This window comes from Halichoeres trimaculatus, unplaced genomic scaffold (assembly GCF_033239565.1).
Source record: "Halichoeres trimaculatus isolate MK-OKI-2021-1 unplaced genomic scaffold, fHalTri1.1 fHalTri1_scaffold_1, whole genome shotgun sequence".
NCBI lineage: Eukaryota > Metazoa > Chordata > Actinopteri > Labriformes > Labridae > Halichoeres > Halichoeres trimaculatus.
This window is the reverse complement of record NW_027437179.1, coordinates 21,400,714-21,544,892: the sequence shown is the minus strand read 5'-3', so window position 1 is coordinate 21,544,892 and position 144,179 is coordinate 21,400,714. Positions and strand designations below refer to the sequence as shown.

Here is a 144,179-nt window from a genome sequence, read left to right as displayed (position 1 = left end):
TAGTAAGATCGCTTTCACTATAGGCCCATAAAAGCTTTGTGGTTTGTCATGGCTGTTATCTTTGGTTTGGTCAGCGTGTCCTTCAGGCAGCGCCCTTTAAACGAGTCTTGTCAATGTGTGCCCTTTTTTCCTTAACTCATCTTCTTATACTTGTCTTTGGTGGTGACTGGTCAGTCATTTATCACAAATTATATTTTTTGTGTTTCCCAAATAAATTAAAAGCAAAGCTTATATTTAAAACTTTGTCCATGTAGCCCATCCATAATAATAATAATAATAATAATAATAATAATAATAATAATAATAAACATAATAATAATACTTTTGCAACAATCCTTACATAATTAGACTGCTAACAGAATTTAATATTGCTTTATTGCAAGAGGGCAGGTGGTTGATATGTTTCAGTATCTGTTAACCTGGATGCCCCTGATGTTTCTTTTTAAAATTCAGAAACAACTATTTGTCATTGAGTTTGACCAATAAGAGTGAAGTTTTTAATACTTGATAAGAAATATAAGAACAGGTAATAAAAAAACATTAATTGCCTTAAATTTTGTACAAACCAGTTTCACCCTTTGGAAAAGAATTAACTTAACACCTCAGAAAACCCTTTGACTGTCTACAACCATGAATAAGTGTGAAATGTTTATCAACTGCGGCACATGGAAATAAAACTTCAACGAATTGTGAGAAGTAATGAAATACTTATTGAAATGTTCTCTGGAGTGATATTTCCAGAGCTCAGACCAGTGAATCTCTCTGAATAAGACGTTTAAATGAGTCCACCTGAATTATACCAGGGCCTGGCAGACTGATGATGATGATGATTGTGATGGATGGATGGTAAATGTAGGAAGGATCCCACATTAACATGAACATTTTCTCTCAAGAGCAAAAACTGAGCAGACGAGCTGTAATTTAGGTAATTTTGCTCCACGCTTCACCCTTTTCTTTAATGACAATAATTGTCTCCGGGAAACATCTGTAGGTTGTTTCATCTCTTCCTCCCTTGTTTTTCTTCTTTTGTCTGATCTTGTCCTCTTCTCTTGTCTCTTATTTTTACACAACCTCATCCTTATCCTCCTTTCTACTCAGTTTTTCTCTTGATGCCCAAAACTCCTCATTACATCCTCTTCTTCATTCTACACTAGACGAAAAAAAAAATTACAGCCACATCTGATTAGCTCACCACTACATTTTTCTTATGTCTTAACTCCTCTCCCTGCCCAGTGTGGTGCTCCTCAATCAGCAGGGGTGTTTAGGCTGAGTGAAAATCAGCTGAAACTTGTACTCACCCCAATGATTTCTCCAGTCGACTGGCTGGTGATCCAACAATCTCTCCAAGAGTACAGAACGCCTGACCCAAGAAGTCCTGAAGGGAAGGAGACACAGCGGGAATAAAGGGACGAGATGGATAGATTTGCACAAGGAAAGAAAAAAAAATTAAGAACTTAATGGGGATTAATTAACTGGTGCTACTATCACTTGAGCATATGCTAACAAGGGACTTTTTCCTCTTTCCTCTCCACAGTGAGCATCCCAGAAATTGTCACATCTAGTTAATCGGAAAAACAAATCACTACAGTGCTTAAGTTTTGCACTTTACCAAAACTGAACCAAACAAGGATGAAGAGGAGAACACTGTAGCCTGCCAACACGGGGACAAACTTAGCTGCTTGTTGGATCCAGAATTTAAACATGTTCATGTCAGCAGGGTGCATTTTGTCGAGGGAAAAAAAAAATACGGAGAGGGGGGTCTGAAATCATGAATAACAATCTATCAAACAGGCCTTATTCTTTTTCAAACAGTTGAACATTCATCTTTTATTCAGACTAAAAAGACACAACAAATTAAATTTTCTGCGATGGCCTCATTAAGTTTCAGGACCATGGATAAGGGCAGATCATGCAAACATGGCAGAGGATTAGGGCAGCTCAATCAGACTGAAAAACATAAAACTCAATCAAGATTTCACATCATGTCAAAATAATTCAGCTAATTAGACTAGGTAAACAGTTTGCTCTGATGTTGGACTTCATGTGGCTTTTTTGGCTTTTATGTTGGCGCATCACCTACAGCATTTTGCCATTCTTTAATTCACGTCTCTTCTCAGCAGGAAACTATTGCACATCTGGCCCTTTTACAGAGATGAAGAGAAGATCAGTCGATGTTGACATGTTATTTCTGTTGCGCTTATCAGTGGGGATGTGGTTAATGGCACTAAATCCATGTTTGCACTCTACTGTTGACACGGGGGGCGTGGAGACAGCAGAAAACACTTTGCGAAGAAAGTCGCCACAGATTTTATGGTATTTATATTCTCGCAAATCTTTTTGGAAGCAAAGGCATGTTTGAAACCTCAGCCGCAAGAGATTTTTGAAAGGTAATAAGTTTGTCAGCCTAAAACACCATGCACATATCTCCATCTGATGGCTGGCTTGAGAGGTTTAGCACAGCACAAGCAACAACAGGGACCTTCACAAGTTTCAAGACTGCCGACAGTTTGAGCCAGGTGAAAGTTAGTGCCAGCAACAAATTGCACCCTGTATGTCAGTAGACGGCACTTCAGCAAATGTTACATTTATTTAATTTAAACATTTTTTAGAATGGGGTGCGACAAGTGTTGGACAAAGAGTAGGAACTCAAGTACATACTGCAGTATTTAAAGTAAGTAACTGTACTTAAGGAAGGATCAATGGCCCACAATACCAACTATGGTGAACTGCCAACTGTATCTACTGGGCTTTCAAAGATGATGATTGCTAATTTTGATTTTATACCATGCCAGCTTTATATAAACAAAATATATATATCACAAGGCTTTTAATGCACAGGTATTTTCAGGTTACCTCTGCTGACAATTCCTGATTCTGGTCTGTTACAACATTTAGTAAAACTTGGTCCAACAACCATCTGGCCAGGATGTGGAAATCGTATTTTCTATCAGATTATTTACATTGAGTTGAATTAAAACATGTGAGTGACATAAAAATAAATTGCAAGACTGCATTTGTTTTTTTAAATTTGAATCTTTTTTTCACTGGACCAGGACAGCAGTCGTTTGAGTAAAGCCTCTATGTTTGTCAGACCCTTCGATGGCGAAAAAAACAGTTCCACTATGTGAATTTTTGCTCTTCAAACCACACCTTCAGGCATGTTTTCTCCATTTTTTGCCCACAAAATAACTGGTCTTCTGCCATGACAATGGTTATAAAATGATACATGGTAAGCAATATAAAAAATGTTGTAATATCACATGAAATAGCTGTACACATTGAAGTGTTGGGCTACTTTAATGAGATGGCACAGCATGGTACAATCAAATGTGTAGTGAGTCCCAACTGGTCTCAATCCTCTGTCAGAAAATCCCACAAGAGTTTCTGTTAAGGTCCTGAAGTTCACGGTAAACTCATTTTTAGATCTCACTGAAGACAAATCCAAAAATATGGATATAGCATTTCACAGAGACTTGAAGCTCCTGTGAATTTTTTTCATTGGTTTGACTAGGTATGAAAAACACTGAAATTAACAGTGATGGCTTTCTGTGACCTAAAAAAAGCAAATATGATCAGCAGCATGAAAGACTAATTTACACTATATTTTTGTGCAAGTTACCACAAAAGAGGGTAAGACCATGTTTCACATTGTTTCCAGGGAGTGTAAAATTTAGCATAAATCTGTCAGATTGGGTAGGTCTTTTCTTCTAATGCTCTCCCTGCATTTGGCTTTTCATTCATGCATGCACATGGAAAGACAAGGGAGGTGTGCTTTCCACATCTCAAGCTTTAGCATTTTACATGTGGGAGGGCATGGAGCTCCAAGAACAGAGCCATGCTGCCAAGTTCAACTTTCTGCATGCGAGTAGCTAGTTCAGTTAATGAAAGCGAGCCTGGCAAAACAGAAAGCTGATCACAGAAGCTTTGAGTTATTGATTGGATTACAGTTGAGGCTAAAGTCTTGAAGGGGGGGGGGGGGGGGGGGGGGGGGGGGGGGGCTGTGATTAAGATATTGCAAAACCGGAGACACTGGCAGAGCGCACTAGCGCTGCGCGTAAGGACACGAGTTAGTTAGGTCCAGATAAATGTTTATTTTTCCGAAGACTTAATGCACTTAAAAAATATTTTATGTATCGTACTCTTAAACTGTGGTATTACTTTTTGATTTTAGTTCTTGTAGACAGAGAAAATAGCCTTTGAATTTGGTACCGTCTGTCCCTGTTAGCGTCTATTTCCTTGTCACCATCGATTAAAGTTTGTGTCTTACTGAGGGAGAGGAGACAACTTTCTACTGTATCTAATATCCTTAGTGGTCACATAGAGCTGATACAACCCCACTTCAAAAAAACTGAACTATCACTTTAAGGTAAACCTGTAATGGTTAACTGGTTAACTTACAGTTCAAATCTTTACAAAAGCAAGCATCCTCAGAGGTATGGTGTTTTTTTTTGTTGTTGTTGTTTTTTGAGGTAATTAACAACACAGTTTACCAAAGCCAATGTAACTAAATGAGACCAACCCCAACTGATGACTGATGACCTGTTGGGAACCACTGGTTTTATGGCGATGATAAGAGACAAGCTGTGAAGGATGTGTGTGGCTAAAGTTCTTTGAACAGAGGCAATTAACACTTTACAACAGTGTAGAGCTTTAATAAAAAGCCTTTTTGGAGACAGTGATATAGTTTCAGTCATTATAATGTCTTAACTAAAAATCTCAGTATATTGAAAAAATAATCAGGTCCATCAGACAGGACCCAAAAATCACAGTGTTTGGTTTCAACTATCTTTGAACTGATTACAGCAAGAATGTGTCTCCTTAACTTTGTCAGTGTCACAGAGGACACATTAAATAATTCAACACCAAGCTATCAAAAGGAACTTCAGTGAGTTTTTGCTGTAACCAAGCCCAACATTTCAATAAAAAGAGAGTAAACACTTTGTGATCTTCATTTTGTCTCAAAAACTTGCCAAAAGACATCATGACTGATTTTTTTTTTTTAAAAAGCGTGACTGTCGTGGGGTCATTTGAGATGATGAGGATGATTACGAACAGCACGGACAAACTGGGTTAACTCTTAGTTTGTCATTCTAATTAGTGACACCATCCTTCCTGCTGAGAAAAGGATCAATAATGTGAGACAGCAGCCATGCAGTGTCAAAGTTAGAGGGATGCTGGAACCTACATTGAGTTCTGCGGGCTTCCAGAAAAGTTGGGCAGCAGGAGCAACAACAGCATTGACAACAACAACAACAGCAACAATAGAGCACATCATATTCCTGAATGTCTTATTGTATACCTATAACTCTTAGTACTGATGTAAAGGAGACAGAAGAATGGACATGCTGGGAAGAGCCTAAACTTCCAATCACGCAGGTGAATTTAGAGCTACTGATGAAAAAATGCAAACCCTGTTCATCCAAATACATCAAATAATCAAAATGATTATTTTGAACACAATGCTTTCCATCACCATAGTTTCCAATATCATGGGTCAAAAAGTTTTGTTCTTATCAAATTAAACACAGAAACTAATGGATGAAAGCATTGTATAGTCAGAGCTGTGACTACATAGCAAGTTATTCCACAATACCTCTATCTGAAGTGACAACTAATAAGTACCACACTTATTTCACATGTTTATAACATGATAACAGTGAATATATAACCCCCCATTAGATTTACACCAAAGGACATTGGATCATATTTGTATTTGGAGAGCTTGGATCAGGCAATAAGAAGGGATTGCTTTATTTCATCAAGAATATCATGCACCAGGCAAACAAAACAAACAGAAAACACACCAACTTTGCAACCACTGAGACCACAGATAAAAATGTAAGGCCAATATAGAACCATTTGTTGCTGCATTTTTCATCAAGCGGGGTGAAGTTTCCCCCTTTTCAGATATTTGAGCAAACAATTTTGATCTTATCCTGAACTGGCCTCCATTTACCTGCAGTTCAAAATAAAAATACAAATACTCACATGTTTGGATAGGTCTGGGCTTTTGGAGTCCACATCGTATCTGAGAGCACAGAAAATTAAAGCAGTAATTTTACTTGACTCATTGCCATATCACTAAAGTGAACAAGAAAGAAACAGATCAAGAACACTTTTCCAGAATTGATTTTTAAGATATATATTTTTCTGAATTATAAAAAGACATAGCATTTCAAATGTTTTAAGAATGGAAATGCCATCAATTAGGGTGACACTGGCTACGGGATGATAAAGGATTCAAAGATATATTTCACCTAATAGAAATTATACTGTGTGGATTGGAGGGTTGGAAAGTGAGAACTCTGAATAAGCAATGGTCATTTAACATGTAAAATAAGAACAAAGCAAGATGAAAAGAGGACAGAATCTTTGAATCTTTCAGATGTTACCCTATGTGGGAGAGATTAATTGTAGAAGGGTTCAGCGAGACTGACATGATGATGACTGAAGGGCCTGGCCTGATTTACATCTGAATATAAAGCTATGAAGGTAAGGGTAATGCACAATACGTGATGTAACAAGCCTGAAAATTTGATCAAAGAATGGCTCTAGTTCACCTGGAAACAAATCAGACACAAATAGACAGTAATACATAATGAATGAAGCACAAGAATACAGTATGTTAATGATAGGAGGATGCAATATTACAGTGTTAGTGGGGGGCATTTGCTAAAAATGGATCATATTATGTATCACAGCCGAGGATAAAATCATCAGCTATGGTACAAGAACTGAATATATAGCTGTAAGATTTTAAAATGCAAATGCAGGCTATCATAAGAAAAGTGACAGATAGACCATTAAAATTATCTGTAATCATTGATCCTATTTGTGATATCTGGCTAAAGACCATCAAGTGTCAGAGCTAAATGTGTGCGCCACACAGTTAACACCCTCACCAGTTATTATCTATGGACAAGACATTCAAGTAATTGCAAGATTGCACTCAGCTCTTATTGGGTTGTTTTGATGCCTATTAAAGAAAAGGAATGCATTATAACTGAGTCTAGCAAAAAAAAAAAAAAAAAAGGAACATCATCTGATGATGATGAAATAACTAAGCCTCTGGGAGTGAACACCAGCCTCTCGTAGTTCCAGTGTATTCAGTGGTGAGCACAGAGTAACTCTCAAACAGCACTTCCCTTTCAAGGTGGTGAGAAAAACATCACACACCATCTCTTGGTTTAAAACACCACCTAAAGCAATTCCCAGTCACATTGTTCAACTCTAGATTGTGTTTTACACAGAGGCTTCACCTAAGATTAGTTCAAGGAGCTGAAGTTAATAATGGTTTGATTTCTAAAAGATCTCAACAGAATGACACAGATTTCTTAAAGCAAAAAAACTTTTTTTTTTCAGAATCAAGTTAACTTAACCCTCAAGTTGAAATTCTTGATGTAGAGCTGAGTGGTTTCTCCACTTTTACAGTATCTGTTTGTAGAAACACACTTAAGCTGGGATAATTTTGCTTTTCATTGAGACAGTTTCCCCCTCATACACTAACACCCACTGATGATTGTCAGTAAGTCCAGAAAAGGAAAAACAGACAGATAATGTAGTTAGTTTTCAGCATAATTCTTGTTTTTGGATCTAGTAGTAATATTCTTAGCATTAAGTTAGTTAGCATGAAGCGCTAAGGCTTGTGTAACCTTACAGCCAGTGTACTCAGGGTCATGCCAGTAACTGACCCTTTTCTGAAAACTTTTTTAGTCACATAATGCCTTTTGTTGATACCAGACTTCTTAACTGATAGTAGATGCAAAATTAAAATTACAGAATAGTCAGTTTCTAAAAACTGCAGCCATCAAATTCACAGTTAACAAAGGAAAAGGGAGAGGTTATGAAACATGTCATTGTTTAGTGAAGGAAAACTTAGTTCAAAAGAGAAGACAAAAACACCACAAAGTCAGTCACTCACAAGTCGAAGCGAAGGTTCTGTTTCTCCTCAAAAAAGTAGTCCAAAATGTACTTTCGAACAAAGTCAGGATTTAAGGTGTTGTCTATCACCTCTGTTCTTCCAAACTGCAGGGGGACAGAGACAAATGAAGTTCAAGGAGAGAGAAAGATTAAAGGAGAAACAGTGTTTACATTAAAAAAAACAGTTTCTGATCTTGCTTTTACCCTCTTTCTCAGATTTTTACTTGCTACATTTCTATGCATAGATAGACACATTACAGTCCCGATTAATGGATGCGCTTTCACACATTGCTGCTGTGCAGGATAAGCCAGAGGTGCATTTCCTGTTTCCTTGATCCTCGCTCCCCTCCTACATTAATTACAGAAGGATAACTCACTCATCAGCCCCACAGAGGGACAGAGGTAGAGGAAGAGGTGAGGAAAATTAGTAGAAATAGACAGAGACAAACAACATAGTGCATTTGGAGAGAAAACTAGTGGAAGAAAAATTACTGAAGAGGTTTGGAGAGTAGAGCGAAGATAAGGGGGCAAAACTGGGGTGGAGGGTTTGTACGTGATGAAGAGGAGGGTGAGAGGGAAAGCAAAAGAGTGGGAAGAGGGAGGAGAGGAGAAGCAGCAATTAAGACACTCCAATTAGTGTTATTTTCACTCTCAAAGAGCCAAACGCAGGGAAATGTGCCGGAAAAAGGCCTGGCAGAGGCCCAGCAACACCACTTGCTAAATACATTATGCAAAGATGAGTATGGGATTGAAATGTGAGAAACATTATGTACATTAATCATTTAAAGCACCTCTGGACTTCCCTTATTACATCCAATACTTCATGAAATAAATATTTTTGGAGTATTTGGTAATTTGTTTCTACAAATTTGACTCTGAAAATTGTGGCAAAGTTTGTTACCCCATGAGGAAGCAAAAGTGAAAAGAGATATGATTCTGAGTGATAAAAATAAAAGATTCAAGTAAAACTGGAAAAATTGGCTGAAACACTAAACAGAGAGTAAAACACAGTTTTATTTTGGGAACTTGTGTATTTGAGGTCTGACACTGTCTTGTGATTTATCTACAGTTTTTGTTTTATCAAAAAACTGACTTTTCCTTCCACTCTGGTTATTTACAATCCAGTCAGCATCTCACTACAAACACATACACCAAAATATATTAAATATAAATATAATCAAATATTAAATAAATATTCCATACTGTAAGCTCAGACAGATACCCATTTAATTTCACAAATTAATCTTCATCCAGATTCTTCATCGATTTTGTCTGAACTACTGAAGTGGTCACAGATTAATCTGTGACCGGAGTTAAAACTTAAATTGTATCCTGTGTTGTGTGTCTAGAGAGAAGATTTAAATTCTGCTCTTAAAGGCTGTTATCTTTAATCCATCAAAGCAACAAAAACTCTACAATTCAATCACTGTTTATCAGGAACCATTCACAATGTTGGTCCATAATGTGAGCAGCAGGTACTGTAGGAGGCTGCCTGAGTTTACCTCATCTTCCAGTCATTATTGTAAAACCAACAAATACAATGCGATGTGGGCATTTAGAAACAGACAAAATCTACACTTGTTTGTTGTTACACTATTATAAAAATGTGTATAACCTTCATTTTAAGGGTTTTTTTTCTCTGTGTGAACTTTCTGACTGTAAATCTAAATTTAGCTTCAAAAGAGAGCAAAGTGGAAGAAAGAATACAGCTGATAAATCTGTAAGCCACCAAGACTCTCATGGAGACCCTGAGGTTTCAATGAGCACATGTTAGCAAAGAGAAAGGTGTTGGTGAAGATGTGCTTTGTAATGTGATTTCCCTGCTGAGTGGAAGAGACAGTGCAGTGCTGCAGAGTTCATTAGATGCTGCTGGGCTGCTGCCGTCGGCTAATGAGAATCCGGCATGAAGTCCCTGACCCAAACCCTCGACATGAACCAACTCTGACACGCACAGATGCACACCAGCTCCCACACATACTGTACATGTTATAATTAAACTCCTCAGGCTACAGGAAACACCTATGTTCTATAATTCTATGATATGATGTGGTAGAATACCCACCCTGATTAGCTGTAAGGTATCCCATTCTTCCCGAGAATAGCACATCTATAACGCAGTTCTGGTAAAGCTCTCTGTTCATGGTCTTCAAATTAAAGAGCTGTCTAAGAATAAGCTTGTGTCTCAAAACATTTTTTCATAACCTCTGTTTACAGTTAATCAAACACACACACACAGATAAGTGCATGGACACATTTTTGAGAGCTATACATATCATTTTTGCTCAGATACTAAAACTTCCAAACTAAATTAACAGTTTTCTATTCATCATCATTATGTAAATGAGCAACTCATAGGAACAAGTAGGCCTCTGGGAATTCAAAACATGTGCCTCAACCACCATTGCATTAAATTTCTGCACTGCAGCCAGGAAAATAAGAATTCACTAATTGGCGTCTCGAAGATAATACAGTCTCTCTTTTGTAATGGTTGGCAACAGAGGTATAGACACTTTTTAAGATTTGGGATTTGTTCTTTTTTTATGATTCTTTTTTTAATTACATTTTGAACAGTTTAACATAAATCTTGGATGCAAGCCAAAAAGACCTGGAACATTTAATTTTCTGCGACGGCATACGTGGGGACATTTGCAAATTCTGAGACTGCACAGTTTGGGTCAGGTGAAAATAAGCCCCAACAGTGTAGGCTAAACATGTTAAAAAAAATAAAAAAAAAAAAAAAAAAAAAAAAAACACTGTCACAACCTGCCTGTTATTTCAATTGGTTTTAATTAGGAATGCACAATATTATCGGCACAATATCGGTATCGGCTGATAAAATCTTAAACAACACATTTATCGGTATCTGCAGATATGAAAATTTTTGCCGATAAGCACAGCCAATAAGGTGCTATTCAGTTAGGATTATTATTATTTTCCATCTGGAAAAATAAGCTCCTTAAATAAAATGTAGCACTTCATTTATTTGCACTGCAGAGCTCTGTGTCTGTCACCAGGTTCTTACAGTAGCTCTAAAATAATCAAATGCAACTTGGTTATGTTTAAAAATGCATTGTACATTTAAAGTTCACGTGATCTAAAGAAATTATTTTTCTGTATTTCAATACTGAATGTCCTGAGTTTGAAAAAATAATACATTTCTTATTTATGGTAAAATCAAATGTTTTTTGTCTTGTTTTATGTGTGTTTCTTAAACAAATAAGACCGTCACAATAAGAGTAACATATAAATTCCAGTACAGGATAGACTTAGCTTTCTTTACAGTGAAAAAAACAAACAAACTTGTGATAATCGATATCAGTATCGGCCAAAAGGGGTTTCGATATATCGGCATATCGGATATCGGCAAAAATCCAATATCGTGCATCCGTAGTTTTAATCCTTGACGGGGTCTTTTAGACCCCATCCAAACTAAGCTGAAGAAAGTCCCTTCCTTAGTTAGCTCTTCTTTACTTATGTCATCACCAACAGGGTTTGTGCCCCAGTCATTTAAAGTAGTGGTACTAAAGCCTCTTAAAAGCCTACTTTTGAGTAAGACCCCTCAGCTAACTACAGAACAATATCCAACCTCACCTTTACTTTGAAAATCATAGAGCAAGCAATGGCCAGACAGCTCTGCAGCCCTCTTTACAGCAACAGTCTTGTTTAGGAATTTCACCCAGGGTTTAGAGTCCACCATAGCACTGACACTGCTCTACTTACAGTAACCATTGATTGGCCGGCCCTCGAGCAGAAAACAAAAAAGTGCAGATAAAACTGGAAATATCTTTAAAACAAAAATTTAAAAAAAAAAAAAAACAATCCACTTACCCAGGAGAAAACACAGCAGTACATGATGTGTAGAAGAAAAGGTGAGAATATGAGACAAACTGATGAAGTACTGGAGAAACAGAGACTAAGACCTTGTACACACATAGCCGGGTATTTTCGAAAACCAATCACCCCGCCCCTATTCGTTTTTAAAAATACTTTCATCTGCAAATCTGCTGGTGAGTGCAGCTTGAAGCATGCCAAACCCATATTTTTTAGTGTTTTTTTAGATGTAATACCTGTGCCATCCAATCAGGATGAATCCCGTCATTCATCTGTGACGTTTGAGAAAACTGTTTCCCTACGGAGTTTTCCAATATCTTCACTTCAGCTGGGGTTTTCAGAAAACATTGTTTTTAGTGACATAAAACTGCACTTTTGTGTGGACACTGGCACCCATGTATAAAATTATACGTGGTTTCTCAAATACCCAGCTACATGTGGGCATGGCCTAAATAGACTCAGGTTGAATCAACATGTCTGAGACCAGACACAGGTGAAACTCATGAGGAGCAATCAAGACAGGGAAATGCATGGATAGGATGGATAGGATATAAAACTAAACAAGACTCAAAAGACACAAGAACCACAAAATAAAACAGGAAACACAAAAGACTTGACCAGGAAAAACACTGGTGGGCTGTGCACAACAGGGCTACTCACAATTTAGTGCAGTGAATTTAAGTCTGGTTGATTGCAAAGCTTAAATTTGATTAGAAACCTGATTGACTTCTTTTCTGTGAGGGTTCCCCATGCTCTCTAAAGTGCACATAGTCATATTTACCTGAAAATGGAAACCTTTTCAGTCATTATTCCTCATGTAAATGTGCTCATGAAAAGGAGAAATCACTCAGAGACACACTTACTGTAGGTGAGACAGAGGTGTTAAATAAAACCCCAGCAGAAGAGAGCAGTAACAGAACACATGTCTAATATTATCTTTTTGCTTCCTGTGTTCCAAACCTGACAAAATTTCATTTTCTTCTTCCCTGGAGCACACACAGACCACCTCTGGGGATTTGTGTCAGATGACTGTCCTGTAGTTCTCTGGGCAACATGGATTTCTGTTCCTTTCTGTTGCCATGTTCAGTAGACAGTAACACAGCAATGATATAATAAGCTTTGTGAGTCTAGCGTTCTCACCGTCAGAGGTATACGAAGGCCATGTGAATTAGTAAAGACAGTTCTATTTTGGCCCTGAGTGGAAAAGTGCAGTGGTGTGTTGAAGGATTAAAATATATAGTAGAATATCCAAAAGCCACAGGAATGGCAGAGAGATACGGATATTTTGGTTGTTGAAGGGAGAGAAATCAGCTAAACAATTTCTTCCTTGTGAGCAAATTTAGCTCTGTTCCATTTTTTTTTCTTGTGCTGCTGTGAAATCAGCTATACAGTCAAGGCTTTGGTTTCAGGGTGATGACACTGTTAGTATAGTTGGTTATGTGATGAGATCAACATTGGGCCCTTTCCAAAGATACTGGGAGTGATGTGCTGACAGTTTTTATAAAATAAATATGATAATATGATAAATAAAAAGGTTTGCTTTTATGTATGTTTGTAGTTCATGCAATACAGGTGCAGCCCTGTTGTGGCAGAGTTCTCTTCCTAGTCCGTTTCTTGTAATTTTTCATCACTTTTTCGTCATTTGTATGGTTTATTTGTTGGTCATGGACACTAAACCGGCTTTGTCTTTAGTGATACTTTTACTATTTTTGCTCCTTTGTTTGTCCTGGAGATCCTACATGTAACCATTGTTGCATTGTTTACATGTGAACTCAGCTGTTAGCAGCCTGTAACATGTCAATGCTAACTGGTGTAAGGCCTGATGTCTTCCCACAAGGTGAGGAGAAGGAGGTGAGGACGACGTGCTGGTTCTCAGGTGTGAGCTCAGAAGTGACGACATGGACCTGTCCTTCCATCCATCGTCATTGGAAGCATAAGATCTATCTCCAATAAGATGGACAAGCTAGCTGTGCTAACTCAGCAACAGAGAGAATACCAGAAGGTAGAGTAGCATCATGCTATTCACAGACATGGCTAACAGAGCTAACACCGTACATGAACATCACATTGGAAGAGCTTAACCTGCTGTGAGCAGACAGGATCTAGGAGACAGAGACTGAACAGACTGCTGAAGAAGCTCAGTCCTGGACCCTGTGGAGGTGGAGGCTGGCTGAACTGGAGAATGATGGACAAGCTGTCAGCATCTATTTTCTTATGGAGCTTTTTGCACTTTCTATACACTTTCTATACACTTTCTTACTTTTGTTTTCTTGATTGCTGCTGTGACTCCTCCTGAATTTCCCCTCAGGGGTAAATAAAAATATATTCTATTCTTTTCCATTCTATTTTACAAGGAATATCAGTCATTTAAATAAAAATCTCAATACTATTGCAGAAAAAAAAGAAATTCTCATCCATCATCCTAACACCGTGGCTGATCTGTATCATCCTCTCTCTGGAGAGTTTTAGCTGCTTGACTCGAGTGGCAGATATGCTCTGCCAAGATGCAAGACAAACAGAAAAAAAAACATCTTCTTTTGTCCCTGTAGCAACTGGCCTGCTTTGCTTCATAACACATATCTTTTTTTATGAAGTGGCTGTTTTAAATGTTTCAATGTTGTGAGAGTACATAATTTTACTTGACTGTTTGTCACTGCTGAGCGAAAAACAAACTTCCACTTGGGCCTTTTCATTCAACCTCAAGTGGATACTCAAGAAACTGCAGTTTTAAGCACTTGACACTGGCTTCATTTCTCAAGAAGGGAGCCACTCAGTTTGAGGGCCTGAATAAGTTGATCACTGACTGACAATGATCATTGACTGAAATTTGGTTGGTGCTGGTGTTTACAAAAGAGATGTCCACTGTGAACTTTCTTTAAACATATCTCTCGCCCACTCATTACCAGCATGCTTTAATGACACACAAGCATCAGTCTAATTTATAAACGTAGTCTCCATGACATCACCCATTTGTTCCTGATACAGAGCAATGAAGCCTTTGTCAGAGGACACCATGATGGAAATACTTACTCAAGAGGTGGGCTTTGAGCCACCTCACTAACAGCCACAGGGGGACAGACCTGTCAGCCTCGAGAGCTGCGCCTCTGATTGAACAATCTTGTGATCTTCTTCACTTTTTCTACCTTCTAAACCAGGGGTTCTCAAACTGTTTTAGATCAGGGACCCCTTCCAGGTGAGACATTTGTCTATGAACCCTGTAACGCCACATTATGTAATAATGCCCCAATATGCAATGATGTAATAAATTTTCACTTCATTGTGCAATGACGCTGCATTTTGTAATAATCTGCCACATCATGTTGTAAGGCCATCACTTATTATAAAACACAGGTCCCCGCATATAATAAGAACTTATTACATAATGTGTCTTGATAATAATAAAGTCTATTATATATTGTGCTCAAGAATATAATTACAAAATGCAGCAGTATATTACAAAATGTGGAGTTATTACATAATGAAGTGAAAATGAAAATTATATAATTACTTATTAGGGCATGATTACATAATGTGGCATCACAGACCCTCCCATCGTCATGTCATTTATAAGCTTAATATTAATACTATTTAATAATTCACTTTGTATTACTCTGCAGTCACAGAATTATGTTACATCTATACACTTTTTTTAATCTTTAAGTGAATGCCTGCTCATAGGATATTTTTCTTTTGAGATTTTTTTTATTTTCTTTTTTTCTTGCGCCCTATGAAGTGGTAGACATGTCACAAACAAATAAGAATTGATATCATGGGGGAAAAAAAAGAAAGAAAAAAATGAAATTGGGTGGGAGTATTGGGACTTCACTTTTAGAATTACCAACCATCTCAATCAGTGAGTTAGAAGAAAAAAAACGACTTAACTCTGGTTTTTTAGCACTTCCACATAAGGCCTCATATATTTACACTGGAGCTTGCTGCTTTCACACACTGCTGTTTTACCAATTTTTCCAGCCTTCCAGATAAATTTGGACACTGTTGTGCTTCAGTTTTCCTTTCCTGTTGCTTTACATCCACTGCTTACATGTTTAATTCTCAGCAGTACATTGATACGTTAGTGTGCAGGATGGCTAATCTCATTAACACTGTTTCTGTGCAATTGAAAAATCCACTTATTACTAAGAACTATATTTTTCGAAACTACGGTAATTCAGTCATTGATTTTTGTTGCCTGTATCAACTCACCATTGTCACTTAAAACTATCCATCCAAAGTCTGCCTACTGCAGCAGTTTAGTAATCCTGTCTCCATCACTCCATAACACGTCTCAACACTCTTACAAGAATTTATTTGTGTTTTTTATCTTAGAAAAAAAAGGTAAACTGACAGTGATGATGTGTCAAAGAAACATGACCCTCAAGTACATGGATATAGGAGGGATAGTCTTTCAACAGGCCTTCACACTTCACCGAACATACTATATTCTCAGGGGGATAAGAGAAAAACAGCCCAAGCATCAAATTTGACCCAGAAGCGTTTTCCCCTTTAAATCAAGAGTGAAAAGCTCTTCATTGAACAGGAGACTGAACAGTTGAAAAAGTGCAAAGATAATTTAGTTGAGTGATCTTGCAGAAATTATGAAGACGGTGAGCAGGAAGTCTTCCACGGAGAGCACCAACTTTAATGAAATGACAGACACTATGGAGGTGTGCCAGAGGGTCCTGTCAGAAAATGTTATTTTAAAATCTCCATGAGTCACCTGTTCAGCTGAGTGAGGTTTGTGGGTGTTCTCTTTCACAAAGCATCACCTGAAGCCTCCCCAACACCCACCACTTCCAAACAATGTGATTATTGTTGTGATGGTTTACCCCCGCTAGCAGTTAATTGCTCTAAATGCTCCTATTAAGGTACCAAAAAGAGGAAACTAGAAAAAAATTGAGTTTGACCTGAGAGTACACTAAAGTGAAACCCTCATTATATGAATTATTATCGGTGCAGCTGATGTGAGTCACAGCTTGTCTCGCACAGAGTGGTTGTGAAACTACGGAAGTAAGTGTGAGGGACAGTTTTAAGATGGGAATATCCTTACATATGTATGTATGCTTTTATTTGGCATGCATGTTTTCTCACAAACATTAAATATTCCCCCGCAGTACCTCTTCACAGTCGAATGAGAGCCCACACAGCCATCTGCTTTTAACGGGTAAACACACAAGCAAGACAGGGTCATCTGCCTGCATAAATACTTTCAAATTACATGCAGTTCGGTTGCATTATACATCCACATAGGACTGCTCTGCAAAAATAATCTCTGTGGCTACTTGGAGGCTTTGACACGTTGCACTGTGGGATGAGTGGGGATGTAAAATGAGGGGGTTGACATGAAAGACCACAACAGTGGTGTTCAGGAAATGTGTGCAAGAGGACGCATTTGTTCATTTGACAGGCGTAATCCTCCAGATATATACATATCTGAGTTTTAAAAGAGAGTTTATTTTGGCTCAACATCATACTCCAGTTCTCTCATGTCATTTCATGTTTTGTTTTCTTGTCATCTTCCTGCAGAATTACAGAATAAAAGCATGAACAGGTGAGTTGGTCAGATGAAAAGCAAAGAAATGGTATTTTGCTCCTAACCAAACAAGGTGTGGAATAAGCTGTCTTTAACGCATTCCCGCTGTGCCACTTGGTCACCATAGTGTCAGCGTATTGAGCATTAAATTGTCCAGGCTTTTCTTTGTTGGCTGAAGTGTCCAATTAGAGGATATTTCCGCAGTATTTTCAGACAACTGATGGCTGAACAGCTTTAATGAAGTGTAAAAGCCAACCACTACATGCCCACACAGAACAGGAATGTCTCAACTAGAGCCTTTGAGCACCTAGGCACACACTCATAAACACAACACAAACACACAGCAAGCCCTGTAAGAACTTAATTGGAGATACTGCCTTTTGTCTTATTTTGTGTGTTTCTGTGTGTGTTTGTAAAACTCACCTCCCTCCACTGTTTGGTTTCAACACCTTGCGTATAGAGCACGCACACTGTGAAGAAGTAGCAGAAAGAGATAAAATGTGAGGCATCAAGAGAAAGAGACAATCAGAGAAATGTAGGCAGATTCCAAATGGGAAATCAATGTGAAGGGTTTCAGCTCCAGTACAGTGAAGAAAGGGCCACAGTGCCCGAAAGATTTCCCCAGACACTAGGTAACAAAACCACAAAAACAGACACAAAACACAATAACCAGAGAAGAGACAAGGGGACAAAGATCTTGAGTGTTTTTGAGTTACTGAGTTTGCAGCCTGACAGAGGCACAGACACTTTTGTGCAGTATACTCACATGGATCTGACTTGGAGAATGTGTCTTTATCCAGCAGATTTCTGCAAAACAATTAAAAAGAGAAACAGTTGTTACTCAATGTCAGTTTTTTAATGTTGAAGTGGGGGCTCCTATTTAGCTCTGAAGTGGCTGATTCGAACCACTTTTTGTTGAAATATCTTTTTTCTATTCTGCGCTTGGCTTTTGTGTGAAATCACTTCAGAATGTAAGTGCTACATTAGACTGTCCAGGGTGACTAAGTGTTTCGGTAATTCTCTAGGAACATTTTTGTTGCATCATTTTTTTTCTCTCTCTCTCAATCTCTCTGGTCATTGATTGTAGACATGAAACAAGCAGAACTTTCCTCGGTTAAGTTTCCACCTCCTCCCTGGTAATTTTTTTTTATCCCCACACTTGGCATCAAAAACAACCCATAACAAATGGAAATAGCTCATGGCTATACAAAGAACACTGTAGGCGGCAGTGTAACTTTAAACTAATCATTCTAACACAAGAGGAAGACAAACCACGTCCCTACACATCCATTTTTTATAGAGACTTATGTTGCACCAATTCCTTCAGTTTGTCTGTCAAGTTACAAGTTGTGTGTTCTCATAAAGTGTCTGGCTCCAGGTGCTTTAAGGACAACTTCACACAAATAATCTAACTTCTGCTTCAAAGCCCTTCCATACCTGCAGTTCTTCAAACCAGTCTGCTGATTTCCATCTTAGGCTAAAGGTGAACAGGGTTTAATTCAATAACTTCGTTTAGTGTAAACACAAAACAAAAGTACACCTCAGAGAGGCAAACACTAATGTCAAAGTTTAATTTTCCATCTGGTGAGAAGTCTGTTATCCTCTGACGTCTCTCCACTGTTTTTCATCAAGTCAAAAGTCAAGCATCTGTCACCAGGAGATTTCAGAGCACTTCATGCTTCTTCCTTTCCTGACAAGTGGCACAGAAATGCAGATTTCTTTTCTGGGAGGACTTATCACCTGCCGGCAGTGCCAAAACTAAATGGTGTGCTCACTGTGACATTTCGGTGCTCTACTGGTGTGATCTGAACCCCAAACAGAATAAGAAGGAAGATGTGAAACATCCAACCCAAAGTATAGATAAGTGCAAGACGGCGATTCAAACAACCTGGGCTTTAAAAACACCTCAGCACTTCTACAGGTTTAGTCAAAATGGACAAATCTTGTTGGCATGCATTTTGCGAAAGCAACCTAACAAACTTGGACACTTTGGGTTCATGGCACACTGTATTTGTCATACATTTATTTTGTACTCAATTATTCTGGGCATATCACAAGAAATTTTAGGTTATTTTTTGTTTACTCTAAGCAGAGGTTCGTGTCAAGTTATGGTATGTTAAAAAAGAAACCAAATCTTGCTTGCTCATAAAAAGGGGTAGTACTTTTGAAGTTGTCCCAGCCTGGCAGATGAGTCAGAGAGTTGTCAATAAAGTAATATCAATGCCTACTTCTAAACCTAGGACCTGATCCGGTCAGTAAGAAAAAAGAGACCTCCTGTAACAAGTTAGTGCTGGAGCCTTTGGTTCAGTGCAGAATAGAAACATTAATCTACAGAACAGTTTATTCCCAAGTGGCCCTTATCAAAACATCCTGTCTACTTAAAATGTATTATTTTCTAATATCATTACTCTGTTGGGGTATTGATTTTGCTAAATTAGAGCACCATGATGACTACACAGTAAGGGTGCACTTTCAAAGCTATTCAAATCAATATACCAACTTGTTTCTGGTTTTAATCAATGAGTCTGCATGCTTCTTACTCTGTATGCATAGCAAGGAGATAATGGCATTGATAGGTTTTGTATGACTGCTGAATAAGAAAGCACATGGAAAAGACTGTTAATTGTCTCACTGCAAGCATAAATTATACAGCTACAATCTTATGCATGTGCACATCTGATCAGCATAATCTGCACACGCCCATATTCATTAATACATTCTCACCCCACAAATTCATGCTCATCTCTGCAGAAAATTGCTGGGTATGGCTTCTCAGACAATAGCTGCCTGATTAGCGACATGTGTGCATGTTTATTGGATGCTCTGCCCTCTAAACCCTCACTAAACCTTCACTACAATGGCACACAGTGTGTTTACTTGCTCTCCTCTGATTGAAATAAGTATTTGTCTGTCTCCTTACATTTGACTATTCATTAAACTTGTTCAGCCGCAGGGTTTTAGAGGGAGAAGTTGTTAAAAGATGCCAAACTGTAATTGATGTTTCTGGTTAACTATGAAAAGTAACAAGTTAAGGAACCCATTAAATGTGACAATTGATTCATGCCTGCAGCTGTAATTAACAACTAAGACTGTTAGTAGAAAATTACATGTGGGTGAAATCAAGGCAGAAAAAGTTCATTGTGAAGCAGGAAGACATACTTCTCCTCGTTTCTGTTACTCTTCACTAAAATTCCTTCTCTTTAATGGATGTCTTCCAAGATTCTCACCTATCTAAATGCTAATGTTTGTACAGAGTGCATGAGAAAGGCAATTTTCTCAACATCATTAAAAACAAATCTCTGAATTGAACATTAGTGATAAGGGGATCATCAGCTAAGAAAATGTGTAAGGAATCATTTCTACTGCTTTTCATTAATCATATTAATTATTTGATTACCATTCATATTCCAACACATACTCTCATATAGTTTTTAAGAACTTCATGCTTTAATCACATAAATCTATATCCTTTCTTTTCTGTTTAGGAATACATTATTCTGACACAGTATCAAACTGTGGTTGCCAGGCACATTACACAACTCCTATTCATGATCATACAGGCTTTGAAGTGTCATGAGAAAATTTGCGCCACAACTCATATTCTATGATGAACACCTCAAAACAAATGAAGATGCCCAGATCGGCAAATGAAGTGATAATATGAGTTAAAGGTTTTAGAATAAACAAGACAAACAAGCATTAAAAAGTCTAAAATCAATTAAATCACAGTTTCACAGGAGCCTGGCACAATTAACACAATGATTTACCATCCAAAATTAACCCAAGCTAACTAAAAATGTAACTCAAGTCATTTTTGTGCCTTAGTAAATGAAAATTCCCCTGCAATTGTTCACCACCAGCTTTTTAGTCTTTCTTGTGCATACCACTATCATGTATGACACAAAGGCTGACATGGTTTATGCCTGAGCCACAGTGTCAGGGACCAAGCAGTAAAGCACAAGACAAAAAAAGAAAATTAAATGTAGTACTCATAAGAATTCAGCCCATAAAAGAGGTCAACTTAATAAAATTCAACTCAAACTGAACTTAAGAGCTGGTTACCAAAACAAACAGACCTGACACAGTGAAACAGTGGGACTACATATACAGAGGATTGACCAAACCAGTTCAAACACAAGCGGAAAAACCTAATACATAACTAAACCAAGTAAACCTAAATCCCTTCGTGATATCAGAATACTTGGAGTCTTTAAATAAACTGGCTCCAGTGTGTTTTCTGCCCTTGGCCACACCTTTTGCCCCAGTCCAGGAAGTGCCCTCCACCAGCAGTCAGGTAACTCAAAGACGAAGAAAATATGATTAGTGCAACAGAAATGTGTCTAATCTTGCATTTTAAAAATGTGCACACTTAATTCAACAGGTGCCAGTTGTTCAAAGAACTTAATCTGGATCAAAATGATCTGGATTTGGAAATCCCATGTTATGCTTTGCCAGGATCAGGTAATCCGTCTTAGTTTTATGCCAATTTTTTAAAGCAACATTGGATTGGATAACCCCATCCAGATACACAGATTTCAGGAATACTAAATCCAGATTACCAGTTCTCTAAATGGGACAATATATCCCAATGTGGGCCACCAGCTCTGTTATGAAGAACAGGTAAGCCAAGATTCACTTTAAGTGTTTCTTATTCTGTGACAAAACACAAAAACAACAAAAACATCCACTTCTATTTATGATTTATTTTATGAGCCCTCATCTGAGCCACGACAAATAATAAACAAATAGTATATACTAACAAATACATGGGGGATATTTTGAAAATGTACTAAATTTTAAAAAAGGCTAAATGTCCAACGGTTAACAAAATAGAGAATTTGACAAATTTGAAAGTTTAACTACATTTTTTCCGGAAATCCACCTTGAAATCCTCCCCCCTGTTTGAATCTGGGTAATCCATTTTTTTTTTTTTTTTGGATCAAAGTGATCCAGACCCTACTGAAAAGTTTTGAACAACACAAACTAAGGGTTTGGTTCAGATTAAAAATGGAACTGGATTACGCAATCTAATCCAATTTTGAAATCCTTCTTTCCCTTTTTAACAATGCATTTTCAACATTTGATCCAATCTGATTACCAAAAATTGGATTACCTTCGAACTACTGGTAACTATAAGACAAAATGCTGAAATAAACTAATATCAAAGCAATGTAATGTGTTTGAGTGGTTCACTGCAAATGAAAAACAGTTTTGTTTAACAGCTGAGGTGTGAGGTGAGAGTGAAGCTGAGATTGCCCTTGTGTGGCCCTGGCCATCACACACAGTATAAGATCATTTTTATAAAGTCAACCTTCTCTTTCCACCAAGTGTTTGTGATAAACCCTCATCATGCTTGTTTGACCTTTTCGTAAAGGCAATCAGAGGTCACTGTGTACCTAACACCATTACCCATCATGTTTCCTATTCATCGCACACTCACTGCAGCGCACAAAGGCTCACAACTAAGGTGTTGGAGCCTGCTGGGTTCTCGGAGCTTTCTATTCTATTTTTCTCTCAGGTTTCTTTGGCCATAAATCTGTATTCTTTCATCACTCTTGATCTCATTTAATCTTTTCTCAGCTCCTGTTTCTTCCCATTTTCTTTATACATTTCAAGGACAAGATAACAAGACAATTACTGATAAAAGGAGACACAAAAATTATGAAATCTTGAAAAAGATTACAGAAGTAATACTTGCTGATGTTTGATTGTCAAAGTGTTTCCCTGCCAACTTTAAGCTGGTGAGCAAGGTTGTAATAGTTAACTAAAACGAAACTAGAAACAAAAACTAAAATTTAAAATACATTGCAGTTAACTCAAACTAATAAAAACTAGAAAAGAAAACAAAAACGATAAGTAAACTTAAACTGTATCTTGTGTTCACAAAACTAACTGAAACTAACTAAAATGATAGACAAAATTCCCTTAGTTATAGTTTTTGACAATATTAATAGCCTTTAGGATTTAAATTAATCCGACACATTTTCCCAACCAATTTTAGACAGTTTTAGGCAGTTGTCAGTGTCGCACAGCACCATCATAGCGACATATAGGGACGAGCTTGTTTACTGCACTGACTGGCTGTGTGCTGTGCTGCGACGAAACGTAGAGGAGCAATGAATTAAAACATTTATAATAGTCTAATTTCATGTGAGTCTGACTTTATTGTTACAGAGTCCAAGTTATTATTTATTGAAGCTCATATTATATTGTTTTTTTTATAATAAATGTTAATATTATTTTTATGTAATTTTTGTCAACATTATTTTATATAATTGATGCTTACATTTTTTTATACTAAGTTCATATTATTTTCATGTGTTTAAGGCAGCAGCCAACATTTCGGTATCAGCATTGACTGAGCAGTGAGCACTACGTTGGACTTGAAAATAAACAGTATGACAAAATATTTACTCTGACCTTTTTGAATCCTGTACCTGGTTAATAAGGTATGAAAAAACTAAAACTTAACAAAAACTAAACTAAAACTAAGCCTTGTTGCAAAAATCAAAACTAAATAAAAACTAGAATGCCTGCTCTAAAACGAATTAAAACTAAACTGTAATGGAAAATAAAATGTCAAAACTAACTAAAACTAAACTATAATGACAAATCCAAAACTAATATAACCTTGCTGGTGAGTCCAAGGTTTCAGGCAAGAGTGTCCTCCATTATATTTTGATCTAAGCTGAAAACAGAAGTCAACAGGCACAGCTACAGCAAGTGAATTAAATAAGCAAATTGGAGAGTACAGAGCAAATGACTAAAGAAGACATTTCATTAAATCAGAAACAGTGCTGAAAAACATACTGGAGAAGTAAACTTGGAATACTTACTTACTTTGTAATAAGTGAAAATTGTTTTGATGTTTTGTTTGGTGTCATATATAAGCCCTCCTCCAAGTATATTCAGCTTTTTTCACTTACCAAGACATCAGCCCTTCATAAGTACAGAACATGTTGCAGCTAGGCTAGCTCTGACTATTTGTCCTTTCCATAGTTTGAGTGTGATCCCAAAATGTAGGATTCAAGCAAAATTTCAGAGAAAGCAGAGGCTGAGTTGCAGAATTATTGGCAGATCCTACCTGTTTACAAGAGAACCAAAGCACTGTTCCTGTGTCATCTTACTGTAGAGCCTGCTTTACTTAAAAGAAATATGAATGGTCTGCTGTAGTGGAAGCATAGACTGTATTTAGAGCGAACAGCGTGGCTCCACCATTTACCATTGTACAGATTTGAAGCCAAAATACCCCCATCACAGGCGCTGCCATTGGCAGCAGTTGTCCAGCCAGAGTCTGCACTGTAGAGACTGTGAGGGATTCTGGGAGAATCTGAGTGGAGCCGAGAGACAAAAAAAGACATATATATATATATATATATATATATATATATATATATATATATATATATATATATATATATATATATATATATATATATATATATATATATATATATATATATATTTTTTTTTTTTTTTTTTTTTTTTTTTTTTCGAGAGCCTTATCACTTCTTGACTCTACCTCCTGACATATTTTACAATCCCCCAAGAAATACATGAGAACAGCAGCTGTCAATCATTGTTAAATGTGACATAGAACCTTGTTTTTTTACCTCTTATAACTAATGAAAATGGAACTCTTCAGAAAAAAAGAGGACATGAATACAAGGCAGCCAAATGATATCTTCGAATCACCACAGCTGAGACGATTATTGATTTTCTAATTTTCTAAGCACAACCACTCTGAACCAGTTGCACTTAAAACATCACAGCTAAGTTAACCTGAGTAATGTGTTTGATGTTGTAAAGTGAATGCTCAAATGTGCTCATGCTACTTTAAAGATATCAAATGTTCTCCTCCAACCTGTGCCCAAAGTTTGTAAAATCAAGTGCTGTTTGACACTGAGGAAGAAATAACCAGCTGCCAGTAAACGTATGATCCAAAGCTTGGTGATCATAGAGAAGTCTAATTTTAAAAGCAAACTTTTGATTTGTTTCAAAACTGCAACTTGGTTTCTTTCATAAAGAGGTAGATCCCGAGACAGGTTGCCATTTTCTCACTCAATGTGAAAATTACAATCTCATTTATAAGCAGATGCTGTGGGAGTTTGCCTGACCTTTCATGTTTTCTAATTATGTGTGCATTCCATCCAGATGAATCCAAACAGCCTATAGTCTGGTTAGAATTAACCAAATCCAGTGTGAATAAGTGTTGGCGACGGGCACTTACAATTTTCTTGTGTCAAGTCACAGAGACAATGTGTAAATGTCAGAGCGATCCTTAAAATACAGCCGACTGTACATCCTGTCAATGCTGGAGGAGCCAATTAAAGACACAGTTTGTGTGAGACATGTCATAGATTTGACAATTTTAATGCTACAAAATGTGAACTGGTTGAGCATCCAAAGATTGGGTATTTGCTATTTTTAACCTTGATTGAATACTTCTCTTTCACAATGGCTTGTTACTGTAATAATAGCACACTCGCCTCTTGTGATAGATGCTCAAGTAAAAATAAAATAACTATGCTCGTCATAGGAGGGAGTATAAGTGTTGTCTTAATGTTGAGGGGTGTTCAGAGAAAATTCATAAATTATAATCTAAGAAAAGTGCTTTAAAAGGCTCCCAGCTTTGGAGCAGGATATTTTTCTTTCAAACATACTTGCATTTAAACTCGCATTTTTTCTGAAAAAAAACTGTGTGTGTGTGTGTGTGTGTGTGTGTGTGTGTGTGTGTGTGTGTGTGTGTGTGTGTGTGTGTGTGTGTGTGTGTGTGTGTGTGCAGTGTAGATATAATCCTCCAAGCATGTGAGCATCCAACCAATTATTCCAGTATTTTCTGTTCCTTCCCCCCCTTCTTAATTTAGTTCCTGTTTTTCCAGCGCGCTGGTCCAAAATGAATCAGCCCGTATGTCATCCACCGCTGCCTCCTCTCTGTCTTTGTCAATTCCACCTCCCGGCTGTGGTTTATCCCTCTAATGGTCTCCCCATTATCAGTTAGGTTAAACATAGCCTCAAATTGCTTTCATCCCTGTGCTGCTGCTCTCCTCTTCAAACATGTTACTCAGCCACCATTTATTTATACTTCTTATTATGAGATGTAAACAGACGGCTTTTAATCACTCCATCCTAGATGACCACTACATGCCAGAGACCACTGGTTCAAACCTCAATAAACAATGGTTCAACTGTGTGTGGAAAACATTTCTGAACCTTCCAATAACCAAAGAAACCCATTTTGCACTTGATTATGCTGAACTGATGTGATAAAAATATTTTGTCAAGAGACAAAATTGTGCTTTTGTTGCAGCTAAGTGAATATATGTGTTATCTAGCACTTCAAACATTGTAACACTGCATGGGGCTAAATATGACTCCCATTCATATCTGACATCAGGGGTCTGCCAAAACATCTGACTGTGGTAGTTAATCTACGACTTGCATATATGTGCTAATGTTTACAAACATTTGTTACTTCTTTGACAACAGTCAAGGCCACTCAGAAAATGATGCATCAGGCTGTCAAAATACAGGTCACCCATGCTGAATTATTTATGGACTAAAGAGGATGTACTATCTCTTCAGAGTCACAGTCTAATGCAGGGGTAGGCAGCCTGGGGCACGGGTGCCATAGCTGGCACGTGAGGCTATTAACATTAGCACACAGAGAATATTACAGGGAAGCAGATGACAAAATAAATAAATAAATAAAAACTATTGCATTGTCTTCTTTGAAACACTTCCCAAGAAAATCAGCATATTATAGACGTTATGTCAAAATTTAGCAAATAACATCAAATAGTAGATTCAAATCATGACGTTGCAAGTGCTCAAATGTGACTTGCAAGTGTGTCGCTGCAACTCTCTTGGGAGGTCAGTCTGCTAGCTTGCAATCACATCTATTTTGTGGTTTTCTCATGGCAAACAAACCAAGTTCCAGTTGTTCTTTCCAACATAGTGTGACAAGTGCTGTCAAAGTGCCATACGTAGGACATCAATTGTGCAACTTTGTTGGGGACCAAACTAGAAACAGCGTTAGCACAGTATGCTAAACACATTTAAAACTTTCTATTAAAAACCAGGCAACCAGAAGAGAACCAGAAAACCATTCGCTGACAGGAAACAAATAGAGGGGACTTTCCTATCGACTGACGATGATTTAATGAAAGCAGCAAGTATTGACACTTTGGGCATGAGTGTATTTTAAAGTGGCACCAGTCATAGAAAAGGTTGCTTACTCCTGGTCTAATGTATTGACCCCTACTATACCCGGTTTAAAAACATTGACTTCAGTTCTACAAGATTCTTGTCTGGACTGGATGCAGAAACCCCAAAAACCACTGTCGCACCAAGTCAAAAATGAGCCTGCCTTTAAAGAAAAAAATGAATGTGTTTCCAGCCCAGTAGCAGAAAAAAAATGCCTCTTTGTCTTATCCAATCCAGACTGAAGCTAAGTTGAGTTCAGCATGATCAATATGGACCATCAGTGATGAGTGATAATCACTGATTGAGCTGTATTCATGAGGATCATTTCATGAGGATCATTTCTTTAAAGCTTGATTTGCTTACAGACACCAGCTGATCAGAGAAAGGGCAGAAAGTAGACAAATAAAAAGAGACAGCAACAAAGGAGATATTTCTTGTTTCCCGATGTGATCTTATAAGTAACATAACTGTGGTCAACATGAATTTCAACTCCCTTATTTAGACAAAACTTCAGCAGAAACTAAAATAAAGACGTCCAAAGTAAAGACTTCACTCACCAAATTACTGCTCTAGACAAAATTTCTGGATAAATTAATTGTGTGATTTGAGGGGAATCTCTCCACAAATACTTGTGTTTTGAAAAGCATTCAGGAAGTGCTTCCATATCATATTCCTTATGCCTGTGACATAAACAAACTGTAGCAGTAATTGAGATGGATGTACATGAGGATGACTTGTCTCTGCAGCCAACACAGCCAGCACACATCCCACCCGAAGCAGGCATTGGTCATCTAAAATAACTTTTCACTAGAGGCCTTCTTTAACACCATAATGCTGCTGGCTGCTGACATCTGTTTGAAATAACTGTTTCCATATCACTAGTTGGTCTAAAGTTTGAAATTGTTAAGGTTGTTAAATGCTTTCAAGATTAATCTAAATGTATCAAGTACAGCAGCAAACTGAGTTCATCAATTTTAACACTTTTAGTGTGAAGCAGTCATTGAATTGTGTAGATTACAATATGCTATCCTTATTTGTCGAGGGAGGTCTTCCTGTTGAGGTATTTTATTTTTTCTTTTGGGCCTGACTGTTGTAGAGCAGTTGTGGTTTGAGCCACATGGTCCTTTGGGAGTTTGGCTGGCATCTCTCAACAAAACACCACAGGTGAGGAATATAATCCTTTTATACTTTGGATCAAATAACCTTAACATGGTTTCTGTAGAGGATGATGGATGAGCGCCTTGCTACAATAGGAGCATTTTCTTTTTTTTCTATTAGAGAACGTATCCAAGTTTGATCCTGGACCATACGTTGCACAATAAACTCTTATTTCTGCGCACCTTTAAAAGTGAGGGTTTACATATTCATTAAGACAACACAACTCGGCTATAAATTAATGATAATTATAATAATAATAATGATAATTATGATAATAATTAATTGCACACAAAAATTGTGTGTGTGTGTGTGGGGGGGGGTCCATCTGAGTTATTAAGAATGAAAAGATATTTTTCTGCAGCCATTGAAAAACAACAGAGATTCAGAGCCATTGAATAACCTTAAGCCTCTACTCCCTGACAAGTACTTTTTGAATTGAGTTCTCTGCATCACAGACAAAACCAATTTCATGTCAGCTCATTTAATATCAAGTGCAGAATGATTGCAGTATGGAAAGAAAAAATAATATATAACAGCTTCTTTTTGTTTGTTTGTTGAACAGATTGTATAACTTGAAGGTCTGGATCACCTTGGTAAAAATACACCTCAAGCTGATCAGGTACATCCAGGCCAAGTTTCCTCATGTCAAACTAATGAAGTTCTTCACAACTTTATGGACTCTTGGCTGGCTGAACCTGTCTACTATAAGGGCTCTAATTTTACATACATCTTATAAGCCGGAAAAATGGCCTATATGTTCAGTATTGATATTGATCCGCCTCAGTAAGAAAAAAAAACACAAAAAGTAAGGCTGTGACTGGACAAACCCTGTACAAGTTACAGCCACAGACCTCAGTTTGAGATCCACCATTGACTTAATTGCAGCAGCAGATGTCAACTTGATATTGATATTTGCTGTTCTGACTCTAATGCAGTGAAAAGCAGGTTTTATAACTCAACTTTGTGTCTATCATTAAATCTGAATTCTGTTTGCAGAAGTTGTCAAAGAAACTTGCTTGACATGCGTCAATGGTTCTGATTAATCACGCTTCCCTCCCAGTCTTGCATCATGACTAGATTATACAGTAAGCAAACACTTTGTGATCCATTGTATACAACTTAAATGAAACACTCACACAGTGAGAGTTGACAACCCACCTCTCTCTCTCAGCGTACGCTGAGCCTCAGTGTTTCGTAGCCTTGAAGAGGCCTTGGTGTTGCCGTGGGGACAGTTCAACAAACCCTTAGATGCGAATCAATAAAAAAGCTTTGGAATCTATTAAATTCTGTCATAGCCCTTAAACAGGACTGAAACAATTGTGTTGACATTGTTTTAAAACCTTGGATCAATGGAAATACAAATCATCAGTTGGTTTACCTCAGTGGCAGAGAAAGAGCTCGGCCTTCAGCCAAGGCATCAATACTCCTCATATCCTCTCATTCACATTAATTGCAAGGTCAAAACAAGCCTATATTTGTTGATGTTAACCATAGCTCTAGCTATGATTTGAAAGCCAGCTGACACAGGACAGGTTTTATGTGAGAATTCATGGTGCTTTTAAGTTTAACAATAGTTGAGCAAGCCAACAATATGACACCCAAGGTGAAAGATGTCATTTTATTCAAGATACTCCCACTCACAACGGTACACATAAAACTAAACTTTATACAAACAATACATGTTTTGTCATAAAGTATAAGTTCCCAGATGTATGAAAGTGCCTAACATTCACAGACCTTCAATAAGTGTATACGAAGACATTTAACTAGCCAAAAGCTGCATTAACTAAAGTTTCTTTCACACCCTGCCAGTGAGGGCTCAACCAGACTGTTCTCATATCTCCATCAGCAGCATGAACCCTCATCAAAGTGATTCAGTTATTACCCCGGTTCAAGGGCAAACCCCACAGCATGTGCCTTACATTCCAATCCCAAGTCAACATCACTCCTGCCCAAAATCTGAAAGTCAAACTCATCCAAAATTTGAACTGATAAAGATGCTGATGAACAAATGTCATTTTAGAGATGTGTACTCGAATGAGCCAAGAAAATCGAACCCATTGCTAAAAATCTAACATGAGCAGAGGCTTTTGAAATAGACTGAAATAAATGTATTCAGTATATCAGACTGCAGAAATAAGTCTTAAATTCATTCCACTTGAACTCATTGTAAAAAATTCCCTATCCCTCCTTATGACACAGTTATCAGGAGTCATAGCTTCATAAAAGATATCTGTCATTTCCAGTCCCAAATCTGCAGAGGAGCAAAAGAATAACTTCAACATGTCACTAAGATAATTAAAAAGGATTCTTTTCAAAACCACATGTGAGTCAGCTTTAAATATGCCTCCAAGTACAGGAATAAACTTTTCACCAGGGCATCAAAACAAGCACCGCTGCTGCATTAAATATTTAAAATATGTCACCAGATTTGCATTAGGTGTTGCATAATCCATTTCAAAGGGATCAGGCAGTACTACAGGGGTTTCAAACTTACTTTGTGCAACACAACTTCCCGTATGTAAATGAGGTTATGAAAAGATCTGAGACACGCGGAGGCAGCAGAGGCAGGATTTTCGGTATGTATGTCTCTGTGCACAAGGGAATTTGTGAAATCAAGAGAGCACGAATGTAGGGGGGAAAAAATCAAATGTAGGCATGAAAAAAGAGGAGGGGCGGAAATGTGTGTCAGAGACAGTGTGTGATAGAGGGAGCTGGAAGGAGAGCAGAAAAATTTCGCTCCTCTGAGATCAGATCAGAGATAGATGGAGAGCGTAACAGAGATCCTCCTGTATGAGAAGAGGAAGCGAGAAGCCCCTTTTTAGACAAGCTTTATTCTCCGAGATCAGAAACAAACTGTGATAATTAGACAGCTTCTTTCCTCAAACCTGCAGAACATTCCCTCTTTTTTTCACCTTTAAAACGTGTTACAAAACATCTGAGCTGACAACATCCTTAACCTGGAATAGAGCACATGTCAGTGTAAAATAGGCTACAACTAAATGATGGCTTCTTGTGGACATGTTTCACCTTTTCAATTAATTTGATCATTAAAATTTCTCATCACTCTGCTGTTGGTACTTGATTCTGATAAAGCAAAACCCCATATTAATGTTGACTGATTCACAACTTTAATATGCAACATCAGGGATGGTCAAATCACACACATTATTTCAAATCAGTCCACAGTAAGCAGGCAGCACATTTCTCCTCTTCCTGTTGACATTGTGGCAAAAATTACTTTCCTATTAGATCTGACAAACAACAGCTAGGACAGTTTACCATACCTTCTGCTTTATCTGACAATGAAAAGAAGAAGAAACAGCTAGGACGATCAAGCACTGTGAGACAAGAAAACAGCATCAGTTTGTAAGAGATGAGGCAGAGAAAACTCAATCAGGTTTAAATAGCTGGTGTTAAGACGCCACCGTGAAAGAAAAATATGAAGTGTAATGTTTAATAATTTGGTCCTTATGTTGGCTGAAACAAATAGACCAATGCCATCAAGGTCATGCTCACCCTGTAAGATTCAGTTTCGAGTGTTTAAATACAGTAAAATGCCAAGTTTTGTGGAAGAAACTGTGCCTGTAGCCAACATATGCAACAAAACAAGGATTCTAACACAGTATTCCCTGGAAATCACAGCCCAACAAAAGACTGTGAGATGCATATGTGCAGTAAGGGCAAAAGCTCATGGAGGGTTTATTTTTCTGTTGAAGGAGGAGAGTTTGTGGGTGTGAAATGATTCTATACTGTATTCATACAGCCCAGGCTCTTAACTTAACCTTTGCTCGCACATACAATGCAGCAACTCAAGACAAGGGGAAGGATTTGTATCCCAACGTGTGTGTGTGTTTGTGTTTGTGTTTGTGTGTGTTGCTGTACCAAATAAGGAAACAAACCAGCTATTTATCACTTGCTGATTCACAGAGCAGATCATGCAAAGTACACCTGAGATAGATCTTCACAGATAGCTTAAGGTGCGCTGTGATTTAATACAGAGACAGAGAAAAAACCTTGACTTTTCTGAGGCATGAGGCAGACAGAGGAATTGAACAAAGCAGGACATTTATCAGTTGAAGAGATGGATGTTTTTTTCTATGACGGTTGTGGGGCGAAGAAAGCTACAGGAGAGAGAAAATGTTGGATTCAATGTCATTAGATGGATCCAAACACAACTCAGAGAAAATGGAAATATTGTCATGTTACTGTTAAGCCCCTTCACACTTTCACTAGTCTTTTCACCCTGACTTTATAAAGACTTTTTCCTAACAGCCCTAGAGTAAGCGGCCTGGGTGTAGTTGGGGTGAGCTGACCACTTGTTCCAGGTGAACGCAGCAGATGTCTAATAACAACAGCCTTGAAAATTCCCCATGAGCATGTCTGCAAGCTGATTATGCCATTCATACTGAGCGGAGAGCTCTGCTGAATAGTCTTTGGTACTCAATACCTTCTGCCTCAAGGTAGCACTGATAACACAAACTTACTATAACAGTTCAATGGAAGAATTTGGCTTTGTATATAATGACTTGAAATCAAGAGAAATTTTGTCAAGAAGTGGGGAGGGGAAACGAAGAAAGTGAATGCTCAGTGCACTAGGGTTCACACACTGTGTGTCAGTAGCCACGTTTACATGGACCCCAATATTCCGCTTGCATTCGGTTTATTTGCTCAAACGGAAAGAATTTAACCTTTGTATACACCTCATTCCGAAAGAAAAGTGCCAATCCGAATGGACATTTAATCTATTTCACAGGGGTGGAATATTCCTTTCCCCAAACCAATTGAGGTATCATGTGTCCACTCAAATGGAAAGTTGTCAGGGTGCGTTCTTTCAGCGCATGCTCAGATATGACGTAAGACGCAGCTGGAGACGTTCCTCAACTTTAAAAATGGTGGCGAGCCGTCAGCACTGGAGGAAAGTTTGTTTTTGATCCAAACTTTGAAAGAAATGAACATAATTTCAAGACTGGACGGACAACAAACTCGCAATACAGAGTATTGCAACACCGTGATAAACTAACTGTCGTCCCCCAGCTTTAATAAATCTCATGATGTTTACGTTTTTCTGCGCATGCCCCATTGACTATTCTGTTTGATTACAGTGGCGCATGTAGACCAGAGATTGGAATATTCCTTTCCATGTATACTATTGTTTTTGGAAAAGTCATTCAGAAAGATTACATTCAGGAAGACAAAAAACTCCTCATGTAACTGTGGCTAGTGAAAGAAATTAAAAATTATCTTAAACCGGCTCCAGATACTGTTCTGGTTTTGTCTGTTTTATAGCCTGTCCTTGACTCACAAAATATTTTTAAATTTATTTTGCTGAAAAAAGAGGGCCTAAAGTAGGACCTGCTTTCTTGAATCCTAAAGGCTTGATAAATCTGGAGCTTTCATCCTGCGATGACAATTCATCAAAAAAAAAAAAAAAATAGCTGAACACGGACAGTGTTTTCCCTGAGGCCATTTAAACCAGGATAAATTCTAGTACCAGGGCTGTCCTTACGCTCCTCAATGAAAGAAAAGTGTTTCCAGTGAGACCATGAAATACATGTTTAAAGGGAGCGTTTCTGCAAATGCAGGGTTAATGAGAGGAGAGGACAGAGAACAAGGTGAATGTAGATGTGAGCTTAGAGAGGAAAGATGGAATAGTAGCAAACAGATGGAGGAGGAAGAGAAGAGGCAATGTAGAGGAAGCACTAGAGACAAATGTGTAGGTGGAAGAATGAGGGTAATCTGTTTATAAGAGAGGGAGAAGGGTGTTGGGAGAAGCATTATGCAGCACTGTGTTACTAAAGCGGGGAAATGCATCGAAGAAGACATGCACAGGTCCTCCATCAGTGTCTCAACTAATCACTGAGTTATCATTTGTGTTTTCCTGTTATTTGAAAATGTTATCATTGTGCTGATACATAATCTAAGTGTGCACAAAGAATGATTAACAAACCCACATACTGCTACAAATGATGCACTTTAATCTGTTTCACCGTAATAACAAAATGAGCAGCAGAATCTCATTTAAATATCTCTCTCCATCTCTTCAATCATCTCCATCCATCTAAACTATAGTGCTGGCATAGCTTCACTTTCGGATCGATGGCAGAACCAGGCAGGATCGTTTTTCCCACCAGCTGCTGAATTATTCAGGCCAGGGCTTCCTCAAGGGAGAATCCTGCTCAGGCTGCCAGACACAGACACGGAGAGCAAGAAGCTTGGCAGGGAAGCTTGGGATCATCATAAAATTAAGAGCATAGATTGTTACACCTCCTGAGTCAACGCAGGTCAGAGAATGGACAACTTTGGAAATTGTAGCATATGGATGTACCGATCCAACTTATTAAGTCCCGATGCCAATACTGACACCTGGGGTGTCAGTATTGGCTGGTTCTGTTACTGATCTGATACAAGTATTGCTTAAATGTTTTCTGCCCCTTAAAATGAGGACAAGACTGAGAATTGTGCTTTGGCAACTTCAGGCTTTTCTAATTCAATAAACCAAAATAAAAACAGAAATACATTTAAACTGACTGTCCTATTATTTCATAGGATCTTAAACATGTTGTGAGTTGTTCTGTCAACACTAATAGTAGTACAACTTAACTGTAAACCTCAGCAGTGAATCGATGAGGAATCAAACCTTCACATACTTCAAGTTTTGAGTTTTTGGTGAAACAAGCGTGAAATACCTCCAAGCTGATAAATCATTGTGGGGATCTTCCCTAATGCCATTTTAGCTTTGCCTTACTATGTTTATAACGAAGCACACCTACATGGTTGTTGTAAAAACAGAATGTCAGAGGATTGTTTTCAATAGACCTTTCTTTTTCTCACCGATATCAGATCATAATCCTTAGGTCTATATCGAACTGATAGCCGATACCAGGATCTAATTGGTTAATCCGATAGACTGTAAAAAAAAATGGACATCCGCTTGCTCGGCTCGAAGTGAGGTCTCCACAAAAACTGCTCCCCCTGGTGGCTGGCTGCAGTACAGGCTAAAAAATCTGGCTCTCCTGCAACTTCAAACTTAAAAAAAAAATACTCCTTGTAGAAATGTTTCTCACGTCCGATTGTTGTGGTGATTTGAAGATATCATTTGGCTGTCTTGTATTCAAATCCTCTTTTTTCTGAAATGTTTTGTTTTCATTAGTTTTATGAGGTTAAAAACGAGGCTTTACATTAGGTTTAATGATGATTGGCAGCTGCTGTTCACGTGTGTTTTTTCTGGGGATTGTAAAACATGTCGGAAGGTAGAGTCAAGAAGTGATCACACTCTCGAAAGAAAAAAAATAATTATTATTTTTGTCACCCAGCTCCACTCAGATTCTCCCAGAACCCCTCATCGTCTCTACTGCGCAGACTCTGGCTGCAATTGCTGCCAATGGCTGTGCCTGAGACGGCGATATTTTGGCTTCAAAACCATACAATGATAAATGGCTGAGCCACACTGTCCACTCTATATTCAGTCTATGGTTTATCCTTTGTTAAGAGATTGATAAACTGGGCCATTGATCATTTATCTTACCTGCTAACAATTTACTGCGCGCTGAGGTAAGGGTTAAAAAGTCCATTTTTTCACAATACAGGTTTCAGATACCCTAACAAAAAGGTTTAGCTCATTTTCTTTGTGAAACAGAAAGAAGGTTTTTTTTTTTTTTACTTTACGAATCCCACCATCTGAAAGACTTAGAGCTCACTGCCTGAGAGAAAGCTGTAACAATGCAGACAAAAGTAAGATAAGAATGGAAACCAAAGTGAGTCTGCAAAAATAATATTCATGGAGTAAAAGTTTGGGAACTGCTGCAAAGTAGGTCAGTGCAAAATGTGTGGTTGTTTCAGTGAAGTGGGACAGTGAACAGAGAGAGGACCATGTTGTCAGATGACCCTCGTTTGCTACGAGAGAAGTTTGCTTTCAGGCCTTTCTGCCAGAAAACCCTTTGGGAAAGGTTCTAGTGACAAAGAGCAAAAAAGCCTGTGTGGAGCAAGTTGGGTTGAATGAATATGTCAAACACAAACCGGACTGTTGTTCAGCCAGTGAGTTATCATTTAACACACATCACAAGTCCCTCTGAAACCCAACTGTGTAGTTAAGTGCCAAGACTCTTAAGTCAGTGACAGTAATGTTTTAAATAGAAAGCTAAAGTTGTAAAATTGCACAACAGTGTATAAAGGTACTTGTGTTTGGGGAGGAAAAAAATAAGTTTAGTTGAGAAATAAACTATGATTTGTCCAAAGAATAGTCTGCACAAACAAATTCTGCATGAAAAAAGTCAGACTCTGTTGGCAAGCAATGCCATTTTCTCAGCTGTGTCCTGCTTTCTGTTTTTATTCAGAGCAGATCAAATTTGAGAAAATTTGTAAATTTGGAAAATAACTCTTGTGTTTGCCAGTAGGACTCAAAAACAACGACACAGCACAAAGAAGAAAGTCTTGGTACAAAGTCCTTTTCTGCTAACCTCTTGACACACCAAAAGCACAGAAAAATTGGCCATCGCTCTCATGCCAAATGTTGTCATCAGATGACAAAAACTGGATCCCCGGTGAAAGAGAACTAACTTAACAGTTTTTTTCTCTTTAAGGCTAACTTCTCATGTGTTATCTGTTAAGACATGCCCCTTTAACTCTTATAAAGCTTCACACAGTGAGGTGTTGAGCTAATTTCTAATATATCACCTAGCCGTAAATGGTGGTATTGGTAGACTTTCAAGCTTGGTATGTTGGCATTTCTAATCACCCCTTTCCATTTGTTTTTATTTGTAAACCAAAGTAAAAAACAGATTGAGATTTTTGTCCCCATGGATGCTCTTAATGAAACAGAAGGATTACAAAAGATGACTCATCATGTGGGGATCATAAATGTCTGGAGTAAACACCATAACACATACTCAGAAACTTGATGTCAAACTACATCAAAGCACAGGCACCCTGTGGTAATTTGAATCTGACTCTGTGAAATTTGTAAACCTGTTTGTGGGGCTAGAAGAGCTAAGTCAGCGTGTTGCATCTTCAGGGGACCATGAACATCAATTATTTCAGTAAAATCTATCCAAAAACTGTTGCTGAGTCAAAACTTTAACAAACATGATGGTCCAGATACAAAACTGACAGATCCTTTATTTAAACCTCAAAACAACAAAGACAGACTAACTAAAGACTGTAGTGGTGTCAAAATAAACTGAAATATATAAGATAAAGCCAAATGACTGTTGATAAATTTAGGAAGCCCAAGCTGTATATTTTAGGTCCAATGTCAGTATCAGGGTTGTGAAGCAGCACTCAGATGTTCGGTGAGCTTACAGAGAAATGTTTGTACAGCTTTAGTTACAGTCATTTGTTTGAATTAAGATTCTCAACAATAACTGTCCTGAAGCATCGTAAACGCAATCACATCTTTATGAAAGCAGCCAGGGGAACAACTTAGGCCTGCGAGATACGCACACACATACACACACACACACAAGTGTGTTCTCCCATAATCAAATCCAGTTACCTCACCCACACACTTCACACTGCTCCCTCAAACAGCACAGTACAGTTTCCCCCAAATCCCCTAAATCAATCCATACCTCCCACTTCAACATCATCTATCATTGAGGCTTACTTTTGAATGCTGAGGATTATAACACTGACAGCTTTCGACCCATTTTCCACAAAGCAAAAATTACAGTGTGTATTTAATTGAATGTTCTCTGGTTAGTGTTACCACTCTATATTTAAAGGGACATTTCCAGGGTTTTTAAGTGGGTTTGTATGAGTAACTCCAGGGGGTGTGTGTGCTATGTAATTTAGCTAATTTTGAGAAAATACTTACCGGACTATTATCTCAGTTTAAATGGGTCGTGAGGAGTTTGAATGTGATCTTGAAAAAGGCTCCTTTCTAGATATATGCCTGACTGTAATCCCCACTTTAGACAGAAAAAGGACAGAAGAGCAGAAGAAAGATAAATGGGGGAGTGATACAGCCCAAGCTAAAGGCTAACTAGCCTTAAGCTTGGGCTGTATCACACCACAACACAGGGACTAAGCTGTTTGTGATATTGTTCATTCCAACCCACATGCAGCAGTTATTCTGCAGTGGTCTGTTCAAACCTGAGAATTTATCAATAAAATGAAGAGTGAGGTTTACATTAGTTCTGCTTGGTAGATGACTGGCAGGACAAAGCTAACCAGGATTTACTAACGTTACACATTGCGGACATGTCTTAGAGCACCGGCTGCCAGCTGTGCTTAATACAGATGGCAGATGGTAAAAGTACAGTGTTTACTTGTCACGTTGGCCTACAGATACATCTGAACACAGGGCTGCTGATGTCCCTAAAGTATAGCCGGCTGCTACAACGTTTGCTTGATGTCACGTTTCAAACAGTAACACTATGTAACTGTACTGATAAATACCTTACCTCAGCGTGTTGTTACAGTAAAAAGTTGTCTTTAACAAAAAAAAAATGTTTCAGTCCCATCTACATTTAATTCCACAACACACACGCCTCGCTCAAAGTAATTTACGACAGTGTGTGTAAGATTCCAGGCCAGAAGGTGGCGAGGGAGTGCAGTTAAAAACAGATCCTCCTCATAGCATCTTTAAGTACACACTCTGCTCAGATTTTCTTCAGGACTTGAATTTAACATGAGAGAGGCTGGACTGTATAATACATGGATGGGTTCTCCATGACATCAGCCATCTGTTCCTGCTTCTGCAGAGTTTTGAAGCCTGCGGTCAGTGGCAGCCATATAGTAAATGTGAAACTCAACTGACTTCACTACTGTGAGGTTGAGGGACAGGCTTTCAGGCTCCTCACTGACAGCTACAGGCTGCCTGTCTGTCAGTCAGGTTAGCTGTGCCTCTGACTGGGCAAACTTTGAATCGTAATATCTTTTAAACTTAGAAAAATACTTTTAAAAAAGTCACCTGTGTGCCAATAAAGGAACGAGCCTTTTGGATTCAAGTCACCTGTGTGCCAGGTTTCAAATATGACTTTTTTTTTTTTTTTTGCATTTTTAATTGATGTATTCCTACACTCCACAACCCCTTAAGCCAGTCTCAAGTGGACACTCAACAGAAAGCAGTTTCTACTACTTCCACAGTAGTTTAGTAGCTCAAACCATGAAATGACTTTCAGGGACAGGGGTGGATGTTTTTTTGAGGTTTTGATATATTAGAGAACTTGCTTTGACTTGAAAAAGTATTACAGATCATGACCAAATCAGTGTTTGAAGGTCTGCTCTTCTTTATATGAAGCAGTCAATCATACAAGATGTGGACTGTAACCAATGATATTTAGGGATACGATGATGACTGGGTCTGCCCACTTTCTGCAAAAAAAGGTGAAAGTTTTGTATGCAATGTTAGCTGCTAAGGAAAAGAATGAGCTGAAGTAACACACTCACAGCCACAAATGTGTCTGCCAGTTAATCTCGGGCATTTGGTTTGTCATGTAAAACTAGGATGCAAAAATGCCAAATTTCACAAGATATCACGTACCTAATAAATCTGATTAAACAGCAGTTCACTGCAGGAAGAGGAGTATGGCTGTGTTTCACCTGCAAATAAACAGGCTTCCTGATGGAGTGTACAATTAAACTGAGATGATTGTTTGGGTATTAGTCTCTCAAACTGGCTCAATTCACAACCCCATCTGCAGAGAACAGTAGCCTAGCTTGTTGTTTCTCATTGAAAGAGCAGAGCTGATGGGCATTGCTGTGGATCATACAATTACCGTTGGCATGTAATACATATTCATATTCATACTACCTCCCTTCAAAAATGACTAAAATTATCCCTAGAGGTTCCACCAGCACTGCATGCAAGTAACTTGCAACTCGCTCATCATCTCAAATGTACCTGATCTAAACAGTGTTTTTGACAAACCATACTATCGTCAGACCCACCCCAATGAACTTATCATGTTTCAGCTTAAAAGCAGTACCCTGTGTCTGCTTGAATGCCTCTCACCACAAAACAGCTCTCATGATTTGGTCAAATTGGACTCTTGTTGAGGTGAAGTGCATTGTTTCTGCTTATCAGCTTCATCAGATGCACAGTGAGAAGATTTCCTGTCAGCTCCAAAACTAGAGGCCACATACCTGCAGCAAGCTGGGCTCATTAGCTGAAGCAGATATGCCCCCTAATTTTAGTCACCGCACACTCAAATTAGCATCACCATGTCAGGCATGACGCAATTTTTGGAATACACCACCAGAATCATGACATTTATGATAAGGTGCAACATGTACAGACAAATGTGTTGAATTCTTTGGGATCAGCCATAAAATATAAGTATCCAATCCCCCGTGTTCCTAGCTGTCCCTGGCATGTCGTTTAAAATAAATTAGATCATTGTATTTGATGAGGGTTCATCACTTTCAGTGGATGGGGTCCCATTGAGGATGGAAAAGGCTCATCTTTCTAATAACCAGGTGATAGTAGCTGTCCGCAGCTGTGACTCACTTTCCTCAATAGCTCTGACTGAGAGCTATTAAGCTCCCATTACTCCATCACATATGCCGAGGACAGATGCTTCTAATGCTGCACAATGGGTGCAAGTCATGCTGCTTAATGGCTGCTCGTGCACCTGCCTTGTTTACCAGAAGGTTTTGAGGCTTAGAGTTTAGTGTGTTGGATTTTCAAATGAGTTTTTTTCATAGAGCAGGGTGGGCTTGTCTAAATTTGACTTTGAAAACTAACATTAATTTGAAGATAAAAATTCTGAGTGCATTTTAAACACCACTCTCCAACTCCACTCTTCTCCAGCCCCTTAAAACAGATACACATGAAATCATTGCCAGTATTTGTCAGCAAGGATCTAAAATGTAAGGCTGATGTGAGCTCTTGTGCATCTTCAAACATCAAACAGGTCCTTTTGTGCTGATGACGTGTCAGTCTCTTCTAAAGATTGCGTTTATTTGTGGCGAGCTCTGTGATGTGTTTTGCCAATGGAGATGTGGCCTCTTAACTGAGTTTGGTTTGTCAGGAGCTCACAATGAAAAGCTAGATGAATCTAATTACACCATGAAATGATAAGACTCATGAGAGACTGGTGGATATCCCTCAGCCTGGAATAATTTTGATAAAATGCTAATCAAGGGGCTGAGACAAGGAAAGATACAGACTCCAGTCAGATGTTTTGTAATGGCTTATTCAATTAGAAGTACAATTAAGGTAACTCGTGTCTCCATGCAAGCAGACCAAGCAATTATGTTTACTAACCGATTCTTCATCTGAGGGAGGCTTAAGGAATAAAGTTGCTTGTTTGAGTGTGTCTGACAAGTAAAATAAGAAGTTTTATGAGAATTATTGTTGTTGAAATTAGCTAAAAATGAAGCCTCTATTTAACTTACCCATCAGACTCATCAAAAACAAAAGAACAAATGCTATTTCGTGGAGCTATTAACCAAGAAAGGCACACTAGCCACATTGAATGTCAAGCCCTGGTTGTAGTCAAGTGGGCTTTGGGATTGGTTATGCATTGAATGTAGTCCATAAGCACTTTTGGTACAAATACACAGGACATGAACACTGGACTTTTAAGGTTTTGTTATGTAACCTGACCCTCCACCCTAACTGCTTGGCAGGCGGTCTATCCAAACCACTGATAACTTGGAGAAAAGGCCATGGTACTTATTTTTAGTTATTTTGACACAAAGCAATGTTGAGTTTGTTTGAGAGGCACTCCATTTCCACAGTCCTTCACTGACAAATCTGACTTCATCTTCCTGTGACTCCTTTCTACTCTCTCCAGTCAGCAGGCGAGCCTTTCAACCAGAGAGCACAGATCAAAAGCTGTGTTTCAGCCTCACAGCCACCAAAGCCAGCATGACAGTGTACCATCATCAACCCGCATGGAGAGCGCTCCCCTTTTTCCTTTGGACCGAACATCTCTGATGCTTAGCCGGCGTATACCGCAGCCTCAACGAGCCTTGTTTCTTATCCAAGGATAATTTCTTCCTTAGGTGTATGAGGGCTGAAAGTTTCAAGCTTGTGTGTGGAGGGAAGAATTTGACGGCTGAAGGAATGAGACAGTTAACTCTCAGCCGCAGAGCTGGCAGAGCTGATTATAGTCATTCCTGTGTTAAGACGCTGACAACTGAACAGTGCTGCTGTCAGGGCTGGAGGGGATTATTGGATGTTGGATGACGGATAAAAATCAGCCTCTTTATAGTATCATGGTAATGAGAAAAGAATAAAATTTGGATTTAATAGAAAAGGTGATGAAATTTTCTTTTTATTCTAATGAAAAAAGCAGGTAAAGAAAAATATAGCTTGAAAGTGGGATGCAAGCCCTTGACGTGCACACATTCATAACCTTTCTGCAGCCTACAGTCCACTGTATTGATTCACTGAAAGCATTAGTCACTGTCTGTCCATCAGTGTATAACAGCTACACAAAAGAAGGTGTTTAAAATGGCAAGTAGTCGCATTTAAAGGTGAAAGATAGTGAATGGAACTCAGAAATTATGGTTGATGTCCTCGGTGTACTCAAGCGAAGCCTCACTGAGTATGAGAATTGTTTGGCCCCGCTGGGTAAAGGGGAGAGGGAGCGTTTTGTTGCAAAGACATTCAAGTATCTCTTGTTTGGAAACTGCACCAGACAAACAGGCACACAATAAGCTCTCTGAATATCAGTGCTAAAGACAGAATAAAGCTGTTGTTGTAAGCAGAAACAGCATCAATAATGCATATTTAATCATCTCTGCGTCAAAGCTTCATAGAGCCTTTTAAATGTCTCCCAAATGAGCTGCTTGCTGTTTTAAAGCAAGTCTTAAAACATCCACAAGTGACCACACAGCTGTCTATTCGTTATGTGCAAAACAGTAGAGGTGGAAGAGAAAAGGTTGTGAGCTGCTATCGCCAGGTTTTGTGTAATGGCCCTCAGGGGGCTGCAGGACTGTGCAGGAGATGGTTGGAATCAGAGAAAGGCAGACCAGCAGAGTCATCAGTATTGCAGGTGTTCGAGTGGACTGCTCTGTGGCGACACTCCAGTTTAATAACAGCTCAAACAGAGTGCACCTCGAGGAAGGAAAAGGGACAAGATTCATGTGGCCTCAACCAGAAAAATAATTCAACATGTGAAATCCACATTCAAAATTGAATGCATAAATTACACTCAGATGTGTTTCTAGCTGTGTGTGTGTGTGTGTGTGTGTGTGTGTGTGTGTGTGTGTGTGTGTGTGTGTGTGTGTGTGTGTGTGTGTGTGTGTGTGTGTGTGTGTGTGTGTGTGTGACTTAGCCAGATAGAGGTGGCGGTTGTGTTGCACTCTATGGTTGTGCAAAGCTCCAAGTCAATGTGAAATGTCTATATCATTTTGTCAATACGGATGCCATTATCAATTCTGCTCATCAATCTGATTCTTTATCGATTCCATTATCAATTCCTGTTGTGAAGTTTCTTGGTACAAAAAGTAGCTTTATAGATTTTCTGTTTCAACAACATTTAATTAAGTTTATACTGTAAGTGAATGAAATGTAATTGGTCCCTGAGTCTGGATATTTCTGGGCATAATTATACAGAAACAGGTAAAAATTGCACACAGTGTGATGTTGATGTACTGTGTTGTAATATATGAATAATTCAAGTGGGCCATCTAGTGTCTCAAAGTGGTTATAGCAGTGGTTTAAGTTGTTTGGAAGCTTTCTGTAGCTATGGAGTCAGCAATGAGCCTTTCAATTGCCTGTTAGCTCTTGACATTTGGAATTCTCAGTATTTTTTACAAAGAGTTGATGTGATATGTTTCTGTGATGAAAGTTGAAATTCTATTCTGAAGCTGAAGTTATACTGATCAGTGTTTCCCATTAATTAATGCGGCCCGCCACAGTCTCATTTGGCCCCGCCACAGTCTCATATGGAGACAAAAATACGATCCGTCACTCTGTCAGACCATTACACAGCTGTACTTTCCTACCGCACGTAAACAAGCGAGAACAAGAGTGCGCGCGCACTGGTCACACTCATAGACGTCGCTCTTTACCTGTTAGGTTTGGCGCGAACCAGATTCCAGCGACGTTAGAGCGGGGCGTCTGACTCTGAGGTACGTGTAACTTCTTTTTTGGACATAAGCGGCCATGCTAACTGCGGCCGTGGGCACAGTATCTCACTGCGCTGTCTGCCTCCCTTCTTGGGAAGAGGAACGGCTGCACCGCGCACATCTCGGTTCCAGAGTTTCATTATCACTGCGCATCCAGAGTCAGTGCAGGCACACAGTACAATCACCTGTACAATACCAACGAGCTGACACGGCTTATTATTTCATATTCTCCTCTCCTCTGGGGCCTCATTTATTAAAGTGAGTAAAAGTCCTCTTAAGTTTCACTAACGACGAAAAGGCAGAACGTGCATACGACCAACACTCTTTTTAGATCTATCAAACTCTGCATACACACGGCTGCACGCTGTTCTCCGTGATAAATCACACTGCACCGAGAAAAGTGTGAATGTGGTGGGCACGCCTCCTTTCCCGTCTTCAGCGCGCCCGAATTTTACCATATATGGTCAATGCAAATCAGTACGTGCATATTAAGTAGCCATGTGCTACTGCGATTTTTGTTGTGAAGTCAGCGTAAGACGGTGAACACAACAGATGGAGAGAGCATGGAAGAAGATGAATTTCTCTCAAAGTCAGATACACAGCAATATCAGGAAATATCAGTCAGAAAATGATCTCTAATGATTTAGGCTACAGTTTGTGATGAAGTGGGCCTCAGCAAATTTAGGCATCTTTATTTATTTAGACTATTTTCTGCAGTCACTGTAGAAAAAAAAACAGAATGAAAACACAACACTCCCAAATCCAGATAAGGGAGCAGAGAGAAGAAGAATCGTAATCTGACCCTTTATCCCAAAAAATATTTTTTTAAGATGTTAAAACATTATAAAGGGTTTCCACTTTGCTTCCCTTTCACCTACTCACATCCTCGTGCTCTCTTTTCTCTCATCAGCTTCAAACACACACCTCGTTAACTCAGGTGAGAGAATAACAGTAGGCTACAGTCTCAGTAGCCTGATCACAGATCACGGGAAATAGTGTAAATAATCTGTTGTTGAAATGTTGTTCAGTAAATTGTTCAAAATATTGTGAGAGAGTGAGTTTTTGGTTTTGTTTCTGAATCAAATTTAAAATATTTCTGATATGCCTTTGTAAGTTCTTATTTATCAGCGTACGTTCATGTCCATGATCCCAAACTGCACTTACTGTAAGGGCGATACATCGCGCTTTAAAACGTACACACACATTAAAACCGCCGAGGGTCAGAGACTCCCCCACCACAGTCTCCTAAAATCCTGTGGGAAACACTGCTGATGTATGCTAACTGCTAGCATATCAATGCAGTTTCCCATATACGTCAGCATCAAGCTTGCGATACTTTATTTTGGTAAATAAGGTGATTTATAACATCTTGAATGTACTGAAAATGAATCCCCTGAGAGAGAGTAATGTACATTTCTTTATGAAGTCAGTTCTTCAGTAAAACTTCAAGCTGAAAATCCTGAATCAAATCAGAGTTTTCTTGGGAAACGTTATCTAACTGCTAAGCTAAGATCGCTGCAGCAGACTAGTCGAGGTAAGGCCCGGCGTTCATCTAGACTTGTTCATCCAGTCTCTTTCTTTGATCTATTTCTTTTTCTTTCTGGACCAAATTCTCCTGCTAGTGTTTAAAACAGCTGAACTGGAATAACACCCAATATAAATATATTAATAATGCACTGGAAATTGTGCTTCAGAGCAATGTGTTAATTCCCAGTACCTTTACTTTGAAGTTTTCAAGTTGGAATTATTCCATTGAATGCCAAACCCTTCCTTCAGTCACCATGGTCACATCATGCCCAGCAACATATTTAAGCAACGTATTGTCCTATGTCATCTAAATTATCTCTCTAGTAATTTTTTTCAAGTCTTTCAGGAAACACCATAAATTGATCCCTAAGGAGTCCCAAGGAGTTGATTCAGGCAAAAAAGTAATTTTTGTCAAAAAATGACTTTTACAATTATTTTAAGAGGGTGACTATTTGATAATTATGTAACAAACAAAATATCAAAGCACTTTCAAGACTTCATTAACTCTAGAGGCTCACCTTGTTTGTTTGATGATGTGTCGTACTAATAAAGCTCATAACAACACACCAGTTTCAGATAAATTTGGTGATGCAGTTCCTGTTAGGGCACTGGCCATCCAACCATGCTGTACTTGAGCATAATTGCCATTGACATTAAAAGATGTGAGGGCGCTGCTCCTCACTGGGCTGGGATCTAAAGTGTTGTTATGTTCAAGTTTCCTTTAATTACAAACAGATGTTTGATAACCTGTCCTGTTTCAAATTGAAAATATGTTGAAAATTTAAGTTTTGAACAGCTAAACTCAATTTTAGTGCAGATTAACAAAGTGTCACCTCGTTGCAATGGTTGCTTTCCTCTAGCACTTGGATTAATTTTAAAACATCATTGTCCCTCCAACTGTAGCGCTTGCACTCACGTTTCATGGAGAAGTTGCATCATGAATGATTGAGACCCAGCTGCAGCTGCTGTGTGCTGCTGATGATAAAACAAAATCAACTTATTGGAGTTGAATTCTAACATTTCTATTACCTCATCTGTAGATTTCTGTTTCATAACACATCAGCCTCATTTCAATTTCTATATAAATTAATTCTCCTGTTCTCTAGTCACAGTTCAATGACGAGCATGCCTACACCCATATGTTACTCATCTCTGTCTGTCTTTGTTTATCTCCTCCTCTGCATCCGTGCCATTCCTCTCTGTTCTCTCCCCCTCTCTCTACACCTAATTCTCCATCTAAAGTCAGTAAGACATCAGGCAGTGTGCCCAATCTGTTGTGCCACAAAATTACTGGCAGCAGTGTATGTGCGTGGGGCATGGAGAGGTTTACCCCCTTTGGAGTATTTTTGGAGTCATCTGCAAGAAAATGATGGTGCAGGTTGCAAAGCTGGCCTCTTGTTTTATCCCACCCCTACAAATGTTTTATAAGCTTGGATGGTTTTAGCCTTGCAGTACATTTACAGTCCATTTTCACACTTAAACCGAGGGAGAGACAGATGTGATGTGAAAGAATGAGGGAAATCTAAGTGATGATAAGTCGTGGTGCTAGATCTCCCAAGGGCTTCTGCATACTGTGTCAGACACTTTCGTATCTGTCCCAGATCTGTACAGAAACCTATCAGATGCTGAAAAATTGGCTTCCCATAAGTGCTAATCTGCATGCAAATGCAGACCATTCAGACAGTTAGCACGGAAGTGTAATCTTTACAACATATGCAACTGCTGCCCTACAAAACTGCCCTGCTGTTTGAGAGTGGCTCATTCACCACAGATATACTTGTAGAAACATAAAAGACCACAAGAAACCAGTTAGAGTAAGATTCAGAGGCAACACCCATCTTAACCTGGTTCAAGATCTTAGATCAAGTGTTGCTATCGAGAAATGAACAATCCATTGAGGTTTAATTGGCTCTTTGTGCTTTGAGGTGAGTCGATGTGACCTCTGACCCTGTGCTTGTCAGCTTCCCCTTTCCTGACCTCTATTTGTTGTCCATCAATCAACCCCCTTACATACAGTCACAGACAAAGGTAAAGGTAATTGCATTCACTACTACGCTTTCACAACATGTAATTCAAGTCCTGTGTTTTTTTAACATCTTCCAATTAATCATTATTAACTGGTCCAACATAAGGCTCATGCTACCAGTTAATAATTGCTAAAGGTTTAGCAGGAAAGGAGAAAAATCTTTTGCAGTAGCTGATGGGTATGTGACTAAAAGCCTTGTTAACCTTTGATTTAAGTCTTTACTGCAGGGCCATCCATTACTGAATGTGTGCTTCTGAGGTATTACTTATTGCATCTGAGTTTCAAAGCAGCTGCTTTACAGAAAAACTGAAACCCACAAGTCTGTTAGAGTACACTAACCTCTAGTTTAAAGGCATATTAAGATTTCTCTAAGACTCTTTTCTCCATCTGCTTTACATTCACTTCCATAACAACTTGCCTTTGTACCCCGGGGGTCGCTGGTTCAAGTCCCAGCATAGACCAAGATTGGGAATTGGGCTGATAGCTGGAGAGGTGTTAGCATAATATCCTGAGCACTGTCAAGGTGCCCTTGAACAAGGCACTATACCCAGTAACTGCTCAGGATTGTACATTGTTTCAACAAAAGCGTCCGCTAAGTAAAAGTGTAAACTGTGAAAGTGTAAAAAGCTTGAGCCTCTTTTTAACAAATATTAATCATATTTTTTCCAACTTGACTCAAAAATGTCCAACACATGAAACGATGTCCACTAGGAGGCAGTATGAGGATATCATGATCACTGTGTTGCATCCAAGGGGCAACATCCGGTTGAGAAAATTGAAGTGCTAAAATTAGCTGTTCATTGAGAATTTGCTTAAGACTGACTGAAGAAAGACCAGAAACCACATATACACCAAGCCAATAAGAATTTAAAAAATGACTTTTACGGCATTAAAATGCATATTCACAGCCTGGTTAAAAAAAACAGCTTTGGTACATACTTTATAAAGAGAGTATTTTTTTCTAACTCAGCAGTCTAGAAAATATAAGGATCATGTGTTTGTCCAATTAGACGCTCAGCTCAGCTCACGTGACTGACGGCGCCCTACAGTTGTTAGAAAGGAAACTCAAAGTCTGTTTCATATTCAATATGGCCCCATCCACAGATTGGCTTCGTTTCACTGTATTAGAAACAGATTGGTGATGTCACAAAGACGATGTCCATATGTTGCGTCTGCCTGACATGCTAGTTTTGTATTTGAAGAGGAAACAAAGCTAAATTTTAAACAAGAAGAGCTTCTTGTGTCCTTGTAGAAGTAAACAAGCTCTGAAAAAAATAGCATTTTCTCGAGTGGCTTAAGGTCTCAAATTTGCAGGGCACCTATCTGAACAGGTAGAGCACAGTTCAGGAGTTGGTTTCGTCTAAGCACAGAGTTCCAGATGAAGGAGTTACAGCATATCAACACTGCACCTTGGTAAACAGGTTAAAAGCTGTTTTTATTTGGCAAAAATATTCTTTCATCCAAATGATAAGAGGATTCTGAGAGGATAAAAGAAATGCCTTTAGGTATCTTGTGAATACTGTTCATTTTTCTTCTGGGTTGTTCAAAGATCACTGTGTACTCATTTTTCAGAAAAACCTGGGCTGAACTCAGTGACTCAGGTTTAATGATAATGCATTAGAGAGACGAACTGCAACTGTGAGAAGAAATTATCAGTTTTACTTGAAAATTGTAGTTGCGTATATATTACGTGGCTTCTCTCGTTTCCATGCAGGCCAGAGCACAAATACACAGCTTCCAGTAATGCCAGGTGAGCTCATTGCTTATCAATATCACCGTGAACAGCTGCTACTTCTCCATTGACTGACCCCCTCTTTAATACACAATCCAGACAGTCCCAGCTGACTGTGGAGGCTGGTAAGAGGCTATGAGCCATATTAGACACATAAGTACTTCTTTACGACGTTTGAATCGACTGCATGGCCACATAGTGCAGCAGGGATTGAACAGCAGGCATTGACCTGCTTGTGCATGACTACAGAGGAACTGAACAAAGGCCGGATCAGGGAACTGTGGTTTTGCTCTGTGGCTACAGGATTTACACCTCTGCTCTCCACATGCTGGTTCTACCCCAACCAGACCATCACTGACAAGGACGTTAGAGTATCTGAAAAGTATCTTTTCAAGCCATGGGGTCAAATGACCAAAAGCAAATGATAAAGGCCATCGGACAGACATTCATTACCCTGCATAAACACTTAAGTACGGATAAAAATTACCTGGAAATAGTAACTGTGGCAAAGCATAGGGCAGAAAGTTACAAGATTACCTAAACTACTGCATATAGTGAAAAGAAGATGATGGACAATGCAATTGCTTCCAAAAAGGAAGCCAAAATACCAATTCCTTAACTGATTGGCTGCAGTATAGGAAGTGATGTCATATACCGCAGGTATATTAACTGGATTAGCAGAGAAGAGGAGGAAGAGGCGAAGAGGACCACAAACTAACACTAGAGTTATTGAACTTTCCATGACTATGACTGTGTCATCAAACTTTCACCAGAATCTTTTGGGCTGCAGACAAAGCAAAACAGGGGGATCCATAAATCAGAGATTAGAAAGGGTGGCATGAAGGCAAATTGCATCAACCAAATACCTTCACTCTATAATACATCACAATGAAATATGTCAGAACTCACTAGGTATTTGGCTTTCTCAGATTGGGGCACATGTTCACATTATTAAGTAAACAGTAATAGGTCTGTATGGTGTCCGTTATTTGCCAGCTTATTCAATAGTTTAATATTTTGATCCTTTTTGAGATTCTACATTTACTGTGGTGGCTGACCAGGGCTTTATTTCACACTGTGAGGTCACAGACTTGTTATTAGCTGGCGGGGATTTTTGGTGTACTGTACTAGGAAAAAGTGAACAACAATCCTGAATCCCTCCTGAAGTACAAAAATATCCATATGATAACACTGGGTTTTCACTCAGAAAGAGCTTGCACCCTATCTTAATAGAAAGATATTTGTGCACTGAGCAACACTGAAAGATACATTTTTAAATATATTTTGAACCAAATTGTCCAAAAAGGGGTACTGACAATAAAAGCACTTTTAAATCTTGAGTTTGTTGGCTGAATGAGCTAAAGAACATTTTGCACAAAGCAAGTAATATACATGTATAACTCCATGAGATCACACCTCTATTTATGCAGATCTTAAAGCGGACTTGCTGAATTGCTGGGACCTTATGAGGCTGACTCATTTTTGGAGCCAGCTCCAAGTGGTCTGGTGAAGAACTGCAGTTTTTGTCACTTCCGTTAAACTTTTCTTTCTCAACCTCAAAGGTTCTGCCATAAAATACTCGAGTGTTCTCCTCCTGAACCAATTCCTATCATTGCCCCCCTAACCAACAGCTCCTCACCAACCCCTCTATGTTTATCAGCAGTCATGGTAATAATACCTTGTAAAAGCAGGGGATGTAGCCTGTAATAAGGGGTATTAACCCAGAGCGAATAGCTATCATCATGGTTTAGAGATTTTAGAGAGTGCATGTACGTGATGACAAAGAGAGAGCAGGAAAGAAGACCCACCAGGGGGCTGTTCTGTTCAATACAAATCTGACTCACACAACATCTGTACAAAGGATTTAGAGGATTTGAGAGGCCTTGAAGAGCTACTGGAAGAGTTGAGTGTACAGAAAGATTAAACTGTTGCTTCAGGAGGGCTTTAAACAGTGCCTCACCATCAAAATTTGTATTTTAACACCACAGGAATGACAGATAACTGGGAAACTGGACCCATTACAAACCCCAATCTGTCTTCAAATATCATCAAAAGTTGCAGTCAGTCCATGACAGTAAATCCGTCCCCCAATCAGAAAGCTTATTCAGAAAACATTATGTATTTTGCAATGATTACATCAGACTCATGGCAATAAAAGTTCAAATCTTGCATGCATCGATTTTTGCTTACCAAGATGAATTCTCAGGCTTTTTAAGTTTGTTTTTGCAAAAACTCATACATAAACTCATACACACACACACACACACACACACACACACACACACACACACACACACACACACACACACACACACACACACACACACACACACACTAAATGCAGTGAAGCAGAAGGGAAAGCATAGGCCCCCCTCGTTCGATTAATGATTTCCTCTTCCCAAACTCCTCTTTGGTAGGAGGCTTCTGCATCACTTGCATCATCTCATTTTTCTAACACGGTGTGTGCTTACTCACACAAATGCACACTTTGTCAGAGATAACATTCACATAAATGCAGGACTCATCATTTACCTGAATGGTGCTTAATTGCCCATCAGTGTGGCATGTTCTCCGATGTTTTCACTGCTAAAAGCTGAGAACATACACAAATTTCAGACCCACACTTGTCCCCCTCTTTTTTATACTCAAATTGATTCCCTAACCATCTCTCAGCATTCCCCACTCACCACAATCAAGCTAACAGTTGTTCATTCAGCATATTGAAACACACTTGTCTCTTGCCAGGGTCTTTTTTTCTTTCCTTCTTTTTCTCCAAGCTGGGGGATGTGGCACCAAGCTTCTCTGAACGTCAGAAAGCCTATCAATAATGCACACACAGCTTGTTATAGCTCAAACTCACTCTGCTCCGATGGCTTACCAACCTAAAAAAACAGAATCAAAGAGCAGAAAGATGTCTCTGTGTGTGTGTGTGTGTGTGTGTGTGTGTGTGTGTGTGTGTGTGTGTGTGTGTGTGTGTGTGTGTGTGTGTGTGTGTGTGTGTGTGTGTGCGCCAGCACCTGATGTACTCTGTCTGAGAAGCAGAAGTGTAGAGCGCTTTGACTTAAAAACCTTTCTAATAGGAAGAGAAGTGACTGTTTCTTCTCAGTGAACAAACACTGTGGAGACATTCATTTGCTGGAGCAGTTTACTTGCCTGAAAAACATGAAAGCTTTGAGCTGAATTCTGGGGGAGAAATGCTTCTTGGATTGAGGTCAAGGACAGGTGTTCTGTGATGTGAACCATTCTTTATGACATGCACTCGGTAAGAATGTAAAAGGGGAGAGCAGAGAGGCTCCTACAGCTAACAGTGGTGACAGGAGAAACATTAAGCTCTTCTACTGAAAGTGTCTCATAGCAGCAGATGTGCCTGATGTGCTGTAAACTCTTCATCAACTACACCGTGCCACAAAAATCACAGTAAGTTTCTCTTCTTCAACACATTTGTGCCCACATCCGTGGACCAACCATAAAAATGCCTGAATTCAAGACTTGATATCAGATTTTAACCCACTTCTGTTGGTGGCACAGGTGGAAACACCTACAAAGACAGACGCTTTTTGAACGTTTTTATTACATAAACGCGCCAAATCTTTATCTAGAGGTACACACATTGAAAGAACTATCTTTTGCAAAATTCAACTGAAAGTGAACTCAAACCAGTCTGACTGAGCCCCCGCCCAAAACCTGCTGCGACAATACGTCCAACCTGAAAGTTGGATACTTTCTCTCTACTTGTCGTAAATCGCCCACCCTTCACTAACAAAACTCCCTCACACACGAAGGGTGGGGCCCCGTCCCAACTTTTTTAACGCGCGCTGTCCTCGCAGCAAACTTTCGCGTCCACTCACCTGCACGAGACGGTGATTTCCACTTTGGTGGCCGGGATGTTCCCTGTGATCGGGTCGAAGTCATATACCGATGACATGTCCTCGAGCTTGTCCAGAACGTCTCCCTCCATCAGCTCCATCGCCAGATCTCGGGGTGGCTCAGGTCTGATCCGAGAGCCGCACAACCTGGTCCTGACGGCGCGCGCCGAGTCTCCGGAGACTCCAGAGACCAGATCAGAGACCAGACGGCCTCCGGTGCGAACGGGTGAGGCAGCCACTTCACTGATGTTGAAGCTGAAGATGAGGGAGGACGGATGGATGGGGGAGGCACCTGGTTAACTGTCCATGGAGCGGAGATAAAGACAAGAGAAGAAAAAGCGGGACAGGATCTGAGGGGGACTGTTGCGCGTCACATGGAGAGGTAGACTCCTCTCCGCGCTTTGTCTTCAGTGTGAGCGCACGGCAGAGCGTGTGAAGAGAAGAAGCAGGATACTCTCTAACACACCCATCCTCCTCCCACACAGAAATACACTCAAGTGCTGGCAGCCCTGCCCGTGCCCCGCTGCTGCTGCCGCCGTCAGATCTGCAACAGCTTCTGCGCCTTTTATTGGCAGAATGTGCGCTGGTTCAATTGGGATTTTTTTTCTTTTCCTGCTTATATTTCAGGACTTTAATGAAGGTGGCAGAACAATGTTTAGTGAAATCTAATAAAAACCATTCGTTTAGAAGAGCTTAAAGCGCGAATTCCTTTACAGCTGTCATAAAGCTGGTGATGCGTCTTTTCTCCCTGAAGATCAAGAAATGCCTCTGAAGACGTGCTGGGGAATAATCTGCCTTACTTTTATCACGTAAGAAGTAATCTCCAGCACAGGTCTCAACTAATGAAAGGGGCTCTTGAGTGTTTACATCTTTGCGGAAAGCTTTTACGTCCATGGAATCACAGTGGGTTACATTAGACTGGCCTCTCATGTTGGGGAATTCAGCACCACAGTTACGGACAGCTGCTAAAAGATAAATAAGGTGGTGGTGGGAAGTGGTACTGAAGTGCTGACAAGTTCCTTAAAAATTCTGTATCCTGAATTAAAAAATAAATAATGACTGCACACTTAACCTGACACGTTCTACCCAAATGAACACGGAGTTGAGGATTAAAGTTCTCATTCTGCACTTTTCTGTTTCAGAGAGGGCATGACATTTGAAGAAGTGTGAGTTGCCAATTAAAATGTGTTCTTGCTGGCTGATTTAAAATCAATATTAATTATAGAGGAGGGAATTACATGGAGATTTAATGGCCGCCATCCATCATTAGCCTGTTGTATATGCAGCTAAGACCTGCCCTGTAAACCCTGCTGTAATAAATATGCTAAACTGGTGCTGACCCCCTGCCAAGAAATTGATGGCTTTGTCATTTTGGGATAACTACAGTTCCTAAACGCAGCCTGTGTGTAACTCTGTGTGTATGTCTCTCTGTGAGTGTGTTGTTTCTTTTCTGTTCAGCACAGTTCTTTCAACACTTTATGTCTCTCCATCTTTTTTTCATGCATCAACAAAGCTTTAACACTGAGTGTGAAAATATAAAATGCACATAAACACAAGTCATGAATAATCAAATAACCAGCTGCTTCTCACAGATTGCTGATTGCAGTGGGGAAAAACACACACCTTTGACCAACTCAGAAAGAGTTGTCACATTTTCTGTCAATATGGAAACAGAGGCATCACATTTCTGTCTGCCTCAGTGTGGGGTTTTTTTTGGCTCTCTATACCTTCAAACTTTTTCTGTCATGCACATCACACACACAATGACACACAGCTATAAACCCCTCTACCTCCTATCATAAATGGGTGCAGCAGCAAAAAAATCCTTCCTACACAGAAGCACCTCGTGTCTGGATTTTGGAAATCAATTTATACCGGCACAAGACGCTTTTGCCCACACAGCCCTCCAGCTCAGGATCAGGTCTACACACACATAAACACAATTACTAAACACATTGCTTCACACACCACCATGCACATCTAAAAATCACATTAGCCATGTCACTAAAGGACCCACAAACAGAGATAAAGACAAAAAATTCAGCATACACACCCCTTTTCCACCAGAGTGTTTCATGTCTTGTAGCTTTTTTGTTTAGTGTGGGTGAGCATATTATTGCTCATGTTGTAAGGAGGGAGTTACAAGAGAAGGATCACAGTCAGAGGACAAGGGGAAATGGAGGAAACAGAGAAGAAATACCTGAACAGCATCAAGTATGTCTTGATCAGTAGTAACCTTGGTATCACAAATCCATACAACCTGGGATTTTAGAAATGAAATTAAGTCCACACGTATACAGGTAAATGTTATTATCTCATATCAACAAGTTACAATTTGCAACAACAAAAGCACTTCAAAATGTGTAGCATTTATTGTAAGGAATACTGCACATAGAACCAGTGCCATTATGGCATAATTAATGCAGTAATTTAATACTGCTGACACAATGTGTTTATTGTATTTCAAGAACAAAGAACAATAACAGTGACATGAAATGAGTCTTTAAAAAAATTCATTGGTTATACAAATTGCAACTACTTTCTAGGAAACATAAAAATGCCATGTCCTCCTTTTAATGCCTTAAGAAGAAAGCACTGCATATTTTCCATAAATGCTACTTGCCATCCTGTTGCAGAGGACCAGGAGGGGGTCAATGCTTTTGTGCTGGTCACATTAATTACACCATAGATGTCCCCTCACTTCCCCCTCTGTCCTCTTCCCCCAGCTCCCTGCAGTTTCCTAAGCACTAATTACTGTGTTTATGCTCACTTGCGTCATGCTGTCCAAAAATATCGTCTTTCTGCAAGCAATTATGCAAAAAGAGACAAATGCCCTGTCAAACAAGTAAAGCTCCTTTCGGAAATAAAGATAAAAGGAGCAGAGACATTCGTTAACTGCTTCCATATCCAACCCCACTTGTCCTGGAAATATTTAAAAAAGAACAAATAAAATCATCTATAGTGAATAGAAAAAGACTTCACAAACCCAGGGCATGGTCAGCAAATACCAGTCTGAACAGGGATTAAAAACAATCTTCCACAGATGAGACATGAGATGAGTATGTCTAATATTTTGACTTTTGGCGGAAGTAGTGAGGTTGAATGCAGTGCAAGGGGCTGATATTTGCAGTTGATTTATACACTCATTGGCCACTTTATTGGCCACACCTGTCCAACTGCTCGTTAATGTATATTTCTAATCAGCCAATCACATGGCAGCAACTCAATTCATTTAGGCATGTATACATGGTCAAGATGATCTACAGCAGTTCAAACGAGCATCAGAATGGGGAAGAAAGGTGATTTAAGTGACTTTGAACGTGGTATGGTTGTTGGTACCAGACGGGCTGGTCTGAGTATTGCTGAAACTGCTGATCTACAGGGATTTTCACGCACAACCATCTCTAGGGTTTACAGAGAATGGTCCGTAAAAGAGAAAATACCCAGTGGGCGGCAGTTCTGTGGGCGAAAATGTCTTGTTGATGCCAGAGGTCAGAGGAGAATGGACAGACTGGTTTGAGCTGATAGAAAGGCAACAGTAACTCAAATAACCACTGGTTACAACCGAGGCATGCTGAACAGCACCTCTGAACGCACAACATGTCCAACCTTAAGGCAGATGGGCTGCAGCTAGTGCTGCACGATTTGGGGAAAAGGTGCGATTTGCGATTAGTTGGACAATATTGCGATTGTGCTTGCGATTTAATAAAAAAAGTTGTGTCATGATGAGTCTACAGACTTGCTTGGTTATCATGGAGAAAAATCTGAATTGCATGTGCTGACATTGTGATTGCGATTGCGATAACCTCTTTTGCGATTATGTAATTGCATGTGCTGACATTGCTATTGCGATTGCGATTGCGATAATCGTGCAGCCCTAGCTACAGCAGCAGAGGACCACACCGGGTGACCCTCCTGTCAGCTAAGAACAGGAAAATGAGGCTACAGCACAGGCTCACCAAAATTGGACAAAAGAAGATTGGGAAAACGTTGCCTGGGCTGATGAGTCTGGATTTCTGCTGAGACATTCGTATGGTAGGGTCAGAATTTGGGGCCAACAACATGAAAGCATAGATCCATCCTGCCTTGTATCAACGGTTCAGGCTGGTGGTGGTGGTGCAACGGTGTGGGGGATATTTTCTTGGCACACTTTTGGGCCCCTTGTTGTATTGTAGTATTGTTGCTGACCATGTCCATCCCTTTATGACCACAGTGTACCCATCTTCTGATGGCTACTTCCAGCAGGATAACGCGCCATGTCATAAAGCTCAAATAATCTCAGACTGGTTTCTTGAACATGACAATGAGTTCACTGTACTCAAATGGCCTCCACAGTCCCCAGATCTTAATACAATAGAGCACCTTTGGGGTGTGGTGGAACGGGAGATTCTCATCATGGATGTGCAGCCGACAAATATGCAGCAACTGTGTGATGCTATCATGTCAATATGGACCAAACTCTCTGAGGAATGTTTCCAGTACCTTGTTGAATCTATGCCACAAGGGATTAATGTAGCTCTGAAGGCAAAAGGGGGTCCAAACCGGTACTAGCAAAGTGTACCTAATTAAAGTCGCCGTTGAGTGTATGTGCAAATTTGAAAACATGTGCTTCTGTTAGGAACTCCCAGTTTCACCTGATCTTGGCGCTCCCTATGGACAAACGCATACCCCTTATCTCACTGCTGATTTGGTCAGTTCACATGGAGGTCAAGTTTTCCAGCTAAAGATAACCCCTCTCTGTTTTTTAACTTTATAAAATCAAATTCTGCCACATAAAACATCATTAAGATTAATGGTGGGACACACTGACTCATTTGACTGACATGTACTCCTGCCAGCGCTTTTAGACATTAGAAATGTATTTACGTTGATAATCAATCTTGTCACTGTAGTAGGTCTGTTATCTGCATCTAAATCAATTACACCCTGTTATGTAACCCTAAAAAGATCTTCACCGGAGCTTTAAAACATTCAGCATATGCATAATAAAAACGGATACAACAGAGCTACATTAAAGGAGGCCACCAGGTCCTGAAAGGTGAACACTCAAGACGTGTTCAAAGATTATATTTGGTGTTATGTGCACCAGAGGAGAGCATACAGACTTTGATGTGTCCTTTCGTGACTTATTGTGCTCTCTGCTGTGGGGAGAACAGAACAGTGTTGTGTTTTATTTCCAAAAGAGAAATTTCCTATTATTTTTATATTTAGCCACCAGTTTGGTCTTTGGGCCTGACTCGTTCTTTTTCCTGGATGTAACTAAACAAAAGAAAAGATGATGGGGTTTGCTGCTGAGGCGCTTTTAGAGCACCAGTCTGCAACAACAACAAAACAAAAGATTTACTGAAGTATTAAAAGGATCTTTTGATTTTGGTCTCTGGTAGCAAAGGTTTTACCTGTAGATTAAAAGGCTTTTTTTTTCCGATAAAAGCTATCTTACAGTAACCATAATGCGCTCCGATACTGAATTCACTAATGGGTTCAATTCCTTTAAAACAACAACAAAAAAATGTGTTTCAAGCCTTATGGAATCCAACTGGTGTTTTGCTGAAGGCTTTTGAGAAACATAGGAACTTGATAACTGACTGCGGCAGCTCAAAGAAAATAGAATACATCCAAAAATAAAAGCAAGTAAAAAACAAGATACTGAGAGTCACGAGACTTTTTTCTTACCGAGTTTTAGTTTTCGGTGGTAGTAGGGTGGTATGAGATATGTATCTATGATTAGTGTTAGAAGTGCAGAAAAACAGCGCATTTTCAAAAACACATGCATAAGTCGAAAGTAACTGTAACAACAGAAACATTCACACAGACGAAGAAAATGAGGTGTGAAAGATTAACGCTGTAAATCAAGACTTGATGATTTTTAACTTTGAAAAGTATGACAAGCCAGAAGGGGGCGCTAACTACAGTATATTTTTCATTGATACAAGAGAGAAGATTATATCTTACAAGGTTAATCTGATATTAGACAACGTATTGATAAATGTAAGTGTAGTAGCGTGTGTCAAAAGGTTATTTCTTTCTGTCAACTGTGCCAAAATGTGACTTAATATACATGCAATAAAACCTGGACCCAGAGCAGCACATTGCACTTGCAGTTGTTTTCTTCTCTATGTTTTTGACTTTTCACAAACTGTATATTTGCTATGTGTTTGCTGTTAATGCCGCTCATGCTGGGAATACACCAGATGTGTCTCCAGTGCAGCTCTGCTCCATCAACTCACACTAACTGCATGTTCAATCCAGCAGGGCACCACATAGCTTGAGTCACAAGAATGAGCGTTCCCAGTCCGAAACATTAATGAGCCTCTCCTCATTCTTGTTTGGCTTGTAAAACTTCAAACCTGTAGACTCCTGGCCTGGCTTGGGTCCTTATGCCGGTTTGTTGTTCTGGTCAAGTTGAATCTGTTTTTTTTTTTTTTTTTTTTTTTTTGGGAGATTTTTTTTTTTGGGAGATTCAACTTTCTTTATTTTGAAAGTTGAATCTGGTTTTGACACGGTTTGTTTTATTTTGAAAGTTGCTGAGCATTGTAGGTGCATGGTTTCCGTGCACAACTTCCGGTCCTGCTCAATCTGCTTTTTTTTCCAAACTGACATGACAGAGCCATAGACTGTATTGTAAATGGTCATTGTCTCAATGACGTCACCCATATGTTTCGGATAGTTTAAAGCAAATTGTTGGGGCCATATTTTAAAACGGGCAGGCTTTGAGCCTCCAAACTAACAGCTATAAGGGGTACACCTGTCAATCAGCTGAGCTGTGCCTCCGACTGGGCAAACTAGCATTTGTATTAGCTTCTAACCTGTAAAGTAAGAAAAAAAATTAATTAACACTTTTTGTACCAGGCTGTATGTAAACAAGTTTATTTCTGCTGTGAAATGGGTTTTTTTCTCTTTTGGCTTGGTGTATATGTGGTTTCTGGTTGTTCCAGAGCCAGCGGACACTCTATGAATTGCTACTCCACTGCGGTGATAGAGCAAAGCCGGACTGCAGACACCCTCAATAGGCCAGCTGCCACTGTCTCTACCCTTGACTCAAACAGCTTCTGATACAACATGCGTGTAGGAGTATGCAGGGGAGAGGAAGACATAGCGCAACTGGAAAGAGCTTGCCTTTACATAGATTCATTTTATTTTGCATAACCCTTAGGTGGCTATTATGTGAGTTCCATTTACACTGTCTGCGCATATTTTGGCTTCAGTCTTAGGCCTAAGGCCATACAGGTACTGGGCTACAGTTGTTCACAGTACCAATACAGTGTTGTGCATGAACAAGTAAAAATGAGCATGTTCATTGAATGCGATCATTTGTGCATTAATGGTGAAGTGACTCATGAAAGGGAATGTGAGCGAAGTCCAATGAACGGCTACTCACAATCCCAGGGGCACTAAAAGGTGCAGAGGAGTGAGGGGGGTACCGAAAGATGCTGAAGACTGTGATATATGGCGATAGGACTCAGATATACACTATGACACTCTGTGTGCATTCAGCATCGCTCATCCTGCAGACAGTTCACACAATACAGTTATGATTTTTCTGTTTGTTGTGCTATAATAGCATAAATAGATTCATTTATTTGGGGAATTAGCCCGAAGAATATGGACTAATGCATAGATAGCTTTACTAAAAAGGAGAAAAAATGAATTTGAACTTGTTTCTTTTAAATTAGTGTGAACTGAACTTTGAGCTAGATTACTTTTTGTGTGAGCTGCCAATACAGTGAGAGTACAAACATCATGCAACTTTAAATACCTCAAAACTTAAACTGATACAATTATCAGAACACCATTTTCAATAAATCACTAATATTATATTAGTTAATAAGGTTAATCTAAAACTACATAAATTTGATGTTGATTTTTAGAATATAAAGATTTTCTGATTTAGAATAAATCAGCTAGTTTCTTCTATTTTAGTAGCACCCATTTGTTGAAGCTTACAGAATCAGCAGTGAGCTCAGACTTATGCAGGAGGTGGGGGGTTGATAAACCACTGTTCAAAGAGGCCACATGTTCCCTCCCAGAGTGTAATCCAGCTCTGCAGCCCGGTGCTCTAATCCAGAATCAAACCCCTCCTGAGGCAAAGAAAAAAAGAAAAAACATCATGGAGAGACCTTTCATGAATGATTGCAGTGAGATCGACGGACAAACAGACAGAGGGGTGCAGGGACAGACACAGTACACATGCTGTGTTTGTGTGAGGCTGCAGTGGCCTGGGAGGCTGATTGACTGGCTAACAGCCCAGCGCTCCCTCAGGCTGCAGCAAAAGAGATTCAGAAACCTGGACGTTGGATTACAGCTGCAAAGAAGGGTAATAAAAATAACAACACACACACTGTCCAAGTAGGAGATGCACAAGCTCTTAAATGATTCAAAATTTTCTTTAACCTTTAACCCTGTTCTGCTGTCTTTTATCAGACACAGCTGCTGGCGTAAAAGTTTAATGATACAGTATTTTTATTTACAGGACAAGTTCACCACCGATACATCTAGAGAAAGTTTTCTCTGCTGCTCTTTGTTTTTTTTCTGTTTTCTTTTGTTTTGTTTTTAGGAAGGTTTCCATTATGTTCGCTTACCTCTTAGCTGAAAAGATGTCTGAAAGGTTAAATAATTCCAGTGTCAAAAGATGACGAGAGAAATTAGCAAGACTAGCAAAGACCTCCCTGCTGGCAGAGTTTCCACCAGGGAATCAACAGTGAGTGCTCTGTTCACTTGCTGCTTAATGTCATCACTGTGGATGACGGCACAGTTACACATTCCTTGATTTAATTATATTTGTCTGTTATAGACTTTTTAGACTCTGGGCACGTCTTTAAATAAATAAAACTGAGTATGTGATGCTTACAGATGACAGGATGCTGCATATTTGTTGTACATACATCCTGTTTTACTATTGTAGTTTTTCAGTACTACATGAAAGATTAACTTTTTGTCTTTAACCTATTCTTCACATTACAATATTCACATCTATAAGTCAGTCTGACTTAAATAAAAATACATATGGCATACACACAGAAAACTTAAATAGTCACCAACGTGTGCATAAAAAAAACGTCCAAAATTTTTATATTGTAACGATCCATCAAGGAGCAAAGGTAGTTTTTCTTTTTACTACATTTTACTACAGCATTTTGCTACTGCGCAAACCAGAGCTCCAAAGATCTTGCTATGGTGTGGTGATATTTTGCAGAGCTCCTGAGGAGGCAAAACAAAAAAAGAATTTCACATTTGAGCACATTTCGTTAAACACATCTAGACACAAGATCACACTCTGCAGATGATGTCGAAAGGTTTGCCAAATGTGGCTAACTTTAGCAGAGATAGCAGCACTGGCTTTCAGTGCACACATGTATCTGTGTTTCTTAAACACAGCATTTATCCAACTTTTTTCTCCCTGGGCTAAAAAATGTTCATCTGTCAACTATACTGTTTCTATCCACGTAGATGACTGTCGTCATCTAACAGAGCCTCAGCTGGTGGCTCATGGTGGCTGGTACAGCCTTGCTCCTCCAGACGCTTTCATTTCATGTTCCTGAGGTCCTTGAATGCTTCGCTTTTTAAATGTTTCTCATGTGTCTCAAACAAGCACCAGAGAGAAAGAGAGAGAGCTTTCCTATTTTTTATCAAAAACTGTGGTCTTTGGAGGTCAAAACAGTAAGTAACGGTGAGCTATGTTTTTGAACAAAAATTTAAGACCTCTAATAAAGTGATGGCTGAGTCCACACTTTTATTGGCTTTACATCAGTTTAAATTCCTGCAGGTACAGTATTTATTTTGTTTCATTCAAACGTTGACGCTGTTACACAGCATGAAATCCCATTCTAGGTCTACATTAATAAAATATCAATTACTTCTTTGATTCAGTAATTCTGGTGTTAATAGGCGAGGGTGACAACCTTAAGTTATGTACACTACATGTATGAACCCCTACATAGGATACTAATAAGTTGAGCTCACAAATGTTTTACAGTCAGACATATAAGGTAATGACTAATATTCACAGATTCAGCCCACCTAGATGTTCCTGTACACTGAAGTCATGGCTAAATGTGCTCAGCAGACATAAGTTTTGCAGCTCCAAGGACAGCTTGTACTGATGAAAATCAGGTTGTAGCCCACTATCTACTCAGATGAAAACAGAGATCACTTTTGCTAAAGCAATGTTCTACTGATGAAAAAGTCAAAAAGGGTGAATCATGAAAGTACTTGCTGATTCGGGGAAAAAAAAAACTGCGATATCTCAAAATAAGAACATTTTCTGAGGCCTCTAAAAGTTTCTCATAGGCTTCGTACCCTCTGTGGTACTAAATACAAACATAATAAGAAGCAGCTCCCTCGACAAAAAAAAATGTTTTATCTTTACAGCTTAATATCACTATCAAACACAGATGTCTCCATACCTGCATTCACAGATAAAAATGTAAATCAATGAGCTTCATTGTGCTCTCCTCTGCAGCACACATCTCCCTGATAAAACAGTACACATGCTTTAATATGAGTCTCCCATCTAGCATAAAGGCTGCTGCACCCCGCTTAGCGTTAGCTCCTATTTTCTGGATAAAACTCGAAAGAACTTAAGTTAGAAACTTCACAAAGTGGTGAAACTTGCACAGAATAAACAAAACATTACACAGAACTTTAAGCAGCAGTTGTTAGATATTTAGAGAGCAAATAACAACTTTTAAAGACATTTATCGGCGGAGCGTTGCTGAATATCACATACCTGTGATCACGGTGGGAACAGCGTTGATCAGAACGCGCACCGCGCGCGCGCGCGCACGTATTGCGCGCTTTGACAGACGTCACCACACTGACTCTCTGCATGCAGGAGAGGACAAAATAAGCTTGAATCACTAAAGTAGGACTAGAAATTAGTGTTTTGGTGAAATTCATAACCTGTACTTTATCCTCTGCTACACTTACACTTAAGATCCCCCACCTGCCCCATTTTATCGGATTGTCATCGGGACATAAAGTTGTAATGGAATAATGAATTATGTCAATACTACATCCTTTACCAAAATGAATCAATACCAAACGTGAAAAATAGTAAAAAATTAAAGCAACCACAAGAGTTTTGGCACAAACTGTGGACAAAATATCTCAATTTAAGGATGTATTCTGGTTCTGGTTATCTTTTAAAGCCTGAATCTCAGATTAATTCCAGTTTCCATAAAAACAATTCTTGACAAAAAGCTGATAAGAAACTAGATCCTAAATGGCAAAAAAAAAAAAAAAAAAAAAAAGAGGATCTAGAATAGATCATTCTTGTCCATGTTAAACCATTAAACAACTGGCCCCTAACTGACACTTAGAATAGAAACCAAAATAAGAGGCAGTAATTTTCATGGTTTAGATTTTTATAGATTTTTTCAGACACTGTTCAAGGCTCAGAAGCTGACTCATGTTTGGAGGAAAAAAGCTTGTATAATTAAACAGTTTGACATGATAAAAACAGGTACAACTGTTTTTTGTAAGTAAGCTGGACTATCATCTTGAGTGTCTTATGGTTAAATGCTCTGATAAGGAGCACGTGAGGTGGATAATGTTTGACAGAGTCTGTATAATGGATCAAAGGTCTAAGTCAATTCCCCTGTCAGATCCACCCTTACACTTTGGAAGGATTTCTGTCTGAGCGTGTAAGTGAATCTCATCTGGGTGAGTGTGTCTTTGAAATTCTCTGCTTTAATGCTTCAGTAGGTCTTACAAACTACCTCCAAACACATGTGCTCATGTTAAATCTGAAGGCTTTCCAGTGCGTGTCAGCATCCTGTCTTCAGCATCATGGTGGAGTTGGCCTTCTATCCGGCGGTGGCTCTGATGTATTTTTTCGGAGTGATGAGAGCGACGCAGGGCGATCTGGTGGAGCTTAAAGATCACGCATCCATGAATGTGTTCTGCCTGTTTGTGTTGGCTCAGCCATTGTGTCTGGTACTAGGAGGATACACTGGCATGGCTACGTATCTCCTCACAGCCCTGGTGTCCTACAACTTCCTGCCCTGGAGGAGTACAAAACCACTTGAGGAGAGCAAAGACTCAAAGAAGAAGACCAAGTGACAAGGATTTTACGCTGCAGTAGAGAGACAGTGGAAGACGAAAGGAAAGAATAATGATTTTTGAGAACGTGTAACAATTGTGAACATCTTATCTTTGTGATTAAATGATTTTTGTTACCTTGCCTCTCCTTACTGACATTATTTAGTCTATTTTGAAGAGTCCATAACCAAAGTAAATCCAGTCCTCTTTTGCAGAGAAACTCACTCATTTTGTAATTCCTGGTGCTGTAATTAGGTTCATAATGTTACCCAAAATAAATGGATTGCTCTTCAGTTTCCAAAAAAAAAAAAAAAACTAGGAAGACAGTGTCCTAAAATAAACCTTTCTCAACAAAATTTGTTTTTATAAAATCAAACAGAATATTTGTTTTCAGTTGCCGTGTAGCTTACTGAGGGTTTGATGCAAATATTGTCCAACAAGCAGTCATTCATCTCATCACCATACACAGGTACATGCTTTTACCTTCAGTTGCTGGATCTGTACTAAAGCCTTGATGAAAAATTATGTGTTTTAATAAGGAGGAGGTGATGAATTATAATGACCAAGCAGAATCACTTAATGGAGTTTGCAGTGGTTGCTTGGCATCCATGTGGCATGAGCAAAAGCCAAAACATACAAGGTGACAGCTTCAGAGGGTCTGAAAGGCAGACTTTGTGATCCATGATAGACTGTGTAAAAGAGAAGGAACATGATCAACATCATACTCAATTTGAAGTCTTGAGTTCAGTAATTTGGCCAGTTTTATCTTTCTTTTTATGAACCCAGAGTGATCATGTTTGGAGACAGGGTGAAAACCAAGCAGCATCCTGTGGTAATCACCAATTAAATTAGTGCTCAAATGGAAAAAAAAAAAAAAAAAAAGTTTCCTGCGTGTTCACTCAAGGCCGACTGCTAAAGCCAAAGAACTCACAGTAGATATTGTGTCTAAATTCCTGTATTTGTACAGAAGTAAACATGTATACAGCCTGTCACCAAAAAAAAAGTTTGGTTTGAGAGATTTTTTCTTTACCAATTACAATTGTACTGATATTGATACTGATGTACTGGATATTATAGATAAGTTTTCATAATAATTAGTGTGGCTAAGTTGACAGACAGATGGGCAAATTGCAGTGTTTTTCCAGGATGCTCCAGCTCCAGTTTGTTGATTGATTCAAGTAGTGCTGTTAATTGATTAAAAAGTGTAATCATGATCAATCACAGTAGAGGCTGTGGTTAATCATGATTCATTACAGTGAGAAATAATCGTATCTGCTTTCAAAGCTTTAGAAAACTCAGCAAGCTGCATTAAAATCCAATTAAGACTGCTATTAGCCTGTTGAAAACAACCCCAATAATGTTTTAGAGGACTTTGGGGTGGCCATTCAGATTTTAAGTGAGGACAAGGAAACTCCAGGCACTCTTTAGATCAGCACCCAATGCCCAGATAAAAAATATCTGAGTCCATGCAGCTCATCATGGAACATCCAGCTTCATGGTAAAACAGAGTGCTTTTTTGCATGAGTGGTCCATACTGATCTGATGAGATGCTTCTTCTCAGCAACAGGCTCTGGTCTGGTGTCTGTTTCTCTTAGCTTTGACGGCGGCCTTCGTGTGTCTTTCATTTTCCTCTTGGCAGTACTTCACAGATACTTTGTGTAGTTCAGGTCCAGCAAGTTTTTCAAGTTTTTGGTACTTTTGGCTGTGTGGGCAGGTGCCAAAGCCGGCTGTAAAATTGAAATGAGCATCTTCATAAAGCTTGTCAGCAGAAGGAAGCACGAGGGGCTCTAAAATGTCCTGGGAAATGGCTGCATTAACTGTGAAAAATTTACACTGAACTTGGATGTCTATAAGATACTAAATCTGGGGTTTTTAATAACTGTAAGCCATAATCGCGACTATAAAAAAAATCCTGAAATATGTCACTCTGCATACTGAAACAATCTAACTTAAGAGTTTTTACTTTTTAAAATGAACTGGTAAAATAAATTAACATTTCCATCATGTTCTGACTGATTTAGGTTGCACCTGTACAAGCTACAATACAATTAAAGAGTTTTATCTAATTTTTGAGTTAGAGACAGACATGGAAATAGAAAAATATGTCCTGAAGTGTAACACCACCTCATAAAACCTTCAATGCAATGCAGTATTATGCAATTTGAGGGGGAAAAGTTTTGATCGTTGTTGCTTTGTTTTGTTTGTTCTTTTTTTTTTCTTTTTTTTTGGTCATGAAATAGATAAAATAAACATAACCAAAAGAAATTTTCATTTTTGGGACACACTGTCTTGAAGCAACACTGTACTATAAAAGTAAAAAAAAAAAAAAAAAAAAAAAAAAAAGTCAAACTTTCCTCCATTTCTGAGTGCTAATTAGGCTCTACATCCTTAAATAAGAGCATATTTGTTTGGACTCTGTTCAGTTACTCAAAGACTTTCATCAATTTTAAAATTGCACTGAACGCTGAATCATTTCCACTAAACATCATTTTAACCAAAAACAAAACAAACTCCAGCTGGATGTGAGTGATCTTTGAATGAAAAATAGCTTACTGACCACATTACACACATTCATGTGAACTGTCTGCAACTCTCTCTCACAAAAACCTAATCACTACAAACACTCTTTGTGTTTGTTTGTTTTTTAATTATCCGCATTTTTTATGAATGACTGTGTCCTTCTGAAGTGGGAGCCTGTGTACACATGTGTGAGTGATTCTGTGCTGTGCAAAACTGGACTCAAAGAGAGTGCATAATGGGATTAGACCACACTTTTCAATTGATAGTGCAGGGCTTTGTTCCGTGGCGGTGCAGATGCATGCTGTGTGTATCTGTGAAACAGTAGGGATTTTCTTTTTGATGATTTTTATGACTTCCTCTGGCGGAGAAATCCTCTTTGAACCATTTTTAAGGCTTTTACTGTGTCTCTACGTGTCACTGTGTCTTTTTTTGTTGTTCTTTTCTTCTTACAGAATTATGAAGGAGAAAGGGTGATCTACTTTTTCTGACATCTTCTTTCCTCATTTCCTTTTTTTTTAGGTAGGCTGTGTTTCAGATGTTTCTAGCTTCTGCAAAGACTTAAACACTTTAATCCTTTTATGACCAGTTTGTTTTTTAACATGCAGCTTATTATAAGTCTATTCAAGTTTAAGCTCAGTGCATTGAAAAAGATTATATCATGACTGGTCAACAGGTCAGCACTTAAAAATACCATTAGTCATACTCAAATGATGAATGTAAAATATGATATATAATATGTAATATGAGGATGAATTGTCTTAAAAATAGAAACACAAGTTTCTTAGATTAAATAAAAAGTAACTGAAAATATATTGAAATATTTTTTCAGTGAAAAGTTATTGCACAACAGATACGTAATAGGCTTGATACAGCAGATTCTTGCCATGGCTATTGTTTTGGTACCTTCATTTTTGTTTTTTAATAGCAAAAGTTAGAATTTGAATCACCTATTAGAACTTTTAGCATTTCCACATGCTAAAGTGATCAGCTCACCTCTTTAGAATGCAGTGCAGTTTTATTTACTACACTTTGTTTACCGGCACATGGTAGAAGGTTTTTTTTTTTTTTTTTTTGTGTGTGTGTGTGTGTGTGTGTGTGTGTGTGTGTGTGTGTGTGTGTGTGTGTGTGTGTGTTTTGCCATCTTGTTTGAACATTGTAGGAACCATGTGTCACTCAGGCTCTTCCAAATTGGAGATCTGTGTTTCTTTGTCATAACAGAAAGTAAATGTATCAATGTTACCTGCAATTAGTGTCACCAACTCTCAAGTAAGCTGTTCCTCAAGCTGACAGGGACAGAAAAAAAAATTGCTAACTTCAGCTGAACATGTCAACATGCCTATGGTTACCGTGTTAATTATAATGCAGGCATGCTGACAGAAATGTTTCTTGTTTTAAGGGGCTTTGTAAACCTAAGATCTGAACAGAGTGAAATACTCTAGATGTTTTTGTGGCCCATAATCAAGCATCAAAGTAAAAATTACCCTCTGAGAACAGTAATGCCAATACAAATATGAAGACAAGTCTGGTGTTTGTTGAGATTTTCAGTCTTAAAACTGCTGACGACTGACCAGCTGCCTTACAGGCATTTGCAACCCTGAGTATTTCCTATTTGTTTGAAAATGTGGGGAAATTCATACGTGTTGACTCACCAGGACACATAATTGATTACCTATTTACTATTCTTTTGGTGTATCTGGAAAGATTTCAAATAGATTTCTACACAGACAGGGTGATTGATCGAGTGGGACAGAGATTGATGGATCAGAGTGTAAGAACAGCCTTACTGGAGCGTTGAAGTGTACTCAAACAGACAGAGACATTCAAATGAAATTTCAGGAGTTTATCATATGGAGTGAGAGCAGATGGAGCACAAACAGCTGAGACGTGACAGGGCCTCCGTATGGATGTTTATTTGTTTTCTGACTGGCATTCTCAAATGGTTGCTGCCTCCTCTGAGGCAGTAATGGCCATCGTACATCACAGCACTTGTGTCTCCCGTTGCTGCGGGGACAAGCGAAGCTCGAGTCAAGTTAATGATCAGAGTTTGCAAAGGAAATGAAGATGTATGAGTTCTGAGCCTGAATCTCCAGGACTGAAGTAGGAAGAAATGCATCTGGATGAAAAACATCCCCACATGTGTACAACTCATCCCTTACAACCTGTTAGTGTGTTTATACTAAGTGATCAATAAACTCCTTTGCCGTCTGCAAGGTAAAGGATCATTTAATTTTATATTTTGTCTTCAGACAGGAAAAGATTGAGTGCTGAAGTGTGCAGTGCAGCAGTCTGGAAAAGACTGAAGATCCTGATTTCTCTGGTTAAGACAGATTTGTTGAGTTTACAATGTGTTCCAAATTATTATGCAGGTTGCATTTTTGTGAATATTTTAAAACTATGCGAACATAAACTATGTTAACACTCATAGTAAGTATTTCTTCACAAGTGTGGTTAATATGCTTTTCAAAGTATGTGGATGTATTCTTAAATAAATGCAATGCAAGTGAAGGGGAAAAGGGTTAAAAAAAAAAAGTTCTTTCTTTCTTTTCAATTCTCTTCATCTTCATCTGTTTCATGAATCAGTGTATTCAGTAAAACAGTAAAACATCACAACTTTGAGTGTGATATTTAATACACAAGTGGTTTGAAGTTTTAAAAGCAATAAAGAACTTTTTTTTATTTTTTCACCATGAAACTAATAAAATACATATCTGCTGTCGGTTTCTCTATCCCTGTTCTAAACACCTGAGGTGCTCATCAAATCAGATTACTTGGTTTGAACTAAAAGTTGTGTACTTTATTTCAAGGCCCAATGTTTATCATGCAGAGAGGACAGTATTTTTGCACTCTCCTGACCTCTCTTGACACTGGGAAAAGGACTTTTGGGTACTTGACCCCCCAGCCTAGAATTTGTTGCAGGATAACTTCAAGCTCAAGGGGCTATTGTCTATAAATATTTTTATATCGAAATTGAATGATGTAGAAGAAGTTAATATAAGGTGTCGATGATTTAGCTTGGCTGTTTGAATATTACTTCCCAAGATATGATTTATAGATGGCTCTATTTTTATCCATAATGATGTGCTTCGTAAATTGTTTCGCTTTGTCTCTCTTTGTATTTTTCCACCTGCCATTTTGTGTTTTTGCAGCTGCCCGTCTTTCTCTTGAAAAATATGTTTTTAACCTCCAGTCCCCAACCTGGTTAAATCGAAGTTAAATAAATCAAAGAAATTAAATAATAAATATGAATTCAACACACCAATAACACACAAAGGACAGTTTTTATTTGTTTTTTTAAGTTTATTTATTGTCTTGAGGGAACGTTGTTTCATTAAATACTTACTTACATTATTTACAGTCAGGTATTTTACATGGCTTGGTCACATGCACATTGTCATATCAAAAAAACTGTACACACATTTACACTCATTGAAGAGGGAGTAGTCTGTGCAATAAAAGGCACAAATGACCTTTGACCCTGCATTTAATCCTATCCTATGAGTACATACGGTGATACACTGGGACACACTGTATCCCCATTATTGAGATCCAAGTGACAGCACCCATCCACCCAGAAAGACACAAATTGAAAGCTGCAGAGCAGACATGTGTTGTGTGTAGGTGCGAGAAAGCGATTCCCAGTGAAGTGCCCTCTTGTTCAGCAGCCCTCTTGATTGTGTCTAGAAGTGGTCTCCTCCCCTCGGCAGCCCAGGGCAAAGTCTTTTCAGCCGTACTGATAAAAGTGAGCCAAGACACAATCTGTAGGACAATCTACAATCCTCTAAAGGAGTCTGTTACAGATTCAGGATATCAAGTGGATGATTATTTAAGTCCTACATACACATTCTGTTCTTGTAAGGCAGTAAGGCCTGTTGGCAGAGGCACAAGGCTGAAGCTAAGACGCTGACTACTGAGGTTTCCTCTCTGAGTAGTTGTAAGATGTTTTGTTAGGGCTGGAAATGCTGAAGGTGGAAATCACACAATCACTTTGACTGGCAGCTTGACTCTTTTTTTTCTAAACACAATACCAGACATACTGGTTTACAGCAAAAGTCCACATATTTTCTGTGACTTTGCAGCCTTTGTTTTGCTTTTTTTTAATTGACCTAAATTAAACCCTGCCCTAAAACAGCTACTGTCCAATTATATCCTTGTTAACTTAACAAGGCACCTCTAATAAAACAAGCTCTGAGTCTTCCCTGGAATCGGAGCAAGTCATTAAAAAAAAATGGCTAATCTGGTGCTGTATTTTGGCACAAACTGTATATGTTTTTTGCAAAGTCAGAAAGCTGGATGGGTGTAGTATTTATAGCTATGGGGGGCACTTTGCTATCTATCAACCTACACAGTGTCTCAAGGTGAGAGCTGCGTGTTCCAGTTATTTAGTAAATATCACTAGGGGGGGTTGTTGTAATAAAATTGTAAACATACCATTCAACTTACATTATGGCTTCAGAGTGAGCAATTTTACATCTGTTCAACTGATATTTAACTTTGGTCAATTCACTTAATGTGCTCAGTGGAACATTAAGTGATAATGCACCTCCAAAAAAAAAGATATTATAAAAAATCATCCACTAAAGACAGATAACGCTCATTTTGTATCTCACATTCTGTCTTTCATGGAGTAATATGAGGTGTTGTGGTCAGTGATATTAAAAAATTCCAGCAGCCAGCCAGGGAAATAAGGAAGGAGAAAATACTAATTTCCAGGAAACATTAGCCATATTAAAGGGGGCTCTTAAAGGCAGGGCTATACTGGGCACAAGCTTTCTGCGTCCGGACTGTTATGTTTCAAACCATATCAGCGCTAAAATTATTCTCTAAACCTAATGTGAAGCTAATCAGACATTTTCTGCTTTAGTACATTGTCAGAGCTGTATGTGTGCCACACTGAGGACTCTTAAACTCTGCCTTCGTAAACTAAGTCTAATTCTAGGCTTAATAATTGGAAACAGTTATCATAGTATTCACAGCAGTGTTCATTATCCAAAGTGCATGTTTATCCTAACTTGAAAAGATTACTCTAAGGTGATGAGAATGGTCAGTCAGCCTCAGCTAACTCTTTGTAGTATTAAAAAAGGTATGACACACATATTTACACATCACCAATCAATGAAGTGGTGCTCACGTCACAATGGAAGCTTTTTGACCTTTGGTTAACTTTAGCTTTAGCTAATTCAAGACCAGACGATAAGCTTTCGTCTTGACTTTGCTTACATCATTTGGGGGTTTTCTGGCACATATCTTGCCGAAAACAAAGCATGCAACAGATTTATGCTTTTAATCTAGATTAATGGCCAGATACCTGTAGATTTTTTGTAACATAACCACTCAGATATTACTGACAGTACCTGCAGAAATAAGTTTTCTGTTTTTTGAAACGTTTAATCAATCAGTCGATGAGCACCACTAACATTGTGCATCCTTTAGCAAATATACAAGCTACTAAGAGAGGGCCTAAAGCTACAGTATTACAAGTTTTTTAGCAATTCAGTGATCACATGGTTTCCATTTTCTTGTGAGGTCAAGGTGGAAAGCTAAAATACTGCAATTATGCTTTAGGTGGACAAATAAGATTGCATTTATTTTAATTTGAAACATTGGGAAATTGAGAAATTCTAACATTTCACTCCTCAAGGATATTTAGAGTTACCAACATTTTTGATTCCTCATTAGCTGCCTTTAGATAAGGGCTGTCATTAGTGTTCAACCTGTTTCGCAGTAAAACTACAACAAAGGAGCAGCTTTAAAGCCGATGGTAATATTACTTCTCAACTGATTCTACATGCTGGCTTGAAATTGGTTGAATGCTAATGTCAGCATGTTGCAGAACGCCGTTGTGACTCAACTGTTGATTGTGAATTCGTGTGGTGACACTAAGTCAACAGTAAATCATTTAGCTAACACCTAGCATTAATTTTGACCAGCCATCATTGGCCCAGTTTTTGACTCTGTGACAACATAAAAAATCTGTAAGTTTGGAAGTGTTAGCTGTTGTTAGCATAAGCTGCTCCCATGCTGATGAGTCATCAAAATTGTAGTCATACATACTTTATTTTAAACCTGAAACAGAATCAAGGTGCTTACACATTTGGCCAATTCGTGTTTTTTTTTTTTTTTACTTTTCTGGTCGATCAAGATGCAGTGAAATGTTAAGTAATTTTCATATTATTGATTTTGTTCACATATTTTACAACACTTTAGCTGCTCAGCCTGAGCATTAGGTCAGAGGAAAATGGAAAGTGAAAATGGAGACCAGCTGCCATAGAATTGCCTCCAAACAAAAGCCAACACAGAGCTGCTGAGCAGGATCAGTTTGGCTAATAAGCAAAGATTAATTCATAGTGTGCGGTGAGGGACCCTGTCTGAAAGCACAGACCCTACTATGGTCCAGCACTATGCTTTCCAGATGACCACATTAGATACCACTCGCATCAGTTTTTTTTTTCCTCAGGTAAACTATTATACAGGTACAACATTTTATACAGGAAAATATGGCCAAAAATCAGTGCACATCTCTGCAAAGTTGCAAGACTTGTAGTTCTGACTAGATTTGGAAGATGTCACTTAAGCTGTGATCATTTTGTTCAGAAAAAGCACAGTACATAGATACAGTAAAGGGACCCCATATGCAGAAGTAAAACATGAACATGAATGAACTGGTACCTTTTTGTCAGAGTAAAAAGAAATCTCTGGAACAAGGCATTTGGTTGATTTGAAGAGCTACCAAAATCCACAGGGTTACGAGATTACTAGATAATGAAAAATAATATCCTTTGACCCCTACCTGAGTTTCTACGAGTGGGAATACATTAAAACCAAGAATGCTTTAACAAATTACCACTTCCACACATTTTTATCTCCATAAACACAAAACCATAACCCACACAATTGCTTTTGGAGATTGTAAGCAGCTTCAAACATATGTTGGCAACATCAGCCATCAGCAGCACATAAAGTACTCTCTCTCTCTTACAAAGGGAAGATTTGCAAGAAGTATGTAAAAAAAATAAAATAAAGCAGCCTTAGCACCTTTAAAAGCTATTTTATGGTCCAAGCATTGATTAATTTTTACTACAAATGTGTGTCTTTTGTTCACAATCAGAAGAGCTTTTCCATAAAAAGACTGAAAATTTGGAGCTCAACAAACCTCTAATCTGATTTGTGACACTTACAGATGTTATTTTGTTTCTGGTTTGACATTTCAACAGCGAGAGGTTTTTAAGTAATTTTGGAGCAACATAAAAAGCCCATGTTGATAAACTGAGAGTGATATGCATGCTTGTTAATATCTGTATCCAGAAGCATCAGACAAACACATATAATTGAAGTGACTTTTAAGACTTGGGTTATTACTGCTGCCTGCTGGCATATGTGTTTGTGTGTCAGTGCAGTGCTGCAGTGCTAAATCTGCTTCATTAAAGAGACACTAAATCAACACAGTGAGGGATGCCAAGACCCATCAGGGAAGATGGATAACCAAAACATCAACTGGAAAGTCTTATAATTCTGCGTCCACAGTCAGTGTTTTCACAGAAATACAGTATAATTTGCCTCATACACAGCTTTGTACATCAGTGCACAGGGACAGGAAGTTTGCTCCTGCCTTTAGATGTAGCAGCAAAAAAATGGTGGAAGAAAACTGGGATTTTAATAAGAAATCCCCCCCAGTTATGACCTACTTTCACCCGAGTAATCTTGCCTGAAAAGCAGCCGGTAGAGCTGTGAGACCTCTAATTAAAAATGATTTCTAGAGAAGTTTGGTAGCTGGGAAAGAGGTGGACTCTTCAGTCAGGCTGGTCAGATTGACACAGTTGCTAACCTTAAAGATCAGAGGCGAACTGAAGGTAGACGGAAACGGGTGGGGCGATTTGTGGAGGATAAATTGCAGGTTTGAATGACACATTGCAGGATGGCTCAGTTAAGTTGGCCCAAAGGAGTACCCAACTCACAAACATGTCAGGAGCGTCCAGTGTGGGTGTACACTGTCAGATTCCTTTTTTTAGTGTGCGTTTTTTGCTGTAGTTAGCACAAAATAGAACATATAATACAATCCAGTAAGATTCCTTCAGAGGTGGTGCTTCTTGGCAGGTTCTACAAGATGTGTGCTTTCCTGTTTGCAAGGTCAGCAGCTGGACAGGCTGATAGCTGGAGGGCCACAGAGGACACATCCACACAGAGATGAAGAGCCAGGCATCAAATAAAGACTTCAAAATGTCAAGCACCTGGTGTTTGAACGGAGACCCGTAAAAATGTTCCCACCCACCTCATGCCCAAGTTCAAAACAACTGAGGTAGGGAAAATAATAAATAAGGTAAAGTCATTAAAAACATGACTTGTAGAATGCAGTTAAGTGTCAGTGATAAAACGAATGAAACTTAAATTGATTGAAAAGAGCATCCAGGGTAAAAAAAAAAAAACAATACCAAGAGAGGGAATTTTCTGTGTATTCCACTAATATTCAATCCAAGATCAATAACTGCTTATTGATCAACCACCATGGCGAACATAAGACCGGCCAGTGTGTTTTTTATCCAAACAGTCATGACTGTTAAGGTGCTAACAGCCTTGAACAGAGGAACAGACATCCTGGGTGTTAGATAACATCCCTTAAGGTTTATACTCTCTGTGTCTTGACTTTCAGCCACAACAGGTACATGAAGACATGTCTTTCAGAAAATTAATCTCCCACTGTTCTTCAGGCGTTTAAAAACGTTGGTGGGAGAATGAAAGGACACTTTTGTCTTCTTCTTTTGAGGCTGTGGTAGATTTCCCCAGTCGAGAGAAACTGTTCTGCCTGGTGAATCCACTGTTGAGAAAGCTGGGTTTATCTCATCCCTTGTAACATCGCACCTGAATGGCACTTTCAAATTGGCAATAAAAAAAAAAAATCTAGGAGGCAAATAGACCTTTTTCGCCTTTGCATCTTGTCAAAAAGAAGAAGTGCCTTGATTTCCTTAGACACGTTTTTTTTCAGTGTCTTGTTGCTTGATGTGAGCAGCTCAGGCAAAATGGCCGACAAACAGAACACACCGTCTCTTCGGTTGTCACCTCTTCCTCCAAACCTTTGATGACCAGATCTTCACTGTCTTGTCACTGAAAAGAATGAGAGAGAAAGAGAGCGAAATGGAGAAAGAGCAAGGATGTTGAGCAAAGGAAAGCAACAGAAACACAACAAAAGGGAGAAAATAACAAAACATCAATCAAGCTATTTTCCCTTTCAAAACAACCCCCTGTACATCAGACAAAACATCCACTTTTAAGTAAACTTCATACACACACACACACACACACACACACACACACACACACACACACACACACACACACACACACACACACACACACACACACACACACACACACACAAAAAAAACCTTCTACCATGTGCCGGTAAACAAAGTGAAGTAAATAAAACTGCACTGCATTCTAAAGGGGTGAGCTGATCACTTTAGCATGTGGAAATGCTAAAAGTTCTAATAGGTGATTCAAATTTGCTTATTAAAATTTTTAAATAAACATTTTTTTATTTTTTCTGGATTTACTTAAAGCTCCTGACACAAAAATCAAGAAAAGCAGGGTCAAGGTTTCACTTCACTTTGAAGTCCAATTCAATTTTTTTATACAAAGGAGGCTGGTAAGATTTCAAAAGCACAACTATCCATTATTTTTTAAATCAGAAGTATCATCTACAAGTCAATACTTTGTGAAACTTGTTTACATGTTTTTGGTTGCTGTTCAAACAATAAATGGAAATAAAGAATATTGAATGGGTTGTTATCAGCATTAGGATCCTGACAGGATGAGCAGGTCTCTCATTTACAAACTGCTCACTATAGATACTCCATTGAATAACTGAGGCCCCGTTTACATGACGCCGAAAACGGTCAATTCCGCAAACATTTCGTTGCGTTTTGGCCTTCCGTTAGATGAGACCACGTTGCGTTTTCAGTGAAAACACAATCTTTTGAAAACGCTCCCCACAGTGGAAAGATCTGAATCCGCTCCTCCATCCAGCTTCGTGTAAACACAGAGCGGAGCGTTTCAGGGTGAAACGCTGACGTCACCGCATGCACACTCGCAGTTTCAGGTGAAGGCTCTGCGCGCAGCCACATTTCCAGTTGAGCCATTCCGGTCCAGTAGGTGGCGGTAATGCGCGTCATGGTTGGATTGCCGACCGTCTCACACAACAAAACGGCAGAAAAAGAAAAAACAGAAGAAGAGACTTGTCCTCCAGGAGTCGTATGAACGCGGATCGTTTTCACGTCGTCCTCGTGTAAACGCGGGTGGCTTTTGGAAACGCAAAGGAAGAATCTTTGTGGGAGTCTCCGTGTAAACGGGGCCTGAGAGTTGCAGAAGAACTAGTAGACCAACACAGCATGGGACACAATAAGAATAATGATAAAAAATTACAGTATTAGAAAATAAATCTGCAACATCACAGTTTGACAAACTTCATTTTAAAGGACAAATCAAACCAAAAATTAAGTGTAAGGTGCCATGCCCACTAACACACTTTTTGCATTATCAGTATCTATTTTCTGTTCAAATAAAATGCAGATCAGCGTTTACAGCACTCAGCGTCCTCAGTGGGCAAATGGCCTGAACATCAGCTGAATTTAGCTACAGCTTATAAAAGATTTTGGAACATCACCACGCTCGTCAATGTCACCTCTTTATCACAAAACAATCAGGATTAGGAAGGGGCAGGACTTTGGATAGCTACTCTGTCAACAGTAATGCAGGAGCTCCAGAATGAGGAGAAATTCACCATAGTCATTTTTTGAAGGTATAACCTAAAGTTGCTACGAATGCTACAACAGGATTTGCATCCTTAGTTATTACATTTCTGTTTTAAAACCAAGCGGCAACCTCTGGTTTAGAATTTGAAGCAATCTGGAAGAGCTAATAACTGTAGTTCGTTGAGTGTCCACTTGAGGCTGGCTACGGAAGTCCAAGGAACATCATACACACCAAGCCATAAAGGACAATTCTCATGGCAGAAATAAACATGTTTACAGTCTGAAAAAAACACGTCTCCCATCTCAATAGCTAGTTTCTCTGATGCCACACACTGAAAAGGGGGAGAGTTTTTTTCTAACCGAGCAGTTAAGAAGAAATTAAGATGATGAGTTTATCCAGAGGCACAGCTCAGCTGATTGACAGGCGGGCGCCCTACAGCTGTGAGGAAGCTCAAAGCCCGCCTCCCTTTCCAATACGGCCCCGCTGAGAATTTGCATCAAAACTCCACTTCAGAAACAGATGGGTGACATCAAGGAGACTAAATCTATTTATTTACAGACTAGGGTAAAGTGCCATTGAATAGAAGCAAATGTGAAGCATACACAGCATTTTAAAACAAATTTAACAGTCAGTACTCAAAGAGAACAGTACCAGTTCAACGGAACAACTTTTGTAACCTTGTAACAGTAAACACTGGTGAGAAGCACTCTTAAATTGAGGTCATGGAAGCTGCCAGCACAAAAAAAATGCCTTGGGGGACACGGCTCCTAAAGGTAATGAGTCTGTTCCATACGCGTGCTAGATGTGTCAGCCTAGTTGTTTTGTTTCTGCATTGTGGTACTGCTTAGCATGGAGATAATTGGTCCTTTTGTCTGACTTCTAGTACGAAAGTGAATGCACGAATTTGACCAAATCAGAACTTCCACTTTAAGGAAAAACAAATCACAGCAGATCAATTTGGGAGAGAAAAACATGATAAAAAAGTTATTCCAGACAGAACTATGGATCAATAGTTGAGCTGATGAATAGCTCTTCATCACAGTGCAAAGGAGGTATTAACACTGATAAAAAAACATTAGAAAATAGAAGTCAAACTGGGTCAGTTGGAAACAGGAAATCAATAAAAAAGGTTAAAGAAAGAATGACCTGGAGAAAAAAAAGAAAGAATAAAAACAGAACAGGAGACAACAGAAAAGTTAGGGTGCCACACAGGAGTGAAAAGTAAAGAAAAGGGGGTGAAATGAGGTTAACTCATTTGATATTAGCGAAGAGAGTACCAGAGGAAAGGAGGGTTGGTGAGCTGAGGAGAGGCAATCATGGGAGGCTGGTGGCTCGTCCCTTGATTGCCAAGACCCGTCGAGGAAGACACGGGGTCAAACCCGGCACATAGGTCCACAACTTCACCCTGCAGTCACTGCCATCAACACAGGGAGAAGGGGTAGAGTAGGAGGAAGGCAAGGAAAGGAGAATTTGAGAGTCTGAATACGAGAAGTATTGTCCACAGAAATGATGGCATAAGACTAACAGCAAGAGGTGATGAAGAGGTGTCAATAGGTTATGAGACAAGACAGTAAGAAGAGGTGGAGAGTTCACTTCAGTGAGAGCTCAGCAAGCGGATAGAAAGTGAAAAAAAACTATCATAGGCAGTCAGGAGAGATCACAGAATGCCACACTTAGACACACATACAGACACGTGTACACACAAAAGCACTAACACTAACAGTTAACAAGCATGATGTCAACAAACAGGATGTTGTGTGTGACCCTTTCTGAAGGACAGGACGCTGAGCTCACCTAGAGATGAATACATGAGAAAAAGCAGGGATGAATCATGCTCTAGCTATTTTCTCAGAAAGAAACATGTTCAGTGGAAAGGGACAAAAATGTTGTACCACTCTCTCTACTAATCCGAAAAAAATTTAAAGAGCATGTTCTCAAGAGGAGTACTTTTTTTTTTTTTTTTACTGTTGTTGGTGTATTTGTGTGTTTCACCTGTTGATTTTGCTCCAAGCCTGTTTTTTACTCCTTAATATTTTAATCTTTGAATGGAACCAAAAACGATCATAATGACTATGATTTTTGGTGACAAAGAACTTTAATAACAGCTAGGCACTGCAGTTCTCTGTGAAACAGTAGGAAACAGTCCATTTGTGTGGGGACTAGTTTCTGCAGCGGAGAGGAACACCAAGTACTCTGACTAATGTTCAAAGTGACTAATGTTCAAACCCTGTGCTCTGGGGACAGTGGCAGGTGGGGGGTTTGATGGGGGCGGTACACCTGTCAAATGGTAACGCAGGTGTCCTAAGGTGGGCTGAGGGACAACCAAAACCTTCTGTGAAGCAGAAGGGCAAACACTGGCTTGATCTTGATTTTCAGTATGAATACAGACCGTGAAAGCGGGGCCTCGTGATCCTTCTGGCCTTTGGAGTTTTAACTGGAGGTGTCAGAAAAAGTTACCACAGGGATAACTGGCCTGTGGTAGCCATGAGTTCATAGTGACATTGTGATTTTTTTTTTTTTCTCACAGACTTTTGAGTTTATTCTTGTAGTATAACTGCTCTATCCACTTAACAGTACGCTTATAATCTCATACATTTCAACTTTCCTCTATGAATCCATTCCTTTTGTTTGTTTTTTTTTAACTGTGACCCTTATCCTTCATCATAGTGCAATTTTTTTATGTATAAAAGTATTCTGATGTGAAAGTTTTATTGGGATGAATTTCCTTTTATCAAGACTCTTAAATCAAAAGCTAATAATCTAGAAACACAGGTCTCTTTTTTCCCCTCTCTGAACCCTTCGCTACACCAACAAAAGGCTCAACAACAATGAAGACAAAAAAAAAAAAATCAGTCAATTGACAATGATGGAAAACATCTTCAGGTTGGTAGTGAAGTAGCTCACAATTTAATCATCTTACCTGGATGCAGTGAAGATGTGTCTTGAGTTGGTACATATGGCGTTTATTGGACTGTCATGACCTCTGACCTCTCCTATGGGAGTAAAGTTGTCAACGTTCCACACCTTCAGCATGCCCCCCCGACAGCCACTTAGCAGCATGGGCCGACCCGGAACATACGCCAGAGCACACACCCAGTCTTTGTGAGCGTTGGGGATTTGCTGTCGATTCAGAGCAGAAACATAGCGTTGTGACGAACTGAATGACATCACACTGTGTTTTTGCAATATAATGTTCCAGTTATTTAACAGTTACAGGAATCTGAGTCCCCTGGGTTACTGGGTCTTAAAATAGCAGCAGAAAAACATGTTCAGTTCCTCATTTTTAATAGATGTAAATCCTCTTCAGTAATGCAGTATATTTCTTGAATGGAGAATGCACATTGTTGCTAGGCAACATACAAAGGAGGCTTCAGACTCACTAATGCTGTATTTGGCTTCGATGTTGTAGATATTCTTAGCTCATGTGTCTGAGATCAGGATGTTAGTTTGGCTTCAAACATGGTTCATAGACTAAGTAAAGGGTCTTCATTCTTACATTTACAAAGACTTTAACATGAAGTGATCTGCTGATACAATCAGTGCAGGCCATGGGGACTTGTTTTTATCACAAGCTTCTTAAGGGGAACTTTGTAATATTGTTAACAAAGGTTGTATTTCAGCTCCACTGTGTTTCTGTGCCCATACTTTTCCCCCAAACATTGAGAGAAACACAGAAATAACATTTTTCTATTCCAAACTGCTCTTCTCTCATGGGCTTCATGCACCTTAAAATAAACATTATATAAATATTTAAATAACTGAATGAGCTGGAAAGAAATCATGAACACACCCTTAAATGATCATTCTCTTATTTTTATGTTACGTCTTAGTATTCTTCAACTGTTACTTTCACATTCTCACCTGTTTTTCCTTAAAGGAATCTCAAACAACCAGAGACATTTTAAATGTGTCTACAGCAAACAATATGGATATAATTGTATTATCATTACTAATATTCTTCTTTCCAATGGAATTGGTATTGAATGTGAAAAGTAATGCCACAAACAAAATATTAGGATGTCTTAGTTCACATTTTGGGATAAGTACATCTAAAACAAATGCACCCTTTCACAGAGGCTGTATTGGGATGAACATGTGCAGTCACATACAGTTGGAATGAGTTACGGAGCAATCATTGTCTGAGTTGATGTCGGTGTTGATGGAATAAATTGAGACTTTCATAAAACATCACAACTTATTCTGCCACACAGTTTAATTGGGAGATCTTACAACAAATGTCTGACTGCCAAAACCTCACAGCACTGGATACAAGTCAGCTGCAGCATGTTGGCAGGAACTCACGATCAAGTTAACTAGCATTAATGAAAGGCAGCTGGACTCTGTCCAGCACAAATCAAAAGACAACTCGGGCAGTTCAGTAGCAATTTGAAATGACTAAGAGGCAATTACTAAGTAGACAAAATGTTGTTTAAGATGACATGTTATCAGACGTGATTTCAGCTCAAAGTGCGACTGTGGATGGCTCTAAATGAGGGTGGCAGGGAGCAGCTCTCCCTACTTTCCAGTATTGCCACTGAATCTTTTAGTGGTATGCAATACTGGACCAAACCAGACCGTGGTGGCCTACTTTCACCCCTCATATACTACACTAACATACAGAGCAGTCATACAAAACGCAAGTTTAACCTTACATATGGATTTATATTTGGCATGTAATGTGCCAAAAACATCTTTACTTGTTTTTAATTATACTTATCTCAACCAAGTGAGCTACAGGTTCAATTTGCTGTAATCCATGAACACCATGCACAGGGAGATAAACTGTAATATATTTAATCTCAAGCTGTTTTTTGTTTATTTGCCTCAGCTGCTTTGTAAAATGACTTTAGGTCTCTAATACCTAAAGGTCTGTTTATGTCTTTAATTTTGAGATTAGCTTTACAAAAATACTTCAAGTTTCTGTTCTTTATTGCCTCTGTTAAACATCGCATACAGTAGTTTCTATGCACAGCAGGTAGCAGTCTGCCCTTCATCACTTTCATTTGCATGCTCTATTCAAATAACAGTATCATCTCAACAAAAGCATGTTTCTTTCCTTCCTTCTTTCCCTGAGCTATTGGAGGACCATTATACTAATACAGAGTACAGATTCAAGACCCTTTTTCCCCTTTCTTTCTTTGTCTCTTTCTCTACTGTTTTATTCATTTATTTTGCTAAATTGTCTCCCCTGTCATTGGAGAGATGAGTAATATACATCTTTCCCAAATGGCTTTAGTTTGCCATGTTAGTTTGCCACTGCATTATCTGGAGCAGGTGTCACATCACTTTGCATAAACAAAGATGTTAATTTAAAAACAAGAATGAGTTGGTGCTGATTGCGATGCACACACTGCAGCAGATACTATTCATTTAGGATCAAGCTGTTAAATTTTGACACAGAAAGATACAGATGGCCTCAGAAAGTGTTTGATGAATATCAGTGAACTGAAAATGTGTCCGTCTTATCACTTCTTGGAAATTAATGAAAACTAAATCAAGTGCATGTAGCGTGAGTTTACAGTATGCCATGTTTGATGTTGTAAATGTATGTGAACATGATTAATTTATGTTAGATATTTAATTCATACATATATAGACCTACATGCAGTCGACTACTTCTTGGGCTTGATAAATTAAACATTGGAGGCACCTCCCGGTTGTAGACCATTTACAGCTTCCTTCAGGATATGAACGTAGAATAAGAATAGACCATCATTTAGTGTCAGCCGTTTTGTATTTTATGTTTTTTAATGTCTCAAAGGATGTAACAAGTTTATATGAACTTATCTGATGCATCTTTTATTGTAAAACCTTGAGAAAACCTTCCAAATTAGTTGTAAGAGTTTTGTCATGTAAACAGGCTTTACAGAACAAAGGAGGTAAGGAAACACTGAATCTGTCCTTTGTAAAGGCAGGAATGGAGGAAACCTTGAGGGAGCTAAGAGGTTAGGGTTATTGAGCTATAAAAATGACACAGAAAAAGATCATATCCTCTTCAGTCAGTCTTAACAACCTTTAACTGGAATTCAAATGTGCTATCCAGCAACTAAACCCCAACATCACACTGCAATAACTGTTGCATAAGCATGTCAACAAACCAGTAAACATGCAAAGTTGATATTGCTTTTCGGAGGGTATATAAAATATTTATCAAACATTTGGGACTCCCTAAACCACAGTGCTGAGTAATTATAAACAAACTGCTTCGAATGTTCTCCCAAGAAACACACGTATGCATTTTAACTGAGGGGGCTGGAGCAGAAAGGCTTGCAGCAGCAACTCTGGAGGAGTTTCAGACTCTGCTGTAATATATTCTATAACACCCTAAGCCACAATTTGATCCTATTACATAATTAGACAGAGACTGCAGAGTTAGAGAGGCTGTAAAAGGAACTGTGTTTTCTGTTCACAAATGAGGTTGAGGTCACATGCAGCAGACCACAGTCAGAGTGATTTAATTTCACCTTTAAATTGAAATAATAATGTCTTCTGTGCTTGTTTTTTCCTGTTTGGATACACAAAGGCTAAATAGAAGTTATGCAAACAACTTGGAAAAGAGCCGCTTAATATAATTACTAAGCATGCAAATGAGAAAACCTCATCCACCCACAAGGTGCATTTTAATGCAGTATTAGCATATGCATGCAAAAAAAGACACACAGGAGGCACCACAGGAGTGAGCACATGCACTCAGGATAACTTTCCTCTCTGGTACCTGTGGCTGTGATGCCTTTAGGCTCCAACATGTCAGTGTTGACTCCGTTCATTTCAGCCACATTACACATGACAACACAATGTTGGCTTTCTACACTGAGAAAACACTCAGGGTAAAAGAAGACATGGGGGAATCTAAATAGCACCTAAACACTCTGCTGGCTTTACTGCCATGGCCGAGTCAGTTTTGGTGGTAAAAGACATCTTGCCATCATGGACAATAAAAAATTACAAGAAATACCAAAAGTGAGCTGAAAGAAAAGTTTTTTTACAATTACGATGATTTGTCATAAAATATAAATTCTGTTTTAATTGCTTCAACACAAGTAAAACATCTTCAAAGTAGTTTTTGCTATTAACCATTTAAAGTGTATGAAAAAAGATGTAAAATCTGTAAGCTGTTTATTGAGTATAGTAAAAAGAAATGGTGTTCTTTGAGTGTTCACTTCTAGTGTAGCTTCTAAGCAGAAAAATATGTTTACAGCCTGGTTCAACAAACATATTTGGTCCACATAATTCATTTCTTACTTCACAAAAACTGTACAAAGATTATAACTGAATCATTTTGAATTAAATATAGTTTTGCATTAACTGTACAACTTAGAGTATTTTCACATTACAAATATTTAACCCTTGAAGAAAGTTTTGTTTAAAAACAGCCTAAACGTTTTCAAATAAGATCAGCAAAGACATTAAAGGTACCATTTTGTCCATACGGGGCACTAGCATCAACACAAACTGAAAATGAAGAGCTTTACGTGGGCATAACATAACATAGGTGGCAACCAACACCTTTGGGCTCCACAACTGCCCTCCAGAAACTAACAAGCAATGTCATTAAAACATGGCGTCATTGTTTGGTTTATATTCTGTCCGTTCTATGATTTGAAGAGGCTCAATTAAAATGGTGACACCATGAATATATCTACTTTGAATAAAAAAAAGCAAATGATAAAAAAAAATAATGCTCTGCACAAGGAACACCACAACTGTCCTTAAATGTGTTGCCCTCACCCAACAGCCATATTTTCTCACTGTAGACAAGGCCCCTTGCACTGTGTTGGTGCTCTATTTGCACTGTATCCTGCATTCATGCTGTTTAAACACATCTACCCAGAGGAGGGTGAGGGTCAAAGGTCAAAGGTCATGCATAATAAACCTCAGAGATCATTGAACTTGGTTTGTTTCTGCCTGCAGGCTCACTGCACATGCCAGGAGCAGTACTGACCCAAAACATTCAGCTTTAATTATTTGTGCTATACATTTAGAATATGTAATCATTCTGCTTCTTGTTAAACCCAACCCAGAGTGTTAGGGCAAGCCTTTATTTCCTGCAATACAAAACAAAGAATTACACAAGTTGTTTTCAATGATGTGGCCTGTGTATTTATAGTATACTCTTTTATTTAAAGTTCTACTTTTGGGCATTGAGAGTGAGCAACCAATCACTGGAAACCTGGGAAGCAGAGAGTGGTGGAGCACACAGAAAATGCTCATGGCTAGTAGTCGAACCACAGACCCCTGCAGCTAGGACCATAAACTTTGTACACACAGTAGGCTTAAATCTTTAGTCTATTTTATATGTACATTTGGCACATGTGCCCATTGCACACGGTCTGTATCTGTGGCTACAGTATTATCAGTAGCTGTATTTTGAGCAGGATTAAACAGGTGTCGAGCAGTCAAAAACTCTCCTTAAAAAGTGTTGTATTATCTCTGTGCTCTGCTTATAATCAGAGCACATTTATTTTTTTATTAGCAGTATTTTTCAAACTAGCAGTAGAGGGAAATGACGATTTACAAGACTGCAATGACATTACGCAGCAACATTCGATGCATGCTGTGTTTCAGTTGATGCAAATACAAACATTGAATATTGTCTGCATTTTCAGTTTAGAAGTTCGTTAGGACATATTTATATGTAGGCTTACACACCTGTGTGAGCTCTTGTTGCTCCAAATCCCATTTTTTGATGCCATTATCTCTCGACCCGCTGAACAGCACATCTCCATTCACAGCCAAACACTCGATACCGTCATAATGGGGTGGCTCAAAGTTGTGAGCGGGACCTACATTGCCTAGAGTCCCCTCTGCCACATCAAACACCTACAGAGAGATAAAACAGAGGTAAAAGATCTGCCTGCATATGTGAGACCTAATTGTGGTTGGATGTGTGAGTGTGTGCAGATGTTACCTTGACATAATGGTCTTTAGAGCCAGTGATCACTTGGTCTTTGCCCAGCAGAGACTGTCCCACTGTCAGGCACATGACCGAGCCAATGTGACCCATCAGCCTCCCCATCGCTTGCATCCTAAACACACACACATTCACACACATGGAGGCAGACGGACACACGGGGAGAAGAGGCGAAGCAAAGGTCTGTGAAATTCATTACTTACAAGAATCTGATTTTCAAGTTGCCAGCTTCACTGAATGAAATAGCTTTCCGTCTCAAGAGTAAAACTGCTGAGACACAGCAATGCCACAGGCTGGGATGATACTGGAGAAATGTTTAATACATTCATTTTTCATTTCTGGGGGTTGTTATGCATCATTAAATTGGTCTGAGGCCGTCAGCGTAAACTGTCTGCTTCAATCTGTTGATCATTTCCCTCTGGAAGCATGAAAGCTGAGGAGGAAACTGCTTTTCCACAAGATATCAGTAACAGGTGCCTTATTGAAACCCTGCTCCTGTTCCACCTTGATATCAGACTGAGCTTCTAGGATTTTCTTTTGACAGCTCCTTAGTTGAACAACATCAAACAAATGGATATACACATCCATCTGCATTTTAAAAAATTGAAAGTGCACATAACTGGAACTACCTGCATGAATGATCCAATGAAAGCAGGAATGGCTGTGTGTATGAATCAGTATTTTAATTATGAATAATATATGAATGACTGCAATCTAATCAAAACTGGATGAGCATTTTAATGAATAAATAAATTAGTCATACCTGTTGAGGTCCCACATGCGAACAGTGTTTCCAGCAGCAGCATAGAGCACAGACCCTGACGGGTTGAGGGAGATCTGGTTGATCTGACACTCTCCTTGTGCAAAGGTTATAGTACGGGTGGTGGTTCCTGCACATGCATCCCCAGAGACCACCTGCCCTGATGAACTGTGGAGGGTAGAGAGAGGCCCAAAAGTGGGTTCATAATAAGAGGAGGATACAAAAAGAGGGAGCAGTAGACAGAGACATATTCAATTCAGTTTTGATTTTCTCTGGCAGCTTTTTACATCAAATTTTAACAATTTTATTCATAATTTCCACAATTTGAAACATCACTGAACAAACAGAACATCTTCTAAACTGTAGAATTTATTTATTTATTTTTGTCTCATTAAATGAAACTTACGTCAGCGTGCGGATACATTTGGCAGAGTCACGGATGTCCCACACCTTGATGTAGGATGTGGAGACAGAAAAGACCAGGCAGGAGGAGGGACAGTACTTGACTGACACCACATTGTTTGGGTGGCCTTTGAGGGTAACAATCTCCTGACCTGTTACCAGGTTCCACATTTTACAGGTACGATCTGAAGTAGAGAAGGAGGGAGTTACGTTTTATTTGATTAAAGGATAACTTTCATTTATCTATTCTATATATCTACTTTTACTATTGCATATAGGGGGATTTGATGTATTCTTGCTTTTTTCTGCATTCCTTATTGTCAGCTATTCGTTTAAAAGAGTAATATAAAAAAACAACATAAGAGAGGAATAATTGGGAATAAGAATGTTTAAAAAGTTGCTGAAGTGCCAGCCCTTGTCTTATTTAACAAGATTAGACAAGAGCGCGGAAAAGTACCATCGAAAACTCCAATTAGCTTTGTTTAACAAAAATACCAAAAAAAAGAACAGTTAGCTTTGTTCTGTTTTAAGGTGATTAAAAACAAACCTCTGTGCATATCTATTGTGAATTTACAGGCTATATTTCAGTTTTTCTATTGAGTTTCCAAACAAAATATTTTCATTCCAGTACTTTTTCATACTATAGTTGACCAACATAAGAAGCCTGTGGCTACAGACAGTATGGTTTATAAACCCAGTCTCTGTGACATCACCTGTCTGTTCCTGAACAGAGTAATGACGCCAATCGTCGGCAGGGGCCTTATTTGAAACGCTGACTTAAGAGGCGGGCTTTGAGCCTCCTCACTAACAGCCACAGGACCCCAGACCTGTCAGTCCTGTAAGCTTCACTTCTGATTGGGTAATCTTGTGACCTTAATATCTTCTATAGCGCTGAGTTAGAAAAAGATTTACCCATAAACTCTTTTTTCCATGTCTTTGCATTGAGATGACTTTTTTCAGTTATTCTGCGACATGCTTCAAAGAGGAGATTGGCAAAAAGAGGCTTTAATAATACGTACACGTATGTGACAGTATGCTGCTATGGAAACAGCTGTTAACATCCTTAAAAGGTTAACTATTTCAGGTTGTTTGAATACTTGAAATAGAACTGTTGCCAGCTCAGTGAGCAGGTTGTGTACCTTTGGATCCAGTGAACAGCAGCTCATCTGTAGCATCCACACAAAGGACTGGCTTTGAATGGCCCTCAGCTACGGAAACACTCTGCAGGGGCGCTGTCCGACCCCCCTTCACACCCCCGATGGGATTGATCACACCCCTATAAATCATACGTGCACATAGAGCCTATCAGTCACTAAAAAGAAAATGGGGGCTGTTTCTTTCCTCTTGAACATACCTTCAGAAAACACAGGCTGATCACAAACATGCACAATAAAACACAAATATCAGTCACTGTAAAATGTCAATACAAACCCATGCAAACGTCACTGGATACAAATGTACTCCCTTGTGATTACACATGGGTTTCCACACATTGATACGTCTTTCTCGTTTGCTGAGCCCACCTGCTCCATCTCTCTGGCCTGCCTCGACTCCCACCTTTCCTTTTTTTTTTTTTTTTTTTTGCTGGAACAGCCCAATTAAGACACTACAGCAGTGAGAGCTGCTTTTCTATTCAACTCGTCTGTCTGCTGCCTCCTCCTCTCACACTCACACACACATACACACTCAAATATATAAAACCCACACAGCCCCAACTATACCATACCATACGAACTCCATCTCTGCCCCCCACACACTCCACAATCTATGTCCCACTGACAGACCAGAGTCCCAAAGTGCCTGGAGAGCAGTCAGCGGACTGAAACAAAGCCGACAGAGGGTGTGAGAAGAAGAGGGAGGAATGTGGGAAAATTGGTCCCTGGTGGGCCTCCTAATAACACCAGTGGTGGTTTGGTGTGTATGCGAGTGAGAAAGATTGAGGGAGGTAGAGAGGGAGAGCTGGAGGATGTGTGGAGAGAGAAGAGAACCGGTGAAAACACACAAAACTCTGGGCTGGTCGGTTTGCAAGGACAAGAAAAACATAGAGGTGTGTGTTTGAAACATAAGGTAGCATGCTCCTCTCCAGTGACTGCAAATAACTACAATGATGTCCCAGAGTGAAAACAAACACATCGAATCAAACCGAAATATTAAGCACACTTCCTGTGATGCTTTTTTTACAGTGCTTGAAAACGCCAACGAAAATCAAAAGCTGTCAGCCTTTGGACGGTGGAAAATATTTCATGCATCTCTGCAAAGTCTCATGAAACACAAAAAAAATGCACAAAGAAGCTCAAAACAAGTGATAGGAACAGCCATAGTCTGGACCTCAGGCTCCACAGCAGCTTTAAACTCAAATATAAACCACAGCACAGCATCTACAGATGTCATCATCACCACATGCAGGGTAGGGCTGACTCTCAGGTCAGCACCTTCATGGCAAGTTGCGTTACGGGACCAAAAGAAAGTGTGGTGAAACAGTGGAGAAATATAACATGTTGATTTCACAGTGACTTTATTGGCTTGTTCTTCTCTGCATAGCTGAGAAATTTGACCGTGAAGGGATGTGAACGCAGCATCACGTATGATCCATACCATCCTCTTTTTGGACCAAATCCATTTTTTTTCTTGTTGAAAGAGCGAGGATTTTTGCTTAAAAGACGAGGAAACTATTCATATGACTGCTCAACTAAGGAGGGTTGTTATCTTTTAGAACAAACAGAGAAGAGACGGGAGGAGGAATTTAGAAAAATAAATTAAGTAAGCTTTGAGCAGCAGTTTGATTTGAATGAACTTGAAAGCTTTACTGTTGTCCAAACATCTGAGAAGGAAGATTTTCCGACCCTTACTTATTTGGTGAAAATGGAAAACACTAAAACACATTATTGCCCAGAGTAGGAATGGATTCAGCATTATATAATTTTACAGGTACGACCGAATTCTGACTGTAGTAAGGAGCACAGATTGACATGAAATCAAACGGTACCATGTTTCTCAACCTAGACGCAACCTTGTGGCTGTGAGGGTGTGGAAGCGTAGGCAACTTTCCATGCTGGACTTCAACACAGCACTGCAAGTCTATATATATTGAAATAAGCTCAATTAGAAAATTTGAGACTTATTCCTAAACAAATCAATATTTATTACCACATTAACACACAAAAGTACAGAAAATTGATACTGCTGAGAACCAATACTATTTGCCAGGTACCAAGCATCTCTACCCAGCATTGGTACCAAGCATCGGTACCGTATCATTTTAAATGTGATAGTACCCATCTCTAGTCCTGGGCCTAGACAAATGATGTATTTTAATCCCTGATAATCTTTAAAGTTTAAGTTTTTGTTGTTAAACTTACAATCATCAAACAAGCCTGTCTGAAAGAGAAACCTTTATTTGCAGATTACCTTACACGAGTTTTTGTTCTATCTTAAAACCGTATCTGTAATAATGAGTATGGCCAGGCCTAAACATAGTGTGACCAGCAGACCGATTAAACATGGAGGGAGATCAGTGTGTGCTATCTGCATACACACACAAACAGGCAGAAGAGCCATGTTGACAAACACATAAATTTCTGTGTGTGTAAAAGACAGAGGGTTAATTAGTGAAAAAAGAGGAGAAAATACCTGGATCTGTAGAACATAATTATTTTATATAATTGTTAATGTCCTCATGTTTGTTTAAGTGCCACTTGGCTCAGCCCAGAAACTGAAGCAGAATTAAAAACTTTGTCCTAGGGCTCTCTGATACTCTAGCTGGACACAAATCAAGAAAAAAAATCAGGTAAAGAAGTCAAAATAAAACCCTTAACAACTATTTTTGTATTTGTTTTTGAAAGTGAAAACAAATCATATTAGTTAATAAGTGGCTTCCGGTAGACTGTGGCTGAGGAGAACCAGCCTAGAGTTTTTCTCCATGGGGATATAGGCTGACTTATGATCTATGATGACCTATACATATTTAAGAGATCAAAACAACATCTGTATTTCCTAAACTGATATTTTTCCTATATATTTTACTCTCTCTATATGCCCCTAATAATTCCAATAATGAAATAATCAATATGCATGAAACATCAGGAGGTCTCTGCTGTAAAGCCATGCTCAGCAATATTCACCTCTTATACAGGGCATTCCAGTTCATTCAGGTCTTGTGTGTGAGCAACCCCACAGAGAAACGTTACACGGGTGAGAAAGGCCTGCAGTTCAAGAAAGCTGCATGTGGTTAAAACATGCACCACAGCTACCCCGCCCTCACCCACACAGAGGAGGGGGAAAAAAAGGAGGTGGAGGCCAGGCAAGGCTAGGACTACCAGTGGAGACAACATGACACCAGGTGAGTGAAACAGGCAGATGGGAAAAACAGAGAGAGACAAACACAGTTCCTCTACCTGAGCACCTCGGAGAGCGAGGAGTCGCTGTCATCTGACCTGGAGGCAGAAGAGGAGCAGGAGAGGAGAGGGTGGGGCAGGAAGAGGAAAGGGTTAACCACGCTAAGGAGAGACAGAAGGGTTACTGGCAGAGGGTTAAAGGGAGGAGTGACTGGAGGAAGGGTTTTAGATAAAAGCAGTGGAAGCTCAGTCAAAGAATAAAGCTTGTCAGGTGATTATGAGGATTATTGATGTAAAATCTGTATTTCCCCAAAGATAACCCCTGAACAGGCTTTATGACTTGACCACTGTCTGCAGACGTTGTCCTCTGTAGAGCATGTTTACTATTGGTACACGTACAGAAGCTAAACAAGAGCTAGTTTTGACGTATTTTCCCATTGCATTTTGCACCAGCATTTAAAGCTAACAGTCTGAAAAAAAGATACAACTTCACTTTTCACTATTTTCAATCCAGTAGACGCTTCTGGTTCAATCTTATGTCTCTCAAGTTTGCTTTAAATAAGGCTGCTAACAGCTACTAGTAAGCTAGTGGAATATTAGCTTAGCCTGAAAACATAGTAGACAGATTTGGGCTTTACAAAGGAAAAACACAACAACATACAGAGCCCACTATGAGATAAACACATGAAATTTACATTGAAAGGAACAATTGAGTCCCTGTGCTTGGCTCTGGAAAAAATAATATATACACTCCAAGACAAACAAGAATTATTTATCTGGGGCCCATTTTTTTCTTCAAGATAAAGACTCGTCAGATGTCTTGAGCTAGGCTGTTAAAGAACTGTCAGATGTCTGTTACAATGGTCATTGTGGTCCTTGTGGCAGAAACTGTTTTCTGACAGAATATTTGTGATAAACAAATCATATATGGCAATGTACTCCCTTTTGGTTTTTTTTTCTGTAATACGGACAGTAATAATGCAGCAACTTTCTGTAATTTGTGTCAATAATAATAAAATGCATTTATTATTATTATTATTATTATTATTATTATTATTATTATTATTATTATTATTATTATTATTGATATAATTAATAAATTTATTTGTCCTTAGAATTTCTTTGAGTGTAATTTTGTGTCTCAAAAATTTTTTAACACTCAAACATATTGTTTAAAAAAAAGAAACCCTTGAGCACAAAATGGGTAAAGACAAGGACGGTTATTTGTACTTGTTTCAATAATCATTGAACAGAAATGAGCTAAGTGAGCTTTGAGGTGTTTGCAAAGCTTAGTTTACACACAGCCGGCTGTATTTCTTTATCAAGCTTATGGACAAGAGAGCATTGTCAGTGTTCTCTTACACCTTCTTTCCAAAAGAATTCAATGTTCAACTTCTCTGAACAAGGCAGAAACAGGACTGGCGTTGGACAAAACAGGGATTAGTTAACAAAGAAACACTGACTACTAAGTTGTTCAAACAACTCCACAGTAATTTCACCCCTACTCCTCAATAATTGACCTCTAACAGCACTGTCAGCTCCATTAAGTTGGTTGTGTTGAGGAAATTAGTACAGAGTAGAAGAGCAGACAGGGTTAGCAGCAGGAATGATCCAAAGCAGAGGATAAAGATTTTGATAAAAGCTTCCATGCAACCCTGCTCGAAGCAGTCCAGGTTCAAAATCCAGACCCCATGTAAAATCTCCTCCACTTTTGCTAAAGGGAACACCTGGTGTGTGTGTGTGTGTGTGTGTGTGTGTGTGTGTGTGTGTGTGTGTGTGTGTGTGTGTGTGTGTGTGTGTGTGTGTGTGTGTGCGTGTGTGTGTGTGTGTGCGTGTGTGTGCGTGTGTGTGTGTGTGTGTGTAACAGTAGGTGCAGTAAAAATGTTATTATATTGTAAATATTTCATAGCCTCTGGTTTGTCACCACATGAGCCCGTGCTTTACCATCCTGAGCATGAAATAATAAAAGTGTACTGGATATGTCTGGAGGGAGAAACTGAGTTAAAAAGAGTGATACAAATTCCTCCAAATTCTCTGCTTGCTATTTGTTGTTTGCAATGGTGGCTATTAGCATGGTAATTTCTGTTTTTCTTACGGATTCCCAAGACAAAATCCTTTTTTATATTCATTGAATTTTAAAGACATGAACAGGGAGTTAGAAAATTAAATAAGAAAAAAGTCTGTGTTTTGAATTCAAAGCATATTTATCCATTACATACAATGAAATAGAAATGCCAGTTTAAAACCTCCGCCAAGTGTTTAACCTCCATGTTGAAGGAAAGTTCAAAATCAGAACAAACAACAAAATAAGCAAAACGCGTTTAAAACATGAAATGACTAAATGTTATTACTTTACAAAAGATTCTGTAAAATCAGAACCAGAGGTTTTCTTTTCTTTCTTGGCAGACAGCTTTTTATTTAAAAGCCAATTACACAGAACTATCCATACTGGCTTTTCTGATGCTTTTATATTCATTATCCCCATTCAGCTTTGAACAAATGCTTCTATAAAGTCAGCTCAGAGCGAGGTCAGCAAGTTAGCGTTAGTCATACTGGGTCAATGAAACTGAACAACATGTAAAGGATGGTTTAGGTAACAAATTTCAGGATAGTGCACATCTTGGGTTTGCTTTAGTGAACACAATATGAACACACTTTAAACAAAAGAGTACAAATAAATAAGTGTGATTATGTTTCTGCTTTCAGCAAAATGCACAAGACAAAAGCAAATACTTCACATTGTTTCATCCTCCTTCACCATGGAAACTACATACATGACCCTTCATGTAAAGATCTGCTCATACCATCGTCCTGATTCCATACAAAACAGATACTGATGAAAACAGCTGCATGGAAAGATGGCAAGAGCCAACTCATTTACCTACCACAGCTCCAAATAATGAAGACCCACAGGATCCAACACACAAGTGTTCACACATTAAGGGCACACACATGCCCAACACCAGAACCCATTTCACACATGTGGTTGCTGACAATTAAGACTTAATAAAGATGAAGAATGTGACGGAATAATGAAGATAACAAAGAACTTTAGAGGACAGCAACTGGTGGTTTTTACACCTTAGCAGCTGGTGTACACATGCATCGAATACCTTCCTAATTTGCTGCTCCATCTGCATAAAGCTTGACTAAACACACCATGAGAGGTTTGTATGATACAATTCCACCTCAGGAATGAAGGAAATGTCATATATGAATATTTTCAGATGCTTTATGTTGGATCAGAGTCAATTACATTTTTTTATTTTTGCTCATATCATGGGCATCTTTTTTTTATGAATAACCCTTTTTCCTAAAATATAGGAATAATCAGTGTAATCATTATGGACCAGACACCATATTCCCTTTTCCATTGACAACAACAGACCTGTATTTCTAGAAAAGATGGTATAATCTGAGCTGCTCCACTTCTTTTACTCACTTGTTTCCTGGTGACAGCTATTTATGGACTGAGAACACACCACAAACAAACACGGTGTTAGTGTTTCTAAAAACAGGTCTGAGTAGCCTGTGGTTTCCATGGTCAGATCTTCAGAGCCACTGGAGTGCATTTAGCATCTGGAATCTATGAACATTTTCACCATCTTTTCCCAAAGGAATTAGACAAGAAAGTCTCTTAATCTATGAGGCAGATTCATTTGGGGACAAACAGCTGGAAAAGCACATTCTTCTATCATTTATAGGTTTATCTATGCTGCAGACAAAGGTGTTTCCTCTCCAAAGCCCTGCCCTTTAGCCTGTCTATGGGGCAAGGAGGACTCTGAACCATTGAAAAGAAGAAAACAAAAGAAAAGAAAGGGAAAGGAAAAGAAAAGGAAAGAAGGGAGTGGTTCAAGGAGACTCAATGGATCAGATGGGAACATGGTGACTGCAGTAGCATGTAAATGTGTTTGTTGTGTGTGCACTCACTTGTCCAGAGCAGAACCTTGGGTTTGGTTGCTGGTGAGCCTTGAAAAGACGTTACGGTCATTCCTGGTCCTCAGAGGAGGGGAGGAGGGGGGAGTAAAGCCATCAGTGGGCCTGACGAAGAGCAGGAGGATGAGGAAGGTTGAGGACAGAGCAGAAAAAAGAGCTTCAGAATGAAATCTTAAAAAAATGTATTTAATAATCCAACAGAATAGTTTAAATCGGAGCAATACAACATGTACCTGTAAGAGCGGTCGTAAGATTTCCTCCTGGTTATGGGGGAAGTGTCATAACCCCGAGACTGCCTGGGACTGAAACACACACACAACACACACAAAAAAAAAGTGAGCACATCTTTGGGAAGTGGACAGAATGATACAAAATTATGCAAACTTTGGAGATCGACAAGCAACAGCTTTTTGTGTAAGTGTAACAATACTGCTTAGAGACTTCAGCAACTGGCGGACACATTTCTTGCAATATCAAATCGCACACAACCCAGGCTCCCTTTTCCCAGGAACTGATGTAAATGTTATTGATTTCTCCTTGTCTCCCCTTAAGCAGTTTTATGACCTAAAACATTCCTGGCCTCTTGCAAGTCGCTCGTGGTTGTTTTCTGGGAAGTGTGCAATGAAAAAATCTTGACAACTTTCTTTCAGTGTTAGAGAGAAAATATATTGCAATGTAAATTTTTAATGTGAGTAAATTTGTGAAATACAGCAGGGTGTTTACCCGGGGTTATGTTCTTATTCCCATTTCCGGTTTAAACTTTACCACTCATGTCATCTGCATTTAGTGACTCCTCTCCAGCTAAAGGCTACATCAGCAGAAGAAATGTCTTTTCGTTCTGGGATTCTAGATGAGCTTCCCTTTTGAGATAATCTTTTATTATTTATTAACTGTTAAGAGGGAAAATTTGAGAGTTTTTTAACAGTCAGGTGAACATTTTGGAAAATATGTAGGAAATCTGGTAATAGTTGCAACAGACCTTCTGTTTCATCCTACCCCTGAGGACAAAGAGGAGAAGGGTCAGATTAAGTGCCTAAGTGTTACCTAAACAGATGAGTCTTCAGACATCTCTTTAAAGTAGAAAGAGACTCTGTGGCTCATATGGAGTTAGGTAACAATAGGGGAGAAGGGTCTGGCTAGAGATTGCGAGCCATGCTGGGCTGAGAGCACCAGGCTTCTTTCACAAGCAGAGCGTAGCAGGAGTTCAGACCTGGATTAGGGATCCCCAGGTAGGCAGGAGCCGTTCTTGTCAATGTTTTGTAAGCCAGAAAAAGAGCTTTGAATTTGATTCAAGCTGCCACTGGAAGCCAGTGTAGAGAGATTATCAGCAGGGTGACACATGTTGTTATGGGCTGGTTAAAGACCAGATGAGCTGCTGCATTCTGTATCATCTGCAGAGGTTTAATAGTTGTAAACCAGTCAAAGATAATAGTCTACTTGGTAATGAAAGTGCTTAATTATGTTGAAAAAAACTCCTGTAAGAGTTCACTTGTTGTCTTTCAAAGTTGTGCAGTTGTGCATGGTATTTGTGGTGTTCATGAAGGCCGCTTGACAAGCTGTGTCGAAACATGTCACATAAGAGCTGGGAAACTCTGAAATCAAGAGTTCAAAATAAAAAAAATCATTATCAGAATTATACCAGTAGTTATATCTTCTCAAGTTTTTTTTTTTAATTTATTCATAACAAACAAGCGCTAAACCACCATTATCCCTCTTGCAGGTGATACTTGGAAAAGCCTCACACTAATTTTAGTGATCATTTAAATTTACTTACAAGGTATGTCCCCTGATAGGCAGGCTGATGGTGCGGGATGCCCGGTCCCTGTGGTAGGGTTCTCGCAGGGCCAAGCTGAGACTCATCCTCCCCAGGCTCAGCCCGTCCTCCTGAATGTCCGTCAAAGACGCCAAAGACTTGGTGATGTGTTGCGGCTTGCTGCTTGATGAGGGGTCCAGGATGGGACCCAAATACTCTGCTGACACGGCCTTCATCTGACCCGACAGACGAGGCTCCGTCTAGTAAAAAATGTTCATCATTTGTGTTACAGTGGACCATAAATCAGAGAAAACAATAAAAGAGGAGGAGAGCAGGGAGATTTGAAAGAAGAGACATAAAATAAACACAAAGACTAAGTTAATCGAGCTATGAGAGGATAATAACATACAGCCTGGAAACAGCATTCAGCTGGGATAAAAAAAGAGCAAAGAGAATATGAAAACAGTACAACAAACATCTTTTTAGAGAGAAAGCAACCTTTGTGGTATCAAACAAAGGCTTGATGGAGCAAAACAAAAGCTAAAAAACACTGTAAAAGGATAAAGGGCACATCATTACAGATAAAAGGGAGTGATGTCTAAGCAGGGGTTCCTCCTTTAAAATATCAAACAAAGCTTTATGGATGGTAAAAGATTTTTAAAGTGTTTGCCAATACTGCCCCCTCATGGTTCCTACTGAGAATTACAGAGTCACTGACAGACCACATGGTTTCCACACTGTAAGATAAAACATTAACTGCTATTTTGAGGGATAATACACCAACAATCATGCACTGCTTGTGAAAGAAATTAGTCAGTAACTATTTTGTAACTTGAAAGACATATTTTTTTCTTTATTTTTAACATAATCAACTAAAAACTATAAACCACAGTTACAAAACAGTTACCAACCTGTACCTTCATCTTGAAATCATCCTGGCTGTTGGACTCCTTCATTTGAGAAACACTGCAGGTAGAGAGAAAATGATTCAGGAAAGAGAAGAGAAAAGAAAAACTTTATTTTGAGATACAAGATGTAAAGAATGAACTGTTTTTATTAAAAAAAATATGGCCTCCAGTAGCAGATTGTGGTGATATTTTTTCTGGAAAGAGGGTCATTGTGAGAGGAGGAGGATGTAGAGTGATGCTGTGTATCGCCAGTTGTTGAGTGGGCGAGCAGACTGTAGTCTCACCTGCTGTCAGAGGCTTGGCTGAACTCAGAGGGCTCCTCATCGGTGCTGGCATAGCCGTTCTCTGGAGGAAAAAAAACAATGTTCATCAGATTCCAGTACAGCTCACAAAACAGACTATTTCATTTACATCTTCAATATTTAACCATATTTTCCGTAAAGAATTCTCCTACATATCATTTATACACCCCTAAAATAGACACCATGTTAGGAATTTGCCTAGCATATACTTTGTACGGATGATCAGACTTGGTTATTCTTTATTTTTTTACCTCCAGAGAATGTATGTGTCTGGGAATAATCACTGCTGCTTGAAAGACTGCACTAACAAATATGAAATTGATTGTAAATCATTGTCAAATGACTGTAAGAAATGCAAAATGGAAAGCTCAAACAGACCAAGAGCTATACACAGGCTGATAAAACGAAAGAGATGGCGTGATACTGTCAGACACAGACACTTGATCTAACAAGAGCTGTCACTCACCCTGCTGTACATTGTGTATAAGAGCCTGGAGTTCAGGGATGTATTCGGCCTTTTCTCGAAGAGCATCGAGGATGATGTGATTATGAGATGAGCCAATCATATCAGTCTGCCTCAGCTGACCCTCCAACAGTCTGATCTGAGCTTCCCTCTGAGTGACCTGTAAACTCTGCAAATGCACAACAAGCAGAGGAGTTAGTGAGAAAAATACATACAGATAAATCTTTTGCACAGAGGCAAGTACCACAAAATAAGCTGCAGTACAATACGATTCCACTAGATGGCACCCTGGGCACTTGCAAATCATACACTTCAGCAACTGACTTCATGGCATCAGTTAATATGAATAGCATGCTTACATTTCATTATTGATTCAAAATGTTATTCCAAAATTAAACACTTTCATAAATTTCTACGACACCAAAAGGAATAGTTTCAAACTGTTTCTTTTTTACAAAATGTATCTATTTACATTGGACTTAGAATGACTCACTTTGTCAATGGAAGCCTTTAGGAAGTGGTCCAGCAGGTTGCGAGCTTCAGCCAGAGAGCAAGAGCTGATCACCACTGAGGTGTCCACTGAGTCCAGCTCATCCTGGGAAAACAAAGTACAGCCAACAACGTCAAGTGTGAGCAGAGACCCAGGGTTATAGACAGCTACAGGTACACCTTTCCTTTTATGTTGGTCTGTGTATGTGTGCGTGTTTCTGGCAGTGTGTGTCCATACCTTGGTCTCTTCTATCTGTACAATGGTGGCCTGGCAGTCAGACAGACTGTCATTGATGTAGTCTATGTTGGCATTCAGCACCTCAATGTCCTCATTTATTTCCAGAAGGAGGCGGTCCTCTGCTTCTGGCCCCTCCCCATCTGCCATCAGGACCTCCCTCTTGTGAGAGAGCGCCTCCTGCTGGGCTGTCAACTCCTCTCGCTTCTGACTCATAACAAACAAAAGTGCAAAAACACATACAGGCCAAAAAAGAAAATCAGACTTAAACTTTTAAAAAGTTTGATTAAAAAACATATGGACAATATAATTCATAGATAAGTATAGAAATCATTTTTAGATATCAATCTGTTCTTAAACTAAGCACTCTCAAGTTTCAAGAAACGAGCCAAAAAGTCTGACATGAGAGAGTAGTTTTGTTGTTGATGTTTCTATTTACATGTTTATTTTCTTTAAATGGTCTTTAAATTTCTATTTCTTTTTCTTCTGCTCATCCCACTCGCGTTATGCCAATTCTTCTCAAAACATTTCCATCTTGAATTAACCAGGTCAAGGTCATGTGACCAAAGTGTTACCAGTGTCGCCATAGCCACCAGACTAGAGGATGTCAATGACATCACCTCCATTCATGCTTCTACATCTAGATATGAACCCTGACGGACATCTGTACCTTGATAAGGCGGTCCATGTCTGCTTCCACATTAGAGATCGTCATTCTTTGCATGACAATGTCCATGATGCGGCGCTCAAGGGTTTGCCACTTCTGGCGAGCAGATTTGGAGAAACTGCTGGCTCTGCCAGCTGCTGCAATGCTGCCCAGACCTGCTGGCTTACGCTGCAGCTTCTTCCTACTGCTGGAAGGAGACAAAGAGGGTTGGAGAAGAACAGAGGAGAGGAAAGGATATTTTTCAAAGTGTGAATGATACACAGAAATGGAAAAGCGGAGACAGTTAATCAAACTGAGGAAATCCAGACTGATTTGATGTGATCAGTGCGTCATGCATAAATATAATGCCTATCCCAAGAATGTAAAAGACAACCTCATGAGGATTTTAACTTAAACCACGGCTGCCTCATTTTATCCTATTATCAGTTAAACAAAAAGTTTCAGGATTTTAAATATAAATTCATTAAAGGTGCACTTGACTCATAATGAGTCTCACATAGTCCACACAATTCACTGTTAGTACCACAAATTGTGTGAGCAATGGTTAAAAAATTTTAAGGCCACAGGGGGGCAGCAGAAACAAGCAGTGAAGACAACATTGGTGATCGTCTCTTATGTTGTCTGTTTAGTAGCTCATTATTGTAGCTGCAACATGCTCTTCAGGGTTCATAGCCATGCCTGTGAACAACACAGTTGCAGGGACATTGTGAACTATGCATTTAATCCTAGTGCAATTAAAGATAAAGCTGTCAGACAATTCTTCATGCTAATTACTACAAACTAGCAATTTTTATATTGTTAGCACACAAGCATCAACTAAGGCGTCTCAACAAGGCTGTGAACATATCATACCCAATGACCCTGGTGCCATCCATGCTCCCCTCACTCTCTCCAAGGTATCCAAACCCATTGTTCTTGTTGTTCCACTGCCGCACCAGTCCACTCACAGTCCTCCCAGTCTCCGGCTCAGAGCTGCTGGCGGTTGTGCTTGCTGATAACTCAGCCCCAGAGTCTGTAACTGAGGGGGTCTGGTTCCAGCGGGCCACACGCCCAGCCACGCGGTCCGACATGGGCTTTGCCAGGCGCCGCAGGGCAGTCACCTCCTGCGTCTTCCTGCGCAGCACCTGCTCCTGCTGCCGCTTCTGAGACTCCAGCGCTCTGATCTGGTACTAAAAAACAGGAGGAGAAAGAACATCGTCTTTATGCGTTGTTGACATTTTCCCAAGTTTCTCTGACGTTGGACAATAACAGGTCATGAAAGCATGTTTAGAGTACAGATAAAAGATGAAACTCAAAGCATTATAAAAGGCTTGCTAGCTCCAGGAAAAAGATAAAAGATGGAAAATACATAAACTAATTCTTAAATCTAAAGCAATACAACAATCTGTGATGTGCCACGCTACCAAACAGATGGACGTCCGAATGCACACACATGTATGCAAGCATTTAAACCAACTCATCTGAGTAAATCATCCATCTAAATACAGAAAGCAAATGTAAATCTGGACCGTAGTGAAAACAGATGTAACACAGATTCAGCAGGCTTGCATACTAAGCAAATAATGACACATGCTAAAGTGGATCTCTTGTCTGACCTCTTGTCGGCGCTGTTCCTTTTTAAGTTGAGCAATCTCACGATTCCTCTTTGCCTCCACCATCCTCCTCCTCAGCTGCTCCTCCTTCATCTGCTTCATCAGCCCAACCTGCCAAGTAGTCAAGTGGTGAGGTTTCTCAAACCGCTCAAACAACTCTGATCATCCATGGCCCTGTTTCTCCAGAACAACTCATCTTTCCTCTTCCTTACCTTTGCTTTCTTCATCTCGTTGACTTCCCCCTGAAGTTTCTTCAGCTCCCTCTCATACCTCCCCTGGTTTTTAAGGAGACGTGCGTGCTCTTTTTGCGCTGCTTGTAGCTTCATGAGGTCCCGGTTCATCTCTTTGAGACGTTTCTCGTACTCCTGCTTGATTCGATTGGCCTTCTCCTCTGTGTAGTTCTCCATCGACACTGTGTGACCATGAAACATGTTTTTTAACCTACTACAAACAATTCATATTTACCCATTCACATTTATCCATTGTGGTCAGTACACCTAAATGTGTACACTGACCACAATCCTATACTGTATTTACTCACTGAGGTTCTGCAAGACGCGGTCTCTCTCCAGCTGAGTGTCTCGGATCTTGTTCTGCAGAAGGATGAGCTTCTCCTCGTACTGCAGCTTCAGCATCAGAAGCCTGCGCTGGCTGTTCTCCAGCTCGTCAATCAGCTTCTGCTTGATCTCGATCTCACAGGTCAGATCAGCCAGGTCCGCCTGGAAGTTGGCTGCTTAAAAGAGAGTTAAAGTGGTGTTCTAAGATTTTGATTGATAATGAAATACCAAAAGAGTGAAAAAGCTGCTTGCACACTCTTGATTCTGAAAGTTTAATAAACATGCTCAGTGAATCTGTTTTTCCATTTCAAGTTGGGTCAAACTTCTTTTGTCCCTTGAAGCTGCTGACACAGAAAACCATCAATACTGTGAATGATTTCTTCCTTAATTTTGTCAACTATATGATACCTGCTTAAAGTTTTTTAAGAGGAAAGGGGGTGTATGATAGTAAAGTAGGAGACTACAAATAGTGTGCTCTGAGTCAACGGTATGCTAGAATGCTCACAAACGTAAGGCTAGCATGCAAATAAATTTCATTTACATGATGTTAGATTAGTATGACAGCATGTTAACATTTCCTGCCGGCCAATAAGAATAAAATACAGACTGGGCTGCCATAAGTGAGATTTGGACCAGGCTATAACACTGGGGGAAGTCCATGGACTTTTTAAACCCTCAAATATCAAATTTAAGTAGTTTCATTTGATGGTTTGATGACATTTCATTGCATGAGAGACTTTGGAGTAGGTAGCCCCAGTAGAGTTTAATACATTTCATTTAATAGATTTATGCTCTTTATGTTTTAATACCAATTCTAGTTAGTCCATCAAATAGTTAGCTGTTGAGATATTTCTATCCACTAGAAATATCTCAATTCATGATGAATTCACTCTGACTGATGCAGGATTCAAGAAGAAAAAGAGTTTTAGACTTTCTGTCCAACAACTGTCAAAAACACACCTTTCTCATCGGAGTCAGAGTCTGAATCCACCAGGCTCTCATCGCTGTCAAAGCCATCCTCCTCCTCCCTGCCCTCTTCCTCATCCTCCCCTTCATCTTCATCACAACCACTCTCCTCCTGAAGAGGAGACATGATGTCCTATACAAGAGCACAATGAGGTATCAGACTTTGATCTGTTCCTTTTGAGACCAAACTTGCTCTGAATGCTGACTCAGGTTCAGTTTACCTCAGTGTAATTGTCGTCTGAATCAATCTCGCCATTTTGTCCGTTTTCACGACTCTGCCCGTTTTCTCCGTTCTCATGAGTGTGCAGTTTCACACGCTTCTTCACACCTTTCTCCAACTCTGGACTACAAAAATGAAGAAGAAAAAACACAATAGTTGTAAGACAGAACAGAGGAAAAGATGCAAAGAAAGGCAAACATCAATATCTTTCCAAACATGTGTCATGACTTCATTCCCCTTCTCATTTTAACTATGGTTCTTAGCCTTTCCAGTTCAACTACAGTAGCTCATAGTGTTTTTGCCCATTATCATGCATTAAAACACTCCTCTTATGTTAGTTAGATGCCACACATGGCTGGCAACCTCCATTAAGACTTTGGGAGCGCTGCCAAGTCGTATGCTAACATCAATATCAGACCTCTGAAGTCATTAGCAAAGTCTTCCCAAGCTCCTCTCCCCACCTCTTACCTTTTTAGCTCTTTAGAGTTTATTGCCAATTTTATTTTCCCTTTGCTCCCTCTTTTACAACCATCCAGCTTATCCCTCATCACATCACCAAATTCCCATCTACCTCCACGTCTATCCCATTAAACCTCATTTAGGCTGTTGGGCTGTGTGCTCTTCTCTTTCATGACCCACTGGCCGACTGAATTAGACCTCTCTGTGTCCCAGCCAGCATTACTACCCAGCGCTGGCTGTGTACCAATTCTATTCAGAAGCTGGCTTTCCCAAAACTCTAATCGACTTGTGATGTGCCTCTTAAGCTGGAGGAGAAAAGCAATGAGGAGGGAACAGTGTAAAGGCATGAACACTAATGTACTCATCAGGCTCCCTCGGTACTAAAAACATTCACAGGTTAATTGAAACAGGGTTAAATAGAGCCAAGAGAAATTAAATTTACATTAACTTAAGGTGTTTAGATAATTGGGGAAATTAGAGCTTTGTGGATCTTGATTACTCTGGCTCCAGGTCCTGGCTTTAAAATGTTCTCTTAAACTTTTTAATTGAAGTGAAAATACTTGTCTGTCTGTCCTCACCTCATCCTCCTCTGCCTCCTCTCCTTCTTCTTCAGCCTCTCTATGTCTAGCTTGGCCCGGCGGAGAACATCCGTCATCTCTGCCTCCATGGACATGGGAGCAGGAGAGGAGCCGGGTGGGTGGCCAGGGACAGGGGTGAGGCTGGTGGAAGGGAAAGGGGACCGTAAAGAAAGCCGGGCAGCCTGCCGTCGCAGCGACTCATTCATGGCTTCGCTCTCAAGCAACTTGGTTCTGTCAGAGGAGCAAAAAATAACGAACAACCAGGTGATTAAAAAGGATACCTTTCATTCTTCATTTCCGAAGTAAAGAGGAAAACTACAGGAACACGGTACACAATAAGCTGCCATGGGCTGTCATGTTTTAAGGCCAAAACAAACAATGGTCTGTATGATACTTTGGTGAGAAAAAAATCCTAAATTAGACTCTAAGTACAGATGCAACTGAACAAAAGCCATTTCTGCCATGAAGAGGCACGTAATCACTCTGAATGAGAGAATTTATATCACTTTTGTCTCACAAAAACTTAGCAAAGCTTTAGCCAGGATAAACTAAGCTAGCTTTACTTTAAAGCTGAAGCTACAGAAAACTAGCTTTGCTCCAACCAGTGTAAATATTTTTCTTCTTGAAAACAAATAAGAAATTTAAAATACTAAGCTTTGGGTGTGTTAGTAAGGTTTTCACTCTACTTGAAGTGAAGTTCTGATTCATGGTTTCAGCTCGTATATGCTACGCTAAGCTAAACAGCAGTTGGCTGCACAGTAACTTGACATTCAACGGTGAAAACTTACTGCAGCTTTTTGAATTAGTGTAAGAGGAGTTAAATAAAGATGTGGAGCTCTTACCTGAGCTCTTCAACCTCTCTTATGTAGTTTTGGATCAGAGCCCCAATCTCCTCATTTCCTTCACCTGCAAGTCGAGAGAAGCAGAAGACACATGTCACAGGATGCACTTACGGATACATCAGTCTACAAACTCTTTAGGAAGATGTGTAAACTTGTAAACTTACTTGACTTGGTCAGCAGAGTGCTGACCTCATTGGCCAGAAGGTGTGTTACTCGGGTGTTCAGGTGATCAATTGTTTCTTGCATGGCCTTCACTCGGAGGCGCAGAGTGTCATTCTCTCTCTGCAGCATGGCGTTCTCCTGATACAGGTCGCTGTAGCCCTCTGAACCATCCTCACATGCTACACGCTTCCCCTGCACAGAGAAGATAATTACCAACAACTCTAAACACTACAATAAGAAACAGAACAGAACTATTTGGGCAAAAAGAACAGAAAAACTAAACCCTCACTCATAGGTATGCTTTATGTTGCAAATCCTCCCTCCATTATTCTGTTGTTTTGAATGCCGTGGTCAGTCTATGCCTCTCTTGTTGTATTATGAATGATCAACGCTGAAAACATCCCGTTGCATAAGCGTCGAACAGAGAGTCACTATCTCATCCAGCCACAGCTCAGCAGACATCATTACCTCCACCAGTCCAACACGCCATTACTTCCAGACTCTGGTCACATTACATCCTTATTACCACATTTAGGTCAGCTTGCTGCCCTCATCCTACTCACACACTCACTTGCCTCCACTAACCGTGCTAACGCCTTTAAATCACATAAGAGACCGACAAATCCACTAAATGATTGCTAGCAGGCCTGGAGGTCAAAGCTGATGAAAAAGGCGAGACTCCTGGCAGACTTTCTTTGAATTTTTTTTACCCATTTCTGGTCACATTTCCTTGCATCACTCTGCACTTTAGTTTCTTTTTGTATAAAGGTTACGCAGCTGCAGAGTACAAGCTCATTCAGCAGCAGGATCAATTTATCTCTGCATTAACTTTCTAAACATGCTGACATCGCACTAATTAATCTCCATGCCCAGGCCCCTCTGTATAGCCGAGGCTTTAATGGATGCGTGTGTTCCAGTAAAGATCTTTAATTTGATACAGTAATCAGCTGCAGCAGCAGGCTCAGCCTCTGCTCTTCTCACTCAACCTCCAAAATTATTTTCCTTTACTCTCATTAGTCGCTTCTTCTGCTCAGCTGTTATCCTAAATTTCATCCATCACAACAGTTCTCTCTTACTGCATCATTGCATCAGACTCACTGACAGCCATGTGCTTTCTCTCTTCCTCCACCTGCCACTTCTTGTTCTTCATCCTCTCTAATCTCTTTCTCTGAGCCCATCCTTGTCTTTATTATCCTCAAATCTTTTTTTTTATTCCCATCTGTCTCTCTTATCACTCATTCGTCCATCCCTCTGTCTCTCACCGCTTTATACTCCATCAGCTCCATCTGAAGTCGGGCTATCTCAGCACGCAGAGCGCTGATCTGCTGACTGGTCTTGTCTTGGTTCACAACCACCTTGTTCTTGATGTTTCGTGCTCGGTTGGCGTACTTCAGTGTGTTCAGTGTTTCCATGAAGTCCCGGTCTGACGGGCTGACGCAGGCAATCATCACTGTGCGACTGAGGAGGAAGAAAATGGTAAGGGTGTAGAAGGCCTTCAACCCTTCACATCAATAACTTTACAGCATGTTGTATCTTTTTCTGTAACAGTGAGGCAATAGACTTATTTTTATAGCTTCGATTAGCACATGAGAGCCCTTAGGCTGCACTATCTAACCAGCATGCCAGTCAATCTCTAGAGAGAGGAATGGAAGCTCAGGTAAAAACACTAAATTATAACTTCCAAGAAACTATTATTACTTTTTTTATTACCCTGTTTATCCAGTCACGAATAAAAAACGACTAAAAATTTAGTTTTCCTTCATGGAGTGTCCTAAAGTTATATCATCGTCATCATGAGGGTCATATTAGGACTGCATAAGTTGGAAAGATAATATGTTTTTACACGTCACTTTTATTGGAACCAAACAACCAAAACGAAAGAGAAAATGTGTCGAATAGAGAGCGGAGATGACATGCACATGCAGCAATAAATATATTCACAATAATACTGATTTAAGTGCAATTGATTGTTCAGCTCCAAAGAGCACCAACACCTTTCCCACTGTTTGACTTTTTTTGCTCTTGGCCTTTAAAATATTCAGAATACTGTCAAGATGTCAGATCAGTTTGTAGAAAATGTTTGTCTATTTACCTGTTGCCTCCAAGTGAGTCCTGCAGCAGACGGGTGAGTTTGGAGTCTCGATAAGGGACATGTCCTCCCTTCTTAGTCTGGTCTCCTAAAGCACTGATCACATTTCCCAGGGCCAGCTACAACACAGACACACAAAAATTCAGACAATCGTCACAGACTAGTTTCCTACCAGTGGCAGTTGCTGGTCAGTCAAGGAGGGGAAGCTCATTTTTTTCCGGCCTACATCATAAATTTGTTTATTTATTTTAACGTAATTTTTACCCTCTGTGTCAGCTTGCTCGCAGCTGGAGCTGCTACGTGAGACTACAACAGGCTTTAAGTGTGAGTGACAGGGGGAGAAACTCCGCAGCTGGAGCTGTAGCTGCTTATTGGTGAAAAAAGAGAGAATCTTTAAACACAATGCTTGTTTCTGAGGAGGATCAATAAAGCCTCCGGATCAGTCCAGAACAAGTAAATGTAGAACTCAGAAGATACTCTGGTGGAGGGTTATACTTCAAGATCGCTGACTGGCTCATTTCACTGTCAATCAAAAAGGGATTCGACCCCAGACAGATCAGCCAATCATCATGCAGAAGCCCAGCGTCCAGGCCAGCCCACTGCCTCATAGACCCCCAGAGACGCTGAGCGTCCGATGGGTGGGACAAAGCCCAGTGTTTATCCAATGACTATCCAGTTTCCACAGTAGAACAACCCACTCTACGCTTCCCTGCTGAAGTCAGAAGACGCCCAGCGTTCGACTGTGTTAAAGCGCTGAGACGCTGCAGGGATGAACGAGACATAACACAACACAACATAACATAACATAACATAACATAATGTAACATAACATAATGTAACATAACATAATGTAACATAACATAATGTAACATAACAGATAAGAAATAAATCAAATACACACACACACACACACACACACACACACACACACACACACACACACACACACACACACACACACACACACTCACCAGTCCACAGTTAATAGAGATTCCCTCTCGAGCTCTGTCTCCTGTAGCTCCCGTTCGTTTCAGCCTCTCAGAGCCGGCCAGGTCAACAAAGTGAAACTTTGCCATCAGAGTCTCATACTCGGGCTGTGCTATGGGTCCTGAATCCACACCGTTCAACTCCCCATTCTCCCCTCCTCCATTCTGCAAGCAGAGGTAGACAAAAACAATCAAAATGAGTTCATCGCTCTGAATTCCTCACTTAAAAAAACATAAATTATTTAATCGCCATCAATACCACTCAGACTTTCTCAACACGTTTTTTCATGAATTTAAGTTTTTGATCTTTTTTTTCATGTCTGTGTCTTTTCCACCACATTTATTATTACTTAGCCTTCTCCTGTCAGTGCTCAACCCCCTCATCCCATCTGCCTCCTCTAGCGAACAGATATTTCAGGATTAAATCATAAAATCCAAACAGCAGTCTCACCATTTCAGGCTGTTGGCACACTCTCATCTGACAGAGGTGGATGGTAAAGATGGCGTGCGAGCGGGAGCTTTGGGCATTCATCTGGGTGCTGGCTGTGGTGCGGGACAAAGCGCCAAGCTTCAGACACTGCAGCAGCTGCAACACAAGGACAACAAAGAGGGATGTTTGGTTGACAAAGGATTTCTGAGTCTGTTTCTTCTTTCTTTTTCCATCACCTCCACACTTTTATCTCCTCTACTCTATGACTTTCCAATTCTTTTAGGAGTTCCCATCTGTCTCTACTTTTCTCACAGCCCACTCAACTTAGAGGATTTAATTGGCAGATGACCTCTACTGAATTTGCCCTTTCTTTGTCTGTGACTTCTCACATCTTTCTTTTGACTTTATTTGAGCACACACTGAATAAATTCATAAAAGTCTGACCGCAGTCCTCCCCTTAAATCCCCACCTGCCACCTCCTTTAACCTCTTTGTCAGTGGTTTGTCATATCTCTACTCGCACACATTCCTCCTGCCCTCTTAACCCCATCACAGGCTCCCTCCTCCACACAGCCACATATATCCGGCAGCTTCTCAAGAAAAGACAATCACAGTCAGTGACAGTAACTTAAAGAAATATTGCCTGTTTGATGTTTTTGAGAACTGGCCACCAGATGGTTGTTGAGTTTGAGGGGAGCTGGAGATCTCTAGATCTCTCATGCCATGTCAATATTCATCTGTGTTTTTACAGTTAACCCTTTGTTACTGCACTGGAAAGCATTAAGATTTCAGTCTTGCACTGTCTCCATCTAAAATTGGCATGCTTTTATTTTCTTTCAGTTAAAGCTTAACTATTCCTTTTAGTTTGAATTTTTTACTTTACTAAAAACAGGACAGAAGCTTGATAATGATTAGAGAAAAAGCAGCCTTCATACAGTAACTTGCAAAGGACTGTTTTAAAGTGATACTTATCAAGCCATACATGGGCAAGCACAAGGATAGACTAGAATTTAAGCCATTGATGCCTTTTAAGTCTGCTTTACAATCAAAAACTGAATACAAATTTCAGAACTTACACAACATCATAAAAACCTCTTTTAACATAAATGCTCATCCGTCAAAATCTGATTAAATCAAATGCAGAAATGCGGGAAATTAATAACCACCAATAAAAAGAAGAATTTATCAGGCTCTTCTGTTTTTGCAAAAAAAAAACACTGGCCTGGTATTTCTTCACTCTTTACTCAAAAAAAAATTCCTGTCTCTCTCAGAAAAGTAAACCCTGTCAGACACCTGGTGTACAAAAATCATCTGTTGCTAAGGTGGACAATGATAGATGATACTGATGATAGAGGGTGCACCCACCTCCTCCTCTGAATGCACCAGTCTGGAGGTGACTCCCGTGGTGTAAATGCTGCCACTCGAGTCTTCATGGATCTTAATGTTGGACTTCCTGCTGCGACTCTCTGGATCCCTGGCTCCGTCAAACAGGTCCAGGATCTCCTCGTTGTACAACTGTGTGAAACAAATACTGATGAACGTCACAGAACAATTTCTGCATATCTGAGATTTGCATCTTACCAGAGAGGATTACAGCTTATGTATGTTTTATCTATGTGCCTCACTGACTCAGCTGTGTTTCCCATTTAAACACAGGTCAACAGAATGACCTCTCCAAGACCAACGAGGGTCAAGGGTCAGCTGAAAGCTCAGCTGTTCCCTCTTACAGCCAAACACACACTGACACACACAAACACACATCTGTTTACCATCAATAGAGATAACCTTTTGACCTTAGGAGTCAAAAAACACTCACAAAGCGAGTGAGGCAAACATCGCAAAAAAAAGAACACAGGATGAAAGGATAATTGTTTTTTTCAAAACAAGCATTATATTAAGCATACACATGCTGACACCTACAATTATTAACTTCCAGAGACAAACTAAACATGTGCCTGCCAGAAAACCTTTGGAGGAAATGATAACCTGTCAAATTATCTCATTGCTTCTACTTCAGCACCCCACCCCTTCCTCTTATCCCTTGCTTGTATCCGTCTCCTGCCCCTCAGTGATGAGGAATAATGTCAGAGGTAATGGCACACATTAATCAGGACCAGCAAAGAACAAGAAGACATCCCTGCCCATCTGTCACTCAGCTGACACTTCCTGTTTGTGGGAGAGGGGGCTGATCCTCTCCCACCACCTCTCTTTGCTTTGTCTCATCTGGTCGCAGTTATCATGGACTGATATTCACATGTAGCAAGACCATCACTACTGCACTGTTGGCCTATCAAATTAGTCAGCTGTTTTAAAAGTACCGTGCTCATGAGCATGTCTTTCACAAATGTCTACACCAGCATAACACCCACCTCCAGGAACTGAGCGCTGACTTTAAACTCAGGTGGCTGGCTGCCGGCCTGCTGGGCGCGCACCCTCCTGGTCTGGATCCCCTCGAACAGCTGGTGAACGGCGCGCGGGATGATGCCCTGCTCCTGTGGGCTCAGGCTCACATCAAAGCCAGTCCCCATGGTGTAGGTCTTTCCTGAACCAGTCTGAAACACAACACATTAAATTCAATTTGTTGTGTCCAACAACAGCCAGAAAAAATTGAGTTCAAAGATGTTTTTAAACATAGGTACAATATTGAATTTCAACACAAATGTATGCATGTACAGTTTTTATTTAGCATTTAACCGATGTTTATCCTGTTTTTGTCATCTATGAAGTGACAAATACCCACACTTGTTTGGATCTTCCCCTTGTGCAGTTACACTAAACAGAAAAGCCACTTTACATGGCTTTGATCAGTTTGATTCTCCCAGTGGACAATCAGTACCTCTCGGCTCTTAAAATGTGCTTTTTTTCCATGTTCATGGCTATCTGTTATTTTTATATGAAGAGAGAAACTCGTTTTTCCTTCTTCAAACAGGAAACCTCATCACTTATCAAGAGTCTTACTGTTAAAAGACAACCACAGTCTGACACCCATCCTCCACAACGACAGTTTCAGACATTAAAAGTTGCCACAAAAGTAAATTTATGTTGATGCTGCTGATGACTTTTTGAGGCTGTAAAAAGACATCTGTATTTACTTCAGTCTATCTGATAACAAGTTTAAAATTGACCACAGGAGCTTTAAGGAGCCTACAAATACACCACAAAATGGACAATCATGATTTGTCCTCGAGGCTGTAAAGGATTGAACAGCAATCCTATACAGCCTTGAGGACAGGAAAATTGTAGAACAAAGTTTATAAATGTGAAACTCTACTTTATAACCTATTGAGCAAACATTTGATATTGCTGTTTGGAATCCAAACAATGTAATTTAATTATGAATGTTGGTAGCCAGTTCATAGAGCCATTTTTAGCAGCTTTAGGCTTGATATTAAAATATAACCTATATGAAGCTTTCTTCAAACCCAACTAATATGAATCTGCCCAAAAATTTGATTGGTAGTTTTTTTTAAGGTAGTCCTGACAGCTCTGGTTGTAGAGATGGGTACCTAATTAGCTACTTTTATAGGTACTGACCAAATTCTGTCAAAAGTACCAGGTATCAACTCATGTAAAACCAAAAGGCGCCATGTTTAGGTACCTAGATGCATCCTTGTGACTGTGAAGGGGTGAGAGAGTAGCCAATTTTCCATGTTGGACTTGAACACAGCATTGCAAGGTTATTTATTGAAGAATAGATATGTGAAATTGAAAAATCTTTCTATTTCATTGTTAAACAAATTGATATTTTTTTATCGCATAAACACAAAAAAGTACCAAAAAATGGTACCGTTGAGTACCAGTACCGATTGCCAGGTACCATGCATCGGTACCGTGTCGTTTCAAATGTGAAAGGGTTCAATCCCTCGCTGGTTGGAAAAATACAAAAGATGCAGGTTTTTTTCAACATACCTCACTGCTACAACACTTTTAGCTTGTTAGAAACTATTATTATTGCAATACATGTAATTCTTACAAGACTGGGAGCAAACTGTTTGGTGCTCAGTTTTCTTTTTTTCTTGTTTCTGTTGCTATTTGATTGATGCAGCATCACCTCAAGAGCTTAAATATTGATAAAAAAAATAAACTTTAATATTCACTCAGATACAACACATCATACCTGCCCATAAGCAAACACAGTGGCGTTGTATCCCTCAAAGCAGCCCTCGATGAGCTTGTACACTCCAGCCTGGTAGATTTGATGCTGCTCAGAGTTGAGGTCAAACACAAAGTCGTAGGTGAAGGCTTTATCCTTTCCCAGCAGGACCTGTGGTTCACCAGGTGTGACCAGTGTGCACACGTGACAGCCCTCGATCTTCTCCTTGGCCATCTGAGGACGAATCCTGGCAGAAGGAGAAGAAGTATGTCAGTGAATGAATGATTATACTATCATACGTCATAATGTGACATGTTTAAATGAGTTAATGCTCTGTGATGATGAAGCACGACAATCTGATCCATGTAGCCCTCACACTCTGCTGTGACCTCAAGTAAGTCAATTCCAGTGCTGCTTTATGACAGAGTAACAACATGACTTACACATCCAACCAACAGGTGTTTACTGAGTCTTTCACAAGATCTCTGGTTGATGTCAGAGAAAAGTCATTTTTTGTTGTCAATCCAACCTCGCTACCTGTTTATAACATACTTATATTTACCTTGACTGCTACACGAGATTCGGCCTTGATCACATCACTGTTGATCCATAAAACTACAATTAGCCAAGTTATGTTAACATAGTACATCAATAGGACTATATCTACTTAGCCCCAACAGCACTGAGAGCATCCCAACGACTCAAACACTCGGACACTAGGACCAGAGGTATTTTCTCAGGAGCAGGATGAATATGGCCTGTATATTATCTACAACAGAAACTATCGTAAGCTTCTCTTTATGAACCCCAGGAATGTCCAAAAGTCATCACACCTTCCTAATGTTACGTGTTCACCCATTTACACTGCTGCTATTAAACACACTCTCTGACCTTCATGTTCATCTGCAGGAGGAAAAGTGAGCAAATTTCCACAAATCTGCAGTCTGAAACTTAAAAAACAAACAAGATATTTATACAGGAGTGGAACTAAACAGGAAAAAAAACCCTGAGGATAAAAACAAACACATCAATGCCAGCACACTGGTGTGCGCTGTTGATACAGAAAGTCAGTGGACGTGTGGAAAATTAGTAATGAGGCAAAAACGCACAGCTCTGAGAGAAAGTGGAGCATGCAGAGCCAACGGTGATGATAAGGCAGACTTTTCCTGATAACTCATTATTTCATCAGCTGTTAATCCTGCTGCTCGGGACTCATCGTTCTGTCCTGACAGGTAGTTCACTGCAGTTAATTACTTTCACCTGACATCCCTGTTGTAAAATAATCCTTGATTAGATGAGACCAAAGGCAAGCAGATTGGACATCTTTGAACTCGGTGACAGAATGAGGACCGAGTGTTTAAATTTAGTGTCACTTAAAGTTGTTTGCCAGCAGGACGGCAGAAAGTCTCGCGGGCATAAGTGATAAGCAGAGATTCAATAAGAAAGACGCGACACTTGTTATATGCTTGTGTTGCAGCAATGATGAAATGTGAGAAAACTAAGGGTCTGAGATTGCTCCCACATAATGAAATCTACATAAAACTGAAGATCTGTGGCGCGGCCCTGTGTTAATCTTAGGCTTTCAGAGGTGCAGTATGGTCACAGTGGGAGGTAATCACTTAAAGCTGCAGAAAAAGCCATGAGCAAGCATTATCGAAGCACTTGGTCCTGTTAAACCCCCTCCAAGTCAATCTTCAGGGGATGCAAATCAAGTCTCCCACACACTGAGACAGCTCCCCAGACTCCCCATGGGCTGCTCGAGACAAAGACTCACACATACACTGTGCACAGAGAAATCCCCATCCACATACAGCTGCTGTAGCGGGCAAACCACAAAGACACATACAGTAACTCAAGAGACAAATACTACACACACTGTGCACAAACACACACACACACACAAATGCACACGCAAACACACACACAGAGCTCAGATCAACCCACAGGACTATCTACACTTCTCAAGCAGGCATTAGGAACCGCACCCACCACTAACACTCTTCAGTAATTCCTTCACAAAATGCTGTTGAAAACACACACACACACACACACACACACGAACAGTGGTAGCAGTACTTTTTGCTCTCTTTCAGGCTTGGAGAACAAGGTCTTTCAGGAAAAATGTAAAGTTAGTAAAACAGACTGATTCAGCTGCAGCGTACTAACTCTGCCACCTGCTAATGCCTTCTAAGCCTACAAACAGATGAGACACTTTAATTACTGGAGCCAACCTTGACTCTGAGGATAACGTATCTGAAACCACAGGTCCCATATCTGTGCTGTTGAAGCCAGTTAATAACACAAAGTGGATGTAGATGTAAAAGAGAGAGTGGATTGGATCAGCAAAATAAACTCCTCAGAGGAGTGCAGCTGAATTTGTGTGAAACAGCAGAACAAAAATAGCTTGAGGTGATGCCCTATTCCTTTTTCTTTCCAGTTTATACTTTGTCCATCTATTGTGTTTGATATTTAAAGTTCTGTACATGTAATGAATGAGGGAAGAAATCAAGTAATGAATGAAAAAAGGAGACTGAAAAATACGAAAACACATATCAAGTAAAATAACAAATAAAAAAGTAAGAATCAAAGGAGTCAATTAAAGTGGTTCAAGCAAGAGGGGAAAAAAAGAAAAGAAGAAAAGAATCCAGCAGAAAGTTCCTTACAGCTTTAAAAATCACATTTTCTTGAGACTCTATGAGAAAAAAAATGCAAATGAAACAAAAAAATGAAACATCTGCAGATTTTTATTAAGAATTTCTGACTAACATTTTAAAATTAAGTTGTTCAAAGGCTTCCAAAGAAAGTCTCTGTTACCTCAGCTCACACTGATCTTCTTGACCACAACTCCGTTTCTTTCATTACTTTTTAAAGACCAAAGCAGTTACTTTGTTTTTCTTCAGTTTTGGAGACACCCCACGGGTGACTGCTGTTGATGTTAAGAAAATAAACATTTTAGCATGTTGGCTCATAAAACGTTGATAGTAGCCATGATTTACATAATGCTGAGAGTCAGATTAGCTAGTGTAAGCATTTAGCACAAAGCACTGCTGCTTTGTCTATCTTTGGAGTGTGATATTTAAAGGTTTGTTCATGTAACACTTTAAATAAAGAAAAGCAAAGGTGAGATTTGATTAACAATAGTCAAGAAAACACACCAGGTCTGTGGGGATTTTTCTTTGTTTTTTCAAAGGTCACCACGTCATGTAAAGTGGGCTCTCCTCCACTGTGCTGCATGAAGACGAGAGTGTCAGACCCAGAGATGCCCCTAAACAAAGAAAAATATAACTAATAATTTTAAGTTCAGTCAGGAACACTCGTCATAGATTAACCATTTATTGCCAAATGGATACAGTTAGAATTGGCGTTAAAGCTCTGCTTTTCAGAGTACTCCCTGGGTTAGCCGAGCAGCTTGCTCGCGCTTTCCAGGGAGTGCATAGCAAACCCCCCGTATACATACAGATCAAATGAATGCATACAGATCAATAAGATACATACATGAGGCTAAATAGGAGGAGGCTGGGGTGGAGGTGGGATGATTGTGACAGCAGCAGCTGAGCAACAATGAGGTAGCAGGAATAACTGAGAATGAAGACGTGATTTAAATACACCGCCTTGTTGTTAGACACACGCTGTGATTGGTTGAGAGGGGTAGGTTAGAACATCAGTCTGTCAGCTGATCACAGCTGGGCGTATGACTTCCGTGTCCTGCATGAACTTACGTTAACTCCATTTCATGAATAACAAACTAAAACAAGAGAAACATATATGAGTTCAAATGTGAAATGTGGGATTTCAGGCTTTTCTGTAACATCACTGTCAGTATACTGTTTTAGGTTTTGGGCCAGACAATATAATGCTTAAAAAGGTGTCATTGTGGGCTTAGCATCAATCACTGTTTCCTGAGTTTCTATACATTTGAACATTGATAAAAGACAGACAGCAAATAATCTTTGGCTGCTGCCCTACATACGGCATGAATGTATATGTGAGTTGCATTTCATGCTCTTCATGTTTCTTCTGGGTGTCTTCCCTTCTCGACAACAAGGGAATAAAACATTCCCATGACAAGTATGAGGCTGAATTCAGCCAAGACTAGACTAGACGAGCCCTGCATCAGACTGAAACACACAAACACACACAGAGAGAAACACAAACAATGACAGCTTGTCAGGAACCACAGGAAAGAGAAATGGAACAGCTATAAATAATCAATTCACACACACACTAACACACACTATCAGGGCTCAGCTAACATTTAAGCCAGCTGCACCAACAAAAGATGTGATCCATAACATTGATCCCTATGTCGAATGTCTACCTTTCTCTCTCTCCGACACACACACCAGACTCAGACTGTGGACTCACTAAAACACATTTAGCAGCTAAAAATAGCCATAAGCACCAGGATTAAATGTCTGTACATAACAGAAGGAGAAGAAACACTGAGAGGCAGATTGTGAAGATTGTCTATCTCGCCTCATCTTTGCACACTAACAGGAAAAACGGTCAGAGGCTGAGAGTCTATAAGCACTCCTTGTAATGGGAAACACACGTGTAAAATCTCACACACAGGAATTTCTTTTTTTTCTTTCATACTTTTTTCCTTTCACTACACACAGATGAATGTACAGGCTCTGAAATGATCCGGACTGATTAACCCAATCTGTTATCAGGAGGCATTAATCTTGCTCTGTGAGACACACACACACACACACACACACACACACACACACACACACACACACACAAAGTCAGAATCTCATTATCTACAACCTTTAAAGTAATCTACTTATTACAATAATCATCAAACCAAGTCGTGCTAATTAGATTTGGGAAAAACACAAACATGCACACACTCACTCAGTTATTGCAAAGCAGAAGCCTGAAAGCAACAAAACTCATTGATGCATGATTTCCCATGGAGCGACAAAATGGATGTAATTCTCTCTTTATTAGCACAGTTTGATTTACAACCTGGCATACAGCACTTTGTTCCAATTCAAGGTATGTGAAAGCAGCCTTGCAACTGCAACAAGGAGCCAGAAGTTTTCTATTACTCACCCTGCAAAGCTGAAGGACATGAGTTGTAAATATCTCCTGCTTAAAGGAGTGTCATATTATGTCTGGGTGGAGATAAAATTGGTTATGGGAGAAACTGAAAACTACCAGGTAGATTTGGTGATGTAAAAAATAGGCTGCAAGAACAAACCAGAGGAAAGTTAGTATTATTAGTCTGTCTATCTGTTTACTGCTTTGGCCTGTTTGGGGTTGTGGGGAGCTGGGGTCTACCCCAGCCATCCCTAGGCAAGAGAAAAGCAGACACTGTCACACCTATGGATAGGGGTGGGTACCGAATTAGGTACTTTTTTAGGTACCGACCGAATTATGTCAAAAGTAACGAGTATCGATTCGTGTAGAGTCAAAAGGTACCATGGACATGGACACAGCATTTCAAGGTTATATATTGAAGAATACATATGTTAAATTGTAAAAAATATATGTTTTATTGTTAAACAAATTAATACTTTTTACCACATAACCACAAAAAAGTACCGAAAATTGGTACCGTTGAGTACCGGTACAGATTGCTAGGTACCGGGCATCGGTAACATATCGTTTCAAATGTGTAAGGTACCCATCCCTACCTATGGACTATTTAGATGGACCAATTCATGTAACGACCGGTCTTAGGCCAACTGGGATGTTCACTGATGTTACAATTAAATACACTGGCATGATTGAATATTTAATTTAAGTATGTGGTCCATTTTGTAACACTAGCTTACTTTAACTTTAGCTTCTCTCAACTCAGCTGCTGTATGCCATACTTACAGAAATACAGAGAACTTTCTATGCACTTCAGCAATTCCAGGAAACAGACAAATGTGATACTGCCTTCAACAGGTAACATTACATCACCCCAATCCCAGCTCGTCAACAGCAGCCCCTTGACAGGTAAAAAACTGACTTAATTGACTGGTAATGTTTGTATTGCTTTAGAGCATTATTATATGTTTTACTGATTATTGTTGCTTTTACTCTTTTTGATCCATCCATCTTTTGCCCTCTTGGTTTTTGAATAAGTGTGCCCAAATCAAAACTGACTGCTACATCAACACAGATATCATTTATATTTATGTCACAGTGAAAATGCTGTTTTCAAAGGATCAAGCTTCATCTCAGTCAAAAGAAACAACATTGAAGGATTTTATGAGTGCCCCAATATTTTCACTGTGGACACACACTGAGACACCATAAGTGCTAACAAAAATAGAGAGCCTTAGTTTGGTTTCCAGTTGGCTCATTTGAGGAGTGCTCTGTTTCCTTGGGAACTGCACACACTGCTCTGGGACTCCTAATGTTCAAACTCCAAATGTGTGTGAGCATCTGTTTGTGCTTATACCAGTCAAGTTTGATACGTTTCAAGAGGTAATCTAATTATAAAACGCTATTACCCGATAATGCCCAGCTACACTTTCATCCTCATCTGAAACTTAGCTTCTGACCTGCTATCTGATCAAAATCCAGAAAATACGCAGGACCAAATGCCAAGTCTGACAAGTGCAGAGTATCAATAAAATCATCTCATTGTAGGCAGCTGCCACTTATGCCTCTGTGTGTGCTTGTGCCTGCATGTGTGTGTGTGTTCATGCTCACTCAACCTTCAAAGAACAGGCCAGCGACAGCCAAAGAGCTCATTTCCCTAATGTAAACACTCCAGAAAAGACACTTTTCTCACACACACACACACACACAAAGTAAGAGTTAATTGTATTCTCTTGAGCTGTGAGTCTTTCAGAGCTCTGTTGTCTCTCATTTGGCACCAAGCCAATGGAGGATGCTGTTTCCTGTATCATTCAATTCATTTATCTTCGCATCTAGTTTCTCAATCAGAGAATACAACCACCCATTACCCTTTTTCCCTCTTCCAGAGTTTTAATTTTTATAATTAGCGTGCAGGAAAACACATATTTTTTTCATCTTCTATTGCTGCACTTTTCTCCTCCTCACACCTTGGCCTGTTTTGATCTCTCACTCCGTATCCGATGCAATCGAGACAAAAGCCTGAAAGGCAGAAGCAGCTCAGGGTTCCTGTACAATTTCCCTTTTCTCCTGATGACAGCAGAGACTAATCGCTGGTGTGAACTTTTCCTCGTTGCCTCACCCTCTCAGCTTCTCTCTCTTTGTAACGATTGTGTACAGTGAATCACCTTCATAATGGAAACATCCCATATCAACCAATCAATCACTGTGTGTGTTCCTTAACAGCTGTTTTAAATGCAAACAAGCCCCCACCCACCACACACACACTCTCTGGATCTAAAAGCTGTTGACAGAGAGCTCTACAATCAGTCTGAAAGCTTCACTGACAGGTAGAGAATGAACGCTCTACAGGTGACTAACGGTGCTGTGAGGACAATCCTGTGTGGTAAAGGACGAAAGAACAGTAGATGAAGTTAACACATTAAGGCTGTTAGAAATTGTGTTTCAAGAATCAAGTTTAACCAAGCAGGGAATTTTCTGACCTCAGACCATTGCCTCAATCACCCCTGTATTCTTTAAATTCTTAAAAAAGAGACAACAAAGCATCCTAATGCATGAGGACAAACGTCATTTCATTCAATCAATTTGCCCCATGTTTTATCTTTGACATCGTCCGAACCAAGAACAGCAAGATCCACAGGCAGGTTTATAGATAAACACTCAGTTATTGTTATGATTCATGTCACACACACATATGGATGTGTTCAGCAGACAAATGCAAACAAGCGACAGCATGTTGATGGGAGTGTGTCTGCATACAAAGGATGTTTTAAGCCTGAATGCATTAAAGATGTAACAGCTTCAGAGTCAAAGTTGTCTTAATAATTGGTTTGAACAAGCAATAGATGCAAATACTGCATTGAAAAGGTTGTTTATAAAGACAGCGCTGAAAAAAGGTGCAGTTCACTGTGTAGGTTGCACCAACTGACAGCATTTTTCTGCCTTTCAGCTAAATGTTGAGGTTTTACAGACCAGCAACTTATAGGTGATACCAGCATTTTAAAGTGAGGGTGGTTTTTGTCCTCACCAAATACAAGACATAAGCAGTCAGCATATATTCAGAGTTTAAACAGAAAAGACAAGTAGGTTATGTAGAATTCTTTTGAGCATTTCTACCCCCAACAAAAGGCTTCTGCAGTTCAAAACAGCACTTTCCAAAACCAGTTTCCTTTTAGAATCAAGCTCTGAATCACCATGATCTGGATGACTCAAAGCAGGGGTGGCCAACTTGCAGCTCAGGGGCCACATGTGGCTCTTTGCCTTTTGTAGTGGTGTGCGGCTCATCGATCAATTCATAAAAAAATATTGTTATCAGTAGTGGTGTGCTGATCAATCTGAAATATTGATATGTTGATGCCAACCTTGGGATCAGTATTGATTAATCCTTGGGTGATGAGATTGATACTTAAGTTTCAGTTTCTTTTCTCTACATGTGCTCCTCTCAATTCCTCAGGCGCTCATCGTAGATAGATAGCTAGATAGATAGATAGCTAGATAGAACTTTGTTTCATCTGCAGTAAAAACAGAAACTTGTCTTTGATTTAAACACACTTGCAAACACAATAAATCTCGCTTTGAAAATTGGAAATGTATTGTTTTCATTTTATACCATTTAGTTTACGTGTGACAGGAAGTGGGTTTGTAAGACCATGCGTGGGATGTGGCTCTTTGTAGTACCACAGTAACCATGGCCAAACCTGACTCAGAGCCTTGAACACTGACAAGTCTGCAAATAATCAGAAAATCACTGGGCAGAGAGTTGGTGGAGACCAAAATTGAGCCATAATAATGGATGTAGAATAAATTATAAAGACTCAAGTCGATGCAAATCCATCAGCAGTTTTGAAAACTCATCCCTCAGTTATCTTTTAGGGTACCAGTATGTAAATGTGTGTTTTCAGATTGTCCCGCTGCCCTGGGCAGACAGAAGCACCCGGAGAAAAAAAAAAGACAAATCTTCTTGCATGGAAAAATATGTTTTGATAAAAATATAACCCTTGTGATTTAGCATGTGAATCCTCCCCCCACCTCTTAAAAACAGGGGCTGACAGAATAAAAGGTGGTGAAACCTGATGCCACCATTTTGTCCTTGTCTTCATTAATAACAGCTCAGCAGAGAGACATCACTAAAACATGTCATCTCATCCTTTCTCTACTCTGCTTCTGCCACATACCTCATTACCTCTGTGAAGAGTGTGAGTTTGGAAAAGGTGTTTCACCAGTGTAGACTTCCAGGTGAAACAGCTGTGTTCACAACATAATAATGTGTAATCACTCAATATTGGTGCACATGACTGCTTCAGTGGAAAAAGAATCGCTATTCTTTGTGAATGTATCCTCATTTATCATGTTGTTGTTTCAGACTAAAAGCACGATATGCCAAGAACAAAAATCTCTACAGATAACGTAAAGAAAACACTGCTGCAGTTCAAAACAAGCCAGATCCATGCTTAATTATTTTTCTAAAGAACTTGAACTGTGCTGAAAAGGTGTTGCCCTCTAATTCCTTGCCTGTCGGTTCCTGTCAGTGGTTGTCGAGTGGTTTTTCAAATAGCTTCAGGATGTATCCTTGCTGACTCCTCTGCACCACAGCCCTGTCCCACTGTCAGCCGTCGGGTGTGGACTCCACATACACACTACAGGCTTCATTTCTCGTAAACTCTAATGGTACTTTGCAGAGAAATAATGTGCACACACATTTACAGCAGAGGCCCTCATTCATCAAATAAGCCATTCAGATTAATCTTAAACTGAGAGTGAATATACATTATTTCTTGAAATGCAGCCAAATCAAATCTTTGCATACTTATGAGCCAGCAAGATGCAGGCAGGCTGTTATAATAGAAGCCAACAATGACCACAAGGGCAGTTATAACCACCTTTTTATAAAGGAGACTTAAACATTTCTATTATTTTACTCTAAATTTAGCAAGATGACTGTGTTTTGACATGATAAAGTAAAAATACAACACAGTAACATGACAGAGCTGTCTTTCTCTCTTTGTCAGAGATTAACCTCACGCTGCCAGCTGAACAGAGATTACATAAACAGGAGATGGACTCTCCATCTGGATCGGTTGTTTCTTTAAACTGTACCACCATTAGTGCTTTGTCATTGTCAGACTTCAGATAAGGATTAAGAACACTGACACAGCATTTTGCATGTCTGTGTGTTAGTATGTGTGTAGTTCTGCACATCAAAGACAGGGATTTACACTCTATGCAATTCTGTTAATTTCTCCCCGTTGTGCCTTAAAAGTGCAGGGAAACAGTGAAACAGACGTTCACAAAGAGGGAATGTTGGGTTCATATAAAACATTTCAGAGATGGATTACGAGACTGCTTTAATCTCCAGGAATAAAAACGATCTTGAAGAAGGGAAGTGTGTTTTTCTCCCAGCCTGGCACTGCCCACGTGAGCACGTCGAGACCTTGTTTCTAAGCAACTGAGACAAGATAACTCAGCAAAAAAATGTTGTTTTTTTATTTAAAAAAGAGCTATGGGGAAATTATTAGCCTGATATTATAAAAACAAACTAAAACAAACTGAAATAACATTTTCTTGGAATAGACACCAAAAATATAGTTCCACAAAGGTCAAGAAGATAAAGAAGGAGAAAAAAAGTAAAAATGAAAAAAATCATGATGCATTTCTGGAGCAAAAATGAAGAGATGAGACCAAAAAAAAGACTCAGGCCTGACCATGACTATTCACAGTGTCCTCAACCCTTCTTATTTTAATTTTACAGTCACTTTCTGAGTTAATGGTCTACTGCATGAAGTTTTATTTCTTTTAATTACACCTCAGTACAAGGTGTCTTTTGAACACTCTGGTAACATGTGATAGCAACCTTTCTCACACACTCTACTATTCACACTGTACACCTGATACAGTATATCTAAAAAGCCATCAAGGTGGAGCCTTTTAACCCTCTTTTATCTCTCTCTCGTGGTCCCTCTGTATCTACCTCTCAGAAGAGTCAAACAAAACAGAACAGAAAGTGGGAACAAGAAAGAAAGGAAAATGAGAACAAGAGGGGGGTTGGCCTTCGGCAGTTCATACAGATTGTCACATCTGACATGAAAAGCCCTGCGAAGTCAGGAAATTGTCTCGGCCTATTTTGAGTTTGGAGCTCTGGGTATATCAGTGACTGTAGGATGAAATGAGAGACACCCAGAGGTGCAGGAGTGGAGGGAGGGAGGGAGGGCACATTAGTGGTTGATAAGGTCAAAACGGGGAGAAAAGCCATTTGAACAGCCAACAGAGTGGATGTGTAGAACTACATTTGTATCTTGCAACTTAAGAAATTAGACTGTGAGCTTCGCACGCGATCAGACTTTTAAAATGTATGTGAACAGCTTAGTTGAAGGTCCCATATTGTGCTCCTTTTCTGCAGTTTAATATGGATCATTGATGTCTTCATGAAATGGTAGTAATATGTTTTGGTCCAAAAAGCCAATAAATCCAGCACAGCAGCATTGTTTCCAGGCTCTCATAGCCCCTCTGTTCAGAACGCTCTGATTTAGTGGGCGTGACCTTCATATGTAAATGAGCCACCGCTGATACTGCCCCGCTCTTCTGCATCGCTGAGAGCGGTGCCACGAGCTCGGAGTGCTCCAAGTTTAGAAAACAGCACAGTTTACCATAACATTACAGGCTAAAACAACAGGCTAACCGCAGCTAAAATTAGCATCCTGAAGCTAACACAGAGACAGGGGGGACACTGAGGAAAAGCTCTTACATCTGCTCCACAGCACACAGCGTTTAAAATACTCACGGATGGTTGATAATGCGCCTGGATTCAGGACCAGTCTATTCACTAGCCCTCTGTTGTACTGTCCAAAGTTGGAAAAGCAGTCGGCCGTGAAGTGACAAGCACACACATGCACAGTTTTACTGAGTGTAGCTGGCACATTTCCTTGATAAATGAACTCTAGCCACTAAGTCTTATCTTCTTCCGAGATGGGAAGCTTGTGCATGGCATTGTGTGGCTGTTTACAGCCCAAAACAAAGCAGTGATGGCCCTTCAACTTTGGCATTCTCCTCCCTGCTGCTGGAGAGATTTCTCTCCAGCAGCAGGGAGAGGAGTGGGCAGGGAGGGGGTTCGGGGTATCTGCTCCGGTGGACCAATCAGGTCAGACTTGCTCCTGATTGGTCAAAAAAGGGAATCGCTGACGTCGGCAAACCCCAAAATCCAAACAGCTGGTTTTAGGTCAGGATTTCAGATTCACAAGCACTACTAAGTACAGGTTTTGTCATTAAATATCACATTTTGTGGGAGGACAGCCAAAGACACACAAATTTCACTAAAAGACTTAATAAAGTGATTTTTGCATAATATGGGACCTTTAAAGCAAGAACAAACCAAGCGTAGCCTAAATGACACACAGATAATACTTTGGTTTCGGACTGTTATTGGATTTGGCAAGACCCAGCAGGTCTCGGTATGCCTCTGTGTTCAGTGTGAGCAAATTTCACCGGAAGAGGAAGCAGATGACCATGATAGATAGGGTTGCTGCCCTACAACACAACAAACGCCATGCGATGTAATTAACACTCATAGTATGTAAGAAACATAAAGAGCAACAGCTGCATCCATCTGCCCATTGTGTAATTAGCATATTCCTTCCTCTTCAGGTAAACCAAAGCTAGTTCAACACGCTCACAGCTTCACTCATCAAAAAGGACAAAGCACCTCCTGAAAAGTAGTAGTATTGACACTGAAGCTGAATGTCATTATAAAAAAGAGCTCATTTGTTTTACCACAGTTAAAAAAGGAAATACACTTTTTCACTGAAAACTTGATTAATATGTTGTAAAATATATAATACAAAATGCTGTCAAAAGCAGAATTAATATGAAAATTGTATAAAACAAGTTGAAGTTAAGTAGTTTTGTTTAATAAGTAGATTGCAGTACTTTGTACTTTCACTTAACATCTTATTTATGTAAATGAATTCAGCACTAATTCACATTTTCTTATAACTTACATCTTTCATTCATGAAACCCCAACAAGTAACTGCAATACCCTATGAAAAACCCTCTTCTGCTTATTAAAGCACAGTAGGCATTTCTGTCCTGCTGCCTGTCTAATCAGTCCTCCCATTGATTTCCTGAATGACTTGTCTGCAGTGATTCTGCTAAAAAAAAACCACACAACTGTCTCTGCCCTGAGTGACATTCTCCTCTCTCCATCTCTTCAGATGCTAGTCAATCCACCACGGTCTATCTAAGAAACCACTTTAGGTCTATCATATGCTCTTAAACTGATCACTTTATCATGCGCGTGCACTGAAATAACAACACACACTGGGTTGTGGAAGGAGGCCATTCACTACGAAATCCGTCTCTCACTTTGGCCTCCAATCCTCTACATGGGCCCAACATCACAGCAGGGTAACAGGCTGTTAGCCAAACACACACACACATATGCACACACACTCAGAAGTTCACATTCAGGTCCAGCACACTCTTAGGTGTTGGCAGAAATAAGCAGAGGGCACCTGACTGTGTCGTGTCCCTGGCAGGGTAAAGCCGTTTTAGCCATGAATTAAATAACATGGCATCAGATTGAAGTAATGAGTTTTGAAATTGCTTTAGCCAGCCTTGACCTCTTCTGCAGGGTTCAAAAGAGTAACCGCCTGGCTCAGGTGGGAACATCGGAAGAGGAAGCATTAATGAGGAAACAAACAGAGGCAGCCATGCGTGAAGTATCTGGAGAGGGCTGAGTAAGAGTGGAGTATGCAAATGTGAAAGTAAGGGGGGGTTGTATATTTTAAACAGGAAAATCCTGACAGTTTTCTGAAGAACTGGGGCAGTGGTCACAAGAGGCAGCGTGGGGCTGGACCTGGACAGCTGGCTCATCCAAGAGATGACAGACGGACTCAGAGTCGACACCTTCTGCCACTCCCATCTCACGTCTATGTGGCCACACTGATGAACATGTGCTGGTTCTCCCAGAGCGCCGGCCCACGCCTGCTGCAATGTTACTGTGACAGCAGTTATACAACACATAGTCTTCGTCAAACTTCATTGATTAACATTTTTTAAAGTCAAATATTTGGCTGCTCTAAATTTTATAACGTGAGGTAAATCAATCCCATCTCTACTTCATCTCTGTGTTTCCTCCTGTCTTGGCCAGGTCTTTCTGTCCTGTTTGTAGAGAAACAAAGAGGGGAGGACCCAACTGTAGACTCACTAATTTATTAACACAATTCAAAATAATCCTCATTCACTTACACTAAAACAAACACAAGGTAAAGGAAAACATGGCAAAACATAGAGATGAGACAAACTGAGGGAGTGATGAAACAAAGATACTAAAGAGTCACAGGGTAAATTAACACAGGTGTGAAACAGGAAATGTGAAAATGAGGAGTGCAGTAAAAGAGGAGGGAAACCCAAGAACATGAGGCAAGACCAAGTCCATGTCCACATGTGGCTGAGTATCTGGGAAACCACACGTATTTTTTTTATACATTTAGGCCTGTCATCCACACGAAACTGCAGTTTTATGTCACTAAAAATGACGTTTTCTGAAACCTGGCCAAAGTGAAGATTTTGGAAAACTCTGGTTTTATGGTTTCATGTATACACAAGGAAACAGAAGTTTTGGTTCTCATAAGTCGGGGGTTCATTCTGATTGACTGGCACGTGTTATATGTCTAAAAAACACTGCCCAATGCAGGTTTGCCCCATATCGCCAGATTTTCTCAGCATTTGGACAAGAAAAAGTATTTCTGAAAACAAATGAGGGGGTAGGGTATTCTTTTTCAACAATACCCGGCTACGTTTGTACAAGGCCTCAATCAGACAACTACAAAATATCGCAGGAAACACAGAAGACTTTACATGGACACACACTTAAAGAACACTAGAACAAGACGGGGATCACAAGAAAAAGGAACACAAAGAAAAAAGAACAGACAAAACAGTCAAGGAAACACATGACAGTCTCAGGGGATAGGATAAATTTATATTTCTTGGGAGTATTCCAGTGGTTACCTGATATTGCCTGTGTGTGCATCAGTGAGGAATGGGACGGGCAGCACATGGCCTAGAGTGCACTTTGCGCAAGCCTCTTTTTTACTTACAACACTAAAATACTTAATGTACCATCACATCCTAAATAACCTTATTACCAATAGAGGACACACTCTACCTGCTAGACTGAGATGAAATGCATTCATTCACACACACTCATCTGATTCTACCCTATCCTTCTATTCACCACCATACTCAGACATACAATACAAGCAGAATATAATCCACGAGACCAACTCTTCATAGCCTTTGAATGAACCTTATCAATTGAACACTCTACACAGACTGGCAGACCCATAGCCGGAGGGGCTGCTGATTGGGAACCAGCGATAATCCAGAGATGGGTTCACATGTATTGTGCTCATTGGTTTGACTGGGTGTGTTAGCATGAGCTAGAGCACAAATGAACGAACTAGTTCATCCATGATGACATGAGCGTTTTCTTAACTGAGCCGGACTTCAAGGACCGAGATGTCCTACATTGTCTCGAAAGGGCTGGGTCAACTCTTCAAGAAAGATCAACCAACTGAGCTGCTAACTCTCGTGATCTCTGCCATGAATTGTCATCCTAAATCCTCAGGGAACATTATCTTTGTCCTTCAAAAACATCAGAAAAAAATAGGCGTCTGGCCCAGTCTCGAGAGTGGGATCTGCTATACACATCAGGTTCTTAGGATTCCCATTTCTTAGTGACAGTATCAGGTGAAACATCCGACACGCTAAATTATGTTTGAATACAACACAACAGAGTAAACAGAAGTGAAAAAAGAGAGATGAGCCATTAAAAAGTTCCTCTGAATCAGAACTTTCTCAATTTCCAGACAAGTGCACTCAACACTCAAGTTTTGGTGTTGTCTAGGATTTATATCCACACATGACAAACACAGCAGGATATTGTGATGTACCAAATGCACTCTCCAAAAAAAAGGATACTTTATTCAAAATATGTATCAGACCTCTCTCCTGTGTCACTGTGCGCATATTGACTCAGCCTCACTTCACACAGACTTTTGTGAGGTGACAAGCAGGAAAAATTTACTTGGGGTCAGGTCAAATTTGGTTGTCTGTGGATGCATCACACCAGAGAATTCAGGAGTTCAGCTCAAGTGTAAGAGGGGTTTGAAACTGCATCCTAAGTTTAGTTTATCTGCCATCACAGATATAAAACAGAAAACACTCCTTATCTTGTGTAAAAAAAAATCTTTGTTTTGATATTGTTATAACAACAAAAACGCAAACAAAGCAGTAAAAATTATTTCAATAATAGTAACGGCTTGTCTTTCAAGAAATAGAAATCCAGGTCAAATCTCATCAGCCTGGTATCAGTACCAGCATTAACTGTGTCCATTATTTTAAAATCTAACTTCTCACAACTGCTCAAGACTGCTAATCATCATTCATTTTCAGATCAGCGTCCCTTATTGTTGCAAGGGCACATCAATTCGCATCATCGGAGCTGATTCTGGGTCAATCCACACCCCACATCCTCATCCCCCTCCTCATTTCCCCTTCCCTCCCCCTTTGTCTCGTCTGCTCTGCCGCTCCATGGGGGGAGGTGGAGGCACGAGACAGAATCAAATTAGCTTCTCTCTTACATGACAAACAGTCTTGTCAAGGTCAGAGAGGTGCCGGCCAGTTTTTGATTTACTTCAATTAACTGTGACAAGAACTGTCTGATGGAGGAGCTTTTTTGTGTGAGTTTTTTTTATTTTCATGGATAGCGGATGCTTTTAGCCTGAGTGCTTTTAAGCAACAGGACTGTGTATAATTTGAGTACAGGCCACCATGTGAACACCTATAATCTGAAGAGTTTCATGGATAATCTTGACTGACAGACCACAGAGTATGTTGCAAAAATTGGTCTGGTGTGACACTTAATTACTGCAGTGGCATAATGGAGACCCAGTTTAGACCTCATAAAAAGATCATAAGGAACGTGATGAGAAACAGTCCTCCACAAGGACTGAGACACAAAAAAATTTGGTAGTGCTCACATTTGTTCTCAATCACACAGCTCACAGCGTGCAAAACATTTCAAAACACCTGAAACACAGATGTGCCTTTAATGAGTTTTGCCACATGTGAAATATTGTTTGTAATTGATCCACATGAGTCTATGTATGAGTTTTTAATGTGTTAATGTGGGATAAAACATATTAGTGCTGTTACACTTTTTAATCCACAAGAGAAAATTTTTCATAAATTAAATGAGCCTACATTTTAATTATTCATTTTCCTCGATAGTTTGGAGGAATATGCACATAGAAGAGACCTGCTGCAGCATACATAACCGTCAGACACTCCTAGGGTGATATGATATTTATATGTTGTGGTGCATGATTCAACAACATAAAGGTTAGCAGTCAAACAAACACACACTGTGCTGTGTTCATCTTTTCTCACATATGCTGCTGAGCGGCAGACTGCTGCCATGACTCTGCTCGTCTGTCTGCCTCCCTGGAGGGTTGGTTAGCATTACCACCAGCTCGGCCTCCCACTCTGTCAGACAGCATTCAGCATGAGTGCTAATGCAGCAAGCCACAATGTCTGTGTGTCTGCAGGAATGCTAAATTAGCAAGGGTTTCAAGACCTAGCATCCCAGTGAGGCACAAGCTCACATGTATGAATTCTCCAAAAATATTTTGTTCAACTGATACATGACAAGACAGTTTTAGCTTAGGAATGGTATTAGAAGTCTAAGAAAGTAAATGAGATGACAAGCTAGAGCTAAAAATGCTATTTTTTTACAAGATGTGGTGAAGGCTAGCTTAAACTACTAGCCTATTAAGGTGTAACTGGAGTCAATAAAAAATACTTTCACTTTCACTTTTCTGGACTGGCAAGTCTAATCCATTGTCCAACAGCCAGTTTTTCTTTTTATCATGAAACTCTCATGCATTTTTATTGTGGTTAAACAGATGGAGCTAGCATGCTACAGTCCAGCTCAATGGGCATGCTAGGCTAACAGAAAAGACATTGACCATAGCTGTGCAACAATTTGCAAACAGTCTACAAAAAACAACAATGAACTAAATTGCTGCTTAATTTTGGTGACACAAGTAAAACCTTGCAATAAATTAATACCGTACTGAGGCCACTTATCATAGTAGCCTCTGCCATCAGTGTATAGATCGTGTGTGAATGGGCAAAAGTGACTTGTGATGTAAAGCACTTTGAGTGGTCAGAAGACTACAAAAAGCACAAGGTAAACACTATTCCATCAAGAGTAGGATTTAGACATCCTTCTGCCGTACTATCTTTGATGAGAGTGGCACAAGCAAAAAAAAAAAACCTGGCTGCTAGATCTGTGAACTGGAGCCCACTCATAATAGGAGCATGTTGATGCGTTTCCTTTTTTAATGTTATATTGTCTGGCATTTTTACCTTTGTTAGATATGACTACTGATGAGAGACAGGACGTGTGGAGTGGTGGGTCATGGCTGGAAGCCGAGCCAGCAACCGCTGCAACAATGACTACGCAAACTGCTTGGCCCCAACCACACTGTGATGGTAGCATGTTGATGTTGGCGGTCAAAAGTTTAACACCACCACTGTTAAAGTTTTACATTTTCATTGCCATACACTTAATCTTCCCCTCACCTCAGACTCAATGGTGAAGAAAAACCTTAAAGTGGTACTCTGGGATGGAACAAGTTGGGTCAAGTAACGCACTGAAAATTCTCTAAATAAAGCGTGAATGCAGACCAATATCAGATTTTTTCGGTGGGAGTCCGTTTATTTGTGTCTTTGGTCAAGTAAAAATTGGCCCCGTCTGAGTGCAGAGGAAACCGGCAGAGGAGCAGGGAGGGGGTCTTTGGTGCGTGCGCCCCAGGCTTCTGCTGCACAAAAACACTGCTGTATGGGGTAATTTCTGCCCTAAACCTTGTGATAGGACCCAACTTGTTCCATCCTGGAGCATCACTTTAATGTGTGACTATGCTAACCATTCTACACGTTCAAACTTGCATTGTAATGGGATGTAATTTTATATTTACAAAGTGATTGCAAAAAAAGAACCATGAAGTAAATGTGCAATCAATATGCCAATTAGTCCATTAATTCTTTCAATAATAAATGACCAGTCATTTATTAAACTTTTTGGCCCTATTAGACATGCTGACTTTCAGCTGGTGTATTGTTTCATTATTTTAGTTCTGGGTGTTAGCATGCTAACATTTGCTGAGAACCTCTTAACACAAAGTTCAGCTGAGGCTGATGGGCAAACAGGCAGTTTTTCTTTGTCCTCGTCACTGAAGTTTTGTGCTGTTTAAACCACATTTTAAGAAAATGTCTGTTGACCAGATGTGTTATATATTGTTTTGCTGAACTCAGCTATTTTAAATACCTCCCCATTCACAAACAACAAGACAAACAAACTCAGACACAAACTCCGGCAGTGATAAGCTACTTAGCACTCAAGGTGATTATGGGCCAGCTGGACTCACACAAAAACCAACCCTCTTATACACACACAGTAGACGCTGACGGCAGCTTGACTGAGGCACAGACAAAACTCAAATTCTTTCCATCTCTTTTCTTATCCATAATGTCTTCACTTCCTGTAAAAACAATATCCAATTTCACAAGACTCAAAAGCACACGCAACCAAATAAATTCCCTTATATGAACTCTCATGAGGAAAAAAAATATTATATGAACAAATCGACCTCAGATGGACGCTTAAACAGAAAGAGAACAGTAAAGCTCTGCCACGTGAACACTGACCTTCTTAAAGTGTTCAGAGCTCAAGGGAACATTTCAGAGGCTACAGAGGGATGTTGGTGTGTTTTAAGAGCAGTCAAAGAGATACAGTGATGAATAAAAGAGAGAAAAGAGAAGTGGAGTAGGTTAATTTCCTACTCCTGTCACAGGTTTACTAGCAGCTCATGTTTTATTTGCAGTTCATGTATTAAAAGCAGAAGATAATATAGTTTTTATATTGCTCATACCCTAGATCAAACCATAGAAGTGACTTGACTCTATAAAGTCTAGACACAACACCTGGGGGCCTCCATCCCTCTCTGTATCTTCCTCCAGTCGCGAGAACACAGCAGCCACGTGCAGCTGTGCCCGAATTATTCATACACGCGATGCTCAGACGTACAACCAACACACAAGCCTGGACTCACACATGGACGCGCACATGCCTACACACACACACACAGTCACTGCATGTTTGGCTAGGAGCTCATATTTGCACGCTACAGTGGCCTTTTGACAACAGAAGACACACTTGCTCCTTTTTTCCACTCCGCCTCCGGACACCCCCAATCCCCCCACCGCACCCTCAGCCTCCTCCGTCTCCTTTCCTCTCTGCTTTGACTTTGTTTTTATTGTGTTCAATTGCAGGAAGCTTTGCTCTTCTCTGAAGTGGGGGAGCAGTTTATAAAACAAAGCCGACATCAGAAACAGACTTTCTGAAATTCTTTTTGTCGCCCTCCTTCCTGTACACCATATTCTCTGGAAATATCCCTCTTTCTTCATCCTCGCTTATCCTCCATTTCCCTGCCCTTGCTCAGTGTGTCTTCATCTGTGTGTGAGTGCAAACTCAGCACAGAGCACAAAGACCTGTGACATCAGACTCATTCACAGTGTGTCCTCTGTCTACACTCAGCCGAGAGGTGCTCTGTTTAAAGGGCCTGATCCCCCTCCCCTCACAGACTCTCTGTGATTTCTAAGTGACCACAACAATGTCAGCACAAAGTGGCTGTGTGATTCATCAAAAACATGCAGACCTCTGAAATGTATTTAACTCAAGCCAAAAAGCTAAAAAATGTAGCCTGTGGACATGTTTTGATCTGGATAAAACATTTCCTTATGTCCCAACAGCATGAATAATTATTAAAAAGGACCATTTATAAGGCAGCTCCAGCTGACATATGATGAGGCCCTGATAACTGAATAAATGCAAATTCCAGACTGAAGAGTCTTTCATTTCTTCTGAATTCACAGAGATGAATGCAAATAAACACAGATTTGTATGTCTGTGTGCACGTGCAGGAGTGGGCGAATAGCAGTGGAAGGAGCCGGGAGGGAGAGAAAGCTGGTGAAATTCCAGCTTTTTTGGTCACAGTTTTCACGCTTAATTTTGCTCACATGCAGTCAAGCTTCAGCAGGAGAGAATAAAAAGATGGGGCACACATTTAGAGGGAAGTTTGGGATGATGTGTCATCAGTTAGAAGTCTCAGGATGAACTTGTGTTTTCCATTTTTAAGTAAGAAAGAAAAAGAGCTTTTGCACCACAAAACAGAAAAATGAATCATACTTAAATGAACTTAGAGTGAAGACATCTCTGAAGCTTCAGTTTAACTGAGCTAAGCCCACACACTCATCAGCACCTCTAAAAGCAGGAAGTGAACAGGAAGTGTGGACAGTCCAGCAGCAGCTTCACAGGAAGTTATTCTGCAACAGCAGCAACACCATTTGGGAGGTTTTTGCACTTAATAGGGAGAAGTTCATCCACACAGCAGTTGCACAATATATTTCAATGCCACAGACCATGCCAAGGACCATGAAGTGTTTTTATTTCTGATCTGTTAGAAATTCACAGGCCCTGACCTTCACTCTATCAGGATCAACTGTGTAGTAAAGATGCATTGACTAATCAATTGAACGGGGTCATCCTCACTAATCGACACTGGAATAACCTTTATCTAACCAAAAACTTGTTGGACTTAATAAAATCTCTTTTTTAAAAGTGTCCAGGACTAAAGGCTGGTGGTGCTCGCTTTGGCAACATTCGCCACACTCTGCAAACTAATGTGGCATTGTTTACATGCACGCTCAGTGATCCTATAACTGTTTTCAATAAACTCTGCTTAGTGACTGTTTTCTGAGTGTTTACTTTACTTTAGAAAAGTCTTTTAACAAGAATTTAATTACCAAGAAGTTGGTTATTATGAAACATCCCTTCTCTATATGCTTAGAAGATGAGGATCACTTTCCTAGCTTCAAAAGCTGTATTGTGTCCTGTAATCAGATTTGTTATGAAAAGAAGTTGTGTTGTTGTTTGGATAACCAGGATTAAGAAGTGTAGCTCAGCAACCTCACTCTCTTCTTTGTCCAGCAGACCTTTTTCACCTCCCAGCTACAATCTGCTTGTAAGCCTCATTATGCAACAAGATCCAACAAGCTCTGAACTAAACACCTTGTGTTACTCTCAGAACAACATCATGAATGCTCTCTGCACACCATTATGTCATTCAGCTCGAACATGGATCCATGTTGTTTAACTCCTAAGTAATTTTGAGCAAACAGCTTCTCTAGCTCTCCTGCCACACGCAGATATGTAAAACAGGTTTGAAGAACAGCAACAAAAAGCATGTGACAAAAAGCAGGCCAGCCAGCATGAGGAGGAAGTGATGCACAAGCTGCGGACGGGTGACTTGGGTGGGTGCTTGGTCATGTTTCCTGCTCCTCTTCCCTCGACAGAGACTGAAATCACTGATTGGAAACAACTCAAGCACAGAGTCAGATCAACAAAGTAAAACGGCTTTCGCTTTTCCAAAGCCGAGGGATGAATGTAGAGACCAAGTGTAAGAATGCACTCATGTGGGGATTAAATGCAGCACTAACCTGTGACCAGTACGGATGACCACATGGGCTCCCTCACAAAAACACAAACACACACACTATTTCCCTCCAGCCATTTTTAAAGCAAGCCCCCCAGAGAGGTGTGTAACTCAGACAGAGCCTGTGTGGCTAACCGTTACAGGAAACAGGCGAGACTGGTAGCCGACCAACAACAAAACACGCGCTTTTATTGAAAACCCCCCATATAAAGCTTTTGTGCATCAGCTGTAAGGGGCCCCTTACACAGCAGTTATTCTGCTGCTCTGACTTTGTTTAAAAGCCAGTGTTTTGGTCATGAGGTGGAAAAAGTTTGCAGCGCTTTTATAGTTATGAAAAATGTCAGTGTTTTCCTGGAAGCTCTTTTTTTGATCACTTCGCTCGCAGAGAGATTAAAGATACCGTGTTCGCCTTTGAGCCAAAACAACCTGCGTCACGACTACCCAAAAACACAGCGGTCAGCCCTGTGTCAAGTCTGAGAGAACACAGATTATTTTGTGCTCTATTCACACGAGATCGCCCACATCGTTGTCATGATCTCGAACCACAGATTTATAAAACACAGGACTGAGGAGTCATTACTTGGGGATTCCTCAGCTGATTCTTTTGGCCGAAGAGATCAAATCCAACCAAGGGGAAAGCCTGGGGAAGGAGTATATTTTAGATGAGTCACAAGTTAGAAGCCCTCGACATGAACAAATGTATCCTTGTGCTTCTTCATACACAGCTGTATAGACTGGCATTGTACTTTGGTGGAAGTTAAGAATCCCTGTTCAGTCTGGAATGAGCAAGCAACAAATCTGTGGAAAAACAGCATAAGGATGGGGAAAATGACAATAAAAACATATGTCTTATGTTAAGTTACACCTTATAAATGACCACACACACACAGACACACACACACACACACACACACATATATATACACACAAAGACTGAGTTATGGTGTGTTGTAGAAGCACTTACATGCTCAGAGGGAGCCCTGACATAAAACTTTCAATCTGGAGCAAAAGCTACTTTCAACATAAGATCAACTGGAGGGGAAGAGGAAGTGAAGCTCCACGTATGTCTTTCCGTGAATATAGCTGAGAGTCTGCAATAGTGTGCATGTGTTTTCAAGGGTTTGAACAGAGATAAAGAAAGTGTAGGAGTCTTCTTATAGCCCATTTGCATCAGACTATGCTTATCTTGTATAAAAACGAAACAGCTGAGCCAGAAGCTTTTTAATGACGCCCACTTAGCAGGGAGTTACAATACATGCATGTTGTCCTGTTTGACATGACTGCACTGCAGTGCGTGTCTGTGTGTATGTGCCTGTGTCAAAGAGTGTGTATGGGTCTGTGTCTGGGTGTTTTCCTCTGGTCTGAGTGCAGGCTTTTAGGTCATGTCACTGGTTATATGGACATTGTTTAGGGAAGGCTGTGCAGACATTCAGGAAATGGATGCTGGCGACTCAGACTACGTGTGTGTGCGTGTGTGTGTGTGCGTATGTGTGTGTGTGTGTGTGTGTGTGTGTGTGTGTGTGTGTGTGTGTGTGTGTGTGTGTGTGTGTGTGTGTGTGTGTGTGTGTGTGTGTGTGTGTGTGTTGGCCAGAGCAACAACCCCATTGCCCTCAAAATTCATACTCACACACACACAAACACTACGCTGTATAGGGTCTGCCTGAAGGGCTGAACAACATGGGAGCAATTAAACACCATCCTTTCTTATCAGCGACCAACTTTCTCAGGGAGTAAGGGAAAAAAAAGATGTGAAGGGGTCATTGGGAAAACCGTTGCTTTTACAGCAGGAAGTTATTCTTCTCTGTGTGTTTATTTATGGGCTTCCCATTTCCTGTCAAAATCACAGGCGCTCTTGGTGGCACTGAGAGGACGAGTAAATACAAACACAGATCACACAAACTGAAAATGGGCCTGCCCATTAGTGTAGACATGTAATGAACACATCCCTGCTAAACACCCCTGTTAAATACAGTCTGTCTGGTTAAATCTATTTACATTTTCCAATTTAGATGTATTTCAGTTCTAAACCCGCAATGATCAAGCGCTTTGCAACAGTAAATGAGGAACTATTTTATGTAAATCAGCAGAAACCATGAGCAGAACCAAACCCACTTGAGAAGCAGAAAATTTTCTGTCTGACATGAATCCTGGAGAAACCAACCACAAGGACTGCAACATAGAAACAACAGAAAGCCTCTGCTTGAACAGGTAGAAATCCCAAGAAGCACCAAACTAAGAGAATGGGAGCCATAAATTCAGTCTTCTTTGGATGAAACTATGCAATTGAAATGTTATTTACTAAGACCCAGCATGGATTCATCATGAACAAACACCTCCTGTAAGTTAGTCACTGAAAAAAACTATATAACAGGCAGAAACCTTAAACAAACTTATGGGTTGACAGACGGTTTCATTATTCATTTTTTTAGGGTGTTGGTCATTACATTTGTCATGTTTTTTTGTGTAGCCTCAACATTCTTCTGGTCATCTACTACAAACACCTGTCAACAGTCACAAGATAAAAATTTTATTCAAGCAGGCAGAAACCTTGAGCAGAACCAAACTCACTGTTCACCAAAGCAAGCACTTTGTGACTGTATCAATGAACAAAACCTCCAGCAGATCTAAAGTCATTGGTGGACAGACATCACTGCAGAAATTAATATGGGTCAGAGGATCACAGCAGGGAAAACACGCATTCACACGCTGCTTATCATGTCAGCATTGCATCACCAAATGAGATACAGACAGACAGCTGGACAGCCAGGCACGTGTGTGAATGTTTGTATCTGTCCCCCTTCACTCATCCACTTCCACTCCATCAACTAGCCTGTCTGTCGCTTCCCAGACTTTAATCAATAATTTCAGCTGAGCACCAGGCACCAGCTGTCTCCACCGCCTCTTTTTTCACCTTTCTCTTTGCCTTTTTGTCAGCACCACCCACCCCACTTCCTGTTACAGTTGCTGCCGTGAACAAGCACAAAGCAGATTCACTCAGCGGCTGAGTGACAGGTGACTGTTAAGACCTCCCTCGGGGAGATGGGGGCATCTGTAAGGGTCTTCTTCAAAGGCTCTGCTGTTGTACAGGGCAGACCACAACCTCAACCCCCATTGAGCTGGGGCAATGGGGGGGAAGAGTAGCTACAATTCACTGTTATATTACTGCATGTGCTTTACATTTTCAAAATTAATAAAAAGAGGATGTGAAAATGCAAATGTGATCTTTTCGCTTGTACAAAAAAGTGTGAATGACAAAATCTGCTCTTAAAAGACCTCCAGTGTTTCACAGAGGGACCAGCTCATGTGGCAAAGTATGGGAGGGTCTGGGTTCAAGACCAGTGTCTGTTGGACCACCGCTTCAGCTCCACACTCTGCAAAATGAGCATGATCACAGGCACAGCGCTGCTTACACTCACACTACTGTTGTGCCTTCCAATTTTGAGGCATCCAGAGGCAGCAAATGCACATTTATATGATCTCTTTAAATCAGCTTTGAGTCCTGGCACACATAATCGATGGGCTGCTAATATCCTCTGATGTGGAACCAAAAGCTTTGCTTCTGCTGCCTGAGCTTTTGGGTGCATTTCCAACAAAGGCTGTGAATGACACAGCTCTGAAGGAGAGCATGTCTTTGTGCCCATTCTTTTGCAGAGGCAGGACAATAAAAAGGCAAAAGCATCTCCTTTTCAAGCCAAGTTATAAAGCAAATTCAAGCATACATTAAAAGCTGTTCACTGCAGTCTATTAGGTTAAGGTGGGACTGCATGTGGCTGCATGTGAGAATAATAATACTAAGATGGGTTTGGGGAGAAACGCCCATTCTCCTCCCTGCACCTGGCTGCAGCTGTCCTTGTCACTTCACCCCATATTTAATACTGATGGAAGCTATACAGACAGAGGACTCATGCTGTGAAGAAGTCGTGCCCTCACAAACCATATGGTGATATCGTTCTGCTGGCACATGCGTTGCCTTATCAATACTATGCAGAGCACCACCCATGTATTACAAAACAATGTGTAATAGTATTCTCTATGGCTGCAGATAACGCATGCTAGTGCAAAGACAATACTAAGGGTAAATAAGACTATAGGTGTGCGGCGTGCATTTAATTGAGTGCCAGCGGGCACAGACACAATGTGGTCTGCTAAGGTCGGCAGATTTCCAGCAGACAGACGCCAAAGGCTTACCTCAACGCAACCTTCACGCAGCAGTCGCCCTGGCTCGCCATTACGTATTTCGGGGTTCACCGACGAACAGGAGATTATTTCGGACACGATGAGTTTTTCAGTGAGTGTAAAACGTGCAGTGCTGCGGCGGTGCAGGGAGTCTCAGGTCAGCGGGAGCAGCCGTCAAGACCTGCCCGCGGTGAGCTGCCTCAACCGGACTCCTCTTGTCTGCTGCTCCTCCGCTGTGGCGGTCATTTCTAGCTCACAGGAGTTTGTCACATCGCAGAGTGTTATCTGCCTGTTCTGTCTGCCTCTCCGCTCTCTGTTTCTGTCACTACATCCTGTGTAAAGTGAGCGTGAGTGAAGCATATGAGCGCTCCTCACAAACCACACTGCTGCTCTGAGAGACGCGATCACGTTGAAGCGGCGCTGAGACCGTAAACTCGAGGGGGTGCTGCTGCATTCAGGGGCTGTCGGAAGATTGAAAGTCGGAATATTGAAGTCAGCACCTGGGCTTCTCACTGGAGCCTGTAGGCTCTGTACAATAACATCTTACAACTTATAGTTAATTATGAAAGAGTGTGAGGAAAAAAACTGCCAATTAATAAAAGACGGTGATATTGCTTTAAACGTAAACCAGTAATTGAAGACAACAGGTCAACACTGGCACCTAAGTTGGTGATGTGTAAATCTAACCCTAAACAAAAACAATTGCATACACAGAAAAGTATTTCAAGTCAGTTCTCAATTTTACTCAAGACTAAGGTAGGGGTCTGTAGTGTTCACTTGTCATCGATGTGATGCTGGTCCATGACAATATGGTAAAGATATGTGTTTTTGTTTGTTTGTTTGTTTGTTGCTAATGCTAATTTTATAACCCTTTTTATTTTTTCAAATAATTGAGTCAGTCATCATGCTTTTAACTAAGGTTCTATTTATATTAAAGTTGTTCGAAATCACACTTTATCATTGTGTGCTATTTCTTTTCCCTATTACAAATATTGTTTGTTTTTATGTGCTTGTTTGAGACAAATAAAAATCAATTCAAATAAAAAATGTGTTTGATTCACTCCATTATAAAAGCTGACCCATTGAAAGACACATATGGCACTTACATACAATTATTCAGGAACAATGAACTAACTTGTTGTGTTTTTAAATAAACATCCCAAAGGCTGGCAGTAGATGACAGTGGTGTGAATTGGGCATGTACCTATAACAGTTTTTGTAGAAAGTATCGAAATTAACCACTTAAATAAAATAAAGGCTCATTAGAGGGGGCAGTATAGTGCTAAATTATACAACAAAACTCCCTGAAATAAAATTATTCCACCCGAACGAGGACTGTGATACTCCTTTTCAATATTTTACATGATTTGAATGCAGTTCCCATAACTACGAGCGACCCTTGAACGCAGCATAATAACATCCGATTGATTGGTGGTCTGACCAACTGCCGAACTTTCCCCGCCTTTATTGGGCATTAACAACCAATCAGCTGGAGCAATGGTCCACACTCCCCGCCCACCGACACACCCACAGCGGACTTTAAAGATTACAAACCTGCAGCACACATCTGAGGTCCGTTAAACCGCCATAAACAAGGGAGGCCACTTCTCATGAGGGAGGGGAGGAGCGACTGCTTTGAACACCTTGAGGTCAAAGGTTGAACTACACACATATCAGAGGTTTGTATGTTGGTAGATTAGACTGTAGGTAGAGTTAATGTACTGTGGTTAAGATAGGAAGTTAGTCTGCTCACTTCCTCCAACTGCTGAGTCATAATTCATCAAAAGGGGAAACTAAAATCCTTTCTCTTTGTTTCATAGATGTAATAGCTTTTCGCCATGCTTTTATGATTTCTCTTTTTACAGTCTGCTCTGTCCTCTTGTCAATCATTCTGGATCTTTACCCTTGTTTCCCTCCAATTTAGTTTCTTCCACCAGCTGCTCATAAAGTTTCTGTTTGGCTGCTAGATGATAAATGCAAAGTGTTCAGCATCACTACAGCTCAGTTACGGTGGCAGAGTTTCAGCTGGCAGGATTCAAATCTGCACTTGAGGAGAAAACTCACATTTTTCCAAATCCTTCTCTGCT

The 144,179-nt window shown here is 39.8% G+C and overlaps 2 protein-coding genes across 15 annotated transcripts in view; both read right to left on the bottom strand.

Moving 5' to 3' along the window:
* cpne5b (copine Vb) overlaps nucleotides 1–54,329 on the bottom strand; it is a 148,932-nt gene extending 94,603 nt beyond the window's left edge. The window contains exons 1-7 of one of the 2 annotated variants that reach the window (XM_074670096.1): nucleotides 53,805–54,329; nucleotides 18,048–18,088; nucleotides 17,705–17,751; nucleotides 7,922–8,025; nucleotides 5,989–6,028; nucleotides 5,186–5,200; nucleotides 1,299–1,375 (exon numbers count right to left, since the gene is read on the bottom strand). In XM_074670096.1, coding sequence (XP_074526197.1) covers nucleotides 1,299–1,375; nucleotides 5,186–5,200; nucleotides 5,989–6,028; nucleotides 7,922–8,025; nucleotides 17,705–17,751; nucleotides 18,048–18,088; nucleotides 53,805–53,923 — 443 coding nt within the window. In that variant the 5' untranslated portion in view covers nucleotides 53,924–54,329. The remainder of the gene's footprint in view (nucleotides 1–1,298; nucleotides 1,376–5,185; nucleotides 5,201–5,988; nucleotides 6,029–7,921; nucleotides 8,026–17,704; nucleotides 17,752–18,047; nucleotides 18,089–53,804) is intronic. The other variant, XM_074670105.1, reaches the window with a different exon arrangement.
* A 17,354-nt stretch (nucleotides 54,330–71,683) lies between these two features.
* Nucleotides 71,684–142,498, bottom strand: kif21b (kinesin family member 21B). 13 transcript variants are annotated; one of them, XM_074672053.1, is made up of 35 exons: nucleotides 142,105–142,498; nucleotides 115,282–115,504; nucleotides 113,534–113,716; nucleotides 112,530–112,679; nucleotides 111,187–111,321; nucleotides 110,721–110,900; nucleotides 109,753–109,868; nucleotides 108,923–109,118; nucleotides 107,663–107,852; nucleotides 107,499–107,562; nucleotides 106,657–106,887; nucleotides 105,621–105,744; nucleotides 105,394–105,532; nucleotides 104,418–104,609; nucleotides 104,089–104,288; nucleotides 103,880–103,987; nucleotides 103,137–103,453; nucleotides 102,288–102,471; nucleotides 101,621–101,824; nucleotides 101,387–101,488; nucleotides 100,897–101,062; nucleotides 100,413–100,473; nucleotides 100,132–100,186; nucleotides 99,242–99,480; nucleotides 97,701–97,769; nucleotides 97,462–97,572; nucleotides 93,592–93,630; nucleotides 90,337–90,473; nucleotides 89,202–89,382; nucleotides 88,799–88,963; nucleotides 88,033–88,150; nucleotides 87,774–87,944; nucleotides 82,045–82,244; nucleotides 80,402–80,538; nucleotides 71,684–77,477 (listed from the first exon to the last, which is right to left on the bottom strand). In XM_074672053.1, exons 1-34 carry the CDS (start codon nucleotides 142,143–142,145, stop codon nucleotides 80,439–80,441), a joined length of 5,091 nt encoding a protein of 1,696 aa, XP_074528154.1. In that variant the 5' UTR covers nucleotides 142,146–142,498; the 3' UTR covers nucleotides 71,684–77,477; nucleotides 80,402–80,438. The 13 variants fall into 13 exon arrangements, with proteins under 13 accessions (XP_074528154.1, XP_074530923.1, XP_074529343.1 ...); XM_074674822.1 differs by having other exon boundaries at nucleotides 100,138–100,186; XM_074673242.1 differs by having other exon boundaries at nucleotides 102,288–102,468.
* Nucleotides 142,499–144,179: the final 1,681 nt, after the last annotated feature.

Bases quoted from the DNA above. Each gene is read 5' to 3' on its own strand.
- kif21b (XM_074672053.1), bottom strand. From the start codon at position 142,145: ATGGCGAGCCAGGGCGACTGCTGCGTGAAGGTTGCGTTGAG. The intron at 106,888-107,498 runs GTAAGAGCTCCA...CTCCTCTGACAG, and splicing joins AGAGAGGTTGAAGAGCTCAG to AACCAAGTTGCTTGAGAGCG. The intron at 80,539-82,044 runs GTAAGATGATTA...TGTTGATGGCAG, and splicing joins CACATCTTCACTGCATCCAG to TGACTGCAGGGTGAAGTTGT.